Genomic DNA, 142,716 nt, shown 5'->3' with positions numbered 1-142,716 from the left:
GGCGGGGGGGGGGGATCCAGGCAGGATGGGGGCCCTGGAAGTGGCAGAGAAATGCTTGTATTAACTGGCGGCCGGAGCTGGGTCGGGACCGGTGATGATGACCCTTCTCATTCCACCTTTCCTCCTCAGGCCTTTGAAAATTCTTTATGTTGTATTTCAAAAACCACACACATAAAATAAAACCTCGGGTGCTTGGCAAAGGTGCTCTAGCAGCTGGGAGTCGGCCCCGCTGGGCTGCGGACGTCTCTGAGCGTGGGCTCGGGGTTGAGACTCCTCACCCAAACCGGTCAGGCACTGCCTGGCACTCCCTCCGAGCCCTGGCACTCCCTCCGAGCTGCCTTTCTGGGGATCCCTAAATCCTGGGGCCCTGGGGGCACTAGAGGGAAAGGGGGGGGACTTCCTCAGAGAGAGCTGCTTTGTTACAAGTGCCCTCTGTCAAATAACTCCACAGACGAGATTTGAGGGTGGATGACATCGCCCATCCCCCCCCCATTTCAGCCCCCCCACTGAGGCTTCCTTCGGATCCCAGAGGGGCACCTAGGTGGACTGAGCTGAGACACAGCCGCACCCCACCCCTGCACAAGCAGAAGGTAAATCGCCACCCTCAAGGACAGTTCCGGGCTGGGAGGTGGTGAGCTACAGCCTGAACACCCCTCCCTCTGTGTTTGGATGGGCCGTGTTGCTATGATTAACTTATTAAACCCCTTCGTAATTATTTTAATTTGACTCCAAAAAATACTTTGGGCGGCACTGGGATGTGTTTGTATTTATCCATCCCCCCCCCATAAAACCTGTGTTAAAACAAATGTTACTTTTCTCTCTCTGTACATAGACCCTCCCTTTTTGAAATAGACCGCAGGGACTGCCATTAGATCGAATGGCAAGTCTTTATGGAAAGTGTTTTGCATAATTACATACCAAAGCCAGAACAGTCACCTCCACATTTTATGGGTCACAAACCATCAACAATTGCCACATTATTGTCCACGAAACCTTAGTCCCTTCATTGACGGAGCGGACTCCACTGCCTAATCTAGAACGAGAGAGGATGGAAATTTCTTCTAATAAGAACCCGAGAAGATTAGGTCCCCACTGACAACGTGTTTACATATAGTTATAAAGTTCAGAGGACCGACAGGGAGAGGAAAGGAAATCGGACTAGGCCTGATTAGGAGCGGCGCATCGGTCTAACGTAGATAGCGCATCAAAAGGAGCGGCTGAATGCCTCTGCCGTTTTCAGATCCGACCCCTTTCCTACCTTTGTGATGCAGTAATTAAGATATTCTTATTTAGACAGACAGCTTCTCTGGTAACTGAATAATATTAGCTCCTTTGATGTCAAACTTTTGACAGTTATCACACCAGCACTGGGCAATTTAGTACAAATACCCTCCTTAAAAAAGAAAGAAAGAAAGAAAGAAAGAAAGGAAAGAAAGAAAGAAAGAAAGAAAGAAGAAAGAAAGAAAGAAAGAAAAAGAGAGAGAGAAAGAGAGAAAAAGAAAAAGAAAGAAAAAGAAAACCCCCATCGGCTTTGAAGAAATCTAATAAGTGTGATCCTTAGCACCAAATGATCTAAATCGCCGCCGACAGGCCGCCCGGCTATAAATTACATTCGGTGTTACATAATGAAGGCGAATTTGGGTTTTAGCTCATTGAGCAATTTTGGTGGAAACTGGAGCGGAAGCCCCCCCAACTCTTGCACCCCCATTCCCGACCCCCCGACCTCCCCCCACCCCCCAGAGCCGCTGCCCAGATCGGGAGGAAAGCGCCACAAAGTCGCCAGGGTCAGAGCAAGGATGGGGGGGGGGGGGAGGGCGAGGTCCGGCCGTGGTGGGGGCAGGTGCGGGCAGAGCTCGATGCCCTTGTCCCCGATCGGGAGAGCGGGACAGGACCAGCCACCTACTCCCGGGATGACACCTCGCCGTTGCTTTAGGAGCTTGGTCGCCAAATTTGGGATTTGCCAGATGGCAGGATTATTTTAGCGTCTGTTATATTATGTGTGTGGGTGGCGGGGCGGGGAGCGGGTGCAGAGGGAAGGCAGGAAGTCCAGAGACCGCGCTGGTTCCTTAAAAACACACGCCCGTTCCCTCTTTGCCCACTCTCGGGCTACGGCCGCGTGGACCCTTCCCGCGGCTCTGGGATCTCCGAGCCGCCCTGCGGCAGACAGCAAGCCGAGTCTCCGCCATCCCTGCCCTTCCACGCCGGCCCACTGCCCGCATATCTAGACCCGGGACCCAGATGCGCGGAGCTGGGGGGCGGGGGGGGGGACGAGAGAGCTTCCCTCGGAGAAGAAAAGGGGGGTGGGGCGGCTAGGAGCGTTGGAAGGGAAGGGGGCAGAGAGGGCGGGTTAGGAGGGATGAGACTGTGACGGTGACACCTGGAAGGCATTGTCCTTGCGAGCGACACCTGTCAATCTCCGCTCCGGGGTCCCGGGGCCGGGGGCGGGGAGGCCGCGGGTCTCCGCGGTGATGTCATCGCAGAGTCCCTTCCCGGCGGAGGGCGGAGAGGACTGGGAGGGGCGCCAAACCCGGCGGGCTGAGAGAAGGGTGGGGGAGGAACGGAAAGAAAATAAACAGAAATCGCTCTCACTCGCCGCGTCCTCTGCTCCGGATTTACATGGAAATCAATAATCCGACTTTAGGGTTATTTCTGATCTTGATTGACCCGTCTTGCCTTTTTTCACTGGGGGAGGAGGTGTGGGGTTACAGCCTCCCCGCCTACAACCCGCAGTCCTTGGGGGAGCCCTGTTACCCCGGAGCCTTGAGGTGACCGACCCTCCTTCCAGACCCAGCTCCCTCTTTTCCTGGCGGTTGTTTCCAAGCGCAGGCTTCAGGCTTAAAGAGGAAACACTTGGGGATGAGTTTTGAAAGTCTTCCGATATTGCGGGGGGCGAGGGGAGAGTTAATTAACGCCGGGCTCGCTCAGCGAGTGGGAGAGGGGGCCTCGGCGTGGGTGGGCGGGCCGGGTCCAACACCCGGGTGCGCGCAGCGCGGGAGGCGTGTGATCGGGAGGCCCCAGCTCGGAGGCCCCGGCTGGGGGAAAGCGATCTGCGGTGGCCTCCGCGGGGGGCTGCTGCGGTGCCCCAGGCAGTCGCCCGCAGGTCCTGGGGCAATTCTGATCTCCCACCTACGGCGCTCCCACCCCCACCCCGCCGAGCACTACTGGACTCTCCCTCTTCCTATTCTTTTCGGCCTGAGCTAATTAGCAGCCTGCCAGCGGCCTGATTTATGGAAACGCTCGGGCGGGCGGAGACGCGCCGCCAGCCGAGTCCCGGCTGCCTCGGGGCGGAGTGGAGGAGGAGTTTCCACCGGCCTCCTCGGAAGAGTTACCCCCCACCCCCCGCCGCCGCCACCACCACCACCACCAACACTACCGCCCCGCCGGAAGCTGGAAGTTGCCGTCCCTCCTCCCCACCCTCCACCCAGGCGGGTCCTGGAGGCCCCCGCGCCCTCGGCGCCCCAGCCTGGGACTCCGGGCACCCTGGCGCCAGCGGGGCGGGCGGGGGCGGTGGCCGCGCAGCCTGCTGCAGAGTCTCGGGCGGGCAGGTTCCAGCCCCAGCTGACCCGGAGGGCAAGTTGGGCGCAGATAGAGCGGGAGCCTCCTTTCCCACGTTCGGGTCTCCAAAAAAAAAAAAAAAAAGGGAAATCGGACCTGAAGGCGGGGGGGGGGGGGGGGGAGGGGATGTTGCTCAAGGTCGGCACCAGGCCCCCAAGCAGCGAGGAGGCGTCATAGGCCAGGGTGGGGCCCCGAATGTAGCCACCAGCCCAGCGTGCCCCCAAGAGGTTAGGGACTGTCCCAGGGGAGGGCGTGGTCCACTTCACTCCCTACCCCCCCCACTTCCCCCCTATACTTTCTCTTGGATCTTATCCTCAGAGGGTCCTCTGAGTTGCTGCCACCAGTCAACAGTCTGGGAATTTTGAGCTAGGAGAATGCGGGGCCACCGATGGTCCTTAGAGCCACCCAGCCAGGCACCTTGCCCAAAGATGCGGGCGCCGCCTCCTCGCCTCTGGAGGGTTGCACTCGCTGGTCAAGCGGGAAGAGGGCGAGAGGTGCTCTGTCTCCACCCACCTGACCCAGAAATGAGAGGGAACCGGGTGGAAGAGTCAGGGAGGAAGTACACCAGAACCTGTTGCTGGTGGTCCAGCAGTCTGGGGAGGTCGCTAGGTGACCGACTTGACCTAGAAGCAACGACGCAGGGCGATAAAAGAGAGAGAGGGAAGCATCTGTGTCCTCCCCACCTCCGGGAAGGGTTGGGAGAAAGAGCGAGCAACAGACCCAGAAGGCCAGGCACCCCGGGGGCGTGTTTTCCTCGCTCAGACTTGGGATGGGATGGGGACACGGGTTGAAGTCACTGGGAAGAGGGCAATGCCCCGAGTCTGGCTGTGACCCGCCTTGCAGTGGTGGGGAAATGTGATCTACAAGAAAGTGTTTAAAATTTATTTAAAACACCCACCAGTTCACCCTCCAGAAACCATATCTGGTCTCTGACCCCCGCAGGTGCAGAATTGAGAACCTTCTCCCCCATTAGGAGACCTTCAACTGCCTGCCCCAGTCCCCCTCTGTCCTGGAGCTCCCTCCCAGATTAGGGCCCGTTGATGTCACTGAAAGCCCAAAGGCCCCCCCCCCCACGCCCCGCCAGGGCCTCAAGGAAATATAATTTCCTGCTCATCTTCCTCCCCTTCCTCCCCCACCTAAGTCACCACCATTTCCAAAGAGTAAGGGTCTTTCAGGCCCTGGCCCTTCCCCACGCGGTTGGATCAAGAAGAGGAGACCCTCAGCCAGCTGGGGAGCCGGGCTGAGCGCCCATCTACATTGTGGCATTCAGTCCCCTGAATTTCCAACTGTGCTGATGACTGTCCAGACACACTACGGTGGGCCAGATCCGTGGCCGAAGTCTCAGCGGAAATGGAGACCCGCCCACCAAAAAATGTCGCTGCAGACAGCGTGGGTCTCACTCGGGCTGGCTCCCAACGCAGGGACCCGGGGATCCGCCACTCCGGAAGCCCCCCGCAGGCCGACTCCAGGGCCCGCAACCCGCACAGCAAATGTTGGCTGTTAGGCGCCCAAATAATATTCTTCATTCGTCTTTTTCGAAGTTGATTTATAGCAATCGACAGGTTAAAGCCTCATCTGACTTCATTACTTTTAAAAGCTGTCTATTTCACAACTGTCACTTTTCATCACTTAACTCAAATAAATACTTGAAGAAATGAATTGGAAGAGACTTTTAGATCATGTTTATAATTCTTGGTCGCTACGTTCACATTCCTAATGACCTGACCCGCCGGAGTTTCTGTAGACTTCTCAATTGGGCCGAAAATTCTTGCATTTACGCTAGATAACTTCAAGGAAAGTGAGGTTGGCCAGAAACCGGCTAAAAGCAGCAGCACAGCTGGTAGGAAGCGATAGGGTGCAGGTTCAGCAAAGCTTGCCAGCGGTCACCGTGGCCCAGGCCGGGCACCCGAGGCCACTGGGAAGGGTGGCGGCTCCCGGGTCAGGGCGTTCCAGTGCAACGAACTGCTGGAAAGAGGGCCCAGGCTAACAGCCGCTCGATGCCCGCCTTGCCCTTGCTTCACGGAGCCGGGCTGCAAAGCCAGGAAGGAATTCATGCAGAGTGGAAAGGCTGTTCATTTTTACTGTTACTATTATTATTCCTATCATTGTTGCAAAAATGTTTGGGAAGCCCCCCCCCCCCCCGTTCCGACAACCACAGGTGGAGTGTGACCGGGTGAAAGGCATTTCCTTCCGGTCAGCGTTGACCTAGAGCTTGTGAGATACCCAGGGAAGGCAGAAGTGTGGAAACGAAATCGCTAGGACGCAAGTGCGTTCAATAAATCGAAATAGTTTCTTCTTCAATTTTGCTGCCATTTGCCAACGCTGAGTCCTCTAGGGCTCGTGCCACTCAGACCCTTCTCTCTCTTTCCCACCCAGTCACTCAGAACCATCTCTTAGAAGTAGGTTAAGAAAAGAAAAAATTAAGAAAACAGAAAACAAAGGAAGGAAGAGGGGGAAAAAATAAGGAACGAAAAGAGAAGGAAAGGAAAATTACAGGAAAGAAAAAGAAAAACCTATTAAACAGAAAAACTGCCTACATTGGAGGGCAAAGCAATAGCGAGCGCATACGATTTTCTTTCCTTTATTTTTTCTTAAAACAAGAAAAGAGAGAGAAGCAGCCAAGTCCGCCGACCCTGGGGGTGGAGGAGGTGGGCGACGCTCTGGGGTGGGGAGCGCGGGCCTCCCCGCAAACCCGGCGGAGGCTGAAGCCCGGCGCGCGGATCCCGGAGCCTCCGAGGTCCCCGCACCCTGGCGTCGGCCCCGCCCGGGTCCCACCGCGAACGCGAACTTCGCAGATTCCCCGGAGCAACAGCGCCGGCAGTGTGCACCGGCCCCGGCCGGGGTCGCGGCTCGCCGCCGCCGCCCGTCTTCCCCGGTCGTGGCCTCAGGCCTTCGCCCGCCCTGCGGACCGGTCGGCCCAGGGGGGGCTGAGCGCTCTCCGACTTCGGGTGCAGAGGCGACAGGGACCAGCGCGAACCCGGCTCCGCGGCCGCTGCGTCGCTGCGGGAACGCGGCCGGCGCGCTCGGCGGCCGCCGGCTGGGTGCGCTGCCGCACCCTGGAGCGCCACCTCGCTGCGGAAACTGGAATGGCATGGCCATGTTCCCAGCCTTCTGCAGCCTAACTTGACCGTCACCGGACTTTTTTCCTTCGTCAAAACCTTATGAGAAGCCGAAACGCACAGGCCTTCTTCCCATCGGCTAAAACCCATTATCTGTGACCGACGTATCGCACAATGTCTGCATTGGGGTGAAGGGAAAATAGCAGGAGAAAGAGAAAAAAAAAATAGGTCTAATTTCACCCAGTCCAAGCTGTGACACTGCTTTGATACGAAAGATAAACTAAATGAGAGATGTTTTCTTGGAGGCCCATGGGTTCGGGCCGCCGAGCTCGGGCCAGTCAGCTGAGGCCAGTGCAAATATCTCCGATGAGGCCTATGAAGCCTTCCCTTCCCAATTGTAAGTCCAGCCAAATTCACTCATTCTGGTCAGTCGGACATAAGAGGGACTTGTCCATGCCATGCCAGTGGCCAGCCTACCAAACCTCATATCCCACAGCCTTCGGCTCTGCTGACAAAATAATCACAAAATGCAGCCCTTAAACATATACACCTGTCGGCAGGTGAAAGCAGCACCAGCGAGAAGCACAGATTATACTGCATTGGACCCTATTTCCTCCAGTTGAAAACTTAAGAGGCTCGCCCGGCTCTTAAGCCCTCACGACTAAAAAATATACAGCAAAATTAATTCGCTGAATATAGTGAGGCTTTGCTTCGACTTGTTTTCAAAGTGCACCATCCCAGAGACAGAAGGGATAAGTAAAACACAAATTTCACGAAACAAGTTTTTTTTTGTTTTTTTCTGCGAAGATTCCAAACGTGGTGTTAAAAGTAGGGCATGTATCTGGTGGTGCTGAGAGCATTTGTGTGGTTTCTTTGTTTTCGGGGGGGGGGGTACAGTCTTTTTTCTAACGCAGTTTCCACCACAAGTTTCTTTTGGTTTTTGTTTTAAGGAACTCTGTAGATCGCACATATAATGATGGCGGAACTGGGGCCCGTGGGGTGGAGGAGAACGTGGATGGGTGGTGCGTAAGCCCCCGCATTTTCCTGCCTGAGCAAATCCAACATAGAGGCCCTTTCTTGAATCTTCGGTCTCCCTAAGTTCACAGGGTGTGCTCCGTCTCTCACTGTGACCAGTACTTTCTGCCCTGCTCAGAAACTACAGGGCTGTGCCGGGGAGGGGGGGAGGGGGAAGCCAGGTTGTTTTTCTGGTTGTTTGTCCTTCCCCATCGGGCTAGGAAGAATTCCTAAAAGGGACCACACAGGAAAGAGGCCCTAATTTCTTAGCAGGACTTGAATGAGGATCTCTCACTCTGGCCAGCGGAGGAGGGGTGGCCTGGCCTCTGGGAGTCTTGGGGGTCTTCCTGTCTGGAGGGATGCTACCTCCGGGCGGAGGAAGGTGTTGAGAGATCCTGGGAGCTAAGAGGTACTTGCAGGGTGGGTCCTGGGATCCACTGAGGGACAAGGGTGAGGGGCAGGGACAAAAACAGAAGGGAGGAGAAGCATCAGCAAATGAAATGCTTGAGAAAGGGAGTCTCTAAATTAGAAAGGTTTGCTCCTTTCTCTCTCTCTTTCTCTCTTTCCTTCCCTCCCTTCTTCTTCTCCTTCCCTTCATTTCTCTCTCCCTCCACCCCTGCTCACATTCAGATTTTCTGTTTTGTTTTTTTTTTTTTGTACTGAATAATGCCTGGAGATGAAAAATGGTTTTTATTGCTATTACACTTCCTACCGCGAGATGCAGTGTAAGGCTCAGAGTTTGTATTACAACTATGTCACAATGTTTCACTGATGCAAAACATGTAGCCAGAGGGTGTTGCTAATGACTCCTGGATTAGAGCGAGATTGAGACTGGGAGGAGAAAGAGCGAGAACAGGAGAGAGACAGGAAGGGAGAAGAAGAGAGAGGAATTTCATTAGAGGAGGGGGGAGGGGAAGCATCACAGAATCAGGTCTAATAATCTAATCAGGATATTTTCCGAATTCAATGTTCTCTCCAGGTTTGAGAGTGTGAGCTAGAGAGAGACCAATATCCTTTCAAACACCACAGAGGTTTTTGTTTTTTTTTTTTTTGCATGTTAATAACTATTAATTATGTTTACAGCCAGTTAGCTGAAAAACTGTCCTTTGGAAAGAATCAAACTTCGGAAAACGCTTAATATCTGATTAAAGGCTTTTTCCTGGAGCCGCGGGAGGTGGGAACCCGGTAATCACCCAAGGGGGTGCGGAGCTCAGCGCGGCCAGCAGAGGCTCACCGCCCCCGCCCGTGGTCGGGCCACACGTGTCCACACGCCTGCGACAGCCTGGTGGGCCCAGGGTGCCCCGCCGTGGCCGGGGCGGAGCGCCGAGGCGCAGCCTGCGGCCCGGGCTCGGGCTCGGCCTCCGCTTGGGTCTTGGCGAAAAGGTCCCTGCGGGCTCCGAACTCCCCGGCGCCCTCCCCCGGGACGAGGTCTACTTAGGGAAGCGGGAGGTTTCGCGGTTCCTACCGTGGCCCGGGCCGGTCCCACCGCCCTGCGGTCCGCTTCTGCCCCTCGGGGCACAGCGAGGAGGGCATTCCCTCGGGGCTGCGGCCCTTTGAACCCGGGGAGCCCTCGGCTCCCGCCCGGGCGCGCGGAGCTCGCTCGGGGCCCGGCTGCTGAGCGGAGTGTGGGTGGCGGGTGGGGTGGAAGGGGAGAGGGGGAGGCGGGAGGGGGCGGAGGGGCGGGGGCGGCAGCCGGGCGTTAAGCCTGGAAGCTTGGCTGTTTACCCAAACGATTTTCCTTTCAGGCCCGAGACGCCAATGAGACAAGATCAAACTCCCCTCTTCGGGGTGTGTGTGCGTGTGCGTGTGTGTGTGTGTGTGTGTGTGTGTGTGTGTGTGGTGTCGCCTCCTCCAAGCCGGGCTTTGTGAATGGGGGCTCCGGGACGCCGGCTGGGAGGGACCAGAGGCCGACCCGGACACCAGCGCCTCCTCCCGGGGGCGAGGAGAAACCAGGCGGAGGGCGCCCCAGACACAGTGGTCCGGAGCGAGACAAGCAAGCGACAGGGACACAGGCCGCGGAGAGATAAGGGCCGCGTCCCTGCAGGCCGAGCGGAGAGACGTATGGTCGTGTGTGGGAGGGGGAGAGGGGAGAATAATATGAATCACATCCCCCTTGCAGTCCCTTAATTTCCGATCCCAACAAAGCTTAAATCTAGCTCCTTGGGCCACTGATTTCTCGGCCGACTCCTTCGCTCGAGATATATTAGCTGCAAATTAGGCCAAGGTTTTGGCGATTACGGTACAATGCAGGCCGCGTGACACGCGCCGCCGGGCCTGCGCCTGGGTCCCTCCTCACGCCGAAAAATGATGAGAAAGCAAGAGAGGATGGATGGTCTGTATTGACAAGACATTTGTCATTTTTAAAGGGGTCCACATCCGAGAATAGCCACCAGCCTGGGGGGTGGGGGAGGGCAGAGGAGAGGAGGGGGACCAAGTCCCGGCCGCTTGCGCAGCAGGTGATCGCGGTCCTGGGCGTGGCTCCTGCCCGGCTCCAAGGGCCCTCTGAAACGTCGTTTGCAAAATAACAAAAACAGTATTTTTAGTACTGCTGATAATCAGAGGAATCAGGAAGACGGGCTTCTATTTGTTGGAGGTCAAACACTAAAACCCGGCTTCCCGGCGTGGTCCGTGTATTTGGTGGCGCTGTCTCGGACAGCTCATTCCCTTCGGCCTGGCGATTAAAAGCCTACTCAAATAATTGTTTCTGGAAGAAAAAGGTGTCATGCCGCTGCTTCTGACTCATCTACGATTGGCACGCCTGCCTCCGCCTGTCCCTGATCCCCACCCCCACGCACTTTCTGTTTCTCTCTTGTCTCTCTTCCTCACCGAAGGGTCCCCCCCTTTTTTTTTTATTGTTTTGAAACGATGAACCACCACCCCCTGTCCCAGGATGCTCTTATCTAACCGAAATTCCCTAGCCCCCGCGCTGACCGAGGCAGAGTGCAACGTTTGCTCCAGGCTTCAGTGGCCCAGGCCCGGACAAACACCCTGGGGGGAAGAACCACAGAGGCCTCACGTGTTCTGCAGGCGTGTTAGGGTGGAGGGCTGTGGCTCCAGGGCTCAGAGGGGGCAGGGGTAGGGATCTTGGGGACCCCAGCTATGCGGTGATTGGTCTGGGATAAATGTGTGCCAGAGACTGAGATGCCCACGGAGGAGATCTGATGTGCCTCGTGATAATAACAGCTAACATTTATTGAGTGCTTACTATATACAGTCATTGTGCCCATACCCCTGGAAGCCTCCAAATCTGAGGTCAAACATGGTGGCCAAGGGTTGGCCATTGGAGCAACGGAGGCCGGGATGGGGCAGGCAGGTAGCTAGATAGGTGCCATTGTGTGGCGGGGGTAGAGGTTTCTGCCCCGCAACGCATTCTCCGGGCCAGGAGAGGCGGGGCGCCGCTGGCAGCCAGGAGCCCGGCCAATGCTTCCTCCCTCCCCGCCTGCGGTCGTCTGTAGCAGGGCAGAGGAAAGGCCTAACAGTTTCCAGTGACATTCCCACTTCTTCGCACTGGAACCCTGGAGGGAAGTGGATTGGGCGGCCAAGGGCCGTGAAGGCCAGCCCCGGGCGGATGGCGAGCGCTCGGCGCGCGTAGGGCAGGCTCCCAGCCAGGCCCGGGGGGGCCCCGCGTCCTGCGCCTGCTCTGCTCAGGTCGCGGCCGCACTGCTCCAGGCGAGGTGCGCCTCCCTCGTGGTGCCAGGGGGCGCTTGACCGCCTCCGGGGCCTCCGCAGCCGAGGAGGGAGTCTCCGGCCTCTGAGGCCTGGTGCGCGCCGAGGCCAGCAGCAGGGCGCAGGCCGGATTGCCCTGGGAGCATTCCGGCCGCCCCCGGCCTCACCTCACCCCGCCGGGTTTCTCCGCCTCGCCTTCCGAGGCCGCTTCCCGGGAGCAGGAGTTTTGCTGCATTCACTGCTTCTCCCTCCCATCCGCCTAAAGCAGGGGCTGAGACTAGCCCGTGACCCCGTGCCGTGCCCCGCGCGGGTGGAAAAAAGCAGGCGCTGCGCTCTGTCTGGAGACAAAAGGCCTCCGCGCTCAGGCTTCTCCAGGCTTAGCCGCGGCGCGTTTCGCACCCGCCTCCACCTATGCAGAAGAGGCTGGTGCAGGTGGAAGTGTCGCTGTAGGGTGGCTTGGAGCAGAGAGCCTTGATTGATCCCAGAAGTTGGACACCTCCAAGGGCATAGGCACGGCCCGGGCATCTGCTCCAAAAACATACAGTCTGCCCCCAGCACTCCCCGCCAGCCCCCCATCCAGACATCCTTGTATAAAGGGGGCCCCTCGTTGCTTTTTTTTTTTTTTCCTCTTCCTTTCTAGTCTCCTTGCAAATCACCTGGCAGCTGGAAAACGCTCGCCCCTGTTATCGACCTGCAGAGGTTACTTCATTCTCGAAAAACGACTCTGGCTTTCCTTCTTCTAGTAGACCTAAGGGGGAATTCACTGGTTTAAAAAAAAAAAAAATCTTTAAACTCTCTCTGGGTGTGAGATGTGGTTGGAGCACGCAGAGTCCCCTGTCTCCCCACACGGACTCCCCGCTGCACCTGGAAAGCTAATCCTGCGAAGAAGCAATAGTCTTTTCCTGCAGTCTATCATTTCGGTATTACAAATAACAACCATGGAGCGAGAAATACCCCCGACCTAAGAATATTGATAGATGATAGTAGCGATATTCACAATCGATCCTTTAATAGGCAGACGTCATAAATCACGTTCAATTCCCTGACTGCACACCACTTCGCTTAATAATATAATTAAGATTAAAACTCGAGAGGTATTGGAGGCAGCAGGTATTGATAACTTCAAAAATTGCATTCTGGATATGATGGTGGAAGGGAAAGGGACCTCTGGAAAATACAACCCCGTTCCCAACATGTGAGGTCTTCTCTGCTCTCCTGTCCTGGGAGTCCCTTTGACCCTGCCCCCCGCCCCCCCCCCCCACCTTCCCCCTACCACCACCAATAATCCCCATCTTTGATAGGTGAGCAGAGAATAGGCTGGTTCTTTCATAGAAATGTCAAGGAGGAGGTTAAGGAGAAATAGGGCTTTGCTTGGGGGGGGTGGATTTCATTGATTTAGGGATCCTTCAAAGATCTACTCCTTCAGCCTTGAATCTGGAGGGGAAAGAATGTTCAGGAGACCCAGGAAATGATATTGTTTGGTTCTTTCCACACGATCAATTTCCTCGACAGTGTTTTCCAAATTACGTAGAAATCACTGAACATCTACAGGTCTGCCAGTGATCTCCATCCCTGCGGTTTTCACGGCCTGTGAACCTTTCCACCACTGCTGTCCCGTCCAAATCAGGCCTCAGAACGGAAACCAAAACTTCACATGAAGAGTAAAACCAGAGGGAGAGGGTCCCGTGCAGGGGGTGGCGATCTGCTCTTTGCTTCATGGCTGAAGCTGATTGTAAGTGTTGCTAAAATTATTTCAAAGAGTGAAATATTAATCAAGTCAATCAGCGCTGACAAATGAGAAATATCTGAAAGTCAGTGGTAATTTACAACTTTGTTATTAGTTAAGAATCGCCTGCCTTGTAACAGTAATTAATAACACTTAGGAATCATTTGGAAATCCCCCTCCCATGCTTTTTATTTTCCTCTGTCTCTTAAGGAAGGAAAGAGAGAAAGGAAGCAAATGAGTGATCAGTAGAAACAGGAAAAACACTGAGTCGTTAGTGAGGAGAACAAAACTGGAAAAAATAAAAGAAAGGAAAAAAAAAAAAGATTAGCCCCATGGGAGGCCATCAGGAAATAAAGAAAATATAGGAGGAGGGGTAGTAAATCAGAAAATGAATTCTGTAACCATACCCCATGAGCAGGCTGGCTAAAGGTTGAATTTCAAATGGCCCAGAAACCCCATCAAAATGAACAGTGCTGCTAAAAAATCTTGAAAGTAGCTCAGCTCTGAATCAAGGCAGAGCTCAGGGCATTGTCTGTTTTGTTGTTGTTAACAATGTATTTCTTTATAGCCCAGGAGCAGACGTGTGCAGGCTCTTTCCAAAATTCCATCCCTGGAGACCCGCCTGGCTTTCATGTTTCTGGTGTTAACTCTCCTCTTGGTCACAGACAATCCCCTCCCCCAGTCTAACATTGATTATTAGATTGTCTCAGCCCCACCTCAACAACGCACCAAAATAATGACTTGTTGAAAAACTATAAATCATTTCGGTTGTCTGAGCTTGGAAAGCCACTTCAGTCAACAGGCTTGCTGTGAAAAGGTAAAGAAATTTCCAGCCTTCTACTCACCGAGGAAAAGCTGCTACTTCCCTGAACTTTTATTTGTTGGATGGGGGAATTTTCCAGATTGGTGAAAAAGAGATGGAAGGGGAAAAATAACTTTGGCAAACTTTATCTGGCCTTTATTATAAACCTCAGTCTTGTCTCATGGAGCTCAGGCTACAAAAGGTAGCTAGAGATGGAGATTTATTGGTCTCTAAATGAAAAGATTCATTTGATATAAGAGGTTAACTCAAAGTTCCTATACCGTGACTAGCTTCGGCAAATGCCTCTGTCGAGTCAGCACAAAAGCAGTTCAAAGAAATCTTAAAAACACACACAGATATAGACACACAAACACACTTGCCCACTTAAGCCGCAAATGCAATTCTCTCTTCTTTGTTGTTTCTTCTGTCATTACAAATATCCAGCCTCTTTCTAGGTGGCTGGGATGGCGGGCTCCCCCCATGCACGCGCAGCTGAACTTTGCCATTTTGTATCTTTTGCTTTTTCTAGCAGTGAATAAACGAATGAGGGGGGTGGTGGGATAAAGTAAGAGAGGAGAAGCGAACTAATTCAAATAAAGCAGAATGCGTTTGTAAATGAGGTGGAGGGGAAAGAGAGAGACGGAGAGAGGAGGGGAGATGTGGACGGAGGAGAGGGGCTCTGGGATAAACGTAGGCAAACTGGAAATTGATGAGATGGGTTTTCAATGATCAGAGTCTATGGGTCCAACAGGAACCTGCAGAATATAAGCCGGCGCAGAGGGAACCATGAGAGAGAACATGCCAGAGACTTGGTGGGGGGGGGAGAGCAGGGAGAAGACAGCAGGCAAGGACCTGAGATCCTGTGCAAGGAGAGAACTATGGAGATGCTAATGAGGGAAAATTAACCTTCGGGGTTGGGTCTGTGACATGGGCCCTGCATTGAATGCCTGACCCAGGGGCTGCAAGCGGCTTCGCTCTGCACCAGCGAAATGAGATAATCGCTCTGAAACCCACCAGTCTTGGTGCAAACGAGCTCTGAAACACTGTTGTGGAGAGTAACTAGCCAGCTCCTCCAAAGAAAAGGCAAACAAATGCAAGCAGGCAGAGCCACAACCAGGCACCGAGAGAGCAAACCTATAGACATCGGGTACATTTGTTCAACTGTGGAGCCTCCCCCACCACGCCACCCCCGCCCCCCCTCCCACCCCTGCCGCCCTAGGCTGGCACATTAAAGGGAGGAGCGGGGCCTGGGAAATGAGAAATGTCTTCATCTCTCTCGCACCAGTCTGTCACCAAAGGCCCCGGATAACCGGGCCTTGGTGAGGCAACACAAGGGATAAATGGATTTTATCTCCAGGAACGTGGCCACCGGGCCAGAGGATTATTGCTTAGCCAGAGAAAATATACGGGGGCGGGGTGGGGACCGTGGGGCGGAGGGCTAAAGAACAGAGAGAGAAGTTGAAGAGGACAGACACAAAAACAAACAAAAAAGAAATTCAAAGGGAAATTTGAAGAGTCGAGTGGCTGTGGTTACATATGTCACAGACACTGAGACATTAACACACACACACACACACACACACACACACACACACACAGGGATTTTATTAAACAAACAAGCCAACAACTAAAGGCACATCAAAAACACATTTGCTCCCGTTGTCAGAGGGAAAGAGAGTTTGAAATGATTATGGGGTTCCGGTAGGAACCCTTCTGGCCTTCACTGCTGTGGTCTCTCTCCGCCCCCCTTGGCCTTTTCACAGAAACCCTAAAGTCACCTATGGAGAATGGGCCTCCCAGAGGCTGCCTGGGGAGGACTCCCTGTTGGAGGCAAAGGGGTCGTGTTTCCAAGTAGAGACATCAACAAACCACAGTCTTAGTGACAGTGACAGCGCAAAATTATGTTTAATGTTGCAAGGGGGAAAGGGGAAATATAAAATTAGCACAGAGAAAATGTTTCCCAGACCTGCTTTACAATTAGGGCAGTGGCATAGGGATGGGCGCAAGAGGGGCGAGAGGTCGAAGGCGACCTAGCAGGGGCCACAGCACTGGGTGGAGGCTGAGGTGCCTCCAGTCCTGGGAGGAAAAGGAAGGAAGGCTTCTGAAGTGGGGGGGGGGGGGGAATGGCACTCTGCCCAATCGCTTCACTTGGTTTCGAACCTGTTTTTGGAGAAGGGAGGATATTCTAGACATTCCATCCTGGTGGAGATTGACAGTTCAATGACTGGCCTGCTCAGTCCCAAAGCCACGGGGTTTTTAAATTAGTGATGAGGCTGGTGAGCCGGTAGGGGTGAGGGGCTGGAAAGAGGAAAAGGAAATAGGGGGGTAGATGTGCGCTCCCAGGCCCCTCCCCCATCCTTTTAGGAACATGGGTGGCTATAGGGAGAAGAGGGGAGGTAAGAACTATTTAATAAATTAGCAAGCCCCTCTTTGGAATTTGTTATCGCTCTGCCTCTGCTGCCGGGGGACAGGCGGGCAGGACCCCACAGCAGTTTTCTCATGGGCCCTGGGATCTCCATAGGCCCGCCCCCACCCCTACTCAGGACCAAGGGCTAGCAGATACCTGCCAGGCAGCAGAGGGGATTTGCCCAGAGAGAGCCAGGGGAGTGGGAGCGGTGGCATTTTCAAGAAGGAAGCAGTTTCTGTTCAATGGCAGAGATTATATTTCCTAAGCTGCTTATTTAAAGAGACAGAGATGAGAGAGAGAGAGCGAGAGGGAGAGAGAGAGAGAGCATCCCCAATCCCCATCCTGTTGTGATTATAAAGAATATAATTTTGTCTTTGTCTAGAAAAGACCATATCTTTGCGGTTATTAAACAACACAGTTTCCCTTCTTAGTGTCAGGCCAGGGGAGCAGGGATGAGAGAGAGGGTGAAAGGAAAATTCATTTTTCAAATAATACCAATTTGAAATGAGTGTGTTTGTAAAAATGAACCCTGGACGATAAAGGCAGGAGAGGAGAGACTGCAGTGAGAGCGAGAGACAGAGAAGGAAACACAGAGAAAAGGGCCTGATTCTTTAAAGACTAATCTGTGCAGAATAATCAGGAAAAACAACTTGGGGAGGAAGAAACAGCAAGTGCCCTTTCCTACGAGGTGGCTCCATGACCTTAGGAAAAATGAGGAAGCAGCTAGACCTTGGGGTTGTATTTTTACACTTAATTTTAGCAACAAGTATCAAAAGATCTAAACTAATTGATTGTCGAGTTCCTTGGCCCTTCTCCAAAGAGCAATATAGGTTTAATTGTATGTTGCTTAAAACTCCATTTCTCGAACAGTGTGAAACATGTAATAAAAGTCATAAACCGTATCGGAGAATTTTTTTTCCCCCACAAGCATAAATACCCAACTGACATTTGGAAATCTTAGCTAATACCCCTAAGGGGTTAAAAAAAAAAAAAAAACAGCCGTGTGAGAGAGGTAGCCACATAATAAAATCTAAACTGTTAATCCATTTTAACTCATTCAAAAAGAACCTGAGGCTGCGGGAGGGATGTTTTGCAGACGAGGGGTCGGGGCGAGGAGACCCCACATCAGACATCTGACCTGTTACAAACGTGGTCCATCTAAACCACACTCCCCTAAAGGAAAGGAAGTTCGGGCCTTCCAGAAGACACCAGAAATCTCTCTCTACCCCGGGAAACGGAGCTGAAAGTTGCAGCCAAACACCGGGAAGCCACTCGGCGGCGGCCGTCGCTCTCCATCGGCCTCAGCCCGGCTTCTCCGGAGGGAGAGGGGGAGCTGGAGGCCGGCAGGAGCTCCCCAAAGCTGCGCGACAAAACCGCTCCCTGCTCCTCCCAGGCAGCCCCCCCCCATTGTCCTCTGCTATCCCTGACCCCCCCCCCCCGGCGGCTGTTCCTTCTAAACCAGCGTCCCCCCACCCCCACCCCCACCCCCGCACGACACCCCTCCGGGGCCCGGGCATCTCCGAGGAGGGAAGGGTCCCAGCCACGCCTGCGATTTGGTCCGCGATCAGCCACTGCCGCCAAGTTCGCGGCCGCCATCAAGCTGGCGGCTGCGCTCGTCGCGGGCCGTGCCCTGGCGTGGCCACGCGGGCCGGCTGCAGGCGGAGATCTGTAAAAATCCACGTGAGCCGCCCCCTCCTCCTGCCGCCCGCGGCCCCTGACACGGCAGCATTGAAGCCGGCCCGGAGGTCCCTGAGGTCTCCGAGTGTGACAGTACTCAGCATAGCGGGTAGATGGCACAATTTTCTAACATTTAGAGAGAGGAACCCACGCTGGGAGCAATAAGTCCATTTAAAAGCCCTTTATTTAAAAGGAACAAAGATAACTGACAAGCGAAGTACAGAGACATCTCAATGAAATTTCCAAAGAAGAAAGAGAAATCAGAGGCCAAAGCAAATGCGAACTGGGCTTGATGGAACAGGCCAGCACTTTCCTCCCCCTCGGAAAGAAAGATAAAAGACAAAAAGAAAGGGGGGGGGGTGGTCACTGGGGCTGCGTGTGTTAACGATTACAGTCCGAACCAAATTCTCAAAATCCACAGCCACGAAAACTTTAAAATGGCCAGGTGGGCCCTGCTGGGGCAGGTGCCAGAGAAGCTGAGATCTGTGCAGGGCAAGAGGAGACTTGGGAGTTTTGCCCCCACCTTGGAGGCTACACCCTACCCTTGGATAACAGGCGCCTGCCTCTGCCTTGGATGGTTGGGATTCCGGGAGCCCAGGAAGGTAGATGGGCAAGGCACCCACCCTGGGCACACTTAGGCCCCTCTGAGGGCCGGGGAGCCAGGGGGGGTGTCTGTCTCGGCGCTCCCTCCCCTAGAATAGGCCTGCGGGTCCAGCGAGGACCCCATGACCTAAGATTTGGTCAAAGTCAAGGTACTCGAGAGCCCACTCGCAGACTGAAACAATTATCACCCCTTCAGGCCCAAGAGGGTCACGAGAGCGCCCACTGAAGTCTCCCGGCAAATCCAAGAACAGCCTACACTTCATCGTGTGATCTAACACTGCCCCCACCAGCTCCCCACCTCCAAACCTCCATGCCAGGTCCCCCACGCCCCCGCCAAGAGCCCTGCAGGCTGGGGGGGTGGGGGCGGGGAGAGACAGAGGAGGGGGTGAGAGGCCAGGAGAGCGGCCATGCCCCTCTGGGTCTTCCCTGCTCTGTGCTGACCCGGCAGAATGGGTGAGGCGGCTAGCGCCCCGCACGGGGGGTCAAATGATTGTATTTGGGTGGGTGCTCCCCGACATATTTGCTGAGTAAACCTCCCTCGCTGTGCTGAAGGCGAATCCCCGTTGATAAATCCATCATTACTGTTCGGATTCAGGGAGGCAGCCGCGCCACTAAATTCATCTTACATTTGTAGCGCTTTAATAGACATTTATTAAATGCTTTTAGAGAGAGGCATGGGGCGCGTGATTACATCCTAGTTATAGACAGAACATAAAGACCCACGTTAACACCCATTTGCAGGAAGGAAGGAAGAGGTGGGGAGGGGTAGGAAGGCAGAGGGATAAAGCGAGGAGAGGCGAGGAGAGATGGGGCGGGCGGGGGGCACCGAGCCTGGGCGTTATTAGCAAAGGCTGCCTGGCGGGGAGCGAGGCGAGAGCCGCAGGAAGTCGCGGGCTGCCGAGCGGAGAAGTCCCCCGCTCGCTTGGCAGTTCCCTGGGCTTCCCCTTCCCTGGCTCTCCCCCCACCCCCTTCCACACACGCACTTGGCAGCGTGAGGGGCTCCTTTTCTCTCTACCAGGGCACAAGGGACGTCCGCATTGCCTTTATCGCCCCCATCTGTCCCCACCCCCCACACCTCTACTTTATCCCAGGCCTCTCCAACTGAGACTCCTTGGAGCAGCCGGACTAGAGCGAAAGGAGCCTCCGCACCCGAGGACTCCAAGAGCTGCTTTAAAGCAACCTCTCCACCCCACTCATGCCCCAAACAGTTGGCCAGAGAGCTGAGCCGGGCCTCCTTCAGCACAAAGCAGGCAGTCCCCGTGGCCACAGGGCACGATAACCCCGGCTGCTCCCAGGGTGCCTTGGCCTGACTTGCTCTGCTCAGTGGATCCCTCCCCCTTCCTAGGCCAGAAGAGCACCACGCCACCTTTGCACCTCTACCATCTAGTGCCTGGGGACCTGCCCCAGACTTGGCCCGCGTCCCTCGACCTCAACCTCGGCAGCTGGACCTGCAGGAATGCCTGGGCCTCCAAAGGGCCTAACGCCTTCCCGAGCACCCCCAAGACCTTGCCTAAAGGCCCGGTCCCCAAGCTCCGTCTGTTCTGCGCGGGCCCTGGCTCCCCTGGGATGCAGCCACTGACCTGGGCCAGGAAGGCAGCGGTCAGCACTCCCGGCCCTCTCTGGCTCTTGGTAAGGAACACTTCCGCTATCTCAAAGTTGCCATAAGAAAATAAATACAAGTGACACTGTGCTGGGCCAAAGCTCATTAGTTCGTTGTCCAGGGCTAATAAAGGAACAGAAGCGCAAATTATAGAGTTCAGCTCCAACACACGCTCTGTCACCCGAGATCAGCGTACCGCGAGCCTGATTCCAATGGCTCCGAACTTGCGGTGCAGTTTTGCACCCCCCCACCCCCTCCTCGCGAGCAGGAGGTTGGTGGAAAAATATAGTTCCAAAGGGGGTAATGATCAAGCTTTTCCTCTCGGAAGCCTGCGCCACCTCATTTCCCATCAGTAATCCCAATAAAATTAACGTCGTGGCTGCAATTGAAAAGAGGTGGGCCCGCGACACTCCTGAAATAACACACTCTCCCCCAGCAAAAGGTAAAAGGCAAAACGGCCCTTTGTTCAGCTAATTAACGAAGGCCCAACTCCGAAAGCAGATGTGTTTGCTTAGCTAATCACAAGCATGTTTCTTTCAAGGAACGTCATTTCGAGGGGGCCGCTCCGGGGGATGGGAAAGGGGGACACGGAACACACAACCCCCCCCCCCCAGGCCCTCTCTGCCTCAGGGGTCTCTCACCCCAGACTAGGATCCAGAGGCTGAAACCAGGCAGCCCATCTCTCACACCTTCTCCCCCCTTGGCCCTACCCCAGAGGCCAATAGGCACCTCCGAGCTCCACAGAATGCCAGGCCTGCAAGACGCGAGGGGGAAAAAAATAATAAAAGTTTTAATGACACAGATGCCATATTAAATGAGGCAGTTTTACAATTCACTTTGAATAGGACGCTAACTTATTACAAGTGTGTTATCAGAAGGACGATAAGATTTATAACTCCAAGAGTCAGCTTTTCGCCTTAATGACAATGGATGTGAAGGGGAGGAAATCTGTTCTCTATTAGAGAAGATGAGAGTCCCTTCCCTGTTTTCGGGCACTTACAGATGGGTCCAGGAGGGCAGATACGAAGCCCCTTTGTGTCTCCTTATGAAAAATTGTCTCATTCCCATTTGGCTATGAAAACGGGGCTCTCTGCTGGGTGAGCACCTCGCTCAGCTTTTCAGCTTGAGCTGAGAGAGGGCAAAACAGGGAGAGAGAGAAGAAGGGACAGCAGGCAGACACGGGGATGGGGACAGAGGTGAGGGGGTGGGGGCGGTCCTCAGCCCTCCGGTTTGTGCAGCAAAACTATTTCCCCGTCTTTCTTTGCCATACAAAAGATGGCTTTCCCCTAAACCAACACAGTAAGCAAACTTTAAAAAACTGGGGTCCTATTACAAACCAACGCCCAGCACTAACTGCTTTAAAATTACTGCATAATTAGATTTAGTTGAATTTCACCATTAATTAGGCAGCCGCACTGCAGGGAGCCTTTGAAATCTGAGAAAATGGGAAAAATCATCTGAAGCACGTTTTTAAAACCCAACTTCAATAAATCTTGACGAGGCCCGGAATTCACAGAGTACCTCGCTTCCCTCCCAGGCGGCTGAGGGTAGGGGTCTCCAGGCCCGGGCAGGGGCTGGCATTGGACGTAAGGGGCGATTCCCCCATCCCCTGAGAGCTCAGCCCGGGCCAATCCACTGTCTCTCCAGAGGCCCTCTGAAGACCCTCTCTGGGAGGCCAAATCTGTCCCACGGCCGGCCTCGCCCGCTCAAACCTATTAAAGAAAGGGGATCGTCAGCTGCAGGCGCGCTCCTGCCAGGGGCGCCGTCCACGCAGGCTCACACATTTCTTGGGCCTGCGACCACCCGCCCGGAACCCGCCCTCCGCCGCTGCGCGCCCCCAAGTCAGCCCTCCGCCCGGAAAGCCACCTTTGCTGTAACTTTGACAGGCAAGCAGCAAGTTCTGCCCACGCCTGGCGGGGTTCGCAGCCCAGCCTCCACCCCCAGCTGGACCCGGCCCGCACAAACCCCGGCGCAGCCCCTGCATTAATGAGCGCGAGCGCTGACCAGGTCTGTAAATACTGGCCTCTCCCCTCCCCCTATACCATTCAGACATTTAAGATGCTTTGAGGATAAGAGACTTTTGCTTTTTCTAATTTGCCTCTTGTTGGGAGGGGAGACATGAAATAAACTCTAATTACAAGGGGGGAGGGGAGCGAAGGGAGAAGGGGACACTGCGTTACCAATCTTTCCCCTACGAATTCTGCTGCTCTAATTACAGAACAATCGAGGGCCGCACTCACTCGCCAGCAAGAGTTTAAAAGAGGGTTTTCTGCCTGCAGATGCAATGGTCTTTGGTCGCCCCCCCCCCCACCTCTTTTTTTTTTTTTTCTTTTTTTTCTTTTTTGGTAACCAATGTGTTTTCTATTACCCGGCCCTGCCGTGCCTGGCAGCCCGGCGCTCGCGGTGCAATGGGAGACGCCATGTTGGCTCAGCTCATAGGACCAAGTCAAAAGCGAGCTTCGAGGCAGAGTTTCACACGCTCGAGCTCCCCCTGACCGCCCCCCGCCCCCGCCCCCCGCCTGCCACCGCTTCGTGCACATCCAGGGAGTGCAGCTCCGCGCGCCCGGCACCCCGGACTTTCCCGGGGCGCTGGCGGAATTCCGCCGCACGTAAGTGGGGGGCGGGGGCTGGGGGGGGGCAGGCACTTTTCCGCAGCTGCTGCCAACTCCAGGCCCCCGTCCCTGCACGCCGGCCGGATGCGAACCCAGGCGTCTCCGCGGAACCAGCCCCGGACATCGCCCGCTAACTTTGAGCCCCAGCCCCTCGCGGCCCAGAGAGAGAACTAACGCTGCAAGGCCGAGGCAGGGCGACCGCGAGCCGAGCGAACGGGCTACGATCCTCCCCGCCCCCCCCCCTCCCGCCTCCCACCACCACCCCCAGCTCAGTCTTTCCCCCAGGTTTGTTTGAAAGTGGCGAGAAGCAGCGATCGCCCCTCTCTCTCTCCTCGGACTATTGTTGCATTTCGCGTCTAACTGGGTTCTCTCACACCCCCGAGCGCCAAGAGGAGGAGGGGGAGCGGGTTGGGAAAAGAAATAAAGCGAGCTCAGATCAGATGGAGGAGAGAAAAAAAAAAAAAAAAAAAAAAAAGAAACCAGCAAGGAAAAAGAGACACTTAAAGGGAAAGAGTCGCCATGTTTAGCAGCTTTTTTAAAGATCTCGTCAATTTCACACAGAACGCACTCGCTGGGTCCCAGCCCTCGTCTTTTGTCCAGTTCAGTTGCAGCAAAGATCTTTTGTTCTAACTCAGCGTGAAAAGAAAAACTTTCTTTAAATGCAATAAACTTAAACCAAACTCAAGACTCTAAACAGATCCTCCTCCGGCCACTCTAAACATATACAAGGGGTTTTGTTTTAACCCGTTTGAAAAATTTTGGGTCCTGTTTTTCTGCCTCGCAGACCCCCAAGCTCCTTGCTGAAACTTAGAGTGAGAGAGAGATTTCCAATGACTAGAACACATGCTTAAAGCATAATAAAACAGGGACTGGCTTTTGCTTTGAAAATCATAAATTATAATTTAATGCCAATAATAATTTACAACAAATGGCTGTTTACAATAAACTAACACAAAACAAACAAGGAAAAGGGCCTGTGTTTTACTTATTAGAGAAACTTCACACACTCACATGGATAGCACTTGCAAGAGGAGAAAATAAACAGCAACCGACAAACCTGGAACTAAAAAAGGTCAGCGATATTCTGCCCTAAGTACGTACTTGTATTTCTGGATGTATATATCTACAGAAAGAAGCTGAGGGTCAGCTGGAGAACTCTGCTCAAATGCACACATCAGACAGATTTTTCTGGTCTACATGTATTGACTGGAACTGAGTATCAAAGTTTAATACACTTTACAAAATGATCCCCTTTTCTTCCACCTGCCCTACCCACCCGCTTTTAAAACTGAACCACAACATGGGGAAGTATGGTGGGGGGTGGTGCTGGAAAGCCTCAATAAGAACAAAATTGCAAGCTCCCACACACTGAGCTTCCTCCAAACCAGGAAAAGAGAAAGAGGAAAAAATAAAAAACCTCCAAAACAAAATAGTTACTACTTCCAAATCAGCACACCCTGTAAAGTTTCCTTCCTTCTTTCTTTCTCTTCTTTTTCTTAATTTGGCTTCTAAGGACAAAGGATCCCAAGAGCAGTACAGATTGTATCTACACAATCCGAAATGTCAAAATGTCGATGTGTTTTTATGTACATAACTCCAGTGGAAAAGACTCCCTTGACCTGTGGTCATGCTCTCACAGAATGAACGTAAAGGGGGGGAGGGGAAAGACAGGCCAGCGGCAAGTTATCATATATACACTAACAACAGACCCTTCAGCACTATAAGCTATATCACTGAATTTGAAATCCTCTCAACAACCAAGCTAGATGAGAACCACAGAGTATTTTTAAAAAATCACACCTACTTAAGGAAAAACTCACTGCAAACAACTGCCCTCTATTTACAACGCTGTGATTAGCTTGCTAGAACTGTCTTTTGCTGAACTGTCAGAAATGTACAAAACAGTATTTTTTTCTGATCATAAAATAGATACTGATCTCAAGATTTCTAATACTTTCCACAATACCTTCCCTAAGCAGGCACTTAAGTGTGACAAATATAAGGGCCTTTTTTTTTTTTTTTTTCCTGGAAAATCCATTTTTAATTAAAAGGAGGATTAGGTGAATGGGGGTGGTTTACTATATCAGTATGGCACTTCCTAAACCATAGATAAACCATTAACTTCAGCTTCTCCCCCCCCCACACACACCCAAATTAAACAGGCAAATAAATAACACTAGTCCACCTTTGAACAAACTGAGGGGAGTAAACACATGAAAGCCCCCAGCCCGGCTCAGCGAGAGCTCACAGGGGCTCTTCTCGATGGAAAGACAGTGAGTGGGGACAGCCAAACAGATTTCAGATATCAAATAATATTTTAATTTCTGAATACTTTCAATTTTCCTTGGAATATAACACACAAAGACTCGACCAAACAGTTCAGTTATTATAACTTTTACAGTATACAGAAATGTTGCACTTAAAAAAAAAAAAAAACCTTCAGTTTTTTTTTAAAACACAAACTGTAAACTCTAAGATACTGAATCAATCACGTTACCTATAAGTGCCAACAGTGTTATTTTGTCATGCTGATTTCAATGGTATTTTTTAAAAAGGGAAAATATCAACAATTATAATACAAAGGGTTTGCAAATATACAAACAGATATAGGATTTTCATAACAATTCAAGAACTAAGCGGGACCCAATTCAAATTACAAAAGTTCACTTTTTATTCAAAACCTCAGCACGTGTCTTGGACACATTCCTTGGCTGCCAATAAATTCCACAGTTCATTCTCTTTCTTAAAATATTTTTAAAAAGCTAGGTTTGTCATGGTGTCTTTTTTTTGGGGGGGGGGCAGGGTAGGGGAAGTTAAGTGTTGTGTGTGGTTCCTCCAGTTCTCAAATTAAAGAGTGCTCAACTTCACCTAAAATTTTTGGTCACCACTTGTAAGTGCGTTTCCATCACCTTTGAGTTGCCTTTTAAAGTTTTATGTCTTCCTATGGTATTTTCATGGACTCAGTTTTAATTCTTGCAGAACATATATTTTAAGGATACACAGTTTTTAAGAAGCCAAGATTATATCAAAACTTATTATAGAACCACAGAATAAACTGGTTTGGAACCAGAAAAGTACAAAAAAGAACAGCTAGAGGTACATAGACACAGGACAATTAATAATTTGGAAAAAAAAAAAAAAGACTTACTTTCTCCATTCTGCTAATTTTCTCCCAATCTCCTTAAATGCACTTTTAGCAATATTTTTCAAAAATTTACCAAAAAAAGAAAAAGACTAATTTCCTTTTTATACAAAAATGATAAGTAGCAAGTTGTTCTGACCGACACAGGAGTTTTTTTTTTTTAATGCATTCTGTAAAAGTTCATTTGACAGTCTTTTTTTTTTTTTTTGAAATTCACAGTCCATTAAATTCTTCCCCTCTCTTCGTTTAGCAAACTTGTAACATCCTTTTATATCCTTTCTTAACAGAAGGAATTTAAGCAAACAAACCAGTCTTTTGCCTTTTCTTTCTCTCTGTTTCACTCCCCCTTCTTATTGTGATTTCTTATTTATTGAATTGCCATATACGGCCAGTTAAAACTGCTGCCGGACAGTAACATATCCCGGATGAGGGTTTCGATGGGGGTTTTACCTACCAAACGGACGAAAAACAATTGCTCTATGACTGAGGAGGAGACCGTGCGGAGGGAAGGGAGGCGAAGCAAAAGCTTTCCGAATCGCGTTGGTTGGTTGGGGTACTGGCTCCTAACGTACTCTTCCAAAGCACACTGGGACTTTTCCTGCAAGCTTTCCACATGGGCTACATCAGAGAGACCACAGGCATCTGGAAGAAAGTTTAAAAAAAAAAAAAAAAAGAAGAAGAAGGAGAAGGAGAAGAAGAAGAAGGATTCAGTCATCAGATTAAGAGGTTTGAAATGGGTCACATGAGGTGTGTGTGCAGTGCTTTGTCAAACTGCCCCAACCGGAGTTGGAGCAAATGCCAGTATACTGAAAACTTGGATGGAGGGGAGGGGGGTGGGTTGGAGAGCACGAGATGGTCCTGGGGGTATTTGCTTTAAAGTAAAACACAGCTCAGTGCACCGCAGGCTTTCACGCCACCAGAACTCAGGCTTGGTCCCTGGGAGGCCCAAGCAAAGTGCACTGGGTGAATCTGGCTCAAGTCAGTTGACGGACAGACAAACAGATGAAACCAAAACTGCCAGTGCTCCTCCCCCTCCTCCTCTGTAAATAAGAGTTTGGCTTATAATTATATATGGGGGGGGGGGTGGTGGTGGTGGTGGGAGAGGAGGGCCACAACCTGGCCCAGCCTCTAGTAATGGCGTCCACGACCCAGCCTCAGATTCTCCCCAAAGAGGGCGACTCATTTTTCTCCAGTCTTTGAAACTGATTTAAGTGGCCCTTTAAAACTGATCTTGTCAGTTTAGCCCTATTGAAGGGCAGCCATGCAAACTGTGATCTCTCTGTTCATTTGAGCTGTTTCTTTTCCCCCCTTTTCTTCTCTCTCCCTTTTTCTCCTATCCCCCTTTATTTATTTATTTATTTATTTATTTATTTATTTATTTTAAAACCCAGTTCCCTCCAAGAAGAAACCCCTCCCTGTTATCTTCAGGAAAACACTTTTCTCTTTGGGATATGTGAAAATACAATAAATGCCTCTGAAACGAGAGGCTTCTCAGTGAGGGCGGCGCAGGTTGTGACCTGACCTTTTTGGGCGCCCCAGACAAGACTTGGGGCTAACACATGCATACTGTGAATCCTTAAAACAGATATTTCAAAACAGCCGCCACTACCTCCAGCCCCCAGAACCAGAAGACACATGTAATTTCCTCATGTGTATATCCAGGGACTCTGCATGCAAAGAATGCATAGGTGTCTGTGGTCAGGAATTAAAAGATCTGTCTGCATTGGACTCCCTCCCTTTGCATGGGTACACTGTGTGTCTCCCTACGAATCAGATAAGAGGGACCTTTATCTCTTTGTGAGGCGATCTGCATTCTCCACACAGGCCTCTGCATTTTGCAAATAGTAATAAATTAAACTCTTACGACAGTATCAGGCATTTCTTTCCTTGAAGAGACCAAGGGTAAGGCTAAGAGCTAACAATGATATGGAGAAATTAACAACACCCCCCGTCGTCTGGGATCGTTGGCTGGGTGGAGGGTTGTGGGCTGGGGGTGAAGGGGGCTGTGGGGTTAGGGGAATATCTTGCCTGTACATTTGCATCAGGCAAATGTTCTAGTTATGACAGTTCCCCTGAGAAAAATACTCCAGATCCAAACCTCTCTATACGGCTCTTCCTTGCCCAGACACTGCCCTTTAATTGATTACCTAAGGACTTTCAAAGGCAGAATTTGGGGTGGCTGTGGGGGGAGGTTATGTGTTAAAAAAAAAAACAAAAACCAGCAGCGTATAACAGACAGTGGGTTAAGGACTCAGAACCTGCAATCGATTGAGCTAATGACTTGGGTCCCCAGGTTTCCTTCAGACAATAAGGAAGAGACTGTGAATCTTTTTGTCTGCCACAAGAACTACCCAGCTCTCCGAATGTCCTGGTTACAAGCTGTAAAAAACTGCAGTTCCTAGGTTCCAAGCCCCACAAACGTCCAAATGTTTGTAATTCTTAATTGGGAACCTCTTTCCCCCCCTCTCAGCCATGACAAAGGGATCAGCTGACAACTTAGAAAGAGAATGGAGAGGGGGTGATTTCCACCCACCTGGGATGTGCTGAACTCAGCCTGGAGGCAGCCAAAAGGCTCAGGTGTGGCCCAAAGTGGAAAGCCAGACACCTTCAGAAATCATTTGGCCTCAAGAGTTAATTAATATTAGATCTATTACTCACACAGGTTAAACTACATACAAACTAATTAGATTTCATAACGCAGTCAATGAGGGTTTTATATCTCTGGCAACATTCATACCCAGCCCAAGTTGGCATACATTTTGGGTTGTCTGAAAATCGTCTGAAGTGTTTGCCTGGGCAGAGCAAGCTAGAGGCCAGAGTCTTCAACCCCTTGCAGACATCCTGGACAGTTATGATGCCCCCTTTCTTCCTCTTGCCCCCTTCCTGACAGCCTTCCTCCTCTCCTGGCAGTCTGCATTGTTTTAATAAGAATATGATTCTGAAAACTGCTGCCCTCAGGTTGGGTTTGCCTGGAGCTCCAGCTCCCACTGAGTTAGCAGGCAAACTTTTCCCCTGCAGGGGCAAACTTTTCCCCTGCAGAGATGATGCCAGGACAGCTGCAGGGCCCAGAGGCATCTCCTGGAGACTCAGTCAGGGTGACAGAGAGAGCGCCCTGGGGCAGAGGAGGCTGCACAGGACCAGCCAGCCCAGGAGGCCTGGGCCAAGGGAGGGCACAGGAACACGCATGCCAGTCTGGCAGGCTTGAGAGGCTTCCCCATGGCCCGTTTTGAGAGCATGTGCCCTAAGGGACCTTCCCGAAGCCCCAGGCTTCCTCTCTTGTCCCCAGGACAGGCCTGGCGAGGCCCAGCAGCTCTACAAAGTCCCCACTCCAGGTTGCCCTCAACAGTTTGGCCTTTCCAGGGGGAGGCTGGGCTCACTCTGGGGACTCCCAAGTTCTCTGGGCCCTAACTCTGAGCTAGGAGTCCTTGGGCATGAGAGGGCAGGGCTCCTTCCTACCTGAGGTGAACAGGACTATGGCCTTGAGACAGCTGTACTCGGCGGAGTCGACGTGCAGCGCTTTGAGCTTCTCCACTTGCTCTTGGAAGATCCGTATGTGGTCCATAAAGGCGACCACTCGGTCGGCGGACATGGGTGAGGCGTGTAGGCCAGCGGCGGCCAGGAGCGGGGCGACGTGGAGAGGCATGGAGCACTGTGCCGCGTTCAGCACGAACAGCTCGCTCCAGGTGAGGCGAAGCAGGGCCACCTGGTCGGTGATCTGCAGGTCAGGGAAGAAGGGGATGTTCCGGGCCCACTCGACGGCGCTGAAGAGCATCCGCGCGGCCAGTTCGCAAATGTTCTCGATGCCCATGATGTTGTTGGGCTGCATGCACTGGCTGCCGAAGCGCGACGTGGGGTAGGGCTCGGCGCGCAGCAGCAGAGAAATATATCCGGACAGGTACGAGTGGCAGTTGAGAGGGTCCCCGTTGGTCAGCGCAAACTGCCCGTGGGTTGGCTGGGTGGGCGGCATCCTGCCCCTCTGCACCGCTGCGGGGAGGAAAGGAGACACCCCGCCGTTAATGACCAGCCTCGTCGGTCGCCCAGCTCCCCCGGCAGGGTCTGCCCCAGCCCGACCCCCGCCTGACCCAGAGCCCGCACCGCGCCCGAACAGGCAGGCCTGCCCCTCTCGCCAGCGCGCCAGGGCCACAGACCTGGAAGTCGCCGGGAGCCCGGCAGCACTCCACTCAAGCCACCACCCAGGCGAGCTCTGGCGGCCAGAGCGGCACACTTGCCTCCGAGGCCCGCTCGGGGCTGGGCCGCCGAGGACCCAGAATTGGCCGCTTTGCCTCGGGGTCCCCGGCACTGTGGGCGGGATGGAGCGTTCTGGGGGCATCTTTCTTCTTTACTGCTAAACAGCTGATATTTCTTATTGATTGGAGGAGAGGGAGCGGGAGGGGCGAGTCTGGGGGGGAGGGTGAGACGCTTTTGCAAAAGACACAAGGGTTCACCCCAGACGGCCTGCGGCCACCGTGCCACGACTCTCCCCCCAACCCGGCAGCCCCAGCCCCAGCCCGGCGGGGAGCCCCCCGGTGAGAGAAGAGCGGAGAGCCGAGGTCTGGCGGCAGCCTGATCAGTGTGCTCGAAGAAAGAGAGACGGAGGGAGAGGGCGGAGAGAGAGGCCGGCCGAGGCGAGAGGAAGCCGGGGAGAGGCGGGGAGCAGGCGGCCGGCGCCGGCGCAGCCCGGGTAGGGCCCGAGACGGCCGGGGAAAGCTGGCGAGGCTCGGGCTCGGGCTGTTATCTGACGCCGGACCGGGAGAGTCGCTCTCGCAGAAACACAAAGAAAGCCCGGCGTTCGCTCGCCCAAGCCCGGAGCCCGCGCCCGGCGCCGAGCGCGCCATTGGCCGAGCACAGCTCGCGGCGCTCGGCGAATTTCATATCACAAAGACCCAACTCGCGCAGAGCGAAAGCAGCCGCCGAGGGCCCCTCGCCCACCCGTCCCTACTCCTATCGCGCTCTCCTCCTTTCAAAAGTGAAAGGAAAAAAGAAAACAGAGGTATTTTTTTTTTTTTAGCAGAATGTTAATCCACGGAGGGTCACATGAGCGCTGCCCGGGCGGCAGCGTTAATACGGCGAAGTGCATAAAATTGCCATTTGTAATTTGAACCTCCTGTACAAAAGTACAATCTCAGGTTGGTTTTTTTTTTTTTTGAGAGGGTGGGGGCTGGGGAAAGGGGTGAGGAGGAGGGACATATGTTGAACATGCAGGAAAAACAAGGGGGAGAGAGGGAGAAATCGAGAGGAAAGACGGAGAAGTAAACCAGGCTTTTAAAACAACAACAGACAACACCCCATCCCTCGCAGAAAGGCGAACTCGAATGAACTCGCAATCAATGCAAAGAAAATGAAACAGCCCGAAGAGAAAGTAGAGGAGGAAATCAGTCGGCCAAAGCATGCGGATTTGGGGGGGGGGTCTGGGTTCCAGTGCAGAACTTGCTTCTAGTATAAAACCCCTTTCAGCTGCAATACGAAGAGAAGAGCTTGGGGCTTCTGCGTCCTTACCCAGAGCAGGCTAGCCAAACGCCCCTAGGGCCCCGGGACCCCAGGCGAGGGTGGGGGGGAGAAATGAGAGGCCGATACCTTCCCGTCTCATGCCCACTTTGAGGCACTTTTTGAGGCGGCAGTACTGGCACTGGTTGCGGTGGTGCTGGTCGATGGGACAGTTCCGGTTGGCGCGGCACGTGTAGCTCAGGTTCCTCCGCACGCTGCGCTTGAAGAAGCTCTTGCAGCCCTCGCACGTGAACTGGCCGTAGTGCTTGCCGCTCGACTTGTCCCCGCACACCACGCACTCGATGTGCTGCTGCTGCTGCTGCTTGTCGCCGCCGGGGCCGCCAGGGCCGCCCTGGCCGCCGGCCGCCGTCTGGGCCGGCGTGCTGGCCGGGCCCCCTTGGCCCGGCGTCTGTGGCGTGTGCGGGGCGCCGGGCGGCGGGCCGGGCACAGGCGGCGCCTGCGAGGCCTGGCTGCCCTGCGAGCCGGGCACCTCGTCCTGGGGGTCGCGCCACGTGCTGACTACCATTGCCATATCTATGGGGGCCGCGTCCGGACTTCCTGCTCCCCTGGCTGCGGGCGGCGGCGGCTCCCGGGTCTCGGGCTCCGGCGCGCCGCCTTTTGTGTGTGCGAGGGTGCGAGAGGGCGCGGGAGGGCGCCCCGGGTGGCTCGGGGGCTGGTTGGTTGAGGTTGGTTAGTTTTTCCTTTTTTGTTTCTGCTTTTGCAAAGTTTTGTCGATTGCTTGTCTGGCCCGGTGTGTTTGTTTTGTTTGTTTCCCTCGGCTCAGCTTTGTTGGTTTCGGGGGGCTTTCGGCCCGGAGGGGAGGGGAAAGGGCCAGGGGAGAGAGAGTGGGAGCAGAACGTGGAGAGAGAGGGAGGGGAGGGAGAGCTGCAAGTCGATTGTCTGGCTTCAAGACAGAAGTAGGAGGCAAAAAAAAAAAAAAAAATCTCTCCAAAGATCTCGCTCGCTCTCACTCTCTCCCTCCCTCTCTCGTTCACTCTCTCGCTCTCAGAGCTGGTGTGCCGAGGAGTTGGAGTAGGAGGAGGAAGAGGAGGAGGAAGAGGAGGAGGAGGAGGAGGAGGAGGAGAGGCGACTGTCCGGGGGCCAAGTCCAGGGCAGCCCACAGTCAGCCATTCAGGAAAGCCATCGAAATCAGGAGGACTGGGAGAGCGGAGGCGCCGGTCGCGGGCGCGCCCAGAGAGCCGGGCAGGCCGGGGCGGAGGCCGGCGGCCCGCGGAGTGGCCGGAGCGCTGCCCGGGTCCGGGGGAATCAGCATGAAAGTGGTCCGCGTCGGGCGCTGCGCGGCGTCGTCCTGGCGCTGGGCCGCCGCCGCCGCCTGCCACGGGCGCCCGGCGCGCGCCTCGCTCGCTCTGGCCGCCGCCGCCCGCTTTCGCCGGATGGAGGCCGCTCGCCGCTCCCTGCGGGCCGCCCGGGCCGCCGCCGCCGCCGGAGCCGCCGCCGCCGCCGCCGAAGCCGCCGGGTCGGGCCCGGAGCCGCCGCGTCTAGCGCCGCCGCCGCCGCTGAAGCCGCTGCTGCCGCTGCTGCCGCCGCCGGAGCCGCTGCTGCTGCTGCTGCCGCCGCCGCCTCACACACATAGGGAAAGAGTCAACTCGCCGGCGGCGGGGGAGAAATGATAAAAGAGAGAGAGGAGGGCAGATCACCACCTAGAAGCACATCCTTCGTGCGCAGAGGGGGGAGAAAAAGACGGAGAGAAAGAATGAAAGAAGGGAAAAAAAGGCAGCACGGCACCCGGAGAAAGGAGGCAACTCGGGGAGAGGAGGAGGAGGAGAAGAAAACACACACGCGCGCACGCACACACACACCGCGGAGAGAAAAGAACAGAGAATCAAAGTGATCAAATATGCTAAAAAGGGGGGCGCGGGAGGGAATGCGATTTATAGGCGCCGGGGCTGGCAGAAGTGGCTTCTCCGCGATCAGCTCACTGAGCTCTCTATATAGTGAACTTTGACACGACTGCTGCAACTTAGCGCACGTTGCCATGGTGACGGCGCGCCTTATAAGGCAGCAGCCGGGGTTGGCCTGGCCAGGCGCGCGCGCGCCGCCCCCTCGTCGTCATTGGCCGGAGCGCGGCGGCCCCGCCATGGCGGCCGCGGGCTCAGCCCGGTCCTAGCGCGAGCGGCGTCGCGGCCGCGGCGCGGGGCGCGCGGGGGGCCAAGGGGGGCGGGGAGGGGGCGGCCGCGCCGCCACCACCGCCGGGCGGGGGATGGGCCCGGGCCGGCCCCGGGCACGCGGCCCCCGAGCTCTCCGCACCCCGCACCGGAGGTTTCCGCCCCAGCGGGGAGAGGAGCGCGGCGCGCACACACAACGCCTCTTAAAGGCTCCGCGAGAGGCTTTGGATGGAATCGAGGACTTCGCCTCCCGCAACTTGGCGATGCCACGAAATCCGTCGCTCGCGCACCACCCGGGACTCCCGGCGCATCTTTGTGCCCACAGTGCCAGAGAAAGAGAAAAGTTCCCCGGTTTCTTTGCAGAGGGGTAGTGGGTGGGGGGCAGGATAGGTGCCGAGAACCGAGCTTGGAGGCATTTTGCAAACGAAACATTTGGTCAGATCCGGGTGACGGTAGACCCTTCTCTTAAGCAACTCTGATCACTTGCTTGGTTTTGTGGCTTGATAGACATATCTTTTTTTTTTTTTTTTCCTTTTTAGAGGGAAAAAAGAAAGAAGCCATTTGGTATCTGTCTTTTCCTTGCAGGGTTAACATTTCACAGGTATGTGGCCTGACATTTTAATTGCTCAAATGAAACATCTCGGATGCTGAGAAGCACAAGTAGACTTCATCTCATTGTCATGACGCAATTAAAATCAATTTTCCTCAACTTCATCCTCTCTCATTAGTTATAGCTAACTCACAAGCCAACGTCCTGCCACACTACCCAGTCGTGGAGAGAGGTGAATAGACCGTTCTGTCCGCTGATGGACGAGCGGAGGCAGCCTCCCAGCCTCCTAGCCTCCCCTGTGCATACCCTCTGTACACACATGTAAGCGCACATGTATCAGATGCATATTTGTCAGTGTACACAGACAAAGACTTCAGCGCCTATGCTTCTAGGTCATGGAACAGTTGAGGACGAACTTCATTGTTCCTCAGGTTCCTTTTAGGCATCCATTGAGTCATTAAAACACGACCAGCGATCCTGCTCCAGACTGGAAATAATACCAAGCACAACTCACAGGAACCACACACAAGCCACAGGCCACCTCAAGAGATTCACTGCAATAAGAACAACTTAATAGCCTATGCCAGTCTGCTTCAATGTGCTAAAATCATCAACATGGATGTGTCTCTGAACTCCAGGGCGTTTGGCTTTAAACATCACACATCTAGAATTGGCCCCACGGAACACACTGTATTTCAGGGCAGGCACCTTTCGGTTTGATCACGAGAAGTTCATTATGATTGTTCAACGTTTAGAAAACAAAATTTTGACAGCATCGCACACGTTTTGCCCCAAGAAAAACTGTAAACTTGGAAGCCAACCAGGTTTATGAACAGTTGAAATATTTTACATCAACCACGCCGAGTTTCAGGAAACATGAACACATGTGAAGAGTAAAGTAATGACCCCAGGAAAGCATCCTTGATAGTGCAAAAAATGGACGAGATGAAAGGTGTAAAAAAAACCAACCATAGACCACACATACGATTGACCTGTGCTGGTGTGTGCTCTTTGCATTCAATAAATACCCTTTACCCACAGGCAGAATACAAGGTACGTACTAAGTGAAGATATAGGCAGACAGGGGCTAGTTTTTAGGAGAGGAGAAACCCTCTTTACACTTCCTTGCTGAAACCTTCTTAGTCCTCACCCTTTCTCCGCTGAAATCACGTATTTCACTAAAGCTGCAGGTGCTGGGATTATTTGAAAGTTGTAAAAAAAAAAAACAACCAACTACAGTGGACACTGAACTATCATAAACCTGGTGTGCAATGAGATTGCCACAGAGAAGGCAGGCTGAGAATTTCAGGTTGATTAGAGACACAATATCACTTTCTCTTAAAGAGGACAGAAGGATGGAAAAGAAATCATTTCAAAGGTTTCCCCCCCCCCTTTCAACTCCTATGATTCAAGGGATTGCCTAATGCTACAAATGTCAGTAGATTAGGGGCAATCTCAGCAGAGATGTGGTGGGGCTGGGATGAGACAGGAAATCTAATGGACATACCCATCTCAATTTAATAGAAGAGAATAATTGATTGTAGGGAAATCTTAATCTTGCCTCTTGAGTGCAGACACTTCCATAGCAAGATCACCTTTTACAGACATGCAGTGGGAAATTTCTGAAAAGCAACAGCTTCCACAGGGCACTTAGAGATTTTTGGTGTTTGAAGTATGCTCTGATGGACTCAGATTTAAAATGAAGAATTTCCCAATCTCCTACAAAACTGGAGCCTGCCACAGCACACGACCACAGGCTTCCCATGAAGTCAGACGTGTTTCACTCTGTATTTTAGATTCATTCAGTTATGGGGATGCTATTAGAAATTCAAAACAATAAATAAATGACCATATCAATTGTAGTTGATTTTTACTGCATATAAGAAGAGAAAGGACTGCAGACTGAGAAAAAAAAAAAAGGAGGGGAGAATATTTTCAAATGCCTTCTTCAGAGATGCTCATTTCCCTTGAATAAAACAGCTCTAAGACTAAAAGAGAAATATCAATATGTCGTTACTGTTCAAAAAAAAAAAAAGTCCAGCCCAGTCTTTTATTGCAGATGTAAATTTATTTTAATGAGGGGAATGGCAAGCTTTAATTTGGCTGGAGAAAGTTGGAAAAACATTTGTTTTACTCTGGTGGAAAAAAAAAAAAAAGTAAAGCAAACCCACCCAGGAATATGATTTTCTTGCAGCAAGTGGCCTGACGGCTGTCATTCTCCCCAAATGAAATCACAATATGAATACAGACCCCAGCAAGTGCCGAGTTTAACTCTGAACTCAGTAGAAACCAGTTCTGTCCACCAGGATTCATTGAATTCCTCCTTTCCCTCAATCTAGTTCGTGTGTGTTTTTTCTCTTCCACCACACTGGAGCTCCATGAATAGGGAAAGGGGTTTCCATTGTGTCCCTCTGAACTTCCAAGTCAATGCAATTTTTAACCACTGGCTTGTGGTACTTTGAAAATCACCAGGGGCTGTCAGAGTTGGGTCCTCTGAAAAATTTACAGTGCTAAATCAGAGCATATGCTGGGAGGGAAAAAATTGCTTAACATTGGAGCAAGTACAGTATCTGTCTGCCCCCTAGTGTAAGAGTCCTCGCTGCCTAAAATTCAACTTTAAAAGAAAAGGAGCTCTTAAAGGGAAACGACTTGGAGCTCACGTAGGCATACGAGAATGAAACTTCTGTACATTTTAATCTGAATAATTCTTCAGGATTTAAAATTAATTGGCTCTAGCTTGGTTGGACCGGGCTCGGATCTCGCCACCGCTGCGTTTCCCGAGTCACTGGCGGGGAGAGGTGATCTTCTTTTTTTTTTTTTTTTTTTTTTTTCCTCCCCGAACTGGGTTTCTGTGCGTCCCCCTCACCCCCTCCTCTCTTTTTCTTTCTCTGTCTCTGTCGTCTCTCTCGCTGGCTTTTTAAAAATGAGGAACCGTTCCTTGAATGTTCTGGACAGAGCACAGAATTGCTTCTTAAGTCAGCCCGGCGCGGTTGCAATAGACAGCCAAAAGGTAAACGTTTGCCTGAAATCCGCACGCCGGTTCCGCCACCCCGCCCGATGGTGAGTACCCTTCTCGTTGCGATTCTCCTCCTAGCTTTAACCGAGCGCTTGCCTCCCCGAGCCGCGGCCGAGGGCGCCGGGCAGGACTTTCCTCCCTCCCTGCCTGGCTGGCTGTCAGTTGCACAAGGTTGCAAAATGAAGCGCAGAGGCAAATCGAACAGTAAATGCTGATGCTTAGAGCGAGCCTCGCAGCTCCTTTGCTAGAAAACCGAGTCGTCTGTTGCTTGGAAAAACACGCTTATAGGACTGGCTTTTTTAGTTTGCTCTCTGGAAGGAAAGGAGTTTGAGGAGACAGGACGAGGAGATGGGGAGGCACGGCAGTCTTTACGCTTCGGTTTAATCATATTTTGGCAGCTTTGCAATTGTATTTTCCCCCCCTCTTCCCCCCTCCACCACCTCCCCTATCACACACATGTAATAAAATATGGCAATGCATTGAATTGACTGTCCCCCCCCCTCCCCAAACCCCTGAAACCACAGTCCTAGGCATTTCAGACACGTTAGCAAACCGATTTTTTGAAAAGCCCCAAGTCACCCCCAGCCCCACACAGCACAAGGAGAAAAGTGAGAAAGGAGAGAGAGAGAGAGAAAAAATACTGTAAGTAAACATACCAAAACCATATTTGCCTTGTTCAAGGTCCCAAACCGCTTGCATCTTCCTTCTAAACTGGAATAACTCTCCTTTAGTTTGGCGGGTGAAATAAACGCTTTGTTGGCCCCCTGAAAAGATGTGTCTTTGATAATTAAAGAGAATCTCCTCCTCGGTGTTTATCTAAGCGATTGTGCAAACTGATAAAAAGTAGGCACTAGCCTGCAGGGAAAAAGAGGAAAGGTGAAGGGAGAGACCTTCCACCTCAAGGAAGTGCTTCCCCATGTATTAGGCGTTCTCAGCCTTGGAAAGCCCTGCACACTAACTTTAGAGAGACGAGGTTTCAGGGAGCTTTGTACATAGCTGCTGAGGAATGCGAGCCTCGCCTTTAAGAAAAAAAACCCCAAACCGTAGGTAGGAGATGTCTGGAGTGATCCTTGTCTCTCATCTCATTCCTTAGAAGGAAGAGTGCGTTGTTACACCTTGTTTGGGGCTGGAAAGACGAGACTTTAAAAACACCCGTCCAATTGAAAAAAATCTCCCAACTTAATGAGTTTAGTCGGAGGCTGGAGCAAACGGCTCAGCCTCGGCGGAAAACCGCCAGCAACTATAGGCGATATTGCAAAGCAAGACGACCCGAGGCACAGCCAAATTCCACTGTTTGGGGTCGAGAGGGATGGAGGCTAATCCTAAAGCAAGTTGGAAAAAAACAGAGGTGGGAGAGGAGGGGGAAAAAGCAGCCTCCTAGCAGACTGGCAGACAGGCTCCCCTCACCCTGGATCAAAGATAGAACTTGAAGCAGGAGGGCAACATTTTTCCTAGGAATCCGTTGGAATCCTCATTTTCTACTTTTAACTCATGTCCCCCCAAGTGATTTTTCCCACTCCCCTGCAGAGCCGTGCCCCCCTTTTCCAGTCCCCATTCTAGAACTTTCCTGAGGAGGAAACCTATTTCTTTTGGGGGGGGGAGGGGTTCCCAATTTCAAGCCTTCAAATAATGAATGCTTAATTAACCCCCTCCCTCCACCCACCCTCCCAAATGGAAAAAGGAAGCAGGAATACAGTAACTAGAGAAAATTGAGGAAAAACTATGCTGCCTCTTGCAGTTTAATGCAGTTTTAACTAATGGATTTTTTTTGTTTTGTTTTGTTTTAAGAGAAGAATAATGGGGAAACACGGATCTTTTATTTTAGGAAACTGTTATGGTAAGATGTATGTCAGACTTGACAAATGGAACTAACGCTCTTCGGCTGCTTCTTGTCCTTGTCTTAAACAGGAATTAAGTTAAACACAGTGCTGAATGTTAATTACATGTTTACTGGCTAATGAAAATTACAAATGGTTTTGCCACCTCAAACAATGATGAAAACTCTGAAGACACTGTAATTATATACTTTGAGGGAAATAACTCAGAATATTGATCATAAGAAGTGTAAATCTTTTTTTAACTATTCATTAATACCATAAATATGGGCTACAGAAGTTTTTCCTTGTGGTTTGTCTCATCAGTTATATCGAGTGGATGGATGGTGAGGTTTCTCTGGGGAGGTGGTGAACTCATTCTCTTGTAGAAGGAGGCCACTTGTGTAACTCAGGGGGTGCCCCCTCCCTTCCGCCCCCGCCCCCTTTAACCCCGGCAGAAGGTCGGGGGGGATAGTTGAACGGGAGGAGATGGGGGTGGGGGGGCTGGGCTCAGGGCAGGTGAAGGTGATCACTGCCCAGCCTCTCCTCTCCCCTGCCCTCTTCTCTTCATTGCTCCCTCCTCCCTTCCCTGCCAGGTCTGATCGATGACCGCCTTCCCCAGCCTGGGCGCCTGTCGGGTAACCTGGCATTCTGGTTCCTAATGGAGGACAACTCACCGAAACCCAGCCACGCTGCCCTGGCATCTTAAGTTCCTTCTTTCAGAGGTGGCTAGGGCAGTTCATGGCAAGAGAAGGGGGAAAAAAAAAAAAAAGTTGAGTGTGGAAGGGGTTATTGGGCAAGGTGGCTCAGGCGGCGGAACCAGAACCGGTTTGGGAGTAGAGAAATGTTTTTTGTTTTGTTTTAACTTTGGCCTGAGTTGTAACTCTGCACTCTGGAGCGTGACAGCCACTCCGATCTTGGGGGTCAAAGGTGAGGGCTGCACTAACCCTAAAAGGCTTGTCTGGCCTGGCCAGAAGGCCGAGCTCGGGGAGAGGTGGGGGGTGGGTGGTGTGGCCAGCCATACTGCCTGACGCTTCGGAGGGGGTGTCTGTGAAACCCACACGTGGGGGGCACAGAACCGAGGGCCGGTTTTAAGTGCAATATTAAGGATTTTTTAAAAAGTGCCCTAGGCTTGTGGGACTGGAGTCCTCTTTTTCCCTGAGAATTCCCAAGGCGCTGGTCTTTGTCTTAGAAGGAATGGAGTTTCTGAATGGTGTGAAAGGGACAGAGAGGGTCGCTTCAAATCGATTTTACTTGTCCTTTCTGTCTTTTCGGATCAACGCCCTTCAATGGGCACAGAGGTGCTCTTTCAACCAAAAACTTGTGCTACATTTTCTGCCTGTATTGGTGCTAAATACAATAAGCACTGGGCAGATTTTTTTTTCTTTGCTCTCCAAAGCAAGAAAGCACCCTAATTAAATTGTTTTATATGGACAGTCAAGACGGACCAATTAAGTATGCATTAGTATAAAGATATAGTCTGCAGATAAGGCAGTTTAGAAAATCATGCGTAGGACAAAGGAGAGGGCGCTAGCGTTGGGGAGGGGTGCGCGAACCCAGCAAGGTCGCCTTTGCCTTCCTCGCTGGGCCCGAGGGAACTGCAGAGGCCCGGGCCTCAGGTGAGAGGAGAGCAGGCCCGCTAACAGGTGGTCAGGCCCGAGCCCCCGACCCCGGCCGAAGAGAGGTGGAACCCAGGGCGTTAGTAGCCCTCCCGTCTCCTTACTCGGACGGACAATGTAGTCAGCTGAGGTGGCGGGTCCCGCAGGAGTGGCGGGGCGGGGGGGGGGGGGGTGGCGAGAGAGTGCCGTGCCCCGTGCCAGGTCGGGCCCATCGCCCGGTGTCCGGGTCCAGGGCGCGGCCTTGCAATGAGAGCGTGCGCCCAGGGGAGGCTAGGAGGGCCAAGGGGCCGCGGACACTGCCACTGCGGCGGCCGCAGCCCTGCGGCAGTCAAGATCAGGGTAGGAGGCCCCCTTCCCAGCACATCCAAGCTCAGCGCTTTTTCGCTTCTAAGGAAACGGGAGCTCGTCTGCCGGGAAAGTAAAGTTCCCATTCGACGCCATCCGGCCCGAAGGGCGTCGAGGACCAGGCGCAGGAATGGGGGGATGACCGAGGGTCGGAGAAAAGGTAGTGAGGAGACTGGCTCCTTGGGCGAATGGAGATCTGGGCCTCTCCACCCTCTCGCCAGTCTCTGAGGTGTGGGTGGGCAGAGTGCACCTCACCACGAAGGCGACGACCCCCAGAGCAGGGGCCTGAGCCTCCCCGCGTCGCGGCGCAGGGTTGTGATAGGTGGTCCCCGGGCCGCGGGGGCGCGAGCGCAGCGCGCTGCCGCGGGCAGGGTGGCGCGGGGCGCACAGGGCGCCCTTGGTCGGGCGCGGCGCGGGGTGGGCAGGAGCAGAGGCGAGAATTAGAGCCTGGGGAGGTGGCTGAATGTCAAAAGTAAAAAGGTTGAAAAGCCAATTTTCCAGGCGCGCTTTCGCCCCCTTTTGCTGGTTGCCGAGGCCGTAAATCAGCGGCCGGCGGCGAGGGCGGGAGCAGCCCCCTCGGCGGGCTTGGCGCGGCCCCGCCCGGACCGTGTGCACCTCCCGGTGGTCCCCGAATCGATCCGAAGACTAGCTGAGGATGTCACCGCACTAAATATTTACTGATCACACACAAGTAGCCGGGGCTCGAACGATTTTCCTCTGTGAGAAGAGCGCAGAGAGAAGGGTAAATCATTTTATTAGTGTGGATAAAGCCCAGAGCACACTCCGGGCTGGAGTGTTTTAAGATGTGTCTTCAACGGGATGAAAAGAGTTAGGGAAATCGATACGGAGTGATTAGAAGCCCCCGGGGTGACGAAGGGGGCCCAGGCTTTCAGGGATTTGGCGAGGCTGAGAAGGGGGAGCAACCCTCGAGGGGGGCGGCCGGACCACCGCCAGGGAGCTCCCGGGCGCAGGCCTCCGTCCCTCCCTACTCGACGGGAGACGCAGGGGCGCGGCAATCCGCAGGGAGTCGGCCGAGGCCCGGCTCCTGCGGGCCGCCGCCGGGGGAGGGTTGCGCGGCCGCCACGGGGCCAAGGGCTTGGGAGCCACGGGCTCCACGCTGCGAGTGACAGTGGTCAGGTGGCCGCCGCAGTGGATCGCAGGCCCGGCGCGGGGACGCTGGCAGGTCCCCCCACAGCGCATCTCTCCAGGCGACCTCCTGGAGTAAAGGTGTGACCCAAAAGGGCTGCATTTTTCCGCCCCAGCCGCGACCCGCAGCATCCTGGAACTTTCTCCTTGATACATCTCTGTCCCTCTCCTCCTTTGATGTTCCTAAAGAGGACGCGGCGGCCCAGCCCCGCTAGCTGCCCGTCCCTCCCACCCACCCAGTGTCTAGGGCGGCCGCCGGGTGGCGGAACCCGCTGCGGACCACAGGGCTAGTGGATTCCAGGTTCGGGGCTCCTGGGCAGGTGGGAGGAAGTCTGAGGCCGACGAGGCAGTCGGGGGCTGGGTGACAGACACCGGCGAAGCCCCCAGGACGTCTCGGTTCCCTCCAGGGCGGGGAATTAGCTTTGGGGGCTTCAAGCCACGCTCCAGCGGTGGAAATCGGTCTGTGGCCCCAGGGCTGCGTGCAGGAGCCTCAAGTGGCAGAGGGGTAAAGGCTCGCAGGGCTCGCTGAAGTTAGCCAGGCTTTGGGGGGGAGTTTGCTGGGAGGGTGAGGAAACCTTCTCCCCAAACTCCAGCAGCAAAGTCCTGGCGTGAAAATGGCTTTTCACTTCTAGAAGCGGGCGCCTCGCTGGTGACTGCGAACAAACCTCGAGGCTCGACACAGCTGCAAATAATCAAGAAGACACTAATTTTGGGGGGGGAAGGAGGGGCGGAAGGTGAGGCAAGGGGAGAATCTGATTCGTTTCTTCTTCCTTTTCCAACACCTGGCCTTTTCTTAAAAATCTGCTCTTGCCGAAAAGCGGATAGATTTATTTATGTACTTATTTATTTATCTATTTATCTATCTATGCATCCATCCATCCATCCATCCATCCATCCTTCTTCCCCCCAAATTGCTCGATTTTCTTGGCAGCTTGAGGAATTCAGTTCAGGTCGCCCTGCCTGGCCCCTCAGTGCAACAGGAAATAGAACTTCAGATCCAATTAACCGTTTTCCAGAAGGGGTAGTTATTATTATTACTTTTCAATATGAATCCTAATGGATTGGCGCAGTGTGTTCAGGTGTGAGGCGATTGGTGCCTGGCACTCCTGGCTCCAGTTCTTGCGATGAATCCAATTCTTGCGATGTTAGCTCCAGAGTATTCATGACCTGGACACTGTCAGGACCCCGGTCTCCATTAACCCTTCCTGGTCTTGGCCAGAGCGGAGGTTAACTACACTCATGTACCAAAGGGGCTGTAGCGAAGAAGGGAGAGAGAAAGGAGGAGGAAGCGGAGGAGAAAGGAAGGAAGGAAGGAAGGAAGGAAGGAAGGAAGGAAGGAAGGAAGGGAAGAAGAAAAGAGGGAGGGGGCGAGGGAGGGAAAATTCGCTCTAGTTGCTGCCCTTCACTGGTCTCCCCCACCCCCGTCCTTCCTAGGAAAGCAGGTTTCCATTCAGAGGGACAACAGTCTCATCCATCAAGGAAGCTCACTCCATGAAGGTGGACTTTAGGGAATAAGAAAGCATAATGTAGTGAAATATTTTCTTCCATTTAACTGACCACCCAGTTCCCTTAAAAAAAAAATATTTCTGACATGTGTACAACAGTAGAGTATTACACTACATATTTTACCTTCTTTCATTTAAGTAAAAGCGAATTTAGAATCTTGCCAGTAGCCAAATTACAGCCACAAGATGTGGATGAGCTTAGGAAAATATTCATTCTGCTGGCTTCAGACCTGGTGGCATTTTAATGGGTAGTTATGCAACAGTTATGTGCGTGAAGGTGTATGCACGTGGGTGTGTATATATTCTTAGGGTGTTAGAAGTTCCATGATGGATTAAAGGTTCATATACTCAAGCATTAGATAGAGGCTGTCACTCATGTGTACATGCTGGGGGTCTGGCAGAAAGCAGTGCAAAAAAGAGTTCTGAATAAGCTCCTTGGAATCACTATTGTTGAAATACAAGCTGAAGCAAGTTAGTAATGGTAAAGCTATTGTGCCTTGCAGAATCATAAAAAGGCACTTCAAAGTAAAAATGTCAGTTTTCAGGGTGGTAGCTTTGGCAGGCCAGTTAAACAAAAGGTGAGCGTCTTTTGCCTAATGTAGGTGTTTAAACATTCCACCCTATTTTACTCCTCGGTGAATTGAAGAATTAAAAGAGGAGAGGTGCTAGATACAGATGCTAGCATAAGGGGCTTGTTGCCTGTGTAACCAAGTCTCATGTGGGCTATACACGCTTTTAATATTATCGTGTAAGGCAATTCCTGATGAGAAAGTTCTAAAGACATCTAAAGCCATGTGGACTCCAGGTCTCAGAAGTGGACAGAGTGAGGAAAGATCATCTAATTCCATGTATTTTTCCCCCCTTCTCACAAGAGCCTGGTTATGAAATTTTCAAAATGACAGTTCATTTTTGGTATGTCACAAAAAGCATGAATCAAATGACATCCAGTGCCAGTCATTTAAATGTGAAGGGGTTAGTAAGGCACATATCCAGAGAAATTATTGTTGCTGCTTAGTGGGATCCCTGTACTTGAATCAAATGCAAACAGAACAACAAAGGGGGGTTATCTGATTTAATTTCCTTTAGCCACAAACTCAAGGTGAATTTTGGAAGGAGAAAAATAATGGAAGGAGCAGTTTTTACTCTGTTGGTTTTGAGAAGGCGAAAAGCAAAGTTTCAACATAAAGCATGGACTTAAACAAGTGCATGAGCAGAGACACATTGCCAGGGGAGAAAAGCACTATGTGTGAATTTCGAACACATAATTAATTAATTACCAATTGCCTTTCTCCTCTTAAAAGGCTGATTTCCTGAAATGTTGGAGGTACACATGAAAAATACAGGACTTCTGTCCAAAATGAAGAGGAAGATGTTTCACATAATATTCAGCTTCTTGACCACAGGAAGTTTCATCCTGAGAGTTTACAAAGTGTAGTATTTAAATAGAACGCACACTGGCCCTTTTATTTTGAATATGGGATAGAGAAAGCTCCTTTTCCCATCTGTCCATTACAATTTATAATAAATTAATCAACCTTATCTAAGAGATTACGAAGCGCTTGACTGAGGTAAATTGATTTAGATGATATCACTTAAAACAGTTTAAAGCAAAAGTGAGAACATAAGAGGAAGGGAATATTGGCCTCCGTGAAAAATGTCACATTGGGTATTTCCTGACAGGACCACATCACATCATATGTCAGAGGCGAGTTAACAAATTAGGCAACCCTACTTCTTGGCAGAATGTATGTTAATAGCTCATTTCCTGACTCCAAAAGTTATGCAGATTTTCATTTTGCATATACTTTGCTGCCATATTACCCATACAGTTAGAAGGAAGCTAATATTGAAAAATGTAAGGGGGCTTGGGGGGTGAAGGGGTGGGGCTAAAAAGTAATTTTTTTCAGTCTCCAAGACTTCATGCTTATTTCCTCATTGATTCTTTTCATAGGATATTGCTTAATTTAATGGCTTTTAAAATCATATACTATTTTGCTGAAGTCTACATTGTTTATAAATAGAAAACAAAATCAAACGCAGATCTTTTTCAGAAAGTGCAATTGACTGTTCAGTTATTGAAGAACTGCTATTTAAATTTCCTAGCTTCTACTTAAAACAAACACGCTTACACACATCTAAACCTATTCTTCTTTGCTAACAACTCTTAAAATTGTTGCGAGCATGGCCGTGGATGAATGTTTTATAGAGCCTTTAACTCTCTTTCTCTTTACCCTGGAAATGCATTTAATGTGTCTTTTGTGCTTACGTGCTTTAAAAAGCATTACTCAATATGCAAGAATTATTCACCCTCTTTTAAAAACCAGGGAATAAAAAAACCTGAGTCTAGGAAAGAGGTGTGATGTTGACTTTGAAGTTTCAGGAACATACAAAGTTTTCTTAATAAACTAGAAGAAACTGTACCCTAGATAAACCTGAATAGGGCAGCTGTGGGGTATGGTTATACCCGTGTCCTTCTACCTTCCTGCCTTTGGCACTAAGGTATCTGGGTTTTTGTCCTCACACACTGTCTATTGTTAACAGAGTAGGTTTTGACATTAAAAAAAAATTCAAGTTGTCTTGCTTTTATAGCTGGATGTATTATTAAATTAAAAATAATATTCATTTCTGTGTTCAAGTTTACATGTCTAGGCAATAATGAGGAGGTGAGATTCTGCAAACCCCCCCCTTGCCTCCCAAAAAACAAAAACAAAAATAAAAGCATTACATAAACCCACTAAAGAGAGATAAAAAAAAACAAAAACACCTTAGGATTCAGTGTGTTGGAAATACAAGCACACTGTTTTTACAACGGAGCTCGTAGTAAGGCTTTTTTTCATCTTAACTATCCACCAGGATGTGACAGTTCGGTTTTATACACAATTTATGATTTTTAAACCAGTTTTAAACAACATATCATCACGGGAGTGAAGGAAGATTTGAAAAATCAGCCTCCAAAAGAAAAAAAGAAACACAAATAAGAGGCAGGGCACGGTGGCTCGTGTTGGTTTTTCAAGATGTTATGCGAGTTACACTGAAACATCACGATAACATGCATTCTCACTGAGAGCAGAGCAAGATGATGATAGGAGAAAAAAGGAAGAAAAAGATGCCCCCCCCCCCACCCAACAAAAACCAAACACAAAAACAAGCCCCAATCCTACACCCCACATAAGAAGCCCCTTACCACTGGAGGGAAAGTTTCTGTGTAACTGTGGGTCCTGCCAGAACTCCCAGTTGGTCTACTTTTTAAACACGCCAGGCAATGGTCACACCCGTCAGCAGCCTGGCCGCCTTGAGAAGGAAGCAAACTGTTCCCCTGCAGATGACCTACCATTTCGAGGTAAACTTTGAAAGCAACTGTTGAAAGTTAACCTCTCCTTTCCGAAGGAGGTTTGCAGAGGCTGGACAGTGAGAGCTGGTCTAATCAATTTTATTATTTTCTAAAGTCATTCCTAACTTTTATGATACTTCCCCCTCCCCCCCCCCCCTTGCTTTACTATCTGTCTTTGTGCCTCAAGGGCCAGTGAAAGAACAGAGGGCAGATTCTAGATTGCTTTCAGAGTTTGCCTTCTCTGATGATGGATTACCATGTCAATTTAAACGGCATAGGATTAATTTGTTTCAATGATTTCTCTTTAGGCTGAATGCCAGCCGTTTTTCTATCTCTCTCCCTGCTCTTGAGAACAACAACAACCAAAAAAAAAAAAAAAAAAAAAAAAAAAAAAAAAAGCCTTCTTTCCATATTCTAAGTTAGGAGACAATAATGGAAATAGACAAGTTAGGTGTAATGTTGCAACACAGTTATAGGTCTGAGTGTTTTTATCTCTGCCTAAGAGGCTGAAACATACAGTCAGTCACATTAAAATGAAATTGGACTGAACATTTATTCAATAAATACTTGTCTTGTAGATAATCCAGTGTGGAGTGCTTTTGACACATAAGGACTTAATTTGTCTTGGAAAACAAGTTATTAATATGGCACATTTAAACTTGCCACCTACAATAAGGTTATTGAGATCTATAACAAACTCAAATGATCATACACACGCGTGCGTGCACATACACACACACACACACACTAGTAACACGTGTGTATTTCAGGTCACATACGGACAAAAAAGTTCAATGAAGTTAGAAATGATTCCCTTCATTATGCAGGTAATATCTAACCTTTCCAAAGTAAGAATGTGTCAGGGAGTCTTCTCGTTTGAAAGGTTTCTGAAGTGCACAAGAAAAATGCTGTTCAAATCCTATTTCTTTGCAAGACCAAGTCCATTATGAGGTTGAAAATGGCACAAAAAAAGCACTTAGGTGCAATCCAAAATCAAACACTCCCTCCACATTTTTTGCCTTGACTAACCTCGTAGCCAGAGAGAGCATGTTGCCTGTAGAATAAAGCCAATTTAGGTGAAATAATCTATTCCTAAAGTGATTATTGTATTTCTTTCTCTAATGGGAGGTCCCCCAGCAGATGCAAAGGAATAGGAGAGGATTTTATCCTATGGAATGAATCTGCTGAGTAAATGTGGCTATTTGAACGCGAGGCTACATTTCCATCACCCTCTTTTCTTAATTGCCTCTCCCTTTCTCAGCCTTCTTCTGCACTGAAATTTAACATCATAGTTCAGGATAACAAATTGCATTCTGAATATGAACACAAATGGATCTTACAGCCTTCTCCTTTTCCTAAGCCCTCTCAAAAGCACTGGCGGGCTTTCTTTGAGCAGGGTGTGCTTTCTAAGGACATATGCAATCAGAGGCCAGTGACTGTCAGAACTGGAATCTATGCAATTTTAATTTGTAAAAAAGTTGTTGGTTGTTAACCTTGGAGGAGATTGTGCATCTCTAAGAAACCGAATCTTTGAGAGCTCTCCCTGGGAAATGATGTTACACATGAGCAGAAAATCCAGGCAAGAAAGGCTAATTGAATGAAGAGAGAGAATTAGGTTAAAAAATAGAGTACAATCTAGTATCACATTTTCAGTAGTGTAACTTGAAATGAAGGTGTCTTCAAGTCGCTGGTGATGCCAGAGTGTTTAGATGTTGGCCACAGATGGGAACACCTATTGAAATGTGTCTGAAGAAGATTAATAGGGCTTGTCACTGTTGGGAAAGCACTGCTTTGCTGTAAATTTCTACCAGCACAAGATGAATTACCGATGAACGCTCACTTATCAACCCCATCACTATCGTTCGACACTAAATCAAATTGAGAAGTTATCTGCAATCAGAAAATTTCTTTTTAAAATAGACATACACCTTTAGGCCCCGAGCCCTTTAATAATCCCACTCAGAAAACAATTCCCGAGCCCATGATGCTTCTTTAGCTGAAACAAAATTGTATCTCAATAACGAATATGTTTTTAAGTTCACGTGCAATGGGCAGCTAGTCAATAGCAAAGTTTGATAGTATTTTAACGAGGGTGTGAAGGCTTCTCAGAAGCCTGCGTTTAGTATTTCGTGCAGTGCATTTTCTTTGCTTCGAGATCTCTCTCCCCCTTACTTTGGAAGGCAACGAGGAGAGTGGGTGTGCTGTTTTCCTGTTCTAAACCCTGTCCCTGTGAGCTACTCATGATCTAATCCTCTGGTAAGGTAAAATTATGAGAGAACCACATGCTTAGGTAGAGAACAGTAGAATAGGATTAAAAGGATAACGGTGATAATTGAGGAAACGCATCTATCCTTTTATGATTTAATGGTGTTTTATGTCTGAGGTGGCTTACTCGAGAAATAAAACAGTGGCGTTATCTCTTTTATGATCTGCTAACCAACTCCAGGCAGCCGGAGGGTTTCCAACCTAGGAATAATAATGTTTGAATACAACCGTGAACCCGTGGGCTTTTGGAGGGTTCCACCTGTTTATACGTTGTCTCACATTCACAGCTCACTGGATTGTCACAGGAATTTTTCACAGGCAGATACTTTGAATTCCCATTCTGCTGCTGAGTTGACTGAGGCTCAGCGAGTTATCTGAGGCCATGAAGCTAAAAGGGGCACAGCCAGAATTCTTTTTTTATTTTTAATTTTTTAATGTTTATTATTGAGAGACAGAGAGAGACAGAGCGTGAGCAGGGGAAGGGCAGGCACAGAGTCTGAAGCAGGTGCCAGGCACAGAGCCCGACGCGGGGCTCGAACTCACGAACCGCGAGATCGTGACCTGAGCCGGAGTCAGACGCGTAACCGACCGAGGCACCCAGGCGCCCCACAGCCAGAATTCTTTTTTTTAAAAAATTTTTTTCAACGTTTTTATTTATTTTTGGGACAGACAGAGACAGAGCATGAACGGGGGAGGGGCAGAGAGAGAGGGAGACACAGAATCGGAAACAGGCTCCAGGCTCCGAGCCATCAGCCCAGAGCCTGACGCGGGGCTCGAACTCACAGACCGTGAGATCGTGACCTGGCTGAAGTTGGACGCTTAACCGACTGCGCCACCCAGGCGCCCCAACCAGAATTCTTAACTACGATTCCTAGGTTCCTTTCAGGGTCTCTCCGTGGCGAGTCATTATGTAAATGAAGAAGAAGATAATGACAATGAAACTAATAGCAGGTAACATTTACTATAGCCAAGAACGGGAAACTTCTACACGTGTCATTTCATCTCACCTCGATATATTCATATATAAGATATTCATTTTAATCTCTATCCAACTCTCGGTGGTAAATACAGTTATTATTTCCACGATCCAAAAGAACCCCAGAGTCTTAACAGAGTTTGGGGACTCACCCGAAACTCACATTGCCAGTAAGCTGGGGACGTGTTCCTCAAACCCAGGAAATCTACATTTCAAAGCCACTGCCCTGGACTATGTTCCCGTTTCTAATTGCAAGGGATCTTCAATGCTATGGGGCCGTCACAAGAAATCCCACTGATTTTTGGAATGCGAAGTCCCTCAGACTCTGAGACAGTTTGTCATAGCAGAATAGACCCTGGTTTGGAAATAAGGAGACCTGGGTTTAAATTCTAGCTTTACCAGTTACTGTGTGACCTCAACATCTTTGGTTTTTATTTTCCTCATCTCTGAAATGGGAGGGTTGGAGTAAGTGAAACTACACACGTCGGTTTTGGGTGCTTTCTTCTGTCATGGTGTCTGAGAGGAAAGAAATGAGGATCCGGGGCAGCGGCCGTGGTCTGAGGGGGTGAGGGGGACGAGTAATGTGTAGGGCACTTTGAGAAGGTGTCACTAACATCTCTCCAACTGGAGACACTTAGCTTTGGATGAGGTCTCTGCTTTCGTTCTCTCCGCTTGCAGAGAGCGCTGAATATTTAAGACAATGGTGGTTCTTTAGGAAACCAGGCAACTGAACACTGGCAAGAAAAACTTTCCCAGAGAGAAGAGGAAAAACCCGAGGTCCGGAGCCGTTAGGTGACTTACATAAGGTCACCCAGCTGATTGGTGACAAGGTGAAAGTAAGCCCCTTTTCTCTCAGCCCCCTAAACCAGGAATCCACTCCCAGTGCCCCGCCCCCAAAACCATCTTCCCAATTCTCTGCTCCTCATTCCACAAAAACATACTTCATTTTTAATTTTTTTTAATGTTTACTTTTTAGAGAGAGAGAGCAAGCGAGCATGTGCACAAGTGGGGGAGGGGCAGAGAGAGAGGGAGACACAGGATCTGAAACGGGCTCCAGGCTCTGAGCTGTTAGCACAGAGCCCAATGCAGGGCTCGAACCCACAGACCGTGAGATCATGACCTGAGCCGAAGTTGGACCACCCAGATGCCTCCACAAAAACAGACTAGATCATCTGGCCATGGCTCCATTATGACTGTTACTCTATTTTTTTTTTTTTTTCTTTCTGAGAGAGAGAGCACAATCAAGTGCATGCGAGCAGGGGAGAGGGGCAGAGGGAGAGAGAAAAATCTGAAGCAGTCTCCACCCCGGCGCAGAGAACGACACAGGGCTCGATCTCACCATCTTGAGATCATGACCTGAGCCTAGATCAGGAGTTGGATGCTTAACCGACTGAGCCACCCAGGCGCCCTTCTGTGACTCCATTTTTTGACATGATACGTTATGTGCGTTATTACTGGTTGTAACGTGAGCTCTTCCTAAATCTCTCCCACAATAACTTTTCATAAAATCTACTAAGTTAACCAGCCAAACAGTCGCAGCTGCTATGAAGAATCACACAGTAACAGAATATGCTGTAATCTCCATTAGGTCACTGTAATATTCCAATCTGTATTTATTACAAGCCTCCTCTGATGTATACATAACCAAACTTGCTAGATTTATATTCTCTAATGGTTCCCCAATGGGAAAAACCTGTGTTTTTTTATCTTCCTTTTCCTGTCCCAAATCACCCTTCCACATACATTGCCTGCTTTGGGAACCCCCGTCTGGGTTTCATCAGAAGTTGCAAGACAAAATGTGCATTATTAAGAAATATAAATATTTTCAGAAGCAATCAAAAGGATGAAAGATTGATTCAGCATGTAGATTGGACCTAATTCGAAGCAGCTTTGTCCTAATGAAAGCTACCGGGATACCGAGTGAGGAGCTCTTGGTGGCCCCCAGTTGGAAATTCAGACTCATTAGGATAATCTGTCAGGATTGCTCTGGCTAGGTTTGCTGAAATATTTTTTGCGAGGTGTATTCTCTCGTGTCTGGGCTCTGTCACCTTCCTTGCCACCCCTAGGGACTTGTGGTAGTCATCTTTGAGAAATCATGACTAATTCCTTCTCTTTCCAGTTGGGATCAGTGAGTAGCTCCCTTTTTCACAACTCGGAAGTTGGCTTAGCATTAACTTTCATAAGAACACTTTGGCCCGGAGGCATCTGTATTATAATTTCTTTCTTGGCTTAATAAAAGGTATCACATTATCTACCTGGTCAATCTCTATTGGCTTTCAAAATAGAGACATGGAAAAACCTAATAAGCCTCATTAGGATATCTGCTTTAAAAACAACAGGCCGCCTCATTTAGCATGTTGCTTTGAAATGTCCCAGCAGAACTGGGTGGTCACCGCTTGAATACAGGTATTGCTAATTTGGGATCTTTGTCAGTCCGGTAGCTCTGGGGGGGGGGGGGGGGGAGCCTAATGTGTAGGTGGAATTTTAATACACAAGGGATCAAACCCTGATTGTTGTATTTTGTTTTTGTTTTCTTTCTTTCTTTCCTTTAATCCCACTTTTTGTCCACATGGCCATGTGTGAGAGATGGCTTGATTTTCTTGATATGGTTCACCCATCCCCAGCTGGGATTGCAAAGAAGGCTGAAAATGTCTTTAAAATCAACACAACTCAGGGAGCCTGAGAGAACAAGTTTTCCTTTGTTGTAGGGTATAGTATTATTTGCTGTAGGTTTTTTGATATACATTCTAAATTAGGCCTGCAAAGGCATGCTTCATCTTTAATTCATCACTCTCAGCTGAAAGAGATTAGCAATGTCTAGCACGCACCCCTCGTATGGTGCTGACCTCATCAAGTATGGCCTGAAATTAATTAGCCTCATTCATTCCAAATGGAAAAGGATAATGGGGCAGCATTTTAGACATGACCATCACAAATTGTTTGCAGCATATTTAAAAGGCCCCTATTTTCAAACCATGTAGATTAAAATTCTTTCCAGGGCCAGACTTATCAGGGACTCGGAGCAGAGCCTGGTCAGGTTTCGCGTGTGTATGTTTGTGTGTGCGCATGCGTGTGCGAGGGTGCGTGCCTGCCGAGTTGTTTATTGTGTGTTAGAGCCTGCGTGTAGATGGGTCCATGTTTAGCTGGTTTTGCTGTCCGGTGTGACACCTGGAATAGTCGACCAACCCAAATCTGATGTTTAATGCGGCTTTAAACGATCCAGTAACAATACGTTAGTGGATCTTTTTTTGTTGTCGTTGTTACCATGGAGGGGGCATGCCAGCACAAACTTTGCTGCTATTTTCCAGTAAGATACTATTCATCCTCGAATTTAGAAACAGAAAAGCCTCGTAAAGAAATGCTTAATTTTTCTATCTTGAGTTATTTTTGAAGCTTTCTATGACTTTTCCCAGTACTTATTGTCTGATCATACTTCAAAACATGATTGAGGACTAACTTGGATTAGAGAAATACTTAAATTTACCATCTTTCTAAGATTAGATGATTTTTTTCCCTTTTGGGGATTGACTAAGCAAGGCCAAATTTCTGAATATCAAAACTGCTTTCTTTTCTAGCCAAAAAAATCTTGACCAGGGTTCTTTGGGATTCTCGAAGATGTTGTAAAGTTTATTTTTATGAGCGGTCATTTGGGGACTACAGATTAGAAGAAGAAGAAGAAGAAGAAGAAGAAGAAGAAGAAGAAGGGGAAGAAGAAGAAAACCATGACATTTTGTGTTTTTAGATTTTGATTTTTAAAATGTGGTCAGTTTATGAAAAGGTATTTGCAGTATTTGGGGAAATTTTATCCAGTGCACATTTCTTCGGGGAAAAAAAATTAAAAACATTTAATCCCAGAATAACTTTATTTAGTTAAATGAAGAAATATTCAAAGTAATGTAACTACAATGCTTCCTTCCACTTAACGGTTGGAGTGAAAAATGCGCTTTGAGGCAAATAATCTTTTTAGGGCTCATTGATATATTAATCTCCATATGTAAGTTATTTAAGATTATTTTGGCTTATAATAAAAGGGAAAGTGGAAGCATGTTGCCGTAAAGGTAGGATTTAGAAATTTCTCTAAGCTCACTCTTGCCCAATCTTCTCATCCCAGAAGGCTCCTTTATCTAATGGGCATATATCATTTATATGTACAAGATCATCAGTCACAAACTGTGAACCTATCATTTTGACATAAAAGATCTATCCTTAAATCTCCTCAAACCTCTAGCATATAATTTGAGGAAATTGGCTAGTTTAAAGTCTGGGCTTCTGACTTCTGGGGGATGAAATGCAAAAATGGAGAAAGCTTAAATTGTACAAATTTGATTTTAAAGTCACAGTTTAACGGAGCCAGTGATAAAAGATGATGCAGCTCTTTAAGTGTCCACAGAAATAGATAATTTTGTTAATTATCATCTGGTCAGGTTGGGATCTCATGGCCAACAAACACAGTATGTTATAAAGAGAAATATTTGCCCAAATAGCTCGACTCCTTCAAGCACATGTTACCCCAAATATATTTTCCTTATAATTTTGTATTATTAAGACAAAGAAATGCATGCCGTCGATAATATTGCAGTTTGCTCAAATACCATACAGCATGCCTCAATTTGTATTAAAAATTTTTTTTTTTTATCAACTGGGGTGAATATGGCAGAAAACCCATAAATATAAGGATTAAGGCTGCATGAAATTTGAGTTCATTCAAATGACAAACCCAAAGTAAAACCCGGATGAACTTACCAAATTTCATTTGCTATCCACCTGAAACTATAAATCCTCTGCTGGCATTTGAGAGTAGAAAGGAGGTTCACCTAAAATTCAAACCAGGTTTTCCTGAACCTGACCCAGACTCACTAACTTTAGGTACACTGGGGTTCTGTTGTGGGTTCACAGTGAAACTTTCATCCCGCTTTAGCTAATGATGAACAGATGATGCACTGGGGAAGAGAACCAGAAGATGGTTTTGACATTGCTGTTTGTCTCTCTCTCTCTCTCTTTTTTTTTTTCTTCTTCACATTTCCTGTAAATTTCAGAAGTGGGGAAGAATAGCATTTGAAGCAAACTTTCAATGTGTGTGGAAAGATGACCACGTATGAGAGACAGAGGAAGGACTGACAGTGAAATGTACATAGGATTGTTTGAAAAGGAGGATACAGATGGAATATCGTTCACCAACATTTCTTGAGTGCTTGCTATAATCAGGCACCGGTCGAAGCACTTTATGTAGGGTGATCCAACATGGTTTGCCATCACAGTACCGGACAAACACTATCATCTCCATTTTGTTGATAAGAAAGAGCAGGCACGGGGAAGTTACATAACTCGCCCAAGGTTACACTGTTCCGAAAGGGGATTTGAACCCCAGGACGTCTGGTCCTGGGATCTCTGCGCTTCAGCACCTCCTGACCCCACAGAGGAAATACAATTACGGTGTTGTTTGGAAAACAAACCGCCACAGACTAGGAATGAGAGAGAGAGATTTTTCTGTTTTTATTTTTATTTTTAAAAATTTTAAATGCTTATTTTTATTCTGAGAGAGAGAGTGAGAAGGAGCAAGGGCAAGTAAGGGAGGGTCAGAGAGAGAGGGAGAGGGAGAGAATCCCAAGAAGGCTCCACGCTGTCAGTGCAGAGTCTGATGCGGGGCTTGTACTCACGAACCCGTGAGATCATGACCGGAGCCGAAATCAAGAGTTGGATGCTCAACCGACTGAATCAGCCAGGCGCCCCATTTTCCTGTTCTTAAACTACCGAGAACGATAGTAAATTTAGTGGGAAAAGCCAAAGGAGAGGAAGCTCGCTCTTGTCTAACCTTACCCCAGAAGTGGGAAGGGAGTTGACATCCCAAATCTCCCATAAGCCTTTGCTGAGCTTGCACTTGGAATGCTACCTATGTAGAATACCTTAATGCTAAGGTGGAAGAGATAAATGGAGTGGAATTTAGAAAAAGTACAAGAATGACCCCATGAGAGATTGGGGAGGAAAGATGAAAAGAAACACACAAAAAAACTAAATAAGTAAAACTTGGAGAAGCATCAGTTAATGTAGAACTCAACAGGATCCTAGACACATTTACAGGAGAAAGGAAGGGCCTAAAAATGTCATGAAGGAGATTGGAAATCGGTAAAACAGCAAGTCTGAGAGGAAAGCAAATTAAGGGAATTCAGATTTGTGTCAATGTCTTGCCGGGTCCATAATGCAAGCTCTGTTTTCTTGGAATACTGAAGCCCGAGCTAGAGATTTCACAGGAAAGACTGATTTTCTTCCCTGCCTTGTGCTGTTGAGGCTTAAAGATAGGCTAAAACAGTACGGCTTAAAAACCGTGCCTGGGTAGCTCAGTGGGTTAATCATCTCACTCTTGATGTGGGCTCAGGTCATGATCTTGTGCTTTGGTGAGTTCAAGCCCCGTGTCGGGCTCTGAGCTGCCCCAAAGCCTGCTTGGGATTCTCCCTCTCTCTCTTCCCCTGCCCCACTTGCATCGTCTCTGTGTCTCTCAAAATAAATTTTAAAAACTTAAAAAAAAACAAACCAACCCCACAATTGCTTTGTATCATCGTAATAGGTGGCAGGCCTCCATAACTTTTATATTCACCTTCTCATTTCATTCTTGTGATGGATTTGCGAGCTATTTATCACCCACTTTATAGATCTGAAAACCGAGGCTCAGAGAAGTTCTGTTGCCTGCCTGGGCTCACACAGCCTGCAGTCCCCCTGAGTGTTCCAAAGCCCGGTCTCCTCTCAGAACACCCCACTGGCTTCTCTCACACAGCCTTCCTAGGGCTTTGCCCAGAAAATGATGTCATAAAACCACTGGTTTTCGGCCAAATTCATTACGGTGCATTACCCGCAAGGAACGTCCCGATAAGAAGACATTATGCCAGAGTGAGACATGGGCCGGCTCCTGAATTCTGGCTGGCATCCTCTGAGAGGTGGCCCTGTCTGCTCAGCTCTTGCAGGAGCTTGTGCATGTTAAATAAACACACCGAAGTCGGCTCGGGTGTGGGAGCAAGTGATAGATGAATGGACATTTGAAAACGGAGTGGAACTCTCGAAGCAGGCCCAAGCCTCCTGTGTTTACAGGCCCCCGAATGGAATCACCTGGCTGTTTATGGGAGTGTTAGCGCTGATGAAAAGACAGCTCACGCTCCAAACTTTTCCCTGCCAAAGGAGAAAAGTTCCAGGTTCTGTAAAAAAGTATGGAGAGCATCGGATCTGAAAAGTGGCAACAGCATTTGGGACCAATTACCCAGATTAAGAGGCAACAATGCTCTGTTTACGTTTTGTAGCCAAGACCCCGTTGATTCTGGCCCACAGACTGGAGATTGAAAATTATAGCAATTTTGGCCTAACTTGACTTCTCTTTTGACCCGTGTGTCTCAGAGTAGGAAAAAGCAGAGAGAAGAGGCTTGTTGAGGGGCGCCGGGGGCGGGGGGGGGGGGGGGCTCAGTCGGTTAAGCGTCTGACTTCGGCTCAGGTCATGATCTCACGGTTCGTGGGTTTGAGCCCCGCCTCGGGCTCTGTGCTGATGGCTCAGAATCTGGATCTTGCTTCGGATTCTGTGTCTCCGTCTCCCTCTCCCCCTCCCCTGCTCACGCCCCCCCCCCAAAAAAGAAATAAACATTAAAATAAGATTAAAGAAAAGCCTTGTTGCTGTTGGCTGTAAAGTGGATGGGGAACGGAGTATTGTCTTCTAGGTAAGACATTTAACACGAACATCCCTGCAGTGAAAGCATGGATTCTTTTATCACTGGATCCTCTTGTCCAGACAAGGGTCCGACCGGGTATGATGTGTCAGGATATGGTTTTTCAGCTTGCTACTCCTCCAAAATCATTTTCGCAGAGGAAGTTAAAAAAATAAAAGCTCTCTGACGTCCTTTGCCTGATTCCCACAGCACTCCAGTTTAGCCCCATTTGCCAACGTACTGAGGATTAATCAGTAACAAATGATAGATTGTGAAATTATACCATGAGCCTGCACTGCTGAGAATAGTCAGACATAGATAGTGGCCAGGCCGTGGTGGGCAAAAAAAGAGGCACCGTGTGGTCCCCAACTCAGAAGCTGGTAGGGATTTGAATCATTTGGGCTTGAGGCTCAGTTTGCTCCCTTTCCAAAGGAGGGCCAGTTCCCACTTTGCGCAAACCCGATCGATGATTCCAGAAGTTTTTTGAAAATTTTCGTCCTTCTTTTAACATAATCCTGATGTTAAGGGCTTGACCTTGCCGGGGGAAGGAAACCACAAAGGTCAAACGGCAAGGAGGAGAAATGGGGGGCACAGGCCTGTCAAACGCAGCGGTGTGGAAAAGACAAGCCGTTATTTTACCGATAGCCGTAATGCGTGTGTGCTCAGAGATTTATGATCTAACCGCTCTCAGTACCACATTTAGACCATTGGAAATGTCCCAGGCAGGGACTGAGCTCTTCTTTTCAAAGTTCTATAGGGAGGGGGAGCACCTGGGTGGCTCAGTGGGTTAAGCGTCCAAGGTCAGCTCAGGTCACGATCTCTCCGTTCGTGGGTTCGAGCCCCGCGTCGGGCTCTGTGCTGACAGCTCGGAGCCTGGAGCCTGCTTCGGATTCTGTCTCCCTCTCTCTCGGCCTCTCCCCTGCTTGCACTCTGTCTCTCTCTCAAAAATAAATAAACATTACAAAAAATTTCAAACCAGCATTAAAAAAAGAAAGTCCTATAGGTTGGATAGTTATTTAGATGAAAACGTGATTGACGTGGTGGTCATGGAGTGTTACGGGAATCTTGGTGTCCAAAGCATTTTTCTCACTCAAGAATCAAGTGTCCACTTAGTGGAGGCTGTCTTCCGAGGCAACTCATATTTGGTGCCCTTCCAGTCCCCTCCCATGTCAACCATATTTTTCTGATAAAAACTGATCAACAAACAACAGGGATTTTCCTGACCCTGGTTTATCTCAATAATTTACCACTCTCTGCAGTGTCAGAGCCTCCTGACACTTACAATTAACTCACAAATTAACTGAGAAATGATAGTAAGCTCTCAGCTAAATGATCTAGTGGCCACGGGGGACCAGACCAATTTTCTAGAATAAGGTTAGGGCTAAGTTGCTCTGGAACAATGCTAAGGTTGGTTGTGTAGAAATAGTTATTCAAGTGTGAGCAGGAATCTAGGTATGAAAGGGGAGATTTTATCTGTCCCTGATTCCATTGGTTACTCAGTCCTGTGATATTTCTTCATGTATAAAGCAGGGGTAACTGGTTTTAAAAAAATGTTTTGGAATTCAAGGCTTTGTAATGGAATCAAGAAGTCATGGCGTCTTTTCCTTTGAAGGAAGCTTGGAGGACACCGGTCCAACTTTTCGCCGAAGCCAGAGGTCTGGAGATGGGCAGATGGTCAGGCTGACATAAAGGTGTGATGGTCTGGGCGAAGGCTGCCAGACTGGTCAAGGCCAGCCACCCAGGAGATGGGAGGGGCAGGGTTGACTCTCTCCAAGGCTACCGCTGTTGGGAGCTTTGTTTTTAGAAATTTTTGTTCCTTCTATGGAAGCAAAAATTCGTGTCTCTGGAGTATCTTTCTACTGGGTTGGATTCTGTCTTCAGAAGCTATACAACTTGACCTCGTTCCTCTATCATATGACAGACCCTCAAACACTTGAAGACAACTTGCCCTTTCCCCACCATTTCAAAGCCACCACTGAAAAAAAAAATGTTTTTTTTAATGTATTTTGACAGAGAGAGAGAGAGAGAGAGAGAGAGCATGCGAGTGAAGGAGAGGGGCAGAGAGTGAGGGAGACAGAATTTCGAGCAGTCTCCATGCTCAGCAAGGAGGCTGATGTGGGGCTCAATCCCACGACCATGAGATCATAACCGGGGCCAAAATCCGGAGTTGGGTGATTCACAGACTGAGTCACCCAGGTACTCCACCGCTTTTGTTTTATTGGCGAAATTCTCTGGCTCCCACGTATGACCCGGACTCGGAGGTTTGGTCTTCTTCGGTTGGCTTTGGTTTGCCAGATTCTCTTAAGTGTCCAGAAACAAATAAAATACTTGGACATCTCACGACCAGCGCTGTCCCCTAGGTCCTGTGACTGGCTTTACACAGAGCCGTGAGCCAGGGAGGAGCCCCCATCCCAGGAGTCAGATCTCAGCCATCTAGGGCTTGTACAGGGGATTTATTGCATTTAAGAACGTCTCATGTTTATCCCCATTAAATTGCATTTTGACGTGGCTTTTTGGTAGCTTATAGAGTCTGTCTCTCTCATCTTTTGTTCCTTTACAAATTGACTCCCACTTTTATTTTTTTTTTGAGTTAGCGCCACCCCCAACGTGGGGCTTGAGCTCACAACCCCAAGATTTAGAGTCGCATGCTCTACCAAACGAGCCAGCCAAAGTGCTCCTCTTTTACAAAGTGTTGCCCAGTTATTGATGTAAATATTGCAGAATCCTGGGTGTCTGGAGTTACTAGGATCTTTGATGCCACTAGTAATTATATTGAAGAGAGTTACACGTTTAGTTCTTCCACAGGCTCATAAGCAGTGATTAATGGTAGGGTCTCTGGAAGTAGATTTGCCTGGGTTTAAATCCTGAGTCTCCTGATATACCAGATGTGTGACCTGGGGCGTGTGGCTTTAACCTGTCTGTGCCTCAATTTCCCCATCTGTAAATGGAGATGATAATGTAACTATCACCTGTGGTAAAGCGAAAGGCACCTCATGCACTATTTATCGCGTAAAGAACGTAAATCAAGACAAGATCCCTAAGGACGGGGACCGCGTATAGCCGTATCTCCAGAGACTTGTACTGTGCCTGGAATATATTTGGGGCCAATGTATTGGGTAAATGGACAACAGAGGTGCCGCAGCGTTTTAGACACTGATGCAAGCAGGGAATATAATCAACGCGATGGCCTCTAACGCTAACAGATTTTCAGTGTTACTATAAGAAAGATCTTGACGCGGGAAACAGGTTGGATAAGCACATTCAACCTCAGACCATCATCATGGTGGTGATTTTGCTGCTAATTTTTCCGTGAAGGATCATCCACGTCACTGTCGTCTTTATTGATGTTAATCTGTTATGCCTCCATTTAGCATGGAAGGCCAGAAAAGTCACATACACGCTTAGGTCCAGTCCCTGGTCTCAACTCAGGGAAAAAAAAAAAAAAAAGAAAGGCTCTGCTTAATTTGCTTGTCTATTTTTAGCTCAGGAAGGAGCTCAACCAAAGAATGCTAGCGTCCCTTGGTCAGATCCGCACGTGGTTTCAACTTTTGCAGAGTCCCCAGCAATGGGCAGACTCATTCAGAACTCCATGCTAAAATAAATGAAATGTTTTTAGACATCATCCATGGCCTGGAAGTTTCTGCGGTCCCCTACCTCTCCACTAACACCGAAACGAAAGTGCCGACCAACATCAGGGTAGGTCTTGGTTTACGGGCACAGCGACAGAACGCTCCCCTGGGTTTAGCTTCGGTATATGACATCAGGTCCTACTTGGATGGCGAATTGAAATCGTTCGGAGACACCTTCCCCCCCCCCCCCCCCCCCCCCGTAATTCCCTTTGAACTTCCATCCATGCTAATTTAAACAGGGTCAGTGTTTTCCTCCTTCTATATGACTACAGTGGAGCTCAAAGCATAAAATTCGCCAGTGTTTTCTCCTTTGTGTGTGTTCAATAGGTACCCCCGAAGCAATTACCTTCTGGGAGATGTGGGAGGAGCCACTCTGTGGGAGCAGGGGCCACCTGTAATATGATACGCAGTTGTTGTGTGTCTAAAGTGCTAATACTTTTGACAGCAACCATCCTGGAGGGGTGTAGCAAGTCATTTGAAATTTGTACACAGACTGCCCTCTCCATTACACCTCGCCCATATCATCCCCATAATCTCCCAAGGCAGATATGCTATTACACTCAGCGGGCCAAAGTCGGCCTGTGCTTACATACACACAACTCCCACTGACTCTGTGCCACCGAGGCACTTCAATGGCACTTGTCAGCGGCATAAAATTTAGCCCGGGACAGCCGCAGCCACGGCGGGCGCAGCTACACAGAGACCTGGCCGTGTATGAGAAAAGGCCAAGGAAGAACAAAAAAGCTGCCGGTTTCCATAAGAAATCTTAGCCCCGGAGCATTCAGAACTGTAGCCCGACACTCACCACCCTCTCCTCGTCCTACGGCCTGCCGAGCCCAGGCTGGGAGTTGGAGGAAGCTAACGCAGAGTGGGCATAAAAAAACAAAAACACACAAAAACAACAACAACAAAACAAAAGACTTCGAAGCAAAACAAAACCTAAAAAAAAAAAAATGCACAAAAGATCTGCCACAGGGCAGACGTTTGCATCCAACCTTATTATGTGAGGGAAGAATTCCCCATAGGCGGTCCTCAGAACATTTATTTATCAAAACGTAAAGGAACATCTTGGAACCAATGACCCTCTTTAATACAGAGTACTTAAAATACCTAAAGCAAGGGCACAAAGATGCCCAGGTTTTGAAATTTACTGGTTCGTCCACTCGAGTCCCACAGGGTCATGGGTGTTCTTTTTTTTTTTTTAACGTTTATTTATTTTTGAGACAGAGAGAGACACAGCACGAACGGGGGAGGGTCAGAGAGAGAGGGAGACACAGAATCTGAAACAGGCTCCAGGCTCGGAGCTGTCAGCACAGAGCCCAATGCAGTGCTCGAACTCACGGACGGCGAGATCATGACCTGAGCCGAAGTCGGACATGTAACCGACTGAGCCACCCAGGCGCCCCGGTCATGGGTGTTCTGATCTAGGAACAGACGTGTTGTCACGCTCCCATGAGAATTACCGTGTTAGCCCTTTCATGATTCTGTCCACCATGGTATCTACGGTGATTCTGAGGGACCTCTTTCTTGCTCTTCCAGACGTGCCCACATCACCCCTTAGAAACCATCATGTGTCACTGACCTCAAGCCCAGAATGCGGTAAACTCCAGGATTTCATTTCTACCCTGAGCACCTGCCACTGTCGACGATGAAGTCGGCTACCCCCAATTGTTGAAAAGGCTGGAGTTTGGCGAGGAGAGCCTCGGCTCGAGTCCCTGCTCCGTGTCGCCCTGAGCGTGCGTCTGGGGTATGTTGCTTGACCTCTCTAAACCCCAGTCTTCTCATCTGCCTCCTGAGGTGACCCATATCTTCTTCATTGTGGTGCTGTGTAGACAACACCAGAAAAGGTTATGCTGAAGCACTCAGCACAACATAAAAGTTCCACCGAATGAATGGATGCAGCTGTCACACTGTATGGTACAAAGTAGGCACTCGGTCAACTCCTCCTCTTCCTCCTCCTCTTTTTTCCTCTTTTTCCCCACCACGGTCTAATAATAATTTAATGCTCACGCAAGCCTATGTATATTAAGAAAAATACTGCCTTTAAAGAAAATAAATAGAATTCCATGAATGACAAATGGCCATACATGTAACAGGACACATTTAAAGCTATGCTCCTCCTTTGATGGTTGTTAGAGGGCAGATGAGAATGATCTATTTAAAAGGAAAAGGAAAAAATAAAAAGGGACCGAACTAGACATTCAGTCAGGCGCGACTAATGACTACTTCCAGTGGCTATTTTAGCTGAGTATAGGAGCCTTGCCTCTCTATCAATGTGCAGTGGTTAGGGGAGACCATTTTAAGAAGTTGAACGTTGAATGCGTGATTCATTCAAAGGGCACAGAGATTTTCTTCCTTAGTTTGGGAAAGACCAAAAGTCGGGCGCAATCCTACTAACGCTATAAAAGTGGTATGCTTCCTGATAATGAATTTGGACATAGAAAACTATCTTTCTCCGGAATAAATTTCGCTTCCCTGTCATTTCTTCATTTTTTGGTTCTCATTTCTTCAAGATGAGGACCCTCGTTGGGAGTGGAATTAATCATGTGTTAAAAAATCGCATCACTGTAAAAGACTTTCACTTATTCAAGAAAAGGTAGTCTAGGTCATATTAAAAAACTACTGTGTTCTCGAACAGGAAGAAGTGCAATAGGTTAATTTGAAAAGTATGAATAATTCAACACAGAACCATGCATTTCTTTTTACGTATTTTCCCATATAAAACTGTTGCTTTGTCATTGTTAAGCAAACTCCCCGTTGGTACATGTGACTTCCTGAGGTTTCTGACAGGAGATGCGATATTGTGTTTATTAGAATAAAGTAACCATTGAAGTTCAATACATGTGGAAAGACATTTGCACACGTGCGTGTGCGTGTGTTCGTGTGTGTGTGTCTGTGTGCAGGAACTGACTCTTTTCAGTTCACAGAGTAATCTTCTGTGGTTTGAAGTTGTAGCTAGGAAATGTTGACAGTGAAAAAAATTGGAACAGGATTTGTACAAAGACCAGAGGATTTGTAGGGCGCGTGGCCAAAAATTCGGTAAGTCAAGACGACCCTGCAGCCACTCCTACCTGTGTAATAACATCAGCAAAAATAAAACAGCAAAAATAAAAATAAATATAAGTTTAGGTAGTACATTACAGTCTAAACAGAAAATAAAATTGATACACACACTCCAAATATACACGATCAACTCTGTAAATGCTCTTTGTCTCATCAAAGGTAACAGGGGCGCCTGGGCAGCTCAGTTGGTTACGCGTCCGACTTCGGCTCAGGTCATGATCCCACGGTTCGTGGGTTCAAGCCCGGCGTCGGGCTCTGTGCTGACGGCTCGGAGCCTGAAGTCTGCTTGGGATTCTGTGCGTCCCTCTCTCTCTGCCCCTACCCACCCACCTCCCCCACTGCCCTGCCTGTGCTCGATCTCTCTTTCAAGAATAAATATTTAAAAAACAATTTTAAAAAGACAATAGAAAAATAATAAAATTCAAAGCTGCCTTGTGCCTTTCAACTTCATTTCCTTTTATGAAGGGCTGACCGTGGCGGCCTCTCGCGTCTAGCTAATTTTGTGTCCGGGAATCTTGTTGAATAGACTTCAGTTTCGCAAAACAAGGTGGCCCTCGTGGCTCGTCCACATTTTGTCTCAATCTTGCACTCAGCGAGGCGTGGCAGATCGTGGTATCGCATCGGCCCGTCTGGAATCGATTTAGGACACTACGCATTTCCGCAAAAATTAAATTCCCCGTGAAAACTTAACAGGACCAACAAGAGCATCAGCAAAGCGCTTTTGGGAAAAGCGCCAGAAGTTGAGCGAAAAGGAAGGCAGAATCGTTTCTATCAGGGAGAAAGGGAAGAGGGTCAGACAGACCAGCGCAGGGAAAAGCAGGGCAGGAGGAGAGACACGAAGGAGAGAAGGGAGCTAAATTAGAACGAGAGGCTATGTTTATTAATAACCTTGCTGACCCACAGGCCCCTGACGCGAAATACATTGAGTATTGTTGGGACACTCTGCTCTGTCACTCGCGGGAGGAGCAAATAAAACAGTGTCAGAAATTGCACGCTCTCTGCGAACAGATTTAAAAGGATCCACCACAAACAAACAAACACGCAAGCCAGAATAAGGTGAAGCCACAGAACTCACACGCTTGAGCAGGCTGTAGACCAGGTCCCGCTTTATTCTCCTGCAGCATCTTGACCTGAGGCTTCCACGATTCCGGCCGACTAGACTGGAAAACACACAAGAAAAAAATGTTACCGCCTCCATTGCAAAAATAATGCAAGTCCATTGTAGAACATTTGGAAGTTATGGAAACACAGGTAGAAGTAAAATGAAAATGACCTATGGACCCATCGCTTGAGTAAAATCATTGCCAACGCTTTGGTATGTTTTTTTTTTTCTTTTAGCATTTTTTTTTTTTTTGGTTTTATTATTAATTTTGAGACCTGGGGAAGGTCAAAGGGGGGTGGGCAGACAGGGGACCTGAGGCAGGCTCCGCGCTGATGTTGGGGCTCGATCGAGCTCATGAATCTTGAGATCGTGACCCCAGCCGATCAAGTGATTGTGTTTTTATTTGTGTTGTTTTTTTTATTTTTTTAATGTTTTTAATGTTAATTTATTTTTGAGAGAGAGAGAGAGAGCACAAGTGGAGGAGGGGCAGAGACAGAGGGAGACACACAATTGGAAGCAGGCTCCAGGCTCTGAGCTGTCAGCACAGAGCCTGATGTGGGGCTCGAGCCTATGAACCATGAGATCATGACCTCAGCCAAAGTCGGACGCTCAACCATCTGAGCCACCCAGGTGCCCCCATACTTTTCTAATCTTCTTCCTCTACTTTTTTTACGTGCATGCATGTGTATGCTTGAACAGCAAGATTGACTCCTTGCTATCATCCGTTAGTTTGTCATCTGGCTTTCCCATCGGACAAGTCATAGTAAGTATTTGCTCATGTGGTTAAAACCATTGTAAAACATGACTTTTAGGTTGGCGTCCTGTTTCCTTATTTGTAGGTATCGTAACTCAATTGGCCTCCCGATAGATATTCATGTTGTTTATCACTTTTTGCCTTTATAAAATCCTTGTATACATCTCTATTTCCTTTAGAAATGACTGTAGGCAAAATTCCTGGGTCAAAGCCTTTTTTTTTTTTTTTTGGACTAAGATTTGCAGAGCCCAAAGTATTTATGCCAATTTATATTCCCACCTGCAGTGAACGAGAATGCAGAATTCACCAACCATCATTAAGTCTCCCCAAACTAAGATAAGAAATTTAGAATCCTATTATGGTTTGTATTTCTTTGATTATTTGTGATGCTAACTTTCTTCATGTTTCTTGGCTGCTTGGCTTGTTTTGTGTGTATGTGATTTGTCTGTCATTTCCACATTTACGTATTTAAAAATTTATGAAATTGAGTTTCTGTTAAATTGGAAACCTTCTTCGCATGGCTTATTAACTCTTTCACTATCAGGCACTGCAAACAGTTTATCCATTTTATCATTTGATTTTTAATTGTTAATGGATTCTTAAGGTGTGCGTTTATAAATCCAAGTACATAAATATTTTTCTTTGTTCTTCCTTCCTCTGCTTTTATGTTCAGAAAGACCTTGCACATCCCAGGGTCAGAGAGATATTAATCTACATTTTCTACTGGTATTTTTGTGGCTCTTTTTATTTTTTTAAAAAAGTGTTTAAATCTCTCCGTTGTTGGAATTTATTTTGGTCTGTGTGGTAAGAATCTAGGTACTGAAATCTCATTTGCTTACTGATCTAAATCTTGAATGCTATTGGGTCTTTTTCTGTATTTTTTAAATTTTATCGCATTATCTGTATGCCTCCACTACTTCGGCCAAAACTCTCCCTTTTTCTTATTGCAATTTAAGAATATTTCATAGAGACGCCTGGGTGGCTCAGTCAGTTAAGCATCCCACTTCGTCTTGGGTCATGATTTCACGGTTCGAGCCCCGTGTCGGGCTCTCTGCTGACAGCTCGGAGACTGGAGCCTGCTTCGGATTCTGTGGCTCCCTCTCTCTCTGCCCCTCCCCTGCTCGCACACTGTCTCTCTCTCTCAAAAATAAATAAACATTAAAAAAAGAATATGCTTTCATGTCCAGTAATACAAATTTGTCATCCTTACAATTAATTTCTGGGTTATGCCCCCCTCTTTGTTATTCTGCACGAACTCATCCAGTTCAAAATGTGAGTGCAAGTTATGCATTAATGTGTGGGGACTTGAAGTCTTTAATTCTGAGTTTTCTCATCTACCATTTAGCTTTTCCTCCGGATTCCTGCCAAGTTGTAGCTTCCATGTGTAACTTCTCACTACAGTCTCAAGTTTATTCATTGTTGTTATGAATACAATTTCTCTATTAAATTTCACCACTGCAGAGGAAAGTTACTTACTTACGTATTTTTTTTTGCTATTTGCTACTTCACTGCTTAAATTTTTTTTTGAGAGACAGAGAGAGAGCAGGGGAGGGCAGAGAGAGGGAGACACCGAATCCGAAGCAGGCTCTGCACAATCAGTGCCAAGTCCGATGTGGGGCTTGAACCCACAAACTGTGACATCATGACCTGAACTGAAGTCGGATGCTTAACCGACTGCGCCACCCAGGTGCCCCAACCACTTTTCTGTTTTTTATTTAGAGAGTTTGCCAATTGATTCTTAAAAAAAAAAAATTAATGTTTATTCATTGTTGAAAGACGGAGAGAGACAGAGCACAAGCAGGGGTGGGGTGGACAGAGAGGGGGACGCAGAACCCAAAGCAGGCTCCAGGCTCTGAGCTATCAGCACAGACCCCGACGCGGGGCTCGGACTCACGAACCACGAGATCATGACCTGAGCCGAAGTCAGCCGCTCAACCGACTGAGCCATCCAGGTGCCCCCGCTAATCGATTCTTTTGAAGCATGTAGGTAACTATTATCTGCAAATAGAGCTAATTTTGCTCTCTTCCAACAAATTACGTCACTTCTTCATCTTTTCCTGTCGTATTGCAAATGATTAGAACTTTCAGATTATTCAAAAACATTCTTTATTTGAAATGCCTCTGATATTTGACTATTAAATGTGATGGCTTGAATACATGGCAGTTTTGAAGAACTCTGGCTTTTGGAAAGTGCTTTTGGCTTCAAATGGCAATCCCCCTCGTCAACCTTCTGTTCACTGGTCCCCTTGGATGACTCCCATCCCTCCCTGCCCAGCAATGAACAAGTCTTACCCTTTTCGGACGCAAAGACTTTCTATCTCTATACAGACAACCTCATCACTTACCTCCTGAAACTTCTTTTCTAAAAACCCACATTCCTCTGGGGGAGATCAATTCTCAGACCACCACACTCATGGCAAACCTGAACTGCTATCGTTTTGCTTAGCACAGCATATGAGACGACCGGGCTATTTTCCGCCACCTTCAAAGTTAGCGTCTTGTGGAAGATTTTTTTTTTTTTTTAATGGTTGCATTTTGAGAAAACGCTCCACTGTTGTCCCATGTAGGAACCGTTTCATTTGCGTTTGCTGACTTTTTTGCCGGCGAAAAGTAACAATGACCTGGGATTTCGCAGCTGCCCGTGCGAGGAGGGTTGGTTCCACGGGGGAGACTGGGAAGAAGAGTGAGAGCAACGGTTACTCATAGTTGGGGTCACCAATGTGGCGAGAGAAGGGTTGAGCGCTTTGGAGAGGGTCGGGCCCGACAGCCTTGGGAAGCTGAACGCATGCATGGTCTCCCTATTACTCCGAGACCGCATTTCTGCGATTCTAAATTGGGGGTCATTACCGGTAAAACGTTAGGACGACAGACAATGTGTGTAAGGCATCTGGACACTTGCTACCTACCAGGCACTTACGGAGACAAAGTGCAAGCTCCTGGGCAGGTTTGAAGGCAGGGGCACAGGCCATGTTATAGCTAACAAAATGGAAAGAAAAGGCCTTTCTCTGCTACACAGAGTTAATTGCAAGCACGCTCGAGGATTTCAGGGTTTAGCCGACAGGCAGTGCTGTGCACGGGGTGGGTTCTCGGGGTTTCCAGTCCCTGCCTTCCTCTTCTCCTCTGCCTGGGTTGGCCCTTTCCATGGAGGCCAGACATCACTGGACCCCACCTGCCGTCCCAGCCTGATCGAGCATGAGCCCTGAATGTTTAGATTTTGACTGCCTCTGAGCAGGACAGGAAGGGCTCCTCATTTCGATATGAGGGCAAAATAGTCATTGTGGCCAGGTGCCTGGCATTTAAGAACGTCCTTGTTAGCCCGCCTTAATTTTTCCAGTTTGTTAGCCTGGAAAGCACCCTGATCAGTATCAAACTGAGGTCTTCACAAGGCGGAATGAAGTTTCTCTTCGATGTTTCCCAAAGTGAAGGTAGCAATCTGGATTTTTTTTTTTTTTTTTTTGGTTGCTTGGTGGGAGGTTTCTGTATTATTATTGTTTAAAGTCAATTATCCTTTACTCCGTGTTCTTTTTCTGTTGTTTATTTTATCTGTCCTTCTCTCCCAGAGGGGCAGAATTAAGGCCCCCATTTGGTTTTTATTAGCGTAATCAGTTAATAGCTCTTCTATAATGCTTTACTTATTGTGTTAATTTTCTGTAGTTATGTCCAGAGGCAGCTTCCTGGAAGGCCACATTAAAAAAAAAAAAAAAAGATAGAAGTTCTAACTTATTTCTTCTTTAATGGGTCCGGATAGCATTTATAGCGTCAGCTAAGATTATTGAACACTGTTGATTTACAAGATTATTGGAAATATATATAAACTGCCGTGACTATTTTAAATAGGTCTATGGTAATGCTAACAATTCCATTAGTTTGGGGCCGGTGCAAACACTACCCTTAGTGTTTCTGTTGATCTGGCTCATCACACCAGTCCTTTGGATTTATCTAGAAGGGGTTAGAGGAATGGGTGTATGCCGTTCTCATGCATACCGTGGAAGTCACTATAGTTCTACTGCACAGGTTTTAGCTAAACTCTGGGTCCCAGGGACCACTGTCCAATTGCTGGTGGGATTTTATTTATTTATTTATTTATTTATTTATTTATAATTTAAAAAATATATTTATTTATAATAAAAATATATTTTTTGAAAGTTTATTTATTTATTTTGAGAGAGAGAGAGTGAACAAGTAGAGGAGGAACAGAGACAGAGGTAGAGAGAGAGAGAGAGAGAGAATCCCAAGCAGGCTCCACATGGGGCTCGAACTCACGAACTGTAAGATCATGACCTGAGCCAAAACCAAGAGTCGGATGCTTAACCGACCGCGCCACCCAAGTGCTCCCAATTTTTTTTCAGTCTGTGTATTTATTTTGAGAGAGAGAGAACAAGCCGGGGAGGGGCAGAGAGAAGGAGAGACAGAATCTCAAGCAGGCAATGCACAATCAGTTCAGAGCCCAAGGTGGGGCTCGAACTCAGGAACTGTGAGATCATGCCCCGAGCCAAGATGAACAGGCCAATGCTTGCTTACCTGACTGCGCCTCCAGGCACCCCACTGGTGGGGATTGTAATGGGAATATCCTACATGGTCTTTAGTACTCATAGAGAAGTCCTCAAATTAAAATGGAGCTTCAGGGCACAGCATAGGCACAGGTAACAAAGACGATGTTTATGATAAATGTGATAGGTTGAGCCCCCATGTTAGGTTGAATGTATGAATGAGATGAATGTCCTGAAGCAAAGCGAATGTGACTTTAGTGATCGGCATCGTGGGTTCTAGACCTGCCTCCGACACCATCCGGCCCTCCACCTGCCTGGGACAGGAACTGACTCTAAGGCCTCTCAGGGTCACAGTTTCCTCCCCTATAAAACAAGAAGTCAGGGTGAAAGTTCTAAGGTTCCTCCCAGCTTTCACCCCGTATGCAACGTGCAGTCAGTAGGAGCTCTGTGCATGAGCTCAGTGAGGAGGGATCATTAGCGGGTGATCGAATCAGTATTAGAATGCTTTGCATGGTTTATCGAGTCTCTGGAGATGAACACAGCACTTGGCACAAAATAGGGGCCCATCAATGCTTTTATAATAAATCCATTTTCATGGCGATGCCTGTGTAAAATCCCAGTTTTGAGAACCGTTTCTTGGTCTGGCACAATGGCTGGGAGTGGACGTGGGAACAGCACCGGAAGGAAAGTCACAGGGTCCTGCTGTGTGAGCCTGGGCAAGTCACTTTCTCTCCTTGGGTCTTTCCCCTTTCGTTTGTCCAATAAAGGGGTTGGAGAAGAATCACCAAGGTAGCTTCTAACCTTGCAAGAATTGGCTGCTATGTAAAGCAAACGAGAAGGTTCAGATGTTCCCCCAACAGCTAGTGCCCAGAGCAGTTGAAGTGTATTAGCTGTGATTTAATGCTCCTGGGAAGCAGGACGCGGGTTTGCTACGGGGCTGGGCTGGGAAGGACGGGACAGAAAGGAGATCTGTGTGCTAAGCGTTGGCTGAAATTTTATGCAAAGAAGGAAATGAGGTCTCCTGTAATTGCCTGTTTCTGAGCTACAGAATGTATCAAATGCTGTGTTTAAAACGGTGCGATGCCTAGTTGTTAGCACAGCGAACCACCTGTTTTGTCTGTCTCTATACCCAGCCAGTGGTGGTGATGTTTGAGAACTTTCCTTTCAGGCAGTTCCATCAAAGAGGGGCAGTGGAAGGCGACCCAGCCAAGTCACGACTGAGCATATTTGAAAAGAACAGGGATGAAGCCCATATACATTTCAATGGAAGTATTTTTAAGGCATTTCAAGGAGGTGTCTGAGAAATAATTATGAAGTTTAAAAAGAAAGAATCTTAACTTTGATCTGATTTTCTTCTGTGAAGCAATTAGGCTCATCATTTTTCAAGTGCTAAGCTGAAAATTCTAACGGCTGGACCCAAACCCTTTCATTTGCGTCTCGTGGGACTTCTATAATTCCAAAAAAAAAAGAAGTTAAAAAATTTATTAAGGTGATTTTGCAGAGGGATTAATGCGTAAAGCATTTTGCTGGTCAGCTCTCATCAAGCCCACAGCATCACAGAATAGTGGAGATTAAGAGCTAGATTGAAATTGCACGAGAGTCCAATTAATAGCACAGAATTAAGAAACCTGTAAAGTTGATTTGACGGAGGGAAGAACACCGTCAAGGTGTGATCCGAATTTTCCCTTGCAGGGAATATATCCTACCTGAATTTTAGTATTCACGGGACTAGCTCTCAAATTAAAATAGAGCTTCAAAGCTGAGCCAAAGGACAAACTAACTGACCTGAAGAATAGCAAAGGAGAAACTTACTATAAAAAAAAGTAATAGATTGAATCCCAATGTTAGGTTGCATTTCTCCTAAATTTTTTGAACATGAAATCCCTCATACTTCTTATACTAAGTGCTAGGCTATCAGCTCTCTCTCTCTCTCTTTTTTAAGTTTTTTAATTTATTTTGAGAGAGAAAGGGAGAGAGTGAGCAGGGGAGCGGCGGAGGGAGGGAGAGACAAAATCCCAAGCTGTCAGCACAGGGCTTGAACTCACAGATGGAGATCATGACCTGAGCCCAGATCGAGTCAGATGCTTAACCAACTGAGCCACCCACGTGCCCCAAGACTGTTAGTTACTTGATGGGAGAAAATGGGTATTCATTTTTGCTTTCCCAATGCCTGGCACATGGTTCTTAGCACGATATTAGATTTTTATTAAATGTTTATGAAGTAGCAGCATCAAAATATTTTCTTAAAAAATTTTTTTAATTTATTTTTGAGAGAGAGAGAGAGAGAGAGAACAGGGAAACAGAGGATCTGAAGCGGGCAGCCAGCCGACACGGGGCTCGAACTCATGAACTGTGAGATCATGACCTGAGCCGAAGTCAGCCTCTCAACTGACTGAGCCACCCAGGTGCCCCCAAATACTTTGTTAATTAAACAAAAAGATGTCATGCCATATCCCCCCCTCCCCCCCCAGTTACTAGATCAATTAACCAGTGTTTGTCTAAATTTTAAAAATCGGAAAACTTGAACTTCACAACAACAATATGGATTTCTGGATTCTTTTGACAGTTCTGAGAGTGTGGCACTGTTTGTTCCACAGTTATATATGGTGACAATTAGCTGGGACCCAAGAGCAGGTGCCCCCATTAGACCGGGCTCCTTCCTGTTGCCACTTAACCATTTGACTCTAGGATGACTTCACTTTCTTACCTACCAGACAGGTCCATGGGATAGACACTCAGATAAGGGGAGGATATTTGGTATGTGTTATATTTTTCCCCTTTTTTTAAAAGTTCATTTATTTATTTTGAGAGAGAGAGAGAGGGGCAGAGAGAGAGGGGGAGAGAGAAAATCCTACGCGGGGCTCTAACGCATGAAACCTCGAGATCATGACCTGGGCTGCAATCAAGAGTCAGATGCTTACCCGACTGAGCCACCCAGGCGCCCCTGGTATGTGTTCTATTGATGTCAGATGTGAATGAGTTAAAGCTCTAACCTTGAGCTTAATGGTTTTCTCCAGCCCGAGACTGGAGACTCTTACGTACTGTGCTTGGAGGGATTTTGTAGTGGGCACATTCCTACGACTTGAATATACCCCCGTGGGAATAGAGCAGAATTGGAGCTCTAAATAACCCTAATGATATCGGGTAGGAGCCCATCAGGGAATTGTCCAAGTTTGTCAGAGCATATTAAAATACAATACATTCACATCATCAAAAAGGATACATCAGTCCACCTGTCTCTACATTCCTTTCTGGTATTAAATTTGTCCAGGGACTTTTCAAAATTACACCTACCTCTACTCCCTCCCTTAGTGAATAGACATGTGGAGAGCAAACCAGAATAATGCACATTGGTGAAAAGTCCTATAATTGAAATCATTGTTGCTTAAGACACCATTGCTTTAATCAGCCCTATCATAAATCAATGCTTCTCGCAAGTGAAGGTTTGAAATAAAGTGCTCTTAAACAGATTGGGTCTCTTAAAAGGCATGATGCAATTGGGAAGCCCCTGAAAATGGATAAAAAAGTGGTTTCTGAATAGATGCGCTGGTTCTAGCATTTTATCTTCCACTTAATTTTTAAAAATATTACCTGGTCCTTTCTTAGAAATTACATAGTGGAGGTCTGTAATGGCCAGGCCTTTAACCCATTAAAAAAATTTACTCCCAGGAACAGTTAATATTTGACGTTTAATTGCTTTTCCTTGTTGGAGAGGAAAATCTGTTTCTTTCCTTCCTTTCTTGATTGACTTTTCAAAAATCACCTTGTGAGCTATAAAAATGGAGAGGAGTAATTGATTTTCAAAAACTCAAGTGCACGCACCTGTATTTGCATATGCATCGTGTGTGTGTGTGTGTGTGTGTGGACATAACAACCTCTGTGTACCAGGAACAGGGACTTCCCCCACAATAACTGTGCAAGGCGGGTGTTACTATTTCCCGTTAACGTGGAGGCAGCAGAGGCTCAGACTGGTTCACTGCTCGCGTTGGGTCACACGGGTAGTAAGTGATAGGAGGCTGAGTCTTTATTTCTCCAACCCTGGGGCCTGCCTGTAGGGGGGTTTCATACCCAGCAGCGCAGGCATCCGTGGAACCAGGCAAAAAGGCCATGCCAACGATCCCCCTCATTGGAGTAACTAGTCTTCACTAGCCTGTTTAACTAACGCCACGTTCTGGAATTTAGCAAAGGGTGCCACGCGCCATCCAGAAGCGTCGAAAGAGTCCAGCTGTGATGTGTGCCCTACGCCATTGTAACGGAGCCAGGAGAAGCGGCTGAACGCTCCTTATAAGAGATAGCAACCCAGGAGAGATTTCTCCTCGGAGAGTTTTATGGGGATGAGCGGGGGTCAGATGTCCCCTCATTAGAAAAATGCCCACGCAGGCTTCAGATGAAGTTTTGGGGCTCCTCAGGACTGGTTTCAAGAGGAAGAGGGGGGTCACCAGGACGTTGGTGTGGAAAGGGTGAGGAGAAGCCTCTTTCTGGTTGCCTTGCGTTAGAAAATTTCCATTTCGACCTTGTCAAGCCCTCACCTTTCACGTGTGCTAAACTCACTAGCGAAGGCCAAAGGGTTCTCTTTCTCTCTTGTTTTCTTCCCACAAAACCAGGTATTATTTAGGTCTCTTGCAAAGCTGCACAGACCAACTGTCCCTCCAGATTATGCCTTGAGAGCTCAGGCGATATGCCTCCTCGGGTTACACCTTCCACGTTTTGTGGTCAGATGTGGGCTGTGTCATTGTTCGTGACTCCACCTTGCAAAGAAAATATTTCTATATGGGCCTCACCAGGTCTTGTTTCCTCTGGGATGGTCCTGAGCGGGCTGTCTTCATGCCAGGGGCGGGCAGTCGAATCGCTGGCCTTCACGGGACCACTGGACACCTGGCAGAAAACAGGAAGCCGTGACTTCGCTCAGCCGGAAAACTACGAGGTGTGTGCCCGTCGGATGAGACATTGCTGAGAGGTTGAGTAGGATACTTGGAGAAAGGGCTTGGGAGGAAACTGACAGATGTTGAGGGAATGGAAATTTGTACCATTCACAGCATTTTTTTCTAGATCTGGAAACACAAAAGCTTACTTGTACACGGTCTTTCTGTTATTTATTTATTCCCCCCCCCCCTTTTTATTCCTGGTAATGGTGATTCCCATTGTTCACAGAGCAGTGGTCAAAAGTGAGGGCACCTGGGTGGCTCAGTTGGTTGAGCGTCCGACTTTGGCTGAGGTCATGATCTCACAGTTTGTGAGTTCAAGCCCCGTGTCAGGCTCTGTGCTGACAGCTCGGAGCCTGGAGCCTGCTTCGGATTCTGTGTCTCCCTCTCTCTCTCTCTGTTCCTCCCCCACTCACACTCTGTCTCTCTCTCCCTCGAAAATAAAGATTAAAAAAATAGACCCACACTTGGAGTTATTTTAAAAAAAAGTGGGGGGGAGTCCAATATAGCTGGGGTATATTGTCAAAACCCTTTTTGGAAACCCATTTGGCAGTGTGTGAAGACCATAAACATTTTTCGTAACCCTTGAGCAAATGATTTTACTCCTGGGAATCCATCTCAGTACCAACAACAGCAACAACTGCTCAGAGGTGTTCTTTACTTTTTTTTTAATTTTAATTTTTTAAAATTTTTATTCATTTAAGGAATTTCCACACCCCGCATGGGGTTCGAACTCACAAGCCCGAGATCCAGAGTCACATGCCCCACCGGGCTGAGCCAACCAGGTGCCCCTCCAGGATGTTCTTTAAACTATTGTTTACAGTACTTAGAATCTTAATGTAAACCTAAGAATATGGGACATGGAACTATCAAATGTTTTCTTGATGTTGGTTGGCAAATGATGTCATAACATCGGGATAGGATGTGTACTCCTGATGATTACAGATACGTGGGCAAGATATGCTCAGTCATCATAATGGATAACATTTATTGTCTCCTTAATACATGACAGGCGATGTGTCAGATCCTTTGTAATCACTGCCTCCTTGGGCGTGCTTGCCAGATTCAGCCAGATTTTTTTGGTCTCCATTTTACAGATAAAGAGGAAGGTTCACTGGATTATCTGAGGTCGGACTGCTGGGGTGAGAATTGAACCCCATCCTGGTTGACGACAGAGTTTACACTCTTATCATTCCTCATGACGTGTGGATAATTTTATTTTTTAATGCTTATTGATTTATCTTGAGAGAACAAGAGAGAGCGTGCACCCGTGTGTACGCGGATAAGGAGCGGAGAGAGAGAATCCCAAGCAGCCTCCCCACCATCAGCACAGAGCCCTACGTGGGGCTCGATCCCACGAACCGTGAAATCATGACCTGAGCTGAAATCAAAAGTCGGGACGCTTAATCGACTGAGCCACCCACGCATCCTTTATGCGGATAATTTTAAGTAAAAAACAAATATTAGCCACCCAACCCCCCCCCCCGCAACAGACCCTGGAAAGAAGCCCCCAAACTCCAAACCCAAAACAAGCCAGCATCAACACACACAAATCTGACAAACTTTGCTCTTCTGGTAATCACACTGAAAAGTACATAGCAAAGGTTAGACCAAGAGAACGCGCCAAAGTTGAAATAGCTCATCTGCGACCAGCCAATAACATGCCAGGTGGGTATCTGAAGCAACAGTTACTGTTTAAGTCTTTTCTCTGGATGGGAATTAATTCTCTTTCGCTGAGAGAATCCAATTAATATTATTCTGCCAATTTAAGGAAGTAAATTTTACAAGGAAGCAAATCTTGCATTTAGGTGGGAAAGACTTTGTCCAAAGAGACTTGAGAATTCTCTTGAGGACCAGGCCCTAGACCGGCGGTTCTTAGCTTATTTTGTGTGAGAATGCATTCGACAATATTGGTGGCAACTGTGGTGTCTGATTCCGGGGGGAAAAAACGTACGTGTCCATCTGTGCCACGTTTTGTCATATATCTGTTTACTTTTGAAAGCTTTCAGGGTCGTGGCTGGGGTTGAAGGTTTAAATCAAAATGTCCCCTTGTGTTTTGGCTTGCAGAATGTTCTTTGGCCCCCGACGTGGGGGGGGGGTGTTGTTTCGCTGGTGCTCCAGACGCCCCTACGGTTTCTTCGGAGCCTCGTCTACACCTGCAACACTAAGGTTTGTGAAGTCACTCGAGTCTCATGAAGGATTTAGTTGCACTGTGTTGCCGTGAACGCTTGGATTTGGACGCAAGGCTCACGACTGCCTTCTGGATTTTCCATGGTAGGGTGAAAAAAAAAAATGCGCGACACACATCACCAAGAATCCATGTCTGTGCCTGGCAGTGTAATCGAGAAAAGCTTTGGAATGCGAGTGGACGGCATTATGAATAGCTTTCCTTAGCGCACCTGCAGAAAGGCACTACCTTTAGACACACCTTTGCCAAGCGCGTGTGCGTAAGGCACAGTGTTAGACGGATGTGACAAATGGGTGGGTGATGCCTTTGGAGAAGATTCTCCTAGGACTCTGATGGGCTGAGGTTTAGAGATGCCCATACAGCCTCCGGGCGCTAAGAAGATTACAGCCGGGGCCCGATATCAGCCCATGAAATATTTTCATCATCAGGATGAAGAAAATTATTTTGCACCGTTTCTGTTGTTCGGAAGTGGAAACAGTTTCAGGTGTGAATCCCCCAAGGGACTTTCTGTGGCCTCCCTACCTCTTTTTTTTAAATTTTTTTTTTCAACGTTTTATTTATTTTTGGGACAGAGAGAGACAGAGCATGAACGGGGGAGGGGCAGAGAGAGAGGGAGACACAGAATCGGAAACAGGCTCCAGGCTCCGAGCCATCAGCCCAGAGCCCGACGCGGGGCTCGAACTCACGGACCGCGAGATCGTGACCTGGCTGAAGTCGGACGTTTAACCGACTGCACCACCCAGGCGCCCCTAGTCTCCCTACCTCTTATCCGGGACTGTGCAGTATGGAGTCAGAAACGCCATGGGAAGAAGTCGTTGGGCTGCCTTCTCCAGGAGCTTTCCCTGGGCAGTCGTCTCTGCCCATGTTACGGAAGACGGCAAAAATCCGAGCCATCATGCATCTGGCCAATTATGCAATGCTCCGTCGCGAGGGGAAATTCCTTCCTCACCCCAGCTGGTGAACAGTTATGCCCTGGAGCCCAGGACGGCCATGCCTTGTAACTTTTTAACCTAGTTAGCGTAACTGCCAATATTATTCCTATTCATATAAATGTCTAATCCTTTCTTGAATCTTGCTAGACTATTTGCCTCAATAATACCCTGCGGCAGTGAATTCCACAGGTAGATTATACGCTGTTTTAAGAAGTATTTCCTTTTTTTTTCATTTTAAATTTGTTACGTTTTAACGTCACAGGATGGCCTTGTTCTTGCATGAAGGGGCCCGGGGTCCAGGCGTTTCAAGTTCTGCTTTAATTTTTCCAAGCGCTTCGCCATCATTAGAACTCTGTCTTCGTCAGGTATTTTCGGTTTTGGTGTATCCGATCTTGATTAAATGAGATGATTGATTGAATAGTCTCATATGGCTTTGGCACATAGTAGGCACCGGAAAAAAGCTCTCCTTGGTACTCATTCCACTTATTGGACAGCTTTTTTTTTTTTTTTTGAGTACCTACTGCGTGCAGGAATCATTGTAAGTATTGGAGAGACAGCGTTGAATGAGACAGGGTCCTTGTTGGAAGGACCCAATTTCCTAGAGAAGATGAGCAGCGACATAGTGAACAAAGATGAACGACAGGGTCTCCAGTCGTCATAAGTACTACGGGAAAATTAGAGAAGAGTGGTTGGCAGAGGATGGAAGGGGCCCCATAAGATTGCACCATCAGGGAGTAACTCACTGAAAAGGGGCCGGTTGAGCTGGCCCTCAAGGAAGCATCTGTGTGAAATCTCCATGAAGGTGAACCCACGCTCCCAGACACTGCCTGGCAGGAGGTAAGATCCCATCCTTATTCGTTGGGTGAGTGAATGAATGGAGGTGGAGAAGGGAAGCCTTAGTTATAGAAATCGTCCAGGAAGTTCCCCCAGACCCAGGACTTACACTTCTTGAATCCCGACATTCTGTAACTCCAAAGACCGTCGGAGTAGAAAAAAACCCAGGGAACTTAGTTAGACACCAGTGGGTGTGAAGCACTTTGCCGTGTCCCCAGCCACCTCCCTTGGATGACCTTGGGGAAGTCACCTGGTCTCTCCTCCTCAGCCCTGCACGCCCTTTCTTCTCTCTTTCCCGTCTCCTTCCTTGTTTTCTCGGTTCCCTGTTTTTGTCCCTGCCTCTGCCTAAAACTCATCAGTGGCCCCCGTGGCACTTAGCTTTCCGCTAAGTGACTTAGGTGAGGGCGGCACAGGGGTTGGGGGGGGCGGTGGTTACTTTTCCGAAACACTGTCTTTTTCTTTTCTTTTTAAGTTTATTTATGTATTTTGAGAGAGAGCGAGCACGAGGAGGGGAGGGGCAGAGAGAGAGAGACAGAAAATCCCAAGCAGATTCCCAGCCGTCAGTGGAGAGCCCGACGTGGGTCTTGATCTCACAGTTGGGAGATCGTGACCTGAGCCGAAATCAACAGGTGGCCACCTAACCGACCGAGCCAGCCACCCAGGCACCCCTGAAATGTTGTCTATTTCTTAAGGACTTGAAACATGGAATCGGATGGCACTTTTGCCGGCTGACACAGGGGCCTGGGGGTGTATTTCCAACAGCGATTGCTTGGTTTTATTTTGTTTACTGCTGGGTCTCCCGGGGTCAGATTAACCACACTTCTAGAAAGACAGGGACTTTGCCTGAATTTCTGAGGCAATCCTTCCCCCACAGAAAACGGAGACTTTGATTAAAATGACCCGATTGCCTGCTTGTAGCTTCCTTCCGTGTTCCAGAATATGATAGGCATACAGCGTTTCTTCTTTCTAATTGCCCCTTAATTCACTTTTAGTTTTTTTCCCATGTAGGCAATTCGAAGGAGAGGCCCGTGCAGCTTTGCACGATAATGTATTAGAAAGGCATTTTCAAGGAATCCGTTGTTAGCATTGTTTGTACGCACGGTTCAAATTTACTGGCAAAGTGCGCGGGCCTCGGGTTTACGAGGTAGCGGTCTGCCAGGCTCCTTCCGGGAGAAACCCTGAAATGGGAGAAGTGCCCTTTTGGTTTCCCTCACCCACGCGTCCTTTGCCTTCTTTCTCTCCTTTCAACACCTCCCTCCGTTCCCGGCCCTACAGAACTCTGTGGAACAGCCGGGCCTTTTACACCTTAACGTGAAGACATTTTATGGGTTCTCCCCCACCCCGGCTCCAGGCCGGGCCCCCATGGAAGCGAGGTGTGCAAAGGAATAAATCTTCAATGGTATAATTTTAGACCGTGTGGCAACTGGGAAGGGCGGCTATTTTGGGCTGCGGGGCTTTCTCCTTGACCTGAGATGGTATTACTTTTCCTGCCAGGGGTGCGCTCGGCCAGGCCCGCACGCGGTCCTCTGAGCCACGTGCCTGCCATTGCCGGGGGGTGCTGTGCCCCTCCAGAGTTCTGGGCATCTGTGCAAGCGCCTGAATCTGTCCACGTGCACCCACCTAGGTGGCATTTCGAGGTGGTGGCTCAGGCGACCCTTGGGGGCAGCGTCGGTGGGAGACGCTCCCTTCCACTCAGTGAGCGGGGACGTGTCCCGGTCCGGTGTTTGCCCCATCCCTCAGCCTCCATTGCTCAACCAGCAGCTCGGTGACCGTTCTGGGCGTCACCCCCTCTCTGAGCAAGGTGACTGGGCGGTCTCTGCACCCCTCCTAGGAGGTCTCATTTGGAGCTGCACTTGGGGCGTCCTCACAGCGACCCTGACCCCCTGCCCCGCCCGCTGTCTTCCCACTCAAGCTCCTGATCAGCTGCAGCCTGCACACCCCTGTCCTGGCTGGGGAAAGCGAGTCAGGACTCCCCCGCAGCAGGTGGGCGGGACAGCGACCGGAAGATCGGAGGGTGGCCCGAACAACGGTGCTTTCCAGAAGAGGCTAGACAATATCATCACTGGGAGAGTATGTCGTTCACAGTTGTGGTCGTTGATGTTTGTTTTTGTTTTGTTTTTTGAAAGAGAGAGCGAGCATGAGTGGGAGGAGGGGGAGAGAAAGAGAGAGAGAGAGAGAGGGAGAATCCCAAGCGGGCTCCGTGCGGAGCTGGGTGCCCCACTCAGGGTTCAAGCTCACGACTGTGAGATCATGACCTGAGCCGAGATCGAGAGTTAGAAGCCCCCAGGGGGCACCTGGGTGGCTCAGTCGGTTAGGCGTCTGACTCGAGATTTTGGCTCAGGTCATGATCTGCACAGGGTGTGAGTTCGAGGCCCGCATCAGTCTCTGTGCTGACAGCCCCGTGCCTACTTGGGATTCTGTCTGCCTCTCTCTCTGACCCTCCCCTGCTTGCTTCCTATATCTCTATCGAAATAAATAAAAATAAACTTAAAAAAAAGAGTCAGAGGCTCAACTGACTGAGCCCCCCAGGCACCCCTTGTTCATAGTTTTTACAACCCAAAAAGTATGCCCGAGGCCCAGAGATCCTTCAGGAAGGAGGGATAGTATCAGCAAAGGACAACAAAAATGGGAACGGTTATTTTTTAAAGGATCTGAGCTTATGTATGCCAAAAAAGAGAAAACAGAAGCCTTTTATAGGTATAAGAGAATGTGGTGCTCTCTTCCACAAGTCCCCTGGCCATTAAAAAAAAAAGGGGATTTGGGGCGCCTGGGTGGCTGTCGGTTGAACGTCCGGCTTCGGCTCAAGTCATGATCTCACGGCCCGTGAGTTCAAGCCCCGCGTTGAGCTCTGTGCTGACAGCTCAGAGCCTGGAGCCTGCTTCGGATTCTGTGTCTCCCTCTCTCTCTCTCCCCCTCCCCTGCTTGTGCTCTGTCTCTCTCTCTCTCTCTCTCTCAAAAATAAAGAAACATTCAAAAAAAATTTAAAAAAAAAAGGGGAGAATTCTGGATTTGAAGAGAGACAGAGAGAGAGAGAGAGAGAGACGGAAAACAGGGTAAGGAAGAGACTGGAAGACAAGAAGAACCCGACTAAGGAACGCAAAATCGTGGAGGGTGAGACAGAGAGAAGACGTATCGGGAGATACGATGAGGTCCGCTGGTGGCCCAGGCTGGGGTCGCCCGTAAGGCTTCCCCACCGGCACGCGAGGACTGACGCTGGCCCTCGCCGCAGCCTCGGCTGGGTCCTGCTCACTTCTCACCACATCTCGTCCCTGTGCTTCTCTCCTGGTCTACTCGGGGCTCCAAGGCGAGTAACCCAAGGAAGCAAGGTGCAAGCTGAACCCTCCTCTCTGGCCCGGCCCAGGCAATACTTTGTGGGTCCACGAGTGAGGAAGCTCAGCTCAGATTCAAGGAGAAGGCACGCAGACGCTTCCTCTGGATCTGAGGAGTGTTCCAGAAGCTGTGGCCGTGGCTGAAAACCGCCAAGATGTCCACTCACGACGTCCCCTGTTCTCGACCTTCAAACCTTCTTGTCTAGCTGGAGCTCTGAAAGTCAAGCCAGTGATCCTCGCAAACGAATGAAATATCCAGGCTCCAGAAGGGTGGGGCGGTAGAAGGATATGCACCAAGTGGGGTACAAGGTCAGCTCTTGCATGTGGAGAGGCCTGTGGCACTGGGGGGGGGGGCACTGGCCTCTTATCTTCTGGAGGGCTTTGCGGGCGAATCAGATGGCCGCGGCTAACATCCCCTAACTCTGGAGTGGGTGTTCCGGCTCGCTTTATCCAAGCCCTCGTGTCTGTCTTGATACCTTCTTATCTTGTGACCTGTTTTCTCTCCCCCTGCCTCACCTGCATTCCAACCAACCATCCTTGCTTTCAACCACGTTATTCTTCTGTGATCCGAAAGCTGTCTCCATCACTTTCTCTCCCTTGGTCCTCACCTGATACTTTCTGTGCGTGGAAAAGACGAACCACCCCCTTCCTCTCCCTCGAGTTTGGCTTCTCCGCTGCCCTTGTCAGACCAGTAGCTCTCCCTGCCCTTCTCCGTCCCACTCACCTGACCGCTTGCAAATCTGTATTTTCATTGAGGGCTCCCTCCTTGGGGCCATTGTCTGTTGCCTTCTAACGCCGTGTCTTCCGTCCATGTAGCTCATGCCTTTCTTCTCTGTCTGACTTGTCTTATCTTAGGTGCCGTCTGTCTGGCGTGTCGCAGGGCCATGGCCCCTGGTGTGCCCAACGCCCAGCATCTCCGTCAGATACAGTTTTGACATCTTCTCGGTGAGGCCTCGTCCACACCCGCGGACTTTCAGGCGGGATATGTTGCTCAGCTGCCCACCTTTGTCTGGTAAGAGTGTCTTATATCCCATCACCCCTAAAGACCTGTTTCCCCCCTCGTCTTGGTCTCTGGTCTCCAAATATTATCCACTATAGACATTCACTTTTTTTTTTTTTAATTTTTTTTTTCAACGTTTTTTATTTATTTTTGGGACAGAGAGAGACAGAGCATGAACGGGGGAGGGGCAGAGAGAGAGGGAGACACAGAATCGGAAACAGGCTCCAGGCTCTGAGCCATCAGCCTAGAGCCTGACGCGGGGCTCGAACTCACGGACCGCGAGATCGTGACCTGGCTGAAGTCGGACGCTTAACCGACTGCGCCACCCAGGCGCCCCAACATTCACTTTTAATCCTCATGCAGACTGGGATCCTTTCCTCCTCTTCGTATAAAAGCGATACATACCTGCTGTGGAAAACTTAGAACCCGCAAAAAAACCATAAGAAAACAAACGTCGTAGCCATCAACATTGTTGACCCCTCCATACTGAGCATCTTTATTTGCAACAAAATAGAATCACGACCATCTACGTAGTGGGCAGTGCCTTCCTTCAGGCGGTTTGCTGTTTTATAGACTCAACTGTTTTCTCTTTTTTTAAATGTGTATTTATTCGTTACAAAATATTTAAGTTTGTTCATTTTGAGCAGGGGAGGGGCAGTAAGCGAGGGGAAGAGAGAATCCCAAGCAGGCTCTGCACTGTCAGTGCAGAGTCCGATGCGGGGCTCGAACCCATGAACCATGAGATCGTGCCCTGAGGTGAAGTCAGACGCTTAACCCACTGAGCCCCCCCCCGCCCCCCGCCCCAGGCACCCCCGGTTTGTAGACTCAACTGTTACAAATCTACAGTCTTGGGCCCCAGCTAATTGAACCTCTGTGGCCATCTGCTCTCGCCTTAGGATGAAACCGGATGATATTAGGTTCTGGAGCCATAACAGCACATCAAGGTGGGAATTGGAATTTTCACTTTGAAGCCTAAAGCTTTATTGGAGAAGGTGGTTTGCAAGAGACAAGTAGAGAAGACAGTTGCTGACAGGCTTTGCTTGGATCCTGCCACTCATTCCCGCGGGGAATTTTGTGCCCTGGTCTTTTATTCGTATCTCACATCCTTCTTCAGTGGGGGAGCTGTATCTGTGGGATTCTGATATTTCCACCTAACAATAGTTGAGAGAGGGGACACTCCCTGGCCACCTGCTCTTGTCACTTAATCATGGTTCATAAGCTTTTTGTTGGGGGGGGGTTGTTATCCATTCTTCCAGATTATAAGTTTGGGACAGCTGTGGATGTTAGAATATTTATGGGGAAAGTGGACCATCCTACTCAAACTCTGGCGTTAGGTAGCACTAAGTCCAAAATGCCTGCTTTGCCACTTAGTTTGGTATGTGATTTGGGCAAATTACTTAAACACTCTGTGTCTCAGAGTCCGCATCTGTAACATGGATATAACAATATGGTCAAGTGATGTAATGTCTCAAACATCCCCAGGACACAATCTGCCACACAAGTAAGCCTTCGCTAGATTTTGCGGATAGTTACACGAATGATCAAAATCCTAAATTGTCTGTAATTACTCATGAAACGACCCCCCTGTTTTTCAGCATTATGATCAAAGCTGTAATGAAGATCCCCAAATATTTACGCGTGATTTTCTTTCATTTATTTACTTGTTAAAAATTTTTAAAAAAATGTTTATTTATTCTTGAGAGAGAGACAGGGAGCGAGCAGGAGAGAGGCAGAGAGAGAGGGAGACACAGAATCCGAAGCGGGCTCCAGGCTCCGAGCTGTCAGCACAGAGCCCGACGCAGGGCTCGAACTCGCGAACCGCGAGATTGTGACCTGAGCCGAAGTCGGCCGCTTAACCGACTGAGCCACCCAGGCGCCCCATGTATGATTTTCTTGAGAAAAGTGCTGGAAGTTGCATCTTCAGACCACAGATGATGGACATTGAAGAGCTCAGAACTGTCACTGCTTTTGCTGAATCATCTAAGTTGTCTACACCCCAGGCTTTCCCATGTTTTTCTTGTCCACAGTTTCAGAGACAGCGTGTCTCTTTCTGGGTCCAGGATTTGTTGTACGCTCAGCTCCCAACAAAATGAAAAGCGGGTCACATCTGACATTTCTTTTATTTATTTACTTACTTGTTGATTTTTACATCGGACACTTAAATTGAGACTCTTCCGAGTACATTTCACTCACTCGTTCAGTTATGCGCTCACATGCCAGGTGCAGATTAAGTTTGTGTATAAACTAGGCTTAAAGGATCGGTTTATATTCTCAGAGCTGACTCCTGCTAACTACAGAGTGGGCTTTGGAGCTTTGAGGAAGAGTTCTAGATCGTTCTAAGGAAGTCAGATACTGACCAAGGCTGAATGCTATCTAGGCAGTCTTTCCTCTCTAGAAATAAGAATATTGGAAATAAGAACCCCTCGATCCCTTGACCTGCTGGGAATGATCCACCTGTAGACCCTTCCTTGGCTTCCTGGCTCAGGAAATATCCACATGAGATCCTGTGAGATGCTTCTTTGAGCCATCCACTGTGCTGAGCACTGGAGAGACACAGAAAACCCAACAGCCTCCTTGTCTTCAAGGAGCACTGTCTGTTGGACAAGCAGATGTACACACAATTCTAGGTCCAAGTTAAATTTGCCAGAAAGGAGGAGGTTCCGCGTAAGGAAATTCCTGAGCCAAGGTCTGCACGGTTAGCCTGATGGTCTCCAGAGGGTGTTGGTTGGTCCAAAGCTACAGCACTTAAAACATTTTTAGTTGCCAACAGTTAACAACTGGAGATTTCTGTCTCCCTTTGGAAACAGACAAACAAATAAATGGATGTATTGGTAATACCGAGCCCTCATTTTACCCCGGCAGCAGTGAGGAGTGTCTGATCCGTTAGCCAGGGCTTGGGTTCTCTTTTTTAGCACTGTCCCCACCACGTTTGCTATCTGGGTGAGCCACGGGCTTATGACCACAGGCCTAGTTAAGGAGCCTTTGTGCTTCCCCAGAGAGCTGTGCTAGAAAGGAGGGCTGCAGGGTAAGCAAGAAGTTGCTCAGGCGGAGGGTGGACCACCCATGGCGAGCAGAATAGCATGTGCAGAGGTACTGGGGCTTGGGCACAGAGGCCTGCTTGGGTGATGACAAACAGATGGGACGGGAGAGGAGTTGGATATTCGAAGGAAGGGACCGAGAGAAAAGAGTTGGGGAGGCATGCCAAAGTAAGGAATTTGGATTTTTTTTTTTTTTGCTATAAAAACTGGAGCTGGTGACTGATCAAAGAATAGCTACAAAGAGTGCCTACTAACAGTGCCCTGACCTCAATGGTGGCACCTTGCAGAGTAGGATATGTGCAGAACCTCATTACGTCCTGACACCGAGCCCAGGAGACGTGTGCTTTTATTCCCCTCGCCTTACAGATGAGGAAAGACGGATAGAAGGAGGTTGCTTAAGTGACTTCCCCAAGGTCACAACCAGTCAGTTGGCAGAGCAGGAAGGGGACCTCAGGCCTGACTACAGAGCTCACCGCTTGACTCCCAGATGGCATCCGTGCTTCAGAACCACTACCCCGGCAGCCAAGGCAGGCTTGCTTTGGGAGTGGGTAGGAGAGGCCGGCAGACAGAGCAGGGGGGCTTCGTGTCTGTCCGCTGCCGTGGCCGGCAGGAGAGCGGGAGGGCCACACCGAGCAGCGTCCGTGCGGTGCAGAGAAGGGGGTGGATGGGGGATACCTGGAGTTAGACCCTCCTCCGTGGAATTTGCCAGCACAGGCGTTTCCTCTTCCTCCTGTGAATTCTCAAAACGCTCTGTGTCTCTTTCCCCGGGCTCCCTTGTGCCACGACCTCATGGCAGCTTTGCGCACCTTGCGGCATCCTGTAGAGTTTAAGTTCGCAAGGGACAGGGGGAGTTTTGCTTTAGTTGCCTCAATTTCCTTTTTGCATCGCCGAGCACAGTGCTTTCGTGAACAAATGCGTTCCCAAATTATCGCTTTCAGATCATTTCTCCTTACATATGCATTTATTTGAGAAGTCCGCGGCAGGTGAAACACTTTTTTTTTTTCTTTTTCTTTTTTCAAATAGGAAAATCATCTCTTTACACAATCCACTTGAAGCCCTTTGGAAACATGAGGGAAAGTAAGACGGGGAAGTTGTTTAAAAGCGGCAAACCTTTTAAGAGCCAATGTCACATTTATTGCTATAAAATATTTTTCTCTCTCTGTTAGACATCTGGTTCCCATTACGTACAGTATTGGGTACTTGAGTTCACCAGGCACTTTGCATACCAAGCAGTGTGCATGCGAAATCGACCCCCCCCCAACCATCCGCCGGTTCGTATTTGTCTCACGCTAGTCAACCCTTCTATCACCAACTTAATTCTTCCCAATATGCTTTCGAGGTTAGTTTGTTCATACTTGGCTCGAGGACCAAGTTGCCAGCGTCTGAGAAACGAGGAACTTCATCGTGGAGTCCTTGCTTTGTGTCACTGCATGGTCCAACTATATAATCTAGCGGCGAAGTCAATGAAACATCTCAATCTTAAGTCTATATTTCCCGGTAACATTGACCCAGAAATGAGAAACACAATATGGAATGTTTGCTAATGAGTCGTGAATTTCATTATAATTGCTTCCACATTCGGGATAGTGCCCTTAAACCATCTAATCTTGACATATCCTGCAACAATCCCGTGTGTTGTAAATGATTTTGTTTTATTCCTTAGGTTACCGTTAAGGGGCTATTTTATGCTTCATTTCATTTTCTTAAAGAAAACCACACACGTGTGTGCACACGCTCACACACACACATCAGTGAGGCTTTTGCCCCGATGTGTATGTTTGGAAATAAAATAATTACGAAACCAAAAGGAGCCCCCATCCTTTGGTTCAGAAATAACAACAAACACATTTAGGAAGAGGGTTGAAATCGGGCCTGTTTGGAGTTCTTAATTCTCTGAGAATTAAAGCCAGAATCGAGCAATGCCTCAGCCAGCGGCATCCCGTCCCCTCCCTCTCTGGACTTAAGAATCTATGACTGAATGGACGGACGCAGCTAGCATTCAGTACAGTAATAATGGAAAATTAAATACGACTTTTAAAAACCGCTCACATTATAAAGTGATCTATTAGCATTATATGACTTTAGCACTTAAAGTGACTGATTCTAATTGGACGATTTGGCCCATGGCAAGCATTAAAGAGCTGCAGAATCTTGTGGGTATTTTAAAGTGGATTTTCTTTGGAGGAAAGCTTTGTTCTTGCTCCTGTAAAGGTTGTGCGGAAGAAATCGCTCAGTTCTGGCGGAGCCACAGGTGATTGTGTGTGTGTGCGTGCGTGCGTGCGTGTGTGTCTTTTCTTTGGTTCCCGCATCAATAAGGCAAATGATAAAAACAGTTCTGCATTTTTTCTCCTTTTTTTTTTTTTTATTAAGGGAAACTCTGTCTTTACAGCTTCTGGATATTATCCTGAAGAAGTAAAGATGGATGGCCTTCTCTGATGAGCTTTTTTAGCAACCGGCATACCGTATCCTGCTGAATCTTTTCTGCGCAAGCCTGTGGGTCACTAAGATGCGGCTACGGTATCACACCTCGAGCTGAACTTAATTTAAGCACGTGATCACAAAACGAGGGGGTAATTCTCGCGGTATGGACTACGGGAAGCTTATAAACCGAACGGTATTATAAATGGCAGCTTCTTACGCCAAGGGAGTCCTTTTTAAATTTCCATGTTGAAGCCAAACTGAACTTTTACCTCGATCTCCGTGCATAGGAACTAACGGTGGGTGGTTCTCGGATCTCTTAATTGTAGAAAAACTGCCTACTGTGCTTCAGAAGAGTTTTGATCCAATGACCCACATTGTTATCCGAGTAACCCACCGCGGGTTCTTGAACGTGTGATTTAAAAACTCCATGGGGCGCCTGGGTGGCTCAGTCGGTTGGGCAGCCGACTTTGGCTCAGGTCATGGTCTCGCGGTTTGTGAGTTCAAGCCCCGCGTCGGGCTCTGTGCTGATGTTTCGGAGCCTGGAGCCTGCTTCGAATTCTGTGTCTCCCTCTCTCTCTGCCCCTCCCCCGTTCATGCTTTGTCTCTCTCTGTCTCAAAAATAAATAAATGTTAAAAAAATTTTTTTTTTTAAAATAAATAAAAACTCCAGGAACAGGGTCAGAGCACAAACACCAGCCTTATTTGTTTGAAGCATCTCTTTCTAAAATGGGACTTTAACGGTTAAGCATCTGACTCTTGATTTCGGCTCAGGTCACGATCTCTCTCGGCTTGTGAGTTCGAGCCCAATGTCGGGCTCTGTGCTGACAATGCAAAGCCTGCTTAGAATTCTGTCTCCCTCTCTCTCTGCCCCTCCCCCACTCGCTCTCCAGCTCTCTCTTAAAAATAAAAAGTGAAAAAAGGAAAACTGGGGCACCCGAGTGGCTACGTTGGTTAAACGGCTGTCTCTTGATTTTGGCTCAGGTCATGATCTCACAGTTTGTGAGTTTGACTTCTGTGTCAGGCTCGTGCTGATGATGTGGAACCTGCTTGGGATTCTCTGTTTCCCTCTCTCTGCCCTCCCCCGCTTGCACGGTATCTCTCTCTCTCTCTCAAAGTAAATAAATATTTAAAAAAAAGTACATAAAATTAGCCTTATTTTTTTTTTAAAGACATGCTAAGGTAGAAAGAACTTTAAAGGCACACTGGCTTCTTGTGAGTTTTTCACTAACACTTCCCTGTAGCTTATAATAGCTCTCTCTCTTCCAAAACCTGGAATCTGCAGAAGACAGCAGAAATACCTGTTATTGACCTGAATTAGGATAAAAGGAAAAGAGAAGATAAGATCATAGCCGTCGGCGCTTTGTTTATGAAAACATCATTTTGAGGATGAGCTTGAATCAGACAAAAGTAATGTACCTCCCTCTCCTTCCAGCATATTTGACATGCCAGCCTGATCAGACCAGGAGAACAATGCCCAGAATCAGGGCATTGCCTTTCCTCTATGCGAGTGTCGTGCAGGATAGCATCATTTAATCCTTACGATGGTTCTTTGCTGTTCTACAAATACATATGAAACTAAAATATATATATATATATATATAAATAAAAATATGAAGGCGTATGACTATAAGAACAAAAAATACAAATGTGTTTTTAAAAAAGTTATCCTATTTTATTTGAAAAGTTTTAGGACTCACAGGAAGTTGTAAAAATAATTCAGAGAGATCCTCTGTCCTCTTTACCCAATTTCCCCCTAGGATAGCATCTCATACAACCATAGTACCTTGTCGACATTAGGAAATTGATTCAGCGGTGTTATCGCAGCTATAGACCTTATTTGGACGTAAACAGTTTTTTTTATGCATTCTCTTTTAGGGTCTATATTAATCTGGAGAAATGCATTGACCATCAGTGTTAAGGAACATCTCTCACTGGTAAGTATTGATGGTATAAAATATCCTCAGATGATGTGGTTTTGCATAGCCTGTGGCTGACTAAAGGGGAGGTAGGATCGGTTGTCTTAACGAGGACCCTTTATCCGTGTATTAGGTGACTAAGAAAATAGTCAATCCTATAGCAAGTACCAACTGGAGACACAAAGGTGGCGGCATTGACTCTGCTCTCAAGGAACTCCCGGAAGGAGACAGAAGAAGAATCAACACGGAGAGTTGTACACCACGGAGCAAATGAAACAGCCCCCCATTACTGAGCGCTAACAGGTACATTAGCCATAAAGGGATTAAGAGGCATCCCTCCCGTTCTGTGGCTCTTACTGTCGAGTGGAGAAGACAAGACCCTTAACAAGTGATGGCAGCAGAGGTTCTCCCACAGGGCGGGGGGGCTCAAAGTGAGTAAGGTCCTGACCTGGTCAAAGGGTGCGGGGAAGTGACTCAGGAGCATGGCCTGTGACCACAGCCCGCTTTTCAAGATGTTGAGAATGACCGCTTACAGGATCTTTGGACAGCCTGCTTCATTCAGAGCCTATATAGCATCTCCTAGCTCTGGCTGTCGCCTGTGAACGGAGGGCTTGCTACCAAAAGAGCGGTCATTGTTTCTTGGAACTGACTCAGATGCTCTTTGATGTCATGCCTGATATGCCAGGTCTTCCCTGCTCGACGCTGGGAAGGCCCGGAGCTGGGCTCACACAGAACAGGGGGTGGAGAGAGGTCTGTTTTCTAGTGGTAAGGGGGATGTGGTTCCCTAGAGCAGGGATAGTAGACCGTGCCAGGAAAAGAAGACCATCGTACGCTTTAAACATCGAGGTTCCGCATCCAGACTGTCACCATACTATCCTCAGCTAGCCTATTACAAATGTGATTCTGGGCGTTTCCTGCTCAGAACCCCTCAGTTGACTTGCGCTGGACTCCAGGTGGCATCCAAAATTCTTACTGTGGCCTGAAAGGCCCTGCATGGTCTGGCCCAACCTTCCTGTGTCCCCGGGGCTGGTCACATTCCACTTTGTCTCCAGATCCCAGGGATCCATTCTCGCTGGACTGTTTAATGGCCCTTTAACTTGCTAAGCTGTGTTCCACTCCTGGGCGTTTGCCAGTGCTTCCCCCTTGTACCTTCATCTGTAACCTCATTCTTCAGGCTTGTATTGTAAGACTTTCTATACTGAAGCGTCTGTCTCTATGAAGTTCCCACCAAGAGTCCCATTTTATCTGTACTGATGCCTCTTGCATGCATTACATATATAATCTTATATTCGATGATGCAATTACATATCTGTCTCCCCTATTATACTGTGAGTTCCATGAGGGCAAGGATGATGTCTACTGTTGTGATTATCTCCTCAACGTTCAATAAGTATTTGTTGAATGATTTATTGAATGGAGGGATAGATGAATGAATGACATAATGATACGGCCCCTCCTTTCTCCCTTAAGTTTAAGGAATGTCCCATCTGGGATTTGGACATATTTATCAACTCTTTGTTTGGGGATCATTTGTTTTGGGTTCACGTCTGAGGTCTTGATCTCATGTTCAGGCAAGAATAGCTTTTCGTAGGAAATCATGGCCGAGGCGATTTGGTCTCCGGTTTGGCCTATTCCAGTGGATTCTGTTTTGTGTGTTTTATCTGGTCATTTCAAGGCCGCTCCAACAAAGGAGTGGCCATTCCTCATCAATGTCATGACCATTCATTGGCAAAGAATGGCCCGGAGCTTCTTTGCCGATCTCAGGGCTCTCTGAGCATGGCACTTTGATATGTTGGTGATCTTGACAGTGGGAACATTTCAGCAGACAGGTCCAGCACACCCTTGGAAGAGTCGGTAGCTGGATTCTAGATCCAAATCCTGTCTTCACTGGCTTCAGGATGGAAAAGGTCATTATGGATGGGGACGAAGGAGGCTCACTTGTGGATCAAATCTAAGAGGTATGTGGAACAGGGAGAGAGAGAGAGAGAAGCCAGGGACCATCTCCATGGAGGAATGATCTTTGAGCTAATTCTAGATTGATGGTCAGATTTGAATTAGTTCTATGGGAATATGTGACAGGAGGTAAGGATGAGGCAGAGGCAGTGGTGTGTGTAAAGGTCCTGGAGATAAGTCTGATAAGAAGGCTCAACAAAGCCTCTGGAAAATTAGGATACAAACCCATGTCTCTTGAAAAGAGTGGTCTTCCCCCTGTCCCTCAAAGTTGAGTTCTCTAGATAATTTCTTCAATTTTGTGGCTAGTACCTACCTAGGCTAGGCATATGTTAGTAATCAAATGTAGATTCTTTATCTTATATTTAGGTAGGTAGGTAACAATCTGTGTGAATTCCATCCCTTCCCTCCTTTCCTTGTAGGCTTTTATCAAGGTGTGTGTGTGTGTGCGCACGCATGGATCTTTACATTTATTTGTCTATCTTGCCCAGATATAAATGAAGATCACAAGATTTGTTTTTCATAAAAGCTTTGAGATTCTGAAGGGTTACTCCCAATGGTGAATGTGCAGCTAGTATAAAGGCAACATGGCCAGCCAGAAGGAGGTCAGAGTTTGGAGTTAAATGCCTGGGGACAAGGTTCAACTTTGCGATTGCTGACTTGTGACTTTGGGCAAGTCACTTAACCTCTCTGAGCCTCAGTGTCCTCCCTTCCAACTCTGGGGTGACAATTAAATTATTTGCCTCATTTGCCTCATAGAAGTATGCATGTGAGGGGATCTGTCTGAAAGAGATTCAAAAATTATAAGGCACTTGGTCAATATCAGGCATTATTGTTATCGAATAAGTGTACCCTTAAAAAATGTTACTGGTTACTGGAAGTAGGTGCTGTAAGTGTGGATGAGACCCTCCCAGGCTCAATGTCACTTGAAAGTTTACAATAACGTATTTCAAATATGGTGGCAATGTAACAGCCAGACATTCAAACATTTCTGAAAGCAATGGAAATTTACATTATGTTGCAGGTTTATCATTGACGTGGCAAGCAATTCAATGTAGAAATATTGCGAACGAGAAAGTCAGTCCCCAAATAAAGACTGGTAAAACCTTGTGATTTATAGCAAGAAAGATATCAAAGTGAATTTTCCTGGGATATTCCTGGGTAGCTCATTTTGTAGTATGTTTGGAAATGATCTAACATTAAAATCACTTTTCGGGAGATAGTAATAAACTTTCTCAAAAAGTCTTATATAACCAGGAAGTAGCTCGCGTAACTGGGAGGAAATGCAAACACATTTTATATGTAACAGAAGATTCTCTCTCAGACATCAGTTTTACAACCTGACAAATCTAAAAATGCACATCCAGGTCAGTACGAAAAACATTAGTGAGATCTTTTTGCTATAAAAAAAATGACTTTCTAGAGACTCAGATCGGGTTCGTATTAAAGAGGACAGGGATGAGTATATTCAGACAACACAAGCCCAGAAAATGTTTGGGGTAGTACAAACTGGCTTATTGATGAGTGACCGGGAATTAGACTATAGAATCGGAACCATAATTAACATCTGGAGAAGTATAAAACCATAAACCATTTTAGACCAAGGTAGATTTGTTTTGTTCTCTTCTGTTTTTCCTTCTTTCCTATTTCTGTCATGCCAGTTGGAACACTTCCCCCCCCCCACCTTTACTCTTGAGACCCTCATGAATGAAATGAAAACAAATATTAAAAGACTATAGAGGAACAACACAAGTGGCTTTGGAAATGGACCAACCTCAAGTGGTTGTATTCATTGGCTTGCTGGTCAATACCTCCGTCAGCTGGTGCATGTAGGAAGCTAAGGAATGCTTTCTTGTCGACTTGGGAGATCAAAGTTTTGGATCTTGAAAAGACAAGACGTTCGGAGTGGGGGAGGGTGCGACCCATTTAAAAATGGCCAATACATTGTAGGGCTGCCTTCGGCCACCCAAGAGGAGAAATCGAGTTGGTGTTCCGCCAACGATTCGTGGAGCTGAAGGGATACATTATGGTCAGCTGACCACGGAGGCTCCCGGGGTGGGGTGGGGGGGGGCACAACGTCGCCACGGGGCACTTTGCTACAGTGCCCCGGGGGTCTTTACCCATCCTGAGAGCCAGCCACCTCATCCACCCCAGAGCGGTCCAGTAGCTAGATGGCTCTTGAATATCACAAGCTGGCTTGAGCAATTCGGTTTTTTTCCTCTTTAGTAGAAAGTCTTTTGCCTTGGGAGGTGAGCCCACAGGGAGGGGTTACTTAGCTCGAGCCTCAAAATGCACACACTGCATCTTTAAGAAATAGTTTACTTGTGAATCAGTAAACGTACTAGACAAAGCGGCCATTACTTATGCATTCCTGCAGACCCTGCAAGGTGAAAATAATAGAATAAACATCATATACTTCATTATGATATCGGTTTACACTTCCAGGACACACAAAAAGAGGCCATTTCATCAAGCTAATTGCCTGAAAGTAAAAGAGAGAGAACTTTAGCTATTAGTCTATTATGGGGCTTTTTTCTTAATCACAAATAGGGGCCGTGTGTCCCTGGGGGGATGTGTATTCTAATTTACAATTGAACTACAGATCAGAGCAATCAATCTTGGGTAGCACTTTTACAGTGTAATTGCTACAACAATAACAAATACAAAAAAAAAAAAAAAAAAGGAGAAGAAGAAGAAGGAGAAGAAGACGAAGAAGGCCTAGTTGAGCTTCAGCTTAAGGTGGAGATATTTCCAGGCACTAGCTCAGGGTGGGAGGGAGAAAAGAACCACAGCAAACATGAATATGCAATGAGGGCTCATTAGCGGCCTAGTGTTGCCATGACGAATGGCATTATCCCCGGCCTGGTGCTGCCTAAACATGAATTTTATAACGACCCATTTATCATGACTTGTCATGAGCTTCTGTACTGTACTTTCTTCCAGCTCACACACCTTTCCCTATTATGACGGTAAAATCTTTCCCTTTCCTATTATTGTTTCCTTTTGTATTGACTCCTGGCTCTCCGAAGCGAGCACTCGACTACAGCAACATGCTAATGGGTGATTTGTGACTTCAAAAAGGCGAAGAAACGAAAACTCGATCGGTCATCCCTCCGCCCGCCCAGTGGTCATATAATTGAGCACAAAGTTAGACTAAACTTTTCAAGACATTTCTTTATATGGGAGCTTTCGTTTTACCGGAGCATTCTGACACCGCAGATACATTACGAATTTTAAATGAACCGCATCGCCTTCCTTTCATTAGTTTCATTCCCATTTGTTTGTTTGTTTTGTTTTGTTTTATCCTGTGGAAACCTTTCGATATCTTAAAAGTAGAATTCAAAATTAGAGGTATTTTCCGAAGATCTCGGAGCTATGACAAAAAGGTGTAAGATTGAAATTCTGGAAAGGTGTTTTGGTGCTTAGCATTTTACAGGGGTGTGAGCTGATTTCTCACTTAGACACGCTCTTACATTGTGGGGAGGAAGGTTGGCGTGTTTTTCCATGACAACTTTCCAGGACGTACGTTTTATTAATAGTAAAAGACAAAACAAAACACGGAAGCAAATGTTCCTTGATAGAAACCGTGAGGTCTGTCTGAATATTCGGCAGGATGCGAAACTGCCATATGCAAAGGCTGGAGTCTTTGCCATTGGCCAAGAGGGTGTGTGAGCTGCCTCAAAGTTAAGGCCAACAGTTCGTCAAGGTTATGGTTCCCGATTGGCAGAAGTGCCCTAATTGTAATACAGACCCAGCCAGTGGGATCTATGAATAATCTATTTAGTGACCATAAAGAGAGTAGTACTAAAACGATTTCTCAGTTCAACCAGGTGAAGTTCAGGAAGGACACAGGAGCGCAGGGGAGGAGAATCTGGCGTTGTTTTGCACACCCAGGGGTTATGGTCATTCCTGTGTCCAATTTGTAAACAGTAAATTGCTGGCCAGATCTTTTTTTTTTTTTTTAATTAATTTATTTATTTGAGAGCGAGAGAGAGAGCTCTAGCACGCGCGCGCACACAAGTGGGGGAGGGGCAGAGAGGAGAGTCCAAATCCCCAACAGGTTCCATGCCATCAGTGCAGAGCCCAATGAGGGGCTCGAGCTCAAGAACTGTGAGATCTGACCTGAGCTGAGATCAAGAGGTGGATGTTTAACCGACTGAGCCACCCAAGCGCCCCTAGCTGGCCAGATCTTTTTTGAGTGTGGCTGTCTCTCTTGTGCCCCTGGATTCCACATTAACAGTCACGATACTTTTATGTAATAATATTTAAACAATAATATGTAAACTTCATGGTAAAATATTTTATTTAAAAAAATTTTTTAATGTTTTATTTATTTTTGAGACAGAGAGAGACAGAGTATGAACGGGGGAGGGTCAGAAAGAGAGGGAGACACAGAATCCGAAACAGGCTCCAGGCTCTGAGCCGTCAACACAGAGCCCGACGCGGGGCTTGAACCCACAGACCGTGAGATCGTGACCTGAGCCGAAGCGGGACGCTTAACCGACTGAGCCACCCGGGTGCCCTGGTAAAATATTTTAAATGTTGATGATCATGTGCATTTGCAGTTGTGGTTCCAGAGTTCTTTCATGAGATCCTCAGCTTTATTGGGGGCAGGGTTATTATTTCCGTTTTAAAGAGGTAAAAATCGAGGCTCAGAGCTTAAGTGACAAACTCAGGGTCACACAGAACACGAAGGTGCTGAGGCTCACCAAGGCTTTACCTTGCTAGTGCTTCTCTAACCCAAAGTCACCAGAGCAGAAATTGTTCCCAATGTGTCATCTCTTATGGGACCTGGCAGCAAGGGAGTGAGTTTGGGGAAGGAGCCCGTTGAAAAGATGGCCGCCATTTGCACTTGAGAGCTGGTTATTCCCCATGACTTACCAGAATCGAAGTTAGCACGCACATGTCAATTAAAATTCCATCCATTTAAGCTGTATTATTTTTCATCATTAAAAAATGCAGATAGGAAACGTTCTTCAACCTAGAGACTTGGGCACCGTTCTGGCTGGTGTTCCTGTATTTTGAGTCCGTTGAGGACTCAGTATTTTCTGAAGAAAATATCTTTGTGTTTTCCCCTATGAATGAATTAAACAGGACTGTTAGACATGATTTGGTGGGGAAGGGCCTCAAATATTGGCAAACGATATTAAAGAACGTTGTGATTATGACTGAGCAGATTAAGACCGTGTCTATACGACAGCAAACATCTGGAGCTTTAAAAACATCTGGGTTTTTGACTCTTATTTATCTGGTGGTTGGCATCATGGACAGAAAGGGGGAAAAAGAATTTAATGCTCTTACTGCTGAATTAGACACAATTTTTATATTTAGTTAATCTGCAAATATTAACTAATTATTCTATTTAACATAACATTTAATGGAGAAAATTTTTCCACCAGGCCAGTAAATACCGAGAGAAAGATGTAATTAGGTGATTTAAGAAAAAACTTGGCTTGAGGCATGTTTCAATCTTGGTCATAGTTTATCGACAGCAGTTTCCTTGGGCCAAAATCTTTTTAGGTCTTTGGACACTCTTTTTTTTTTCCTTTTTTCTTTCAGGGAGTCGAGTCTCCATGTATTATGAGGATCTGTGAATTTACAATGTGTTTTGACAATAGTAAAGTTTTGTAAACACTTAATAACATGTGAGATACATCTCGTAACAGACATTTTCTTTGCCAAGCGAATGATCTGGCCTGATAAAATCAGTGTAAACCCACTCTCCACCCGGCCTCCTGACATGCCCAAAGCTGAACCCCCAAGAGGAATGGAACGAAAACAGGTCTTTGGGGGCAGCTGGATGGCTCAGTCAGTTAAGCGTCTGCCTCTTGATTTTGGCTCGGGTCGTGATCTCACGGTTTGTGGAATCAAGTCTGGTCAGGCTCTGTCCTGGCAGCATGGAGCCTGCGTGAGATTCTCTTTCTCTCCCTCTCTCTCTCTCTCTCTCTGCCCCTCCCCTGCTTGTGCTCGCTCTCTCCCTCTCTCTCAAAATAAATAAATAAACTTAAACAAAAAAACCAAACAACGCCTAAAACAGGTCTTCAAAGACTTGACTGCAATGAAAAGCACCTTATGTGACTGACCTTTTTGGTGATCTCATCTAAAAAAAGTTATGATTATTGAGCATTTCCTCTGTAGCTTATTCTCAATCCAATCAGTTCTAATGAAAATAATCTGCTGGCTTTTTATATTCTCAAGTTTTCGAAATGATTAGCACTTCCTTGAGATAGGCCATTAATTGGACACACAACCCAGATAAAAAGGCTGAAACCCGGGGAGCATATAAAAAAACATAAGGCTGTTGCAATTTAAGTGCCTTCAAAAGATCTAATTTGATTTTTAAAAGCAATTCTGCAGATGTGAAAATTAAAGGCACGCAGAAACAAGATATGTTTTAATGAATGTGTAGGTAAGAAACATTTAGAGGTTTCAGTGGCCTTCCTCTGAATTTTTATTTTTTTTTTAATTTAGCGGTTAGGTTGGAAAGACTGAGCCTGCAACATAATAGAAACTGCTGAATTTTATGGGTTGCTGTTTCTTTATTGAACTGCCCTGTTTTTCTTGCCCACCGTATTTCTGGAACAACTTGGTATTTCCGGGTGCAGATTTTCAATCCTAATACCCATCAATCAGATTTCAAATTCTAATAAAGTGAAAGGGTCCCTCCATTTGGTTTGTCTTGGCTGCCCCCCCCCCCACCATGAGCAAATTGTATGCTGATTCCTATTAAAAAAAAAAAAGGAAGAAGAAAGAAAAGTGGTGGCGGGGGTGAGGGGGAACCTTCTCGTGGCTCTAATGACATCTTCAGTCATTAATGAGTTAATAAAAATCTCAAAGTCATCTGGGGCTAGATAAGGAGGAAGAAAGAGAAGTATTGTACTATAATGACAGGCTCCCTGACTGCCCTCGGAGATGTCATGGGTCAGTCATGTTAAGAATGTGTGCGTCCAATCATCTGCTGATTTTTATCAGCAAGCCTTCCAGCAGGAACTGACAAGGGCCAGTTTGGGAGTCACAATGAATAAACAATGACTTTTTGGATTGTTGGGGGCTGTGTAATAGAGTGAGGGGTTTATAGGTACTCAAACATGGTGACATTAGCAATCAATATACCAATTACTGGACAAGTTATTGGATGAGGCATCCCCGGGTCCTCAGCCTTCCTGCGCTTTGAAGAGGCCTGGGGCAGGCCTCATCTCCTGGGAGCTTGTTGGAAATGCAGATTCTCAGGGCCCTCTCCAAGCTTACCAAAGCAGGAGCTCTGGGCGCGGGGCCTCGGAGGTCTGTGCTCCCAACACGGCCTCTGGGGGACCCTGAGGCACCTTACGGGTTTGGGAATCGAAGTACAATTTCGAGCCAAAGATCCTCACCAGGGCTCATGCTGTCCTCTGTCACCCCTGATGCGCCACATGATGCCTTTGTTACTCAAACGAGTTAAGAGGCAGAAGTGTGCAAATAAATGTTTTCCTTAAAAAATTAAATGAAGGTAAATCCCGGCTTATCTCTAGAATTACGTCACTCTGCTACACTCGCACAGGTTTTCTTGAACGATCTTGATGCATGAGTGACTTTGATTCTAGTAACGCAAGAAGAAACATGGCTTTTGAAATATATTATTTGCAATAGAGAGGAGGGGCGCCTGGCTGGCTCAGTCCGTTAAGCATCTGACTTCGGCTCAGGTCACGATCTCACAGTTCGTGAGTTCGAGCCCCGCGTTGGGCTCCGTGCTGACAGCTCGGAGCCTGGAGCCTGCTTCCGATTCTGTGTCTCCCTCTCTCTCTGTGCCCCTCCCCCGCTTGCACTCTGTCTCTCTCTCTCTCTCTCTCAAAAATGAATAAATGTTAGAAAAATGTTTAAAAAAATAAAATAGAAAGGAGAAGTGACTTTGTGAATAATCCTCATAGGCCAAAAATAATCCGTAAGAAAAAAAAATCAATGTATGTGGAATATTCACTTACAAATGGAAATAATACTCATCTGGGCATTCAATGCCATTCTCTTATTTTTGAGAGAGAGAGAGAGAGAGAGAGCAGGGGAGGGGGAGAGAGAGAGAGAATCCCAGGCACCAATGGTGCTGAGCCCGACGTGGGACTCGAACCCACTAGCCGTGAGATCGCGACCTGAGCCGAAAGCAGGAGTTGGACACTTAACCGGCCGAACCACTCAGACACCCCTGGAGTATTTCTCTTATCTTGGCTGAGAATGTTACAGAAGGGGCAGCCCAGAGCTTGCTGAACTTTCAAAAGAGGTGGGCTAGTCAGCCAGACAGGCAGTAGGTTTAAATATCTTACCCTGAGTATGTTTTACAGAACAGTTCCGACGTTCGAAACATTAATACAAAAAGAAGTCCGGGTCAAGCGAAAAACTCTAGGTTAAACTGAGTCAAACGGGATGGTTTGCAGCAGAGGCCTCTAACACGTTACCACGCACTGTAATTCTCCAGGACAGCGTTGCCCAATGGATTTGATCGACAAAACCCTTTCGCGAAGGATAATCTTACAGAATTAGCGTTTCAAGGAGTAAACTTTCGGAAGCACGGATTCAAATGTTTTAAGATGGCAAACACCTGTGGGCACAAGGTAGTTATTCTCTGTGTTGTACAATAATGGACCGCTTTCTTTGTTATGATTTATTAAACCCTCTGTGTCTGACATCAACATTAATTACGCGGTGGCTTAAAGCCAACAAGAAAGTTCACGTAACCATCACCAAAGAGTTAAATAAGTTGTCCAGCTGTTGATGGTCAGGTTAAATTATCCCTGGATTTTTGGCATATCTCCCAGAACAGGTACTAATTTAAAAAGAGAGAGAGAGAGACAGAGAGACAGAGAGACAGAGAGAGAGGAAAAAAAAAATCTGGATTTTACTGGTGAGATTCCATTGCGTGTTCACAAATGAGAGCTAATTCCATTGCTACTCCCCGTATGTACCCCAGAAACTCCACACGAAAGGAGATGTGAACCTCGCCTGATCCTGGCGAGCCCTTCTGTTCCCCTTGGACAGTATTGCCCTGATAGTTTCCACCTCCCTGGGTTCCACGTAGCTGTGGCTATGGGTCCACCTTGGTTTCCACACTGGCTCTTCCTGAAGGTGATAGGTGGTTGGGGAAAGGGCACTAACAGAGGTCAGCCCAGTGGAGATCTTAAGCACATCCTTGGTTGTAAACCTTCCTCTCTTGAAGTTCTTACAGAGCTGCCTGTTCATGCCAAATGTTAATTCTTGCCGGGGACGTAATGTCTAATAAATGTTATGAAAGAATATCATTTTTCCCGTAAAAGTGAAGGTGCTTTGAAGGGCAGGTTAAGAATGGGATTCGTTTCCCAAGTCACATCTGCGGGTCATGTGCTGGCCTGTAAATTACTTCTTTGCTAACACCCCCCCCCCCCGCCCCGCCTCGATTGTTACACCAGCCTTGGAAGCAATTCTCACACGGAAGGAAGAATGGGACTTAACCGGCATTTGCAAGATGTGCAAAGATGAGAAGTAAACAAACAAAAACCCTAAACATAAGACAACCCCACCACCCGTGCTAATATTTGTCGTCTTTTTTTTACACGGTCCCGCAAGTCCGCGCAAGACTCGGAACTCATTAGGAGATGTCTCTGAATGAAAAATAATGGGGCAAATTCAGCTTTGGGAGGTCTCAAAGCCCTTATTTTCATCTCCTTTGTAAATATATCCCTGTTGACACCACATGTGTTTCCCAGCTTTGGAGACGCAAAGGCCTTTGCTGGAGAGGATTCACTCCACACCCTGGCAGGAAAGAGCAGGGGTTCAGCGTAGTTAACTGAGGTTTACCCACCAACTTGTCTGGTTTGTTACGGAGTGGAATATTTCTCCCCTTTCTATTCTTTGAAATGGTTTGAATTAAAATAGCTTACTCAAGGTCACTGGAGGCATATGGTCCTGCTCAAAACTTTAAACAAAACATTAGTTTTTACAACCTTTTGTAATTTGGTATTGTATACAACATGGTTATATGCAGAGATTCTGTAATCTTTTCAGCGGTGACAGAAATATGAGAAGCAAATTTATAAGCCATTTAGTGAAGCATTTAATCAATTTCATGCATAGGAAATAACTCTGATTGCTTTGCTTTATCAATCTTTCTCTCCGGGAGAACTGCAGTCAACGCGATCTCCAGACACTGGCTGGGGGGTGGAGGGGGTGGGCTTGGGGGGGCAGAGAGCAGGGATGGAGTGGGGAGGGGTGGGGAGTGTGCACAAACCTTTCGATGCACTTGAGATATCAGGGACTTCTGAAGTCTAACAGGGCTGCCACAGCATCTCTGAACCTTCTGGAGGCTGTTAATGTATTTCAGAAAGAAAGTACGGGGTCTAATGTTTAGAAGAAGTTTTTCGAGGACTTTTACTGCGGAGTTACTCATTAAACACCCTTTCTCAGAGTGACTCTCATGTGCCCAGGGTGGCAGACTGTGTCCAGCTTTAGGCTCAAAGAAATGTCCGGTGGTTATTACTTCCAAACACATGAAAACTAAAACAACTTACACTAAAGCTTACTTCTGAATCAAGGAGTCAAAGTTATGCCCGAATAACTGAAAAACCCATCACTGTGGTCTCTTACAAGCAGAGATAGCTTAGCATTTTCCAGATTATTTGAATGGTCTTTTAGGGTTCGTGGTGGGATTGGATTCTCTTCTGAATTGCTTAAAAGATTAATCCAGCTCTTGGCTACATGGTGGGTTAATGTTTTCTTTTCTGTCATGTGCTTGAACCCCTCTTAGAACACTTTACCCCAAACACCATCAGGTTCTTAAGTGAAAAAAAAATCCTGAGGGAGCAGACGACGATTTTGCAGCAATCACTATCTGCTAAACTATATTAAAGTTGCATCAGCTCTACTTGTCCTCAAAGATTGGAAGTCATATAAAGGTACCGTAGACATAGTTTCTAATTTAGAAAATAATTTGCTTCCACTTATTTCTGAACTTAGAGAAATATTCCAGTGAATACATTCCAATCGAGATTATTTAGTTCTGATTTTAAATCAGCTCCGTGCATGGATCTCATTTCCGGGAAGACAAGTGTTTCACATCCCCTTGTAAATGTGACATGCACAGGGATGTCTCTGCATTGGCAGTTCAGTGGCGTGCCATTGGTATTTATTTTGCTGTGTTATTGAAGCTGTGGGGACCGCACGATTACATTGAACAGAGTTGCCTTGGTAATCCTGGATGAAATTGGTATCTCTAAAGGAGATTGGCCAGTGGAGGTTTGCATGTCTATTGTCTATCTATCTATCTACCTATCTATCATCTATCTATCTATGTATCATCTATCTATCTACCTATCATCTATCATCTATCTATATCTATCTATCTATCTATCTATCTATCTATCTATCTATCATCTATCTATCTTTCCATTGCTAGTCAATCCTTAACTCTTAGATTAAACCAGTGCTTCACTGACTTTATTTTTTTTTAATTTTTAAAAATTTATTTATTTTGAGAGAGAGAGAGAGGGACAGGATGGGCAGAGAGAGAGGGAGAGAGAGATAATCCCAAGCAGGCTCCGCACTGTCAGCACAGAGCCCGATGTGGGGCTCTATCCCACAAACCACGCGATCTTGACCTGAGCTGAAATCTAGCGTTGGACACTTCATCGACTGAGCCCCCCAGGTGTCCCCTCCCTCACTTCAAAAAGGAAAAAAAAAAAGGCATCATTTTAGAGGAAAGATGTCTTTGGCATAAGAGCAGATATTTGGTGGGGAAAAAAAAAGGGCAATTCCTCTGGGCCAAGGTTTTTAACATTTTTAAATGAATTTTGAAGCTCAAAGCAATTACCATACACTTACTGTCCTTGTAAATATTAGAGTTTAGAGCTGAAGGCTAACGCTCTCCCTGCCACTACCTGCAACCTGAGTCGTTTTCTCCAGCTTTCTTGATGTGACCTATGTTAGCAAAGGCTTGCTTTTGTCTTTCCAGCCGGAGAAGCCCTAAAGCGTGTGTCATAGTCGGCAACGTCTCATTGTACACTTGCTATTTTCACTCATCAGTGTCTTGGAGGTTTGGGCGTTGTGAGGAGAAAGAGATATACATCATTCTTTCCAAGTGCTTCAGGAATTTCCCAGGGTACGAATATACCAATGCCCATCAACGCTCATTGAGTTATTCCCATACGCTGCCCACATATCCTTCTACTGTGTTACACTGAATATGCTTGGACATACTTCCTTATGTACTCAAGTATTTCCCATATGCTTCCATGCGTAACACTCCTAATGCCCATATGCTGTCAGTATTTTCTGAGCATGGGCACCTAACGTGGAATTGCTGGGGATGTATATTTTATTTTCCGACCTCTACTGCCAAACTACCTAGCAATTCTAAATGAAAGTCCTCCTAGAATCTCCGATTCCACTCAATTCTACTCAAGCCTACATGCCACTTGGTCACTCTCATTCTTTGTTTAAAAATGTTGCCTTTGGGGCGCCTGGGTGGCTCCGTCGGTTAAGCGTCCGACTTCAGCTCAGGTCACGATCTCGCGGTCCGTGAGTTCGAGCCCCGCGTCGGGCTCTGGGCTGATGGCTCAGAGCCTGGAGCCTGCTTCCGATTCTGTGTCTCCCTCTCTGCCCCTCCCCCGTTCATGCTCTGTCTCTCTCTGTCTCAAAAATAAATAAAACGTTAAAAAAAATTAAAAAAAAAAATGTTGCCTTTGCTTCTTCAAGAAGATGGAGACCATCTAAAGAGCCTTCTCACCGAGTTGTCCTCGTGCCAGGGCAAGCTGGGCGGGGCAGCCCAGTCACCTGCCAGATGTCTAGAAATTGGGCTTTTCAGGCCCACTGAGGTGGCCAGCTAGTCAGGGATTGTGCAGCATGGGTCACAGCACCAGACCAAACTGAACCCACTATGAATCCTTTTCAAATGGGCTCGGAAAGTCAATCACATGTTTCTATTTCAACCATGACATTGATGCCCAAATCAAACAATTGTTTCAGATAATTCATACTTAAGGCCTGCAGGTGTTTAGCATTTGAGGAGACAGCCTTGCGACAAAGGTGGTGTTTGCTCAGGACTTACGGCCTGGGAGGGACATTGTTCTGGAACAAGCTGCCAAGAACAACTTTCCTTGTCCCCTTCACTCAGTGAATTTCTGTTCCTCTCTGCAGTACCTCATGCCCATGTTCTCCTCTCCATCTTCATTGCTGCCTCTTCAGACCCTCCCGATCCCCACCAGCTCTTTAAACAATATGGTAGGTCTGTATTTACCCCAGCACACCCTCCTTTTTTCCATGCATTGCATCCGTTAAATCCATGAAACACAAATCTAGTTCCGATTAGTTCTTGTTTACAATATTTTCTTTTCTTTATATATTTTTTAATGTTTATTTATTTTTGAGGGGGGGAGGGGCAGAGAGAGAGGGAGGCACAGAATCCGAAGCAGGCTCCAGGCTCTGAGCCGTCAGCACAGCTGACGAACACAGCTCGAACTCAGGAAAGGCGAGATCGTGACCTAGGCTGAAGTGGGACGATTAGCTGACTGAACCACCCAGGCACCCTTACAATATTTGCTTTTTGCTTATTATTCAGACTCCTTATTCTACTGCTCAAGGTCCTCCATGATTTGTCTCCAGATCAGTCTTTTAAAACGTATTTTCTCCTCCTTTCTCTGTCTTCAGCTTAGCAAAACAGAATGATCATGATTCCTTCAACCTTGCTCCCTTCCTGCTCTTCCCCTGACCTGGAATGCCATTCCCTGAACTCCAGAGGGGACCTTGTCCTCAAAGTGGGGGACTCGATGTGGCTTGTGCCATCTTCCTCACTTTCCATCAAAACCAGTGTCACCATTATCTGGGGGGACAGCCACAGGTATTAACACAAGGAAGGGAAAACAGAAATTGGATGTTGGGTTAGTGCTACATAAAATGGCTGGACTGAGTATAATCTCAACAAAGGTTAAGCAGATTCTAAGTGATGGATGGCAATGTGTTTTCTCTCTCTCTCTCTCTTTTTTTAAGTTCATTTACTTTGAGAGAGAGGGCAGAGCCCAATGCGGGGCTCCAGACCACGCACTGTGAGATCGTGACCTGAGCCGAAATTAAGAGTCGGACGGTCAACTGACTGAGCCACCCGGGTGCCCCTATGTGTTTTCAATTCTACAGGCTACAGCAGAAAGTGAGAATGTAATGAAATTACAGCTGTATGAAAATGTTAGGCTACAGCAAGTTTCTATTCAGTGCTACCCTAGTGCAAGCATCTAATCAGGAAATGGCCTCCTATGTAACGCAGTGAAGCTTACCCAATGGATATGAATAACATGTTTAGTCTATATTATGTATAGTAATTCACGGACGAAAATGATACTTTGGGGTCGCTTAGTAGAACATATACTTTCGGTTGATTTTTAAGGTAAAGAGCATTGATTTTATATCATTTTCTTCATACTTTTCTTCCTGTTCCCCCCCATCTAACTAATGGTATATATGCTTAGGAGTAGCCTAATGGAAGTTAGCAACGTAAATCCTGGCCACAGACCAACTTTTCTTTTCTTTAAAGATAATTGGCAATTATTGGGATTGGGTCTCTAAAAACTAGCCGTTGAAACTTATTTCTAATAATGAAAAATTAGAACTGTATGTCCAAGAGTAGTAGACTGGTGACATACACATAGCAGATCAATACTGAAATTGCTGTGAAGGCCGTAACAATATTGAAAACTCTTTTTGACATACCCTTAAGGAAAGTGAAATGTCAAACCCATAGGGGAACCTAACTCTAGATGCAGATGGCCCATGAACTTGCCAGCGTGGTAGAATTGCAAGTAATTTTATTTCTTTAACAATTTATTTTCTGTAATGAAATACTGAGTGGATATCAAAATCCAAGCATTGCACCAGCTGTATTGCTCCCAGCTGAGTGGGGCCCCCCTGGGCTGGAGGAAGAGGATTCCTTCCTCTGTTATCCCAGAATGGCGGCGGGAGGGCTTTCTCCTAAGTAGGGCAGAGGACGCGTTGCCCTTACAAACAAGGAGAAACTGTACCAATTCTCCTTAAGGAGACTGGTTTAAACAAACACTTGTAAGAGGAACCTGATGCTTCAGCACAAGGGTAGGATTCGTCATATCTTCCCCAGCTACTATAAACACACCCTTGTCTCCTGATCTTGATGGATTGATTATCTTGTGGGGTGGGGGGCAAAGAAAACTAGCAGATGGGATTGCCAGAGAGCCTGACTAGTCTTCAAGGAACTGTAGAAAATGGGAGATTTACTGGAAATTGAGAGATCTGCAAGTGGTGATTTACTTTCCAAAATATTTCACAGGTGACTTTGGGAAATGCTTGAAACACTCGATAGCCCATGAGTTAGATGCGGAGTTTCAACAGGATTTAGGAGAAAATCTTAATTGGATGTTCGGTAATTTTTTTATCAGAGGGTGATGGAGATTTAGAACGTCAGGCTGGGAAGGGAGTTGGGGATCGAAGCAGAGATCATGTGGGTCCCACATGGGTTCACTGAGAACACCCTATGTCAAGCTGACTTATTTTTTCTGATAAGGTGAATACATAGCAGGCGAGGGATGTTATAGACCGGTACTCTTCAAACTGTGATGTGTAGGGGCACCTGGGTGGCTCAGTTAGTTAAGCGTCTGACTTCGGCTCAGGTCATGACCTCGAAGTTCATGAGTTCGAGCCCCGCATCGGGCTGTGTTGACAACAGACAGCCCGCTTTGGATTTTCTGTCTCCCTCCCCTTCTGTCTTTCTCTCTCTCTTAAAATAAATAAATCGACTTAAAAAAAAAACAAACCTGTAATGTGTGGAGGAAGTCGCTTAAGGATTTTGGTAAGATGCATATTCTGAATCAGAATGCCCAAGATTCCTCATTCCTAAAAGGCTGCTGGCCCAGGGACCATACTCTGAGTAGCAAGGCTCTAGACCGTGGGCTCCAAATATGGCTTGTTAAAAACCAGATTGCTATGCTGTAGGTCCAAAGCTGCTAATTCATTAAGCACGAGACTGCAATTTTTCAATTATGATGTTCTCTCCTAAGAAACAACAGCTTTCGACACTGCCTAGCAAGTTACAATATCGTTATAGTTTTGATTATAGCCAATTAGGTATATTTCTAATTGGTTAGACTATTACTCAATCTTTGATGAAATGAATTACGTCTACCTCTGTACAACTTCTTTATCTTGTGCGTACTTCTATTACTGCATAATTCATCTTTCAGTTTTGAGCGATTCAGCTTCTCCTATACATGCCCTCCTTCTTGCCGACCCTTAATGGACTTTGTACGCCGTTACTTCTCTCTGAACCGAGTCGGGCTTTGACTTGTGCTGTGTCCCTGAGCTTCAGGCACTCATGTGGCCAATGGCCATGATAATACTTTCTCTATCTACTTTGACGAGGACCAAATCAGAAGAAGCCTGAAAGAGTATACAGAGCTTGATGTTACAAATCAGGAATCTTGGGTTGTAGGCTGTTCTCTGTCAGATCTGATGTGACCTCAGGCAGCCACCTGACTTTGCGTCACCAATAGTGAGAAAGTTGTAGAAAGTATGAAGTGCTAAAAAACCATTTTTTTTTTATTATTCATGGTCGAAAATATATTTTTTTAATTGGCAAAATTAACACGCCGAATTAATTGAGCAGCATTGAATTAATATCATTAATATTTCCGTGACTTCCCTCCATTGGCTGTGTTTTTTGGTGAATGCCTACAAGAGGAATCCAATAGATAAGCATCGTTTTCACCTGACACATAGGCTAGATTCCCCCTATGCAAGATTCTAGCTGGGGACCGTATTTTTTGGCCCAAGTTGCCACCATGGTATGTAGAGATCACTCTCTTTCGTGTTGTGTAAGCCCATTGTGACAGCACAGGGCCAATGGCACCCTCCATTTGTGCTTGACCTAGAGTTCCCGTTTTCAATCCCTCTTTGGCTTTGGCCAGAAAAAGAAGTCAATGATTATGTGTTAACTTCACTGCCTCTAGGGCCACCTTCTCCCACTGGTCTGTGAAATCAGCATTCCTGTGATGGTATCTCATTTATAACATTCTTTGCCTAAACATCAGTGGATTTCAGAGAGAAGAAACACAGACAACTAATTTTTTTAAATGAAAAAAAAAACGTTTCTTTTTGGGTTTTTTTTTTTTTAGGGTGAGTCTGTCTAGCTGAAGACATCTACTAAAGAGAGTCAGCTAATTACATGCAAGGATTAACTTCTCAAGGACCCAGAAAAAGGTCAGTTGGAAACGGTAAAGGCCTGAAAGATAGGATGGGTTAAGAAGATGGGCTCCAATGGCCTGGGCTCTTATTCTAACTTTCTTGCTGGGTGATGGTACACAAGTTAGCTTACCTCTCTGGGCCTTCTTGCTGGGTGATGTTAGGTGAGTTAGCTTGCCTCTCTGGGCTTCTGCTTTCTTCTCTGTACAGTGAGGATTAAAGGAGGCAATCAATTCGATTAGAATCTATACTGATAGGAGCAGAAATATTTGTTTTGTTCCCCAGTGTACTCCAAGTGCCCAGAGAGGTTCTCTGCACATAGTAGGTGTTTGATGTTTACCGAATGACTAGCTTCCTTCCAGAGTGACGGAAAATACGTAAGCCTTTTACTGAGTTCCCTTCTCAACTTTCTTCACATTCTCTCAAAGTGATGCTTCGTTGGAATATTCTTATTGTTCTCTAACAGTCAAATGGCCCCAGTATTTTGTTTACCGTGCCAGACCAACACTAGTGGCATAGTTAAAAGTCTAAACATTCCGTGGACTTTCACATCCTCTAAAATGTTTGTTGATTCAAAGAAAGTAGATGCAAATATTTGAAGCTTCAACCAAGTTTAGGCTTCTTTTTTTTTTATTTTACTGTTTACAAAACAAGGTATTTTATGGATGTAATTTATACATCGAATAGAAGAGGGCTATTCCCAATATTATCTTTATCTTCTAGACATAAATAACAAACAACTCCAGTAATCAAAATTTACTACAATTGTAATAGATTTTGGCAGAGTTTATGGATTGCGTACCCTGCTAACATAACGCCGACTTCCAAGGATAGAGGCCAGGATTTTTAGTTTGGCTTTGTTAAGTGGAAAAAAAAAATCTACTACTGTATTTGTAGCTTTTACTACATTCAAGAGATTAATTTTCATAAATAAAATAGTTTATACCGGCTTCTAATCAGAAAGTTGAAATTATCTGAGGCAATGGAACCACTCAAAACTTGTATACTATGAAAATATTTCAATAATTAATGCATGCTTCATCTAGAGTAATTGACAGGAGGTCATAAACGTAATGGGCCATCTGTGTTTGATTTGTACGTGAAAATGCTTAAAGGGATAGGCAGGTAATTCAAGCTTCTCTGGCAAGGAAGATTTGTTCCAACTCCTCCAAGAAACAGAGCCATTTACTAGGGGGATTTGCTTTCTTCTTTCTTAAAGTCTTTTCCAGATTTCTGCTGGAGCACTTCTCCTTGCTACTCATTCTCATGCAAGAATCTCCTTTAGAGTCAGTATATGTGGATCACAGCCATCCTCGACAATTCTACTTGGTTGTCCTGGCCTTTTCAACAGGAACTTGAAAGCCATATGTCTGATTAAAAAAAAAAAAAATACCAGAGCCTCACTCCAATGCTGTGACTTTACCACTGATTTCGCTCAATCTGACCACTTCCAAGATTTATTTCGCAATTTTTCCTCTTCCGTCAGTTAACAAACCACCTTGCTTATATTTGTAAACAAAGAGGAATAGGGCCGCTAGGAACCTTAGCAGCATTTTTGTAATTCAGTCCTTTGGGGGTGGACCAGAATCACAATATTTCAAGGTGTAAAATGGTCTTGGTGAACATCAAAGGAGGTTCTAGAATGCTCTGCGCAAGGACACCAAAGAGCGTTGAATAATTGCCTAGAAGGCTGTCCTGAGATCCAGACCCACAAGTTCATCCAAGAGCACCTATTCAGCTGGCATTTACTGAGCATTTATCATCTGCCACGTGTTGTGCTAAGTAAGCAATGATTATGCTGAAAGCCACGTTGTCTGATGGGTTGAACTAAACCAACAAGGTCCCTGCCTCATGGATCTTACACTCTAGTAAGTGCAACTTTTTCCCTAGACATCTTATAGACACCACGAACGCCATGCTAGAAACCTAAATGTGCCATCTCCCCTAATTACCTCCCTTCTAAAAATCTGTTTCTCCTCCCGTATGCCCCAGTTTGGGAAAATGTGCCACCCAGTTGCTCCAGGCAAAAACCCAGGATTATCCTAGGCTCTTCTCTTCATCTTTCCTCTTCACCAGAGCAACCCACAAGCTCTGTCCGTGCTAACGACCTACCACTGTTTGACTCTGCTTCCTTTTTTCCATCCCTAATGGTAACACCCTTAATTAGGTTCTTTAAAAAAACCCTTTTTTTAAAAAAAATATTTACTTATTTACTTTGAGACAGAGAGAAAACAAGCAGGGGAGGGGCAGAGAGAGAGGGAGGTGAGGATCCCGAGCAGTCTCCGTGCTGTCAGTGCAGAGCCTGATGCAGGGCTGGAACTCAACGGGCCGGGCCAAGAGATTGTGAACTGAGCCGGTATCGAGTCGGACGCTTAACTGATGGAGCCACCCAGGCGCCCCACCCCCATCTTCATTCATACATATACATATGTATGTATATATTTGTCTGGAATATTGCACCAGCCTCCAGTAATGCTTTCTTACCAATCTAGTTTTCACACTGTTGCCAGAATGGTATAGTCAACATACAATGCTAACATCATTCTGGCATTTCCTTGTAAAAGGTCCTTCCTGGGATGCCTGGGTGGCTCAGTCAGTAAAGCGCCGACTTTGGCTCAGGGAATGATCTTGCAGTTCGTGAGTTCGAGCCCCATGACGTGCTCTGTGCCTAAAGCTCAGAGCCTGGAGCCTGCTTCGGATTCTGTGTCTCCTTCTCTCTCTGCCCCTCCCCTACTCTCTCTCTCTTTCAAAGATAACTAACCTTTAAAAAAAAGTTTATCCTAAAAGGCCCTTGCTGCAAGAGTACTACAATTGCCTTGGAGACGAAACCCAAACTTTTTAACATGGCCAAAGGACGATTCTTGCAAATGTGGGCTGGGCCAGATTCTCCAGGGCCACCTCTTGCCACATATCCTGCTCTGTAGTCACAAGGAAGCGTGTCCCCTGACCACATGATGGGACATTACTACCTTTGAATGTATAGCTCCCTCTCCCTGGAATCCTTGTGTCTTCACCCATCAAACTCAACTCAGTTGATGCCTTTCTCTTCTACACAGCTGCCCTTTCTTGAAGCTTGCCTCGGTTATTAGTGGCTCCTATTGGAATATTCTGGATTTGCCTCTATGGTAGGTGGCATAGCACAGATCTGTCTCCCTGTCTCACAAGGCCACATGGGCCTGCGTATGGGAGATGTATTGAATAGAAGGTATTGAAGGATATTCATCATGTGCCCAGCCTTGAGCTATGTCTGGTCTAACACGTAACAGGGTTGAAAGCCAATTCTCATATTTGTCTTTAAGTGGGACTGGCAAAAGACGGTCACTCTCTTCTTTCTCCCATCCTGTTATATTTGAAACCGATTGTTAAATCACTCCCAGCCTTCTCTTTTCCAGGCTAATTTTTCTCCAGTGTCTTTGGCTCTTGAGTACTTCTTAATATTCAGCTATGTCCGTCTTACAGCTCTTATATACAAACACGTGGCTCTTAATACTTTTAACCTACACTCTTCAGGTTTTCCAAAAAGCTCTGAGAAAGATACAAGAAAAAAAAAATCAGTGCATTTTATTCCGGTTTTTGAAATACAGGAGAGTTTTTCAGTTCCACTATGGCATTCTACACAATGCCAATTGGCTAAATCAAAATTTAAAAAAAAATCCCCCAAAACGTGAGGAAGATAGAGTATCTGGATGTTGAACTGAAAGTTTGGTTTTTCAGATACATTTTTGGTTTTGAGCAGCCACAATCCCTCTCTTTCTCTCCTGTAGAAGTCAACAAAATACCAGCTATCCTGATTTTTTTTTTTTTATATTAGAAAGTGAGAGAGAGAAAGATGACGAGCCAGGGAGAGGGGCAGACAGAGAGAGAGAGAGTGAATCTTAAGCAGGCTCCGCGCTCAGTGTAGAGCTCAATGCAAGGCTCAGTCCCACGACCCTGGCTGGGATGGTGACCTGGGCCCAAATCGGGAGTCGGACGCTCGACCGGCTGAGCCAGCCAGGAGCCCCATTCTTCTGATTTTTTTTTTTAATCATGATTTTATTTATTTATTTATTTATTTTAAACATTTATTTATTTTTGAGACAGAGAGAGACAGAGCATGAACGGGGGAGGGTCAGAGAGAGGGAGACACAGAATCGGAAACAGGCTCCAGGCTCCGAGCTGTCAGCACAGAGCCCGACGCGGGGCTCGAACTCACGGACCGCGAGATCCTGACCTGAGCCGAAGTCGGCCGCCCAACCGGCTGAGCCACCCAGGCGCCCCTACCATCCTTCTGACTTTTAATCAGAAAATATACATATAAAATATAAATTCAATAAAAAATCTAAATGCGGATCTTTACTATTTCCTGAACACGTGATATATAAAGTGCACGTTCGGAATGGTAACGAAAATGAGAACTTTAAAACCTGTTAATGAGCACGGTTAACTATATATTGAAGCATAGGGGTAGTTTGCATAGGAGAACTCCAGTTATACCAGGAAGAAAATGCAGCAGGCGGGTAAGGAACCTGCATGTGTGATTGTTTCCAACACGGCTAAGGGCACTCAGCGTCCTGTGCTGTGTCGGATGCCCCTGGAAGGGGACACAGGAGCGTGATGTGGGTCAATCTTTGTTCCTCTTCTTGCACTGCGCTTATGCGGCTGATTTTGCCTTTAATGGGTAGGACTAGTTGTTCTTAACTCCTTGCTGATGATCTGAAGAATTTTAATGTATTTTTTTCTATGTATTCAAACACTAACCCCCCCCCCCCCCCGCAATATTAAACAGCCCCCGACTTTGCCACCCAGATGTGTAGAGTTCAAAGCAAATAACAGTGACAAGCCAGAGGCAACTCAGCCATCTATCAGACAAACGCACAGCCTGATGAGACAGAAGATTAAAAGCTTAAGTGGGGACAGTTTGAGCTGGTTGAGATAGGTGCAGCTGTGTTTTCCACCAGAATCTAGGTTCTTCTATTGTTTTTGGTATTAGGAAAGCCATGTATACTTGTTACAGAGAAAACTTAGAATATGTAAAGAGCAAAACTAAGAACATCCTTAAAATGAGTTTTCCTTTCCATTACAAATAGGCTGTTGTGGGGACGCCTGGGTGGCTCAGTCGGTTGAGCGTCCAACTTTGGCTCAGGTCATGAGCTCGCGGTTTGTGAGTTCCAGCCCCGCGTCGGGCTCTGTGCTGACAGCTCGGAGCCTGGAGCCTGTTTCAGATTCTGTGTCTCCCTCTCGTCTCCCTCTCTCTCTGCCCCTTCCCTGCTCATGCTCTGTCTCTCTCTCCTTCAAAAATAAATAAACATTAAAACAAAACAAAACAAATCAGCTGTTGTGATCCCATTCGTATATATCCTTTCAGTACATAAAATCGCATCCTGTTCTACATACACAGATCTATTTATTTGGTATTATTTTTATGGCTTCAAATGATTCCATTTTCTGGATTTACTAATGTGTATTTAACAATTCACTTTTATTAAACATTCAGGTCATTTCCTGTTTAAAATTATTTTTTAAGTTTATTAATTGTTGAGAGAGAGACAGAGAGAGTGAAGAGGGGTGGGACAGAAAGAGAGGGAGAGAGAGAATCCCAAGCAGGCTCCGCACAGTCAGTATGGAGCCTGATGTGAGGCTCGAACTCATGAACCGTGAGATCATGACCTGAGCCAAAACCAAAACACTTAGCTGACTGAGCCACCCAGGTGCCGCAACATTCAGGTAATTTCTAACTTTTCTCCCTGTCAACATATTGCTCTAAAATGTATGCAGTAAGACATCTTGATTGGTATAATCATCTCAAGAGGTTGATGTACTTGACTAAGAAACTATTGTTTGTTGAGAAGGCATATTGTGTGCTACAAATCAGTTCATGTATCTTTTTAAAAAAATTGGGGGCCTGGGGCGCCTGGGTGGCGCAGTCGGTTGAGCGTCCGACTTCAGCCAGGTCACGATCTCGCGGTCTGTGAGTTCGAGCCCCGCGTCGGGCTCTGGGCTGATGGCTCGGAGCCTGGAGCCTGTTTCCGATTCTGTGTCTCCCTCTCTCTCTGCCCCTCCCCCGTTCATGCTCTGTCTCTCTCTGTCCCAAAAAAAAAAAAAAAAAAATAAACGTTGAAAAAAAAAAATTGGGGGCCTATAGAAGACTGAGAATAAGATATGAATACATCAAGTTAACATGAGTCTTTATTTTAAGTTTTTAATGTTTATTTTTGAGAGAGAGAGACAGAGAGACAGAGCATGTATACAGGCAGAGAGAGAGGGAGACACAGGATCTGAAGCAGGCTCCAGGATCTGAGCTGTCAGCACAGAGCCCGATGTTGGGCTCGAACCCGTGAACTATGAGATCATGACCTAGCTGAAGTCGGATGCTTAACCTATTGAGCCACCCAGGTGCCCCAGCATGAGTCTTTATTTTAAAAACTTGGATGATATGCCTTGTGAACAAACCAGTTCAGTGTTTGAGAATGATAGGTAAAAAAATGTTTGGGGGCACCTGGCAGGCTCAGTGAGAAGAACATGTGAATCTTGATCTTGAGGTCATGAGTTCAAACCCTATGTTAAGTGTAGAGATTACTTAAAATACATAAAAACTTGAAAAAATGTTTAGAAAGTGGGGTGGATATTTTACAGTGATGTGGTTATGCTAGGATAAGGAGTAGACTTTGGAGACCAATGGACAGGTGTTTGAATCTCAGCTTTCTGACTGGGCTGCTCATGACTCCTTGAGTCCAGACTGTATGTAGGTGGGAACACCTAACATTATACTTGGCAAGAGTTGGCATTCTTTTAAGTTGGTGGGAAGAAGTAGGGTCTCAGAACAAGAGGAGGGTGAATGGAAGATGGGGAGGAGGAGAGGATAAGAGTGTGAAGGAGATACTAAAATGATTCTGTGTGCCTGAGAAATGGGGAGAGGATTTGGTATCGTCTCCGAGTGCAGTACTGTAACTGAACCCAATGATAGTGATGATGATGATGATGGTGGTGGTGGTGGTGATGGTGGTGATGATGATGGTGATGATGGTGATGATAATGGTGGTGATGGTGGTGATGATGATGATGATGGTAGTGTAGTGGTGATGGTGATGATGATGATGATGGTAGTGTAGTGGTGATGGTGATGATGATGGTGATAATGGTGATGGTGATGATGATGGTGATAATGGTGGTGACGGTGACAGCTAAAGTAGAGCATTTACATTAATGATGACGATACCAGCTCATACTTCCACAGCACTTTTTATGCCAAACAGGGTCTGTAAGTACTTTAAATATATTCACCATTTATTCCTCACCACACCCTATCGGACCCGGCTCCTCTGCTTGCTGGAAAGATTACATAGGTTAACATAGGTAAAACGCTTAAAATAGTGCCATAAGTGTTTGTAGATAAAGTCCGCCTTTCACTGAGACACAGAGAGGTTAAGCACTTTGTCTAAGGCCACACAGCTAGTCAATGGCAGGAGTGGGGTTAGAACCCAGCCATATGGCTGGAGCCCATGCTGCCTCGAAGAGATCTCTGGCCAATTGGGGCAGTGATAAGTTGCAGTTGCTCCTGCACTGACTTCGTTCCACCCACAAAATAAAAACAAAAGAGGTGTTTTCTTTCTCCACAAGAATGGCCCTGAATGCTGAAGTTTTCCAATCGCGGGCGCTCAGTGGTCAGCTGGTGGTACCATTACTGCTGCGTCATTTCACCTCATCTGACACACGCCGTCCCTGTGGCCCTCTTTGGGGTGAATTGGGTGGGGAGGGCACTGTTTTGAGAGGATTGGTGGAACATTATTTAGCGAAGTGGAAACAAGATACAGACCCAGCCTGTAGAAATGTCACCATTATTGGGAAATGATTTAAACGTTCCTTAAATAATCATTGGTTCCAGGACCATTGAGTTAAGACTGAGCTAAGGTTCTCTGTTTCTTGTCCTTTCCCCAGCTCCTCTTCCCCTTACCTTGCTTCTGCCCCTCAACTGTTTACCACCTCAGTACCCTGCCCCGACTGAAATGATAATATTAATAACAATAATGCTGGGAACTCACAATTATGGAGCTCTTATTATGTGCCAGGCACATTCATGCATTATCTCATTGAATCCTCATAAGAGCCCTCTGCGGAAGGAGCTATTTTTTTAAGACCTACTTTATATCGGAATAAATTGAGGTTCTGAGAAGGTACATCACTTAGCTGGCAAACGGATAAGGTGGAGTTGGAGCCCATCTCTATCTTGCTTAAAAATCTGATGCTAGATCTTCTCATCATCCAATGCACCAGAATCACCTGCACTGAGTGTCCATTTTTCCAGCGTCACCTGATCCTTAAAAGGTAATTGGTAGGCGTACATAGATTTCCCCGAGTTAAACGCTCTAGCAAGTGTTTTTGCTTTCCACAACTTAAAAAATTTTCCATAACATTTTCATTCTACCATGGGCAAAAAGCTGTGCTGAGTACTCTGGGGACACAAAGAATTATTTAAAGAGGAAGATGTCCTAACCTTTGTGAGATATATATACATAAAATTTATAATACAAAGGTGGCAACTGTGGAGGTGTGATGTTCAGCTACAAAAGTGTAGTTATAATATATTATGAGTGGGATGCCTGGGTGCTCATTCGGTTGGGTATCTGACTTTGGCTTAGGTCCTGATCTCGTGGTTCCTGGGTCTGACCCCTGCATTTGGATCTGGGCTGACAACTCAAGTCTGGAGCTTGCTTCAGATTCTGTATCTCCCTCTCTCTCTGCCCCTCCCCTGCTCATGCTCTGTCTCTCTCTCCCTCAAAAAAAATAAACATTAAAAATTTATAATATAGTGTGAGTATATACTTACTACATGAGACATTGAAGCAAACTTTATTCAGGAAATAACTTGTATCCCCAAATTGGGATCCCTTATTGTTTGACAAAATAAGGATTCAGAGTAAATTTTAGAAAACTCAAATCCAAAAGTAGCATAATAAAATAGGAATGTAGAAGGAGGGAATTAATAAGATAAAACCTAAAACTAATGAAATAGAAAACAAACATAAAAAGGGATAAGTAAAATCAAAATTAGTTTCTTTGAAAGATTGTTGAACTAGATACACCCTTGACAAGCTCAATAAAGAGAAAGCAAGATAAATACAACATTATTAATGAATATAACCACAAAGATGGAGATAAGAAAACTTACTGGTAGATGTTATGTACAATTCTGTAGAAATAAATTTGGAAATCTAAAGGCAGTGGAAAATGCCCTGGTAAAAATAAAAATTCTTGAAGTAATTATTTTAAGAAACATGAATAGACCAATTATTGTAGAAGTGATTGGAAAGAAAAAGATCTATCACTAAAAAAGGCACCAGACCTAGACGGTTTTACAAGTGAATTCATTACGTTATTTGTTTGTTTTTGTTTTGGTTTGTTTTTCTTAAACAGAGAGAGAGAGAGAGAGAGAGAATGAACGTGCAAGTGCAGGAAGGGCAGAGGGGGAGGAAGGGAGAGAATCTTAAGCAGGCTCCATACTCAGTGTGGAGCCCCATGTGGGATCTCATGACCGTGAGATCATCACCTGAGCCAAAATCAAGAGCCAGACACTTAACCAACTGAACCACCCAGGGACCCCGCATTACAGTTTTGAAAATCGATTGCAGTGTTATATAAAATCTATTTGACCACAAAAAGGAAAGATACTAAAATAATTTTCTGAAGACAGATTCTTAGGACAGTACAGAATTTGAATACCAATTTATATAAAGAATTATATACAGAATATTAGCAAATCAAATCCATCAGTGTGTCAAAAGCATATGACACCATTACCAGATAGAGTCTATTGCCAGCATATAAGCATGTATCTTAACTCTTCCAATTTTACATAAATTGTGGGAAGACTTCCAATCACTTGTAATGGATGTGATGGTGGCCCATGAATTGTTAATGTTTAATTCTTAAATTTTGATTCTTGAATAGTTTGGAGATTGTAGGAGTGAGGCTGGGAGGGAAGGGGGACTTTGGGGGGAAGGAGAAGGAGTCATTTGGCTTTAGGCAAATGCATTAGTTATTTGTGCTGATTTATTTAATTTTTAAGCGATGCCAGTTGAAGAGAGGAATCATAAATAAAGAATGACCCCTTAAGGAATACCTACCATGTTCTAAACCCTTGGCTAGGTTCTCTGCCTACAATGTCTTTTAATGGTTTAGTCAGGTCTGGGTTAATATGCAAACAGGGCACATACATGCACACTCACATCAATGGAATGCCTTCTAGAAACATTCGTTCATAAAGGAACAAGAACAATGTGTCATTTTTTAAAAAGTTAGTTGATAGAAGGGCTTATACATAGAACATTATTATTGAAATAGGCTGCAAAGAAACACTTCAAATACTTTACTGACAGGTGCCATTCACGAAGCAAGAGAGATGATAATTTTAACTGACATGTAAGTTCATAGATCCTGGAAATTATTTAGAAGCTCATTAAAATGGATGGGGCGCCTGGGTGGCTCAGTCGGTTAAGCATCCGACTTCGGCTCAGGTCACAATCTCATGGTTTGTGGGTTCGAGCCCCGTGTCGGGCTCTGTGCTGGCGGCTCGGAGCCTGGAGCCTGCTTCGGATTCTGTGTCTCCCTCTCTCTCTGCCCCTCCCTTGCTCGTGCTCTGTCTCTCTCTCTCTCTCTCTCTCTCTCTCTCAAAAATAAATAAATTAAAAGAAGCAAGAAACTCATTAAAATGGCTTTGCTGGTTGTAGCCATGGGGACACTAAGGCTCACACTGCAAAGACATCTTGGCTCACCCCGGTCTGCTTAGGCAGCCTTAACAGGGTAAGTGTCCTCTTACCCTGTGGTAAGTGTACCACCTCTGAATGGAGAATTTTCTACTCCCACAATCCCAGGGCTGAAGCTTTTCTTTTCTATCTAGCACAGCTGTCTCTGGAGACACTTGGGATCCTGGGGAGGTTGGTGGGTCCCAAGAGAAAGGAGGAAATCTCTGGGCAGGTTTTTGTCACGAAGCAGTCTCCCAGTTGTCCCTTTGAGAATGCTCTCGGCTTCATTGGTCTCTGGCATTGCCTGGGGGATGATTTTGAGGTTTACCTCGAGAAAGGAGATTCTCTGCTACGGTTGTCTGCCCCGAAAACCTGGTGCCTTCCTATGGGGAAAGGATCACTCTTTCTCACGGTGCACAAGGGCAACAGAGCAGAGCTCTGGCTAAAAGATATGGCCAAGAGAATTTAAACAAAGCAAACTGTGGACACCTCAGACACGAGACTCGGTAACGTACCCAGTTGGAATGATAGCTATTAGGTCAGTGGCTGTATGTCTATCCTATAAACAAGGATTATAAAATTTCAACAGGGCTTTGCCTCCCAACAATTATGTCAGCAGCCAATGATGATCACGAGACAGCTACCCTGTCTTTCTGCTTCATCACTTAAAGTGACAGTATCCAGCTTTCCTCTCCGCATCTATCATACAGACACATTGATTTCCTTTCTGGGGAAACACATATTTCTTTTCTCCTGCTAAAAAGATAAATCTGACAGATTTTAATCAAATGTAGTTGTTCACAACTACAGGAATTCGTTCAGGGCCACATATGAAAACAAAAATACACTCACAGCGAAAGAAGGAGTTTTGGGCCGAGTTGATTCGAAGAACACACTTGTATTAAAACGTGCACACACACACACACACACACACACAGCAGTGAAGCCTAGGAGTTAGTTAATATTTTTCAAGATGGTATATCATTTGTCATGACATCAGTAAATGCTGGTCTCCATTCACGTTTCCGTTGAAACTATGCTGTCCAAATTCTCTGTTTAAACTCCAAGATGCTGGAGTCTTGGTCTTTAGAATGAAGTCTTTCCCAGGATGAAAGTTGTCTTTCAGATCATAGAGACATGATCTAGAAAGATGGAGAATCTGCGTGTCTCTTATTCAACAGGCTCTCATCAACAATGAGTATTGTTGAGCCGGTATTTGGCTATGAATTGGGTAACTATGCTATGAAGTATTTCTACTATTTCATAATGTGTTTCATATGTATTGATCTTGAGTAGCTTTTGTTACTCTTTTCAGTGTGTCTAAGGAGCGCCAAGATGCCAAATATGTTTTTTCTCTTCTGTGTTAGACATTTAATAAGCTGATTTTTTCTTAATTTTTTTTTCATATAAAGAACTCTGTGGGAGAGACACTTAAAATCAACAAAGCTTGATGTTGTTTTACATATCATTCATTGAGTGATTCACTTCTTCTCTATAGGTTGTACACAAACGGATTTTTTCCAGACTTTTCTGAGGTTCATTCATTTTTGAGAGAGAGAGACACACACACACACACACACACACACACACACACAGAGTGTGAGCGGGGGAGGGTTAGAGAGAGAGGGAGACACAGAATCTGAGGCGGGCTCTGGGCTCTGAGCTGTCAGCACAGAGCCTGATGCGGGGCTTGAACCCACAAACCGTGAGATCATGACCTGAGCCAAAGTCGGACACCTAACTGAGCTGCCAGGTGCCCCAATACACAAACTGATTTTAAATGGCACTTTTCTAAATATGTGAATCTTTGGCATATGTTGTCTTTTCTTCTCAGTAGAGACATGCCCGAGGATGGAGAGATTGGCTGTCTCTTGTTCACACCTAGTAGCAATTTCCTGCCCAGAGATCTTGGAAGAATATATCTTATTTCAGCTAATTTTGAGAAGTGACGAAAAAGAATCCGCATCATGAATGGAAATGTACAGATACAGTTTTCATTTACCATCGATCCAATTCTGCCTTACAGAGTCCACTGTCTCAGTAAAGTTTTTTTTGTCCCGTCCTCATAATTTTGAATATTATATTAAGATACATGGCTCAAGAGTAATTGTATTTCAAAAGTAAAATTTTGAAAAGACAGTTATTTTAATAATCCTACATATCATCATAGTGTGAGTATATGTGTATATATGTGTGTGTGTGTGTGTGTGTATTATATGTATATATATATGTGTGTGTGTGTGTGTGTGTGTGTGTGTATTTCACTGGGCAAAAATAGAGAACCTTATCTCTTCTATATGTGAGCTTTAAAAACTTCCCTTAAGTGTGCTTCCATTGTCATTTCTAAGTTTGTGAAAATTACAAAACATCATTATTTATATGATAATGTGCCCTCTACATGAATTGCCCACAGTGCATTGTTGGGTTAACTTTGACAACCTCTTTGGTTTAAGAATGAGCTCACAACTCTGATATTTGTCTGTGATGTGCCATCTATCTATCTATCTATCTATCTATAGATATATATATAGATATAGATATTTTTTTTTCTGAAAAGCATAGGGTGATCTGGGAAAAAGGGAAGAGTGGCTAAATCAGAAATTACCTTGCAAGAATAATATTAGAAGAGCTTGGCATTTAAATTGTAAGAGGAATAAATTAACTTCTTCAAGTAAAAAGTAAGAAGAGGAAGGCAGTAAAAGTGGGTGAACTCATTCACTTGGAACTCATGGTGTCCTCGTTAAGCCTCAGCCAAGAAATTGGCGGTTAAAGATTTGTCCCAATTTTCATCTGATGCTGGTGTCATTTGAAAGTTTCATCCAAAGTGAAAGGCCATCCTGACATAGGAAGTAGGTGATTGTTCTCCTGAAAGAATATTTGTGATGCCCCGCACCACAGCCACTAGAAGATACGAAGGCAAGCACAAAATATTACCTAGATCATGATTTATACATGCTGAACACACAGTAAACTCGCCACCCTCTTTGCCCCTACAGAAAATGCCACCGCCTAGCCAAAGCTCCAGCACAGTGTTTTGAAGCAATATTTCTCAAAGTTTGTTCTTATTTACAAAAGGAGCAATTCATTTTGTAGGACATTTCAAACTGGCAAATGGCCAACAACAATTTTGACCAAAGCTGGGTGCAAAAGGTACCGCAAAACCCAAAGCGGAAAGAGTATTTAGGAAAGATGAAAACAAAAGGGAAGATTATTCATCCTTCCATATGGCTTCTTAGAGCCATTCACAATTATGTATCGTTTATGGTAGTTTCTATAAAATTTTTTTTTTCCATTGAGAAGGCAGAAGACTGAATAAGTTTTGTGAACGCATCACAAAAGAAAGAGAAGAAATTCAGAATGACAATGGAATTTAGCTGATTGTTTGAGGATCTGTGCGTGATAATGACACTGTTAACCGGGAGAATGGAGACTGTGATCTCATTTGTTTTGCCAGAAAGGGATTTTAAGAACTTAACCAAAAATTAAAGTCTCTAGCGGGATGCAAATAAACAGCAGCAGTCCTACCACAATTATGCATCTGATTGAAAAAGTGGAGTATGTCAGAAGTCTCAGAGCCGATGGTTGGCTTCGTAGCTTGTGTGCATGGAAATACACTCACTTCAAGGGACAGAAGGGGGTGCCTCTTGACTTTTAATTTTGGTTCAGGTCATGAGATCAAGCCCCACATCAGGCTCTGCACCGACAACGTGGGGTCGGCTTGGGATTCTCTTTCTCCCTGTCTTTCTGCCTCTCCCCTGCTCTCGAAATAAATAAATAAATAAACTTAAAAAAGAGAGAGAGAGGAGATAGTGTGGGGCTTTCTCAATATGTATTTAGATCAGTTCTTCCTAGACACAATTAGACCCATATTGCCATGCCACCAATTCATGTCCTTGGCCTCTTATAATTAAACTGTAATATCTAGAGACATTTGGGGGCTAAGTGGGATTCCTGGAGCTTTCATACTTCATTACCTAGCTGCCAGATGAAAACTTTTTTTTTTTTTTTACACAATTCCAGTCAAATTGCAAGGCATTTTACTCGTCAAATTATTCACAGATCTTCATACACAGCCCCACCCCCCAACACACAACTACTTGGCAAATTCCAATCTTGTGTCTCCTTTTTTTTTCCTTTTAAAGTAATCTCTACCCTCATCGTGGGACTCGAACTCATGACCCTGAGATCAAGAGTAGCATGCTCTGCCGACTGAGCCAGCCAGGTGCCCTCCTCCAATCTTGTGTCTTAAAGATGAATTTTTCATAACCTCTTTACTTGCGCCGACGTTCCATTTGTGTTGGGAATAATTCTTGGAGCCCTTTCGAAATCCTTAAAACGGGGCGGTCAAAGCGTGGCAAGGCCTTACGAACCTTGGACGTGAAAAGACCCCAGACTGAGTTTCAGTGTGGCCAGACTAGGTGTTGGATCTCCGACACGTCACTGACACTTGTAAGCCTCAACTTTCCCCTACGGAAGATGAGAACGACAGTTCCTACCTCGTGGAAATTGCGTGTGCTAACATAGCTGACGTACTGAAGACATTAATGTAGAACTTGCTGGATCACAGCTCATGGGGGACAGAAGTAGAAAGTGGGAGAGAAGGCCTGGTGGCTTTGCGACCCCTCTCTATCATCGCCACCCTGTCCCTTCTGCCCGTTTTTATCAACGGTGCTGTAAACATGGGCATCAGACGGATTCTCGCGTGTTCTCCTTGTTTCTGCCTGACACACTCCCCGTGCATCTTGTCAGAGACCACTCTAAATCTGGAACCTCAGAACCTGAAGAAATGAAGTCTTCTCTCAAAGAGTGCGGCTTCAACAGAGGAAGTCGCTCTTGGCGTTCCATTTGGTGAAGTGCCATCCTGATGCAATGCACGACACTCTGGAGGCTGCACGTAGTGGATCCCGCCTCCGAAGGGCCCAGCCCGCCCCGGGATTAGTCACTTGGCTATCTCGCCGGGCAGCTAGTAATTCAGAGATCATCATGTTACCCAAGATGCCATTTAATCTGTATTTGGCATATCTCGAGTTTTCATCTTCATTAATAGAGCCATCAAAGTTTTCATTGGGCCTGACTGGTATTGGGAGCACTAGTGATTCACCTGGGGGGGGTGGGGGGTTGCAGTTTGCATGGAGAAACTCTGCTTGCCAGATGGCTGCTGTTAATCTGCTTGCATCAGGAGTGTGTGTGTGTGCGCGCGCGCGCGCGCGCGCATGCGTGGAGGGGGAGGCTAAGCTCTCCTGGTCCCCAGCCAGTAGGACTGTCCCTCACCTCTGATTACACATCGCTGCCGGCCAAGCCTAGGAAACCTGGTCCCTTGCGGCAGGGTGGGCTTGCCACTCCCTGCTGGCTTGAAGGGAGCTTGAGGGAGTGGGTGCCGGACAAAGGGAAGGCCTTGCTGCCTCCAGCCTAGGCCATCCAATCAAAAGATTCCTGTGGAAGGCAGTATAGTACAATGGAAGGGTGCTAACCTGGGAGTCAGAGAAACTTGGCTTTAAACCCTGACTCTATACTTAAATGGCGACGTGAAGTTTACACACATCGCGTAACCTCTTGGAGCCTCAGACTCTCCCCTTTACATGATATGAACCTGATGGCGTCACCCTGGTAGGTTTCCCCACAAAGGAGTCAGAACCGGGGAGCTGGATGGAGACCCATCCTTTAGTCCCATGACCTGGCTGTCCCACGTCTGAGTGTAGAGTCCGGGGAAGCTCTGATCAGGTCCCCGTGGGGAGGCTGGATGAAGAGGTTCATCGCAGTGTTGTTTGTGGTATGAGGGTGATGGAATCTCAGGGTTCATCAGGGAGCAGGACAGATAATGGGATGCCAAGGAGGCTTCTCGCGCAACACCATAGAACTGCGTGAAGTGATAGAGGTGAATCTTAAAGACTGTGTTGGGAAAGAGAGAAAGAAGGAAAGAAGGAGGAAGGGAAGAAAGAGAAAGAAGAAGAAGAAAGAAAGAGGAAGGAAAAGAAAGAGAAAGAAAGAAGGAAGGACAGAAAGAAAGAGAAAGAAAGAAAGATAAGAGAAAGAAAGAGAGAAAGAGAAAGAAAGAAGGAAAAGAGGAGAGTGGGGATGGAAGGGAGGGAGAAAGGAAGGAGGAAGACAAAACAAAGTCTGTGGACATCATTCGTATCAACTGAAAACACACTCAGACAGAACAAGAGAATACTACGTGTCTTATGAAGACACAGACATATTCCAGGATATCGTCAAACCTGATACTAGCTTTTATGGAATGGGGGACAGGAAAATGGCAGGGGGAAGGGGATACACACACGTGCAGTGATAATGAGTTGAGGAGTATGACTTACTCAATGTTCTGCCCCTGGGTCTGAAGAAAAAGAAAAGGTGACGGAAAAAGTTACGGGAAGGGAGAGGATTTAAGAAGAGTGGTGCTTTGGGGGCTTCAGGGAGTGGAGGACAGGCACCTGTGTGGCTGTGGAAGGCTCTCCATGAGGGTCTCTTTCTCTCTCTGCCGAGGGTGGGGTTCAGAAGGCTTAGGAAACACGTGACGGGAGAATGCAGCCGAAGGGCCTGAGATACTCATTTGCTCTTCTCCGAATTCTCAATCTCCACAGACCCTGAACTGCCCGAAGGCAGTTCTCTAATTTTTCCAGAATTCTCATTACAGACTCAATTTCTGTGGCTCGGTCACCGTAGAGTTTTACGAAGGTGTGGTGCTCATTCTTGTAAAACCAGTTGAGAATTTCCTGGATCCCCAACCCTCAGCCCCTGCGTAGAAGTGTCCTGTTCTAATCAATGAGACCTTTGTGTGCAGTGGGGCCGAAGGATGTGACTGTGTGAGAGAGAACCACAGGAAACTCCCATCGTTTCTCCAGGGTCTGAAAAAAAAAAATCGTAAGTGTGTAACGGGGCACCCTGGGTAGCCTCCTTTTGTTAATTTATGAATTGGAAGACAAAGGTGGATTTATTGGAAGAGTATAATTAAGTGTCACTATGGTAGGGATCATAATTATGACCAATATAATAAAGCAGAGGGAGAAACGATTTCCCTCCTGAATGGCATCACCCGTAGTAAGCTTTGCCGTCCTCAAAGCTCTGTGTTCATTTCCTTTAAATATAACAAATAAGGCAGGCATAAAATAACGTGATCTGTAAAGGAAGGAGGGGTGATCTGTAATCCACTTCCTGCCTTAGAAGCGAAAGTTTTGAGATAAGATTGAAGATAAAACCCAGCAAGATACCTCTGGGCGGAGAGGCCCCCGGCCCCCTTCTCTGTTAGCCAGTCGGATTCTTATCCCTCTGAAGGTGATGATTTGTTCGAGAAGGGGTGTATGATCCAGGCTAAGCCAGTTCAAGGCTTCCCTGGGACTTCGGCTGGTGACAGAAAGGAGCAAGGGCTCTCCTATCCGGAACAGCCATAGGTAATCCCGTAACCGCTGGCAAAGAGAGCCTGGTTGAGAAGAAAGCCAGTGAAAACGACAGGGCAGAGCTGGGCAGCCTCCAGAGTGGGATGAATCTAAGACATCTCACCCGAGTGCCTGCGCTTAGCCATGCTGGAACCCCGAGTTCTCTAGACCCTTCGCTTATGTCAACTAATCAGCTCCTCCTTTAGCTTTGAGCTGGTGGGGTTTTCGTCATTTGCACACCCAGGATTTCTGAGCGCTGTGCCAAGAAAGTAAGGTAAATACTGCCTCACCGGGGAGCGTGTGCTCATTTAGCAAACACTGAGCGGATGCTTGCTCTGTGCCAGAGAGACCCTTTGTGTAGCAAAATCGCATCTTATACACGTCGTTTTTAGCATGACAGGAACACAACTGTCATGTGTGAATTCAACTCTGTGTGAATTCAACTTTGTGTGTGTGTGGGGGGTGGGTGTAGTTGTATGTGTATCCCTTTTCTTCAGTGACTACACGGTAATATGACCATCTGTTGGGTTACCTGGGGCACACCACACGGTGGCCCAATTCATGAATTCTCTGCCAACGCCTCGATTGGCATGAGGGCACCAAGAACTACTTTCGTGCTCGTAGGCCGATGAGCTGTGTGACCTTGGGCAATTTGTTTAACTTCTCTGAGCTCTCCGTGTTTCTCTGTAGAGTGGAGAGAATAATATTCTGTATATCAACTGACAGTTGTTAGTAGCAAACAAAACAACTTCGTGTAGAGTGCTTAGCATAGTGGCTGGCACAGAATGAAATCACTCAGGGGGTGCCCGGGTGGCTCAGTTGGCTAAGCGTCTGACTCGATTTCGGCTCAGGTCGTGATCTCACAGTCGTGAGATCGAGCCCCACGTAGGGCTCGGGCTCTGAGCGGGCTGTGGCGTCCTCTTAAGGTTCTCCCTCTCCCTCTTCCTCTGTCCCTCTTGCACTCACGCTCTCACTTGCCTCTGTCTCTCTCAAAAAAAGAGAATCATTCAGTAAATGATAGCCATTGTTAATGTTCTCATTACACAGTCCTCATCACCTTCATCATGAAGGAAGCTGGGACGGAAGTCTGAATACTTTGCACGCATACGGGGCTTTGGCGATCATTCACAAGTACCGTCTCATCCGATTTGATACAGTGAGCCCACCGCCACGCAGTATCTGTTTCACATTCTGGCTTCTCACGAGTTGACAAGAGCGATTTTTTTCGAAGGTTTCCATGATATTTGGCAAGATCCGCTGAGTCTACTATCAAGATAAGGGGCTGAGAAATGCATTCGTTTGGGCAAAAAACTTAAAAAGAAAGAAAGAAAAGAAAAAAAGAAGAAGAAAGAAAGAAGAAAGAAAGAAAGGTAGGAAACATTTCTAGGACACAATGTGGCCCGGCACTAAATATCTTGAATCAAGGCTGAGTTAACTGCTTCATAAAACTTCGGTTGCAATTGTTATACCTGTGAAGACCTGGTCGGGGGGAGACAAAGTGGTGTTTTGACAAGGACGGCTTTTCTTTCCCCTGATACATCACTGCTATCAAACAGGGAAAGTTTGAAGCCAACTCTTTTTTAACTTCTTTGCTCACTGGTCACTTAAAATAGTCCTTAAAGTTTGGACCTCATGAAAGACTGTGTGTGTTTCATGTTACCAACATGAGCAGATTGTTTGAATTTGACGCGTTTAAATGTTTTCTTTGTGGCATGTTTTTCACAAAGGCACGCTTTCAAAATGCTAAAATACGGACCCGTTGTCAGATCGCTCGGTTCTTTGCACAGGAAGATGCTTTTGGATTAACAACTGGGCAAAAATCCTTAATTGTGTGGTCGAAGGGAATGCCACGCTTTTGGTCCCACGCACCTTTCTAGAATAAGAAAAGGCCTTGATTTACTAACTGAGCAAAACTTGCTCACAATTCTATTTTTGTTTGTCTGTTTGTTCTTGTTTTGGATCAGGGCGTTGTTTTATCCAGTTCAGGGAAGACACGGCTTCTTCATTAACTGCTAAGGTGACGGTGATGCTGCGGAAAGAAGTCATACAGGTTTACAGGTACAAATTCTAATGATCTCTTGCCTCAAAAACCAAGAACAAACCAACAGGCATATCAGGCAAAACTGTCTTGGGTATTTCGATTATTTCCTCTTGCTCAGAGCGCCTGCCAGAAGCTGGTAGAAAGACTGAATTCAGACGTTTTCTCCTCTGTTTGGGTTGCCCCGTTACTGGGTGACTTCTGATGTTGCAACACGAGTGTTTTTCATTCCATACCATCGATTGCTGATTAATTCCGCACCCAGAGTCTCCGAGTAGTTTATCGAGAGCAATCACTTCTGCATCCTTCATTGTGCATCACAAGGTGCATGCCGAATTGTAGACTTCCGTATTAACACCCATGATTAAGGACAGCAATCGTTAAATGAAGATGAGTCACAATATTTAGGTTTTATGAATTCTTGATGTGTTTTGAAAGACAGGGAGCGGGTTCTCCTAATGCTTGAGCAATGGCTTAGTAGTAAATTAGGCATCCTTAGAAGCTATACGAAGATAATGTTGCAGAAGTTTTTGGTAATATGCGGAAGCGGTATGTTAGCGTCGGTGGACAGCCCGTCCCAGAGAAAGGAGCCACAGGGACAGGCTACCCCCATTCAGCTTCACACGGTCAACGAGCATTTTAGGTAACTTACTGCCAAGAGTTCCGTCAGCGATTCTCAAATTTTACATTTAAAGGGAACCTGGCGGGGCGCCTGGGTGGCTTAGTTGGTTTAAGCGTCACGCTCTTGACTGCGGCTCAGGGGATGATGTCCCCATCATGGGATCGAGCCTCGTGTCGAGCTCCTCGCTGAGCATGGAGCCTGCTTGGGGTTTGCTCTCTCTCTCTCTCTACCTCTTTCTCTCTTCTCTCCAAAATAAATACACGAACGTTACAAAGAAACTCAAAGGGAACCTGGATATTTGTAGGTCTCCCTTAGCTGTGGGCATGCACAAGGTCGAATTAGCCTTCATCAGCTCTTGAGAGCCTCTCTTGGACACCACAGGACCTCCTGTGCCTGCCTGGTCCCTTCCATCACTCCATCTGGGCTCCACTGAGCTCGGCAGTTCTCCCCTGCAGCTCAGCACGGAGCGTCAAGGGGCTGTGAGTGAGTTGTGGGGGGGGGCGGGAGGTCCTTCTGCCTGTGTGTCCCACTTTATCACTTCAGCCCGGAGGCAGTGGCAGTTTGGACCGGAGTCTCCCTGTGGCTTTCATCCAAATAGACCCTGCCTCTTCCTGCAGTGTCTCTCTCCACGCGTCAGACTGAGTTTCCAGCCCTGGGAAAACAGCACCCTTCCTCCACGTACCTGGCTTTTCCTGCCTTCACGGACGTCTGTTCTCCAAAATTTTTCTCTGTTAGTCCAAACCCCAACAACGTGGGACATGCAACTCATTCAAATAAATGGGATAACAAGACAGGGGGTTTGTGCCCCCCAAGTCCAGCACAGACAATGCTACTGTTAGTATATTTTATTTTAATGGATCATTTGGAAGATGGCCTGAGTATAGCGGCAACTTGGGCTCAAAGGATAAACAGACCCAGGCATTTCATAAAAAGCTTCTTTCGTGATTTTGTGGCTATGACTGTAGTAGATGCTGAAGAAACTTACTTTTAGTAGATACAGAAAGTGAACGGGAATTTAAAGAATCTGTGAAAGATCAAATAAGACGCTTGCCGTGATGGTTTGGGCGGGCTGGTTCAGATATCAAAGCGACAGAGTGCTCAGGAATCAGCGACTTCATGATATTGCATAGAGAGAACTTTGAAAAGGTTACAGTTCTTTTTCTCCTTTCATATTTACTCTGTGCTAAGGTTAGAGGATCTCGCTGGCAATGCTGCTGATGCTATTTTTGCAAACTCCAACTCAGTGTTTAAATGTAGCAGGATGGAAATTTCGAGCTACCGCAATAATAAATATATCTGACCATCCTTGTAACTTCCAAGTTGTACTACGCCTGAGAGTCGCGAAGGCTGGGTTTTTTGCCTTGAACTCTGAAGTAAGAAAGAAACTTTTGTTATAAATTTCAGAGATTTTTGTCTTTGCACTTACCGCGAAGTCAGATGTAGATATAATCCACTGTAAGCACTCTGGGTCAAAATGCCAAATATGCCTGTTTTTTGATAAGGGGGAAGAAAAAAAAATCCAACTTTGGTCGACACAAATCCTTTACACCGCGTTGCGGTGTGTGACTTCTGTCAGTCAAGCTGGGATCTGGGACATCTTTCTGATCCATTTTAGTATGCCTGATTCTAAATTGAGTATACAGAGTTGAACTTAACAGGACCCGGTTCCATATCTTTATTCCTCCCTTCTAAAGATGGAAAATTTTATATGCCGATTTCAGTGAAATGATCTAAGGGTGTTGAGAATCAAAGATGATTTCAGTTGTGCTTCGGCGTGGCCTATATTGGACTCCTTTGCAAAGATATTCGGTAGCAGAACAATGTTGTGTCTATGCGTGCGTATTTTTTCAACTGCCCATGCTTAGGTGTGTAAACTAGACCGTGAGTGCCCGGAAGGGCAGGGTTGTGTGGGGGTGTTCATTTTGTTAGCCCTGTGACACCTGGTGGAAGGCTTTTGAGAAAAAAAAAAGCCAGTTTATGATCATGTAGTCTTTATATTCCCGAAGATGTCTGTCTGTGACTTTTCTTACAACCATGCTGCAGTCAAGAGTTAGATGCTCAACCAACTGAGCCTTACAGTCCTTATTTCTTTTTTTTTTTTAAATTTTAACTTATTTTTGAGACAAGAGAGGAGAAATCATGAGTGAGGGAGGGGCAAGGAGAGAAGGAGAGAATCCCAAGCAGGCCCCACACTGTCAGCGCAGAGCCCCTCGCTGGGCTCGAACTCACAAACCATGAGATTATGACCTGCGCCGAAATCAAGAGTTGGATGCGTAACCAACTGAGCCACCCAGGTGCCCCACAGTCATTATTTCACAGACGATAAACTTGAGCTTCAGAGAGACAATTTGTGATTCCCTCGATGTCTTTTACTCCACTTTTCTTGAGCCATTTTACAGTGAGTAGAAGGGAGCGTCACTAGACAAGGGTGATGGGGGAGAGGGCTGCTGGGAAAATGGTATGTCTGAATTCCTGTGTCAGGTTGGTGGCAGTTGATAGAAGCCTTCCTACAGACCACAGGACTTCTCCATCGCTGCGGGCACCTCCCGTCCTGGACTGGAGGGAGCATCAAAACCATATTCTCAACAGCCGCGAGCAAACCTCAGCATGGCTGGCGGTGAGGTTTTTAAACGGAGGTTAGTGGAAATCCATCTCTGGCTGGAAGTGGTCTCCAAGGTGCCTGCGGTGTGTTTTTCCTTAAGCGCAGGGTCAGTCTTGGAGTTGCTGGACCGTCTTCACCTCATTTTTACTTGGTCTTGCTCATTGTAGACCGAGTTATCACTCAGATAGACAGGAGGTCGTATTGGAATGGGTCGACAGCGAAAACAGGACCGGTTGGGCACGTGCTACCTTGTATCTTTGGGTTACAACTATGTATGAAACAAAATATGAAAACTAGAACTCTCAGAGTTCCAGTGAGAGACTTAACGTTTAGGTAAGTCTCGCACGTAATTCTGGGTTGGACAGTGTAACGATTTGGCTTGCCCCGTGGCAGTGTGCTATGGGCTAATACATTTCCATCCAATTCAACAAATGGTTTTAATGAGCACCCGTTACAACAACATGTCAGGCGGCTGTGGGACAAGGTGGGAAGTGACAGGTGCACTGTCCTTGTCTTCATGGAACGTATAAGTTTAGTGGGGATAGATGAGAAGAAGGGAATGAAGGTTGGGTTCATGTGATGAAAGAACACCCCCATGAAATGGGGTCATCTTTTCAGAGAGGTGGGTGTGCTGGAATTTTCTGCTTATTTCAGAGTTTAGATGGCCTGAACTTTTTTTTTTTTGTTTATTTATTTATTTTGAGAGAGAGAGAGGGAGAGGGAGAACGGGGAGGGAGACAGAGAATCCCAAGCAGACTCCACACTGTCAGCACAGAGCCTGATGTAGGGGCTCAATCCCAGAAACCCTGAATGATGAGATCATGACCTGAGCCAAAATCAAGAGTCAGATGCTCAACCAATGGAGCCACCCAGGTGCCCCTAGATGGACTGAACTTCTTAATGCCCTCACAGGTAGGCTCTGGTCTTAGTAGCTATAAAATCTTGTGAAAGTTTCCTGACCTCTTTGGAGCACAGTTTTGTCATTTGTGAAACATAGGGGTTAACGGGATGATTTTGTGACTACACGCATCTTTGTGCACATTGCATAAGGTAGAGAAATGTCAAATGTCAAATCCCTGTGCTGCACACCTGAAATGAAGATAGCATTGTATGTCAACTATGCTTCGATTGAAACAAACAAACAAACAAACAAACAAAAGTCTTTTCAAGTGAAGCGTTGAAGGCTCTTGCTCTAAAGTCAGGAACAAGACAAGGGTGTCTACTCTCACTACTCTTATTTAACACAGTTCTGGAAGTCCTAGCCAGAGCAATTAGGGTGAAAAAGAAGAGAGGAGAGGAGAGGAGAGGGGAGGGGAGGGGAGGAGAGGGGAGAGGAGGGGAGGGGAGGAGATGAGAGGAGAGGAGAGGGGAGGAGAGAGGAGGGGAGGGAGAGGAGAGGAGAGGAGAGGAGAGGGGAGGGGAGGGGAGAGGAGGGAAGGGGATGGGAGGGGAGGGGAGGGCAGGGGAGAGGAGGGAAGGGGACGGGAGGGGAGGGGAGGAGAGGGGAGGGGAAGAGAGGAGAGGAGAGGGGAGTAGAGAGGAGGGGAGGAGAGGAGAGGAGAGGGGAGGGGAGAGGAGGGAAGGGGATGGGAGGGGAGGGGAGGGCAGGGGAGGGGAGGAGAGGGGAGAGGAGGGAAGGGGACGGGAGGGGAGGGGAGGAGAGGGGAGAGGAGGGGGGGGGAGGAGGAGGAGAGGAGAGGAGAGGGAGTAGAGAGGAGGGGAGGGGAGGAGGAGAGGAGAGGAGAGGAAGAGGGGAGGAGAGGAGGGAGAGGGGAGGGGAGGAGAGGGGGAGGAGGAAGGGGAGGGAGGGAGGGGAGGAGAGGGGAGAGGGGAGGGGAGGGAGAGGAGGGGAGGGGAGGAGATGAGAGGAGAGAGGGGGAGTAGAGAGGAGGGGAGGAAGGAGAGGAGAGGAGAGAGGAGTAGAGATGGAGGGGAGGGAGGAGAGGAGAGGAGAGGAGAGGAAGGAGAGGAGAAGAGAGGGGAGGGGAGGGGAGGGGGAGGAGGAGAGGAGAGGGGAGGGGAGGAGAGGGGGGGGGGAGAGGAGAGGAGAGAGGGGACAAGAGGAGAAGGGAGGGGTAAGGAGGGAAAGAGAGAGAGGGGGAGGAGGGAGGAGGGAGAGGGAGAAGGGGGGAGAGAGAGAGAGGAGGAGAGAGGGGAGGGGAGGAGGGAGAGGAGAGGAGAGGGGAGGGGACGAGAGGAGAGGAGAGGAGAGGAGAGGGGAGGGGACGAGAGGAGAGGGGAGGGGATGAGAGGAGGAGAGGAGAGGGGAGGGTGGGTAGAGCGTACTTAAACCAAAAAAAAAAAAAAAAGAAAAAGAAATGAAGAAAATGACATTGGCACCAGAACCAAAAACGAATAAAAACACTTAGAATAAATGTAACCAAGATGAACGATCTCTACCTGGAAAACTATATGACTTTGATGAAAAAAAATTGAAGAGAACTAATCAACAGAAAGATATCCCATGCTTCTGGATTGGAAGAATATTGTTAACATGTCCACACTATGCAAAGCCATCTGTAGATTCAGTGCAATCCCTACCAAAGTTCCAATGGTGTTTTTCACAGAAATAGAAAAAAAAAAAACATCCTAAGAGTCCTATGGAACCACAAACACCCAAATAGACAAAGCAGTGTGGGAAAGAAGAACGAAACTGGAAGCCTCATACATGTCTTGATTTTGAACTATATTACAAAGCTATTATAATCAAAATAGCATGGTAACGCATAAAAACAGACACATAGACCACTGGAAATAAATTGAGAGCCCAGAAATAAATTCACACATATATAGTCAATGACTATATGACAAAGGAGCTAAGAATACCCAACTGAGAAAGGGTTGTGTCTTCAATAGTGGTGGTGGGAAAGCTGGATAATTACATACAAAAGAATAAAATTGGACCCTTATCTAACACTGTTCATAAAAATTAACTCCAAATGGACTGAAGACTTAAACCTAAGACCTGAAACTATAGAACTCCCAGAAGAAACCATAGGGGAAAAGCTCCTTGACATTGGTCTCGGCAATGAGTTTTGAATCTGACTCCAGAAGCACAAACAACGAAAGCAGAAATAAACAAGTGGGGCTATTTCAAACTAAAAGTCTTCTGCACAGCAAAAGAAGCAAACAACAGGATGAAAAGGCAACCTATGCAAAGGGAGAAAATACTTGGGAACCGTGTATCTGATAAGGAATTAGTATCCAAAATACTTAAGAAGCTCACAAAAACTCAGTAGCGGAAAACCAAACAATCTGACGAATAAGTGGGCAAAAGACCTAAACAGACATTTCCCAAAAAAAGACATGCAAATGGCCAGAAGGTACGTTGAGAGACACCAACATCACTACTCGTTAGGGAAATGGAAATCAAGATCATAATGGTGTCACCTCACACCTGTTAGAATGGCTGTTATCAAAAGACAGGAGTGATGTGACTGGGTTAAGCATCAGTTGCTTAAGTCGGTTGCTTAAGCGTCTGACTCTTGGTTGGGCTCAGGTCATGATCTTGCCGTCGCGGGACGGAGTCCACGAGGAACTCTAAGCGTGGAGCCTGCTTAAGACTGTCTCTCTCCTCTCTGCCCCTCCCAACTCACACTCACTCTGTCTCTAAAACAAAACACAAAACAGCAAAAAGAAACAAAAAGAAAAGCAAAAAAAAAAAACCCCCAAAACCCAAAAGGCCAGAGATAAGTGTGGGTGAGGATGTGGATAAAAAGGAACCCTTGTGCTTTGTTGGTGGAAACATCAATGGGCAGAACTACTATGGAAAACAGTTTGGACATTCTTCTAAGAATTAAAAAGAAAAGAGACTTCCCTATGGTCCCAAATCCCGCTTCTGAGTATGTATCCAAAGGGAATGAAATCAAGATTCCATGAGGTGCTGTACTCCTGGTTGTATTACGGTATTCTTCACAAGAACCCACATAAAAAAACAACCTATAAGTGCCTGTGGATGAATGGAAAAAGAAGCTGTGGTGTGTATACATTTCTGGGACTCTAACATGCACACGTAGAAATAACAGTGTAGCCACAAGAAAGAAGGAAACCCTGCCATTTTAGACAACACGGGTGGGCACTGAGGGCATTGTTTAAGCGAAATACGTCTGATGAGAAAAACAAAACCCTGTGTGATCTCCTTTACACGTACGGTCTAAAAGACCTGAATCCATAGAGACAGACGGAATGGTGGTTACCAGGATCTGGGGGCTGGGAGAAATGGGGAGATGTTGGGCGAAGAATGCAAACCTCCAGTTATCAGATGAACGAATTCGGAGGGTCTTATGCACAGCATGGTGACTAGAGGTACTCGGGATGGCTAGCAAATGTCCCTCCGCTGCCGACAAAAGAGCATTGGTAATTATGTGAGGTGATGGGGAGACGCTAACTAACCCTGCTGTGGTAATTATTTTGCAGTATATGTATGTGTGTCAAATCATCGCCTCACACGCCTAAAAGGTACACATGTACATGTCAATTGCCTCTCAGTGAAGGTAAGGGGTGGGAAGTCTGTTCCACCTGAAGTATTTCGTCGATTATTGCAATAGTTAACATCAATCAAAGGCTGCACGAGTGCCAGGCACTGGACAGGGGGCTTTTCCAACACGGTTACAGTTTTTAAAAACTTAAAAAAAATGTTATTTGTTTTGAGAGAGAGAGAGAGAGATGGAGAGAAGTGAGCGAGGGAGGAAGGGCGGAGAGAGGTGGGGTACAGAGGATCTGAAGAAGGCTCCTGTTGACAGCAGAGAGGCGGATGCGGGGCTCGAACTCACAAACCTGAGATTGTGACCTGAGCCGCAGTCGGATGCTCAACCGACTGAGCCAGCCAGGCGCTCCCCGGCGTTGTTACATTTTAACAGTAAATTTTGTGAATCGCATTAGAGAACCATCAAGGGAGCAGACGGCTCTGCCCAGATATATTTCTGGATTTGAGATATTTGAGATCCTTCAGTGGGAACTTGCATCAGACCTACGAGCATCTGCTGCTGTTTACATAATATCTGTATGTAAACTGTTTGTCCGTGGTGAAAAACAATCGCTCTGATAGCTTCCGTATTTAAAAAAAAAAAGAGACTCTCTCGAGACAAGGAAGCAGTTTTCCAGGCAAAACAGTCTTTCCATCTGTCATAGCTACTGATTTCAAAGGGGACTTACGTTTTAAATGCCCCATAGCCACCCGTCTCCGTTAAGTATCTCCTTTTGCAAAGTTGTTTCGGTCTTTGCTCCTTTGCGTCGTGTTCCAACGTGGTTGAGCTTAACTGCTGCGTGCGTTATTAGGTGGACGTGGTCTTCAGCTACCTGCCTGGGATGAGTGCACATCCCTTTCAGTAACGCGAGGACAGGGACGTGAGCGATGCCCTTGAAATAGGGCAGAAATCACATGCCAGGAGAAAGCGGTGCTGTGTCTGATGGGCCACTAACGTGGTGAACTGGTGAACTAACCAGGGTGAGGATGGTGATGACCATAATCACGATGATGGTGCAGGTGGTCGTGCTACGGCCAACGAGTATGGAGTGTCCCAGAAACGTGGAGAATTGGTTTGTTTCACTATTTTATTTAATCCTAACAGCAACCAAGTGAACGTGGTCCGAATATAGGCACTTACGGAGGATAAAACTGAGACTTCGCATTTGTATGCACGTGCTCTTTAATTTTTTAGCATTAACATTTTTAAAATATTTATTTATTTTGAGAGAGAGAGAGAGAGAGAGAGAGAGCACAAGCAGGGGAGGGGCAGAGAGAGAGGGAGACACAGAATCCGAAGCGGGCTCCAGGCTCCGAGCCGTCAGCACAGAGCCCGACGTGGGGCTCGAACCCACCAACCGTGAGATCATGAGCTGAGCCGAAGTCGGATGCTCAACCGACTGAGCCACCCAGGCGCCCCTGTATCACGCCGTCAGTTACCAGACAAGCTGGGATTTAAACCCAGTTCACTCCGAATCCAGATCTTTGGTTCTCAGCTTCTGAATGGAACCCCTTCGGGCCACCTGGGTGGCTCAGCGGGTTGAGCGTCCAACTCTTGATTTTGGCTCAGGTCATGATCTCATGGCTTACGAGTTTGAGCCCACGTCAGGCTCTGCACTGACAACTCAGAGCCTGCTTGGGATTCTCTGTCTGCCTCTGCCCCTCCCCCACTCTCTCTCTCTCTTTCACTCTCTCTCTTGAAAATAAATAAATAAATATTAAGAAAACAAAACAAACCCAGAGCTCACTATTAAAAAAAATAATAATAAATGGAACTCATTTAAGACTTTGGTACCAGGATTCCTTTCTAAGAGATGAGGTAAGTCTGCGACCCTATCTTTAATTCTATCACGATTTAAATGGAGTTCTAATTGATTACCAATCACTAAATAGGAAATTCTCTCAACGTCAAGCCATTGGGAGAAAGTGAGGTTACGTGAATGTCACAAGTGTTTCGCAGGCGAGCGTTCAGTCTGTGTGTGGGCAGGCAGCGTGAGGCAGAGGAAAGGACCTGGGTGTGAGGTTGACCTTGGGGGGGACTTGGCCCCACCTGGCCAGCTGTGTGATCTCGGCCAGGCACTTACCCTCTCTGAGCCTCAGTTTCCTTCCCTATAAGATGGGGCTAAAAATACCCACCTGAAAGGAACGCTGAAATCTTTGGAGATCATAAACTACAAATCTGCACCGTGCCGGCAAATGTAGCCGGCGACATTAGTCCGCCCCATAAAAAGGCAAGAAGTGATTTCATTTTACTTTCCTGCTTACAAACCATCAGTTCCAGTCAAGCTTTTGGGACAAAACTCTAACTCCTTACCTCAGCCTAAAGGCCTTTGAGCCCCGCTATGTAAACAGCCTCCTCTTTAGACATTCTCCCTCTCACCGGGCTCAGATGGGCCAAGCATTAGTTTGCACCCCAGGATCTTTGAACATGCTTTGTCCTTGGCTGAAAATACTCTTTCATCGCTTTATTAACTTACTACCCCTTGTGCTTTAGGTCTAAGCTCAACTATCCCTTCCCCAGGGAAATCGTCCCTGAAGCCTAGAAAACATCAGTCCCTCCTTATCTACCCCGGTGCTCCTTCTTCTTTGGGGTACCGCTCACAGTGGTAAGTACTTCATTCATCATGAATCCGTCTTGTCACTAGGATGTGACCTCCAGGAGGGCAGGGGCGGCATCGACCCCGTGTTCGTGTCCAAATCCCACTTCCTGGCATGGGGCCTCATTCACAGCAGGTGCTCGACAAGCTTTCACTGAATGAATGAAAAAAAAAACCAATAGGGGCGCCTGGGCGGCTCAGTCGGTTAAGCGTCCGGCTTCCGTTCAGGTCATGATCTCGGGGTTCGTGGGTTTGAGCCCTGCATCGGGCTCTGTGCTGACAGCTCAGAGCCTGGAGCCTGCTTCCGATTCTGTGTCTCTGTCTCTCTCTGGCCCTCCCCCTCACTCTCACGGTCTCTGTCTCTCCTATGAAATAAATAAACATTAAAAAAAGAAGAAGAAATGAGTGGATGAATATTTTAAAGATTCCCCTTGATGTTTCCTGACCCGTTTTTATTAAAAGAAGACCGCAGGGTGTAAGCCGCGGGGACTTCTAGCAAAGGCACGGGTTTTTGCCCAGAGTGGTGGGCTTTTCACTCTTGAGGAGGACAAGCCTTCCCCGGAGACCGTGCGTTACCTGTGGCGCGACAGGCACCTCGTGTCCCAGCAAGCTTCATTCGGTCTGGCCGGAGCGATACACCGGATGAAAGAAACCTACCACGTCTCTGACACCGATGCTCCGTTTTATGATGGGAGCAGCCGAGCTGGGGCCGGCAGGTGCGGGCTGGCCTGACGTGGGCTCTGTGGAGAATCATCAGAGACTCCTTAGAGATGCGGATTTACTCTGTGTTTAATCAGCCACAGGCAGAAGAAGTGGCTTCATTTCAGCTCGACGAGAGCCAGATCACAAAAGGAAGATGGATGGTCAAGACTATTGGTTCATCACTACAAGCATATTGTCTTAATTTGAAGGAACAGCCTGGCACCGGGCTAATCGAGGACAGTGCAATATGGCTATGTGGAGGGCCAGCTAGCTTAACTCTCAGCACGCCCCATAAGGAGAAGCTCTTATGTGTTTTCTTAATTAATATTTTAAGGGAAGTGAGAACCATAAAACGCATCCCTCCGTCACTTACGAAATTCCCCGCTTGGAATTCAAGATGCTTAAGGAACGACTTTTTCCTTCCCTGAAATGCCTGAATCTCCCTCCCTATAAGGAAATACTGCCGGGGCGCCTGGGCGGCTCAGTCAGTTAAGCATCCTTGATTTCGGCTCAGGTCATGATCTCACGGTTCATGAGTTCGAGCCCCGCGTCGGGCTCTGCGCTGACAGTGGGGAACCTGCTTGGGATTCTCTCTCCCTCCCTCTCTGCCCCTCCCTGGCTCTCTCTCTCTGTTCTCTCTGTCTCTCTCTTTCAAAATAAACAAATAAAAACTTAAATGCTCGCCTAAGAAATGCCAGAGAAGGGGGGCGCCTGGGTGGCGCAGTCGGTTAAGCGTCCGACTTCAGCCAGGTCATGATCTCGCGGTCCGTGGGTTGGAGCCCCGTGTCGGGCTCTGGGCTGATGGCTCGGAGCCTGGAGCCTGTTTCCAATTCTGTGTCTCCCTCTCTCTCTGCCCCTCCCTCGTTCATGCTCTGTCTCTCTCTGTCCCAAAAATAAAATAAAAAAACGTTGAAAAAAAATTTTTTTTTTAAATTAAAAAAAAGGAAATGCCAGAGAAGGGATTTTTACGCTTGTGTGGGAGGAATCACACATAATCTGAACTCCGTGTCCTTGCCGAACCCCTCCTATGTGAAGCAAAAGCAGGTAGCGCGTAGCTGGGGCCCTTACAAACAAGTGGATGTTTTAGAGTCATTTGGTATGTGTCACATCCGTGTTTTC

At 47.1% G+C, this 142,716-nt stretch overlaps 1 protein-coding gene and 4 long non-coding RNA genes across 10 annotated transcripts in view; 2 read left to right on the top strand and 3 right to left on the bottom strand.

Moving 5' to 3' along the window:
• Positions 1–2,953, bottom strand: part of LOC115515561 — a 3,150-nt gene extending 197 nt beyond the window's left edge. Inside the window, exons 1-3 of the long non-coding RNA XR_003969335.1 lie at positions 2,590–2,953; positions 919–1,033; positions 1–34 (exon numbers count right to left, since the gene is read on the bottom strand). The exon at positions 1–34 is cut by the window's left edge and continues 197 nt beyond it. This is a non-coding gene — a long non-coding RNA (uncharacterized LOC115515561). The remainder of the gene's footprint in view (positions 35–918; positions 1,034–2,589) is intronic.
• LOC115515560 overlaps positions 1–9,205 on the bottom strand; it is a 19,063-nt gene extending 9,858 nt beyond the window's left edge. Inside the window, exon 1 of the long non-coding RNA XR_003969334.1 lies at positions 9,094–9,205. This is a non-coding gene — a long non-coding RNA (uncharacterized LOC115515560). The remainder of the gene's footprint in view (positions 1–9,093) is intronic.
• Positions 9,206–25,013: 15,808 nt separating this feature from the next.
• NR2F2 (nuclear receptor subfamily 2 group F member 2) lies at positions 25,014–38,182 on the bottom strand. 2 transcript variants are annotated; one of them, XM_030317472.1, is made up of 3 exons: positions 37,696–38,182; positions 29,320–29,847; positions 25,014–26,505 (listed from the first exon to the last, which is right to left on the bottom strand). In XM_030317472.1, the coding sequence occupies exons 1-3, from the start codon at positions 37,736–37,738 to the stop codon at positions 26,231–26,233; spliced, it is 846 nt and encodes a 281-aa protein (XP_030173332.1). In that variant the 5' UTR covers positions 37,739–38,182; the 3' UTR covers positions 25,014–26,230. The 2 variants fall into 2 exon arrangements, with proteins under 2 accessions (XP_030173332.1, XP_030173334.1); XM_030317474.1 differs by lacking the exon at positions 37,696–38,182 and adding an exon at positions 31,438–32,024.
• LOC115515559 lies at positions 36,910–78,416 on the top strand. Its single transcript, XR_003969332.1, has 3 exons — positions 36,910–37,083; positions 75,545–75,684; positions 77,750–78,416. It is a non-coding gene; the product is annotated as an uncharacterized LOC115515559 (long non-coding RNA).
• A 158-nt stretch (positions 78,417–78,574) lies between these two features.
• Positions 78,575–131,270, top strand: LOC115515557. Of its 5 annotated transcripts, XR_004343745.1 has the most exons (9): positions 78,575–79,639; positions 81,549–81,706; positions 83,821–83,977; positions 91,300–91,358; positions 91,474–91,643; positions 101,600–101,869; positions 104,035–104,182; positions 110,414–110,498; positions 130,536–131,270. It is a non-coding gene; the product is annotated as an uncharacterized LOC115515557 (long non-coding RNA). The 5 variants fall into 5 exon arrangements; XR_004343748.1 differs by lacking the exon at positions 81,549–81,706; XR_004343746.1 differs by lacking the exon at positions 101,600–101,869.
• Positions 131,271–142,716: the final 11,446 nt, after the last annotated feature.

Source organism: Lynx canadensis, chromosome B3, assembly GCF_007474595.2.
Source record: "Lynx canadensis isolate LIC74 chromosome B3, mLynCan4.pri.v2, whole genome shotgun sequence".
NCBI classification, from domain to species: Eukaryota; Metazoa; Chordata; class Mammalia; order Carnivora; family Felidae; genus Lynx; species Lynx canadensis.
The sequence above is the reverse complement of the archived record's forward strand: the minus strand, read 5'-3'. Positions and strand labels throughout refer to the sequence as shown.

What these genes read in the sequence shown, in the direction of transcription:
- NR2F2 (XM_030317474.1), bottom strand. Translation starts at nt 31,879, where the DNA reads ATGGCAATGGTAGTCAGCACGTGGCGCGACCCCCAGGACGAGGTGCCC. An exon ending in AGTGGGCATGAGACGGGAAG is followed by an intron (nt 29,848 to 31,437) that starts GTATCGGCCTCT and finishes TCCTCCCCGCAG; the next exon opens with CGGTGCAGAGGGGCAGGATG. An exon ending in CATAGTCCTGTTCACCTCAG is followed by an intron (nt 26,506 to 29,319) that starts GTAGGAAGGAGC and finishes ACTTTCTTCCAG; the next exon opens with ATGCCTGTGGTCTCTCTGAT.